The sequence below is a fragment of the Ziziphus jujuba genome, chromosome 6 (assembly GCF_031755915.1).
Source record: "Ziziphus jujuba cultivar Dongzao chromosome 6, ASM3175591v1".
Taxonomy (NCBI): Eukaryota; Viridiplantae; Streptophyta; class Magnoliopsida; order Rosales; family Rhamnaceae; genus Ziziphus; species Ziziphus jujuba.
The window spans coordinates 29,339,773-29,479,494 of NC_083384.1; the positions used below are offsets into that span (position 1 = coordinate 29,339,773).

Genomic DNA, 139,722 nt, shown 5'->3' on the forward strand with positions numbered 1-139,722 from the left:
AGTTTCTTAGAATGTGATTCATCCTCGTCTTCTTCCTCAAGAAAGCCAACAGTTTCACTTCCACTTGATTCACAACATTCATTGAAGCTTCTCTTATTCTTTCTTTCAGTTTCTGCATCACATCTCTCCATGTCTTGTTTGTATACAAACCGAACCCCAAACTTCTTAATCTCGCCATACTCACTTTCATTGTTGTTGACATTGTCTAAAAAAGGATAAATAGGATAGACACGGAAAGAGGCCTCAGTACTACAGGTAGAGGGCCAATCTAGTCCATCCATTTCTTCGCTAGATTCCAAAGACCGTCTTTCTACATACCATATGAACACGTGATCTGAACTAAACTTGTCGTACTTGTAGGACGAAGTATAATTATGATATTCGTAAAGACTACCATCATCGATGGTTTTGAAATTCAGTTTACAACTAGTATCTAACGATGCATTTCTGTCAATTTTATTCCAATGAAAAACAATACAGAAAGCCAAAGCCAAGAAGTCGTCATTATTCCAATATGGAGGAAGCATAATATTATTGATTGAACTCCCACAAGTTTGATGGTTGAACCACACCGGAATTTCATCTCCTGGATAGCAAAAACTATGATAAGGATTGACCTGTTTCATGAACATGGGAAATTAATCAACTTGCTCAAAAAATTATAAACAATCTCAACAAATGAAGACAAATAGATATACATACCCTTCCAAATTTTATACGAGCCAGAATTTGAATTACTGCACGATCAGCTATTATGGTGTTGTGTGTATTCTGATCCAATTTTGTACATCCGTAAAAGTCAATATAATCATTATGACTCCAATCTTCAATGATATCAGCCAGATGGTGTAATAGTGGAGCCCTCCAGTTTGAAATGTTCTCCAGTGACGTGCAGCCACTTGCAGACAAACGCAAACATAGCGATGGAAGCTCTGGTAAAGATTTCAATCTCTCACAATTATCCACCCACAATTGATGCAAAGACGGTGGAAGGGAAGGCAATTTTTGAACTTTTGAACAGAAGCGAAGCCATATCTTCTCAAGGTTCCTTAAATTACATAGACTGTTGGGGAGAAACTCAAGATCCTTGCAACTTTCTATAAATAAATCTTTGAGGGATACTAGATTTTCAACAGACTCTGGCAACTCTTTAATCCCCGCGAAAGCTAACGAAAGATTTCTCAAGTGTTCCATGGGCTCCAAGATTTCTGGAAAGGTTTTCAGTTTCTCACAACCACATAGATCTAATGATTCAAGAGATTTCAAATGACAAATGCTTGTTGGAAGACTTTTAAGTCTTTTACAATGCCACAAGTCTAATTCAACAAGACCCAACAGATACCCAATTGATGGGGGCACTGTTTCTATTGCTGTCTCACGCAAAAGTAAAGATGTTAAATTGGGTGCAAACTTTTGGGAAATGTGATCCCGGGATGAGTAGAGACATAAATTGCCTGTAAACCTTTGGATGCAACTTTTTAGATATGTGAAATTCTTCCAAAGTTTCTTAATGCCTCCTAACCTTGCAACATCCAAGTACCCCTCTGTTCTCCTCTTTGATATATCTTCAAGGTCCCTGAGTTTGGAGCAGCCATTCAAATTTAGATAAGTAAGCTTTTCAAGATTTTGAAGAGATGAAAGCACCTGAACCAAGCTTGCGCAGCCTTCAAGATTTATCCTTTCCAGATTTGGAGACTGTGACAGATCTGGTAGTCGTGTAAGGAACTTGGAATAACTAAGATCAATCCTCCTTAATATTGGAAAAGACTGTAACAGAAGAAGAAAAAACGATCAAGTTAATTAGTATGCAAGTTCATAATATCTACTTACAGTACAGCATACATATTAAGCATACCTTAACTTCCTGATTAGTCCAAAGTTTTTGAACATGGCTGCCACGTAATACCAGTTCAACAAGATTTTCAGGAGAAAAATTTGATGGCAAAGATTTTAAAGGATATAAATCCCATTGAAGATATGTTAACTTATCAGAAAGATAAGAACCAAGACCATGGGGGAGGTACAGTTTGAACTTGTTGTTACCAATGTTGTCACAACAAATTTTGAGAACTCGTAGATTATACATCTCTGAGAAGGTTGCATGGCACAATTTTATGTCTTTATGAATTTCAGACATGTTGAATGAGATGCCTTCAACAGCTGCAGTTCCCTGAAAATCAAATGTACACTAACATATTTAAGGATACAATATAATTAAGGATATCTATTAAGAGCTCTTATATACACTGGGTAATTTTGTTTCTTGGAAATAATTTTGGATTTAGTGTTTCCTTTATAAGAAGATGTCAGTCATTTCTAAAAGAAATCAATGGTGCATTAGCACTTACTGTATTTCTTTCCAAAACATGGCAAACATCTTTAACATCCCACAATCGACTACGTTTACCAGGTTCTTTGTGTTCATCACAAACAATTGTTTGACCAACCTGCCGCAACAAATCATGCATCCATAGCTCGTTGGCTTTGCGACTTTCAATCAAAGACTTTTCAATAAGAACAGTTAATCCTATTTTCACAAATGAATCACCCTCATCTAACATGTGTTCTACATCATCTCTAGTAAAAGATTGATTAATCAGACACGCAATGTCAAGAAATAGATTTTGGACCCCTTTATCATCTAGTCCCTCGTAACTGATTCTCAGCACATCTAAAATATCCTTATTCGGAATTTTTTTTAATTTGTTTAATGCACTTTTCCATTCATCTGTGCTTTTGGAGTGCAAGAAGGAACCCAAGACCTTCAGAGCTAATGGATTTCCATCAGCATAGCTTGTCACGTGGTTTAACAGCATTTCATAATCTTTTGAAGGAGAACTTTTTCCAAAAGCATGCAAATTGAACAGCTGTAGAGATTCAATCTCATTTAACCCTTCGAGCTTGTAAATATCATCAGCTTCTTTTTTAATTAGCACTTGCCTGTTTCTAGTTGTGACAATGATTCTACTCCCAGGTGCAAAGTGATCATATCCCTCTACTAAAGCTTCTAATTTGACTGAACTATCCACATCGTCTAGAACAATAAGGACCTTTTTGTGGCGGAGTTTGTTATCAATAAAAGATGATGCTATAAATGGAGTATCCATCCTTAGTATAGACTCGTCACTTAATAACTCAGATAGAAGTTTCTTTCTCAAATGATTTGGTCCATGTCTTAAATATTCTTCCCTAACATTCCAAAGAAAGCAGCAACTTTCAAATTGAAAATATGACAATCTTTGAAATATGGCACTAGCAAGGGTTGTCTTGCCAATACCTGCCATACCCCAAATACCAATAAAGCGAACATCTTCTGTGCCAATGGATAATAGTGATTCAATTTCTTTAATATGTTTTTCAATTCCAATGAGTCCCTTGAAATGCTCATCCATTAATAGATATTTAGGCAATTTTAATGAAATATCTTCAACAATTTTTTGAACCAACTTGTTTTCAGGCCTACAAATATGATCAAAATAATATAATTGTTAGAAAAAATAGAACTAACATACATTCACACACACACACACACACACACACACATATATATATATATATATATATATAAATATATAAAGCGTCTTATGTGAAAAAAGAAATGAAGCAACTTTCGTAATATATTCATTAATTTATTTGAATTAAGCAATTTAGATATTTTCACTGTGGTTCTGACCAATTTGAAATAAAAATAGAGTTTTTTTTATTGACTGCATTTCATCATTATTATATTATGCTAATATCTTTTATCATCTTAAAATGAATTTATAAATTTTCTCTCATTTTCTCCCATTCATTTAGAGACATGTAGTTAATAGATTGTAGAATAGAAAGTTACCTGAAATCCTTCGAATCCAACCCACATAGATTAGAGGCTTCTGTCAAAGCGGCTCTCCACTGGTGCACCCTCTCCATTTTATCTTTGAAACGATCTTCATGTTCAGCAAATGAAGCTCCATACTTCCCCTTCTGTTTTCGTACAACCGATGGATCTACGCCGTAGAAGATTGGCATAACAACCTGCCCTTTTGCTTTCTTGCATTCAAGTATATGCACAAGTTCATCCAAACACCACGTAGATGAGGCATAGTTTTCCGAGAAAATGATAACCGAAATCTTGGATTCTTCGATGGCTTTGCTAAGTGTTGGTGAAATTTCATCCCCTCTCTCAAGCTCGTGATCCATGAAAGTTAATATTTGCTTTGCGGATAAAGCTGCATAAAGATAGCTAGTGAAAGTATGGCGTGTGTCCTCACCTCTGAAACTAAGAAACACATCGTATTTTTCTTCAAGAGAAAGAGAAGAAGAAGCCATTTCTCTTGCCGTAACCAGCTGCAAATCCACAAGTAAAAGGAAGATGTCAATGGGAAAATTAAAGTTTTCTTAGGTAGCTTTTTTGTATATCAAGATACACTCAGAGATGGCAGATCGAAAACTCTCCTTCTCGGTGAAGATGCACAGAGATAATTAATTAAAGTTATCAGAAAATGGTTATAGTACTTTACTATAAACTAGATCGGAGAAAATATAATTGAGCTTAGCTTTAGCAAAGAAGACCGACTTTTGTATTGACTAGGTCATGCGGTTCTGATTGTAAGAAAAGGAAAAGTGGTGACCACGGCAGATCATAGAAAAAATATTATTTGTTTCCAGTAATTTTTTTTCTTTTTGTAAATATATATATATATATATATATATATTTATAGATTAAACGAATGTGTAATACCTATTAATAATTGTGATTTATTGATTTAAACATAAAGCATAGTACGAACAATATAATAAATTACAAACCTGGAGAGAGAGAAGAAAAAAGAAGATTTGATTTGAACTTTAAAGTTGGCGTTTTTTGGGTAAATAATTTAAAGTTGGCATTTTATGTGGTCATTGCGCGACCCGATGATCTTAAATATATTTAAGTATTTTTATTTTATTTTTTTAAAAAGTATATAGTTAATAATTTTGAAGTTGGCTTTTTTTTTTTTTTTTTTTTGGTTATATATATATATATATATATATATCTGAAGCCATGGAATTATCTAGTTCAATTAGGGGCGATAGAGTAATTTTATTTTTATTGCTCTATTTTCTATGTGACGCGTGAAACATACAAACAGAGAAATGTTATTTTACATAGATCGGGGCTTGGTGAATTGTGATCCTCAACAAGAGTACCGTGAAAATAAAATGATTTAAATTTTTGTACTACATATCACTTCTTGAAAGTTATCACTAATAACTTAATATATAATTACACTATTATTTAATAATTAAATTAATTAAGTCTATACTTTAAATAATGTCTTTTATCAACCAAAAAAAAAAAAGATAATGTCTTATATATAACTAAAAGAGTTTATAATATAAAAACAATATAATATATATAGAGAAGTTAATTCTTTATTTAGGGTGGCCAAATATATATTTAAGCCATTTTTTTCTCAAAAATTTAAAAAGCTTAAAATACATTCTCTATTTTATTTTATTTATAATTTTTCTAAATCCATTATTTATCAGCTGTGTGCATGACAGCTGGATCCAAAAATTAAGCTATGACCAACTTTTCCTGTTTTTTTCCACGCGTTTCGAATCTTTTGCAAAATATTCTCTTCCTTTTACCCTTACTTGCGGTCCCGTTTCTATCATCCCCACCGTCTTTAATTTATTTATTGAGTCCTGTTCCTGCTGAAAGAAAACTGCTATTATGGACCTGAAATACACGGCTTAAGCTAAGATTACCATTGAATATGGTCAATAAGATCTCTGTTTTTTGGGGAGCATGGGAGAGGCAGTTTAATAAACAGCTCAAAATGATGAGGTTATTGTAAGTTATAACCGCATCATTTTATATGTGCGACTTGAACTTTTGTTATAAGTTTAGTTATATTAGGATCCAAGCAAAAGACTAGTTAGACAACTAGTTTTTGATACCATATTAAGTTATCATTAGTTCAAAAACTTACACTCTTAAAATGACGCAAATTATGTAAGCTGGCTCTCTCACAAAGTGACAGGTGATAATTAATAATTTTATATTAGTATGATCGTGTTGATAAATGTGGTGTGTCAATGTCACATATGTTTCTTTCTATTTCATGAACTTTTTCCATTACTCAATTATATGTGGAAAATATTTAATTGAGAATCCAAACTTAGATCATTATAATGATCGTGCAGAATTTTGATAATTACAAGTTCAAGTTCAGGTTGGATGTGATTTCTGCTTAATTGGTATGAAAGGAAAGCAAGTGAAATAACGAACATGCTGAGACTCATGATCGTTGCTTTAGTTGTTCTCATCCTTATAACTTGTTTAACAAACAAATTATGAAGAAATTGAGGCCCTTCTGCAGATCTTGCATAAATGAAGTTGGTTTTTACTAAGGGTCTGTTTAATTTTGGGCATTCTTTGCATAGGAAACTGGATACTTCTTGGACACAGAATAAACAGGAGGGAACACATGTTCCCTAGATTTGAATCTTTCTATCAAGTAGTAGTAGAATATTTTGCAGCAGAATATTCCTCTAGACTCCTAGAATATTTCGCAGGAAGGAACACATGGAACAAACTGCTGCCAATATTTCACAGTTCATGTATTTTGCAGATAACTGTTAGGACCCGTCCAGAATTCCTCCCCGAAACCCTAGACAAGTCCTGATCCCAGGGAAATACCACCGAACCTTCCAACGGAAAATCCGACAGCACCTCCCCTAAGGGTAGGACTAACCAAAAATTTTCCTGCACTGAAAATACACTTCTATAAATGTCCCCTTATTCCTCCCACAATACTACAAATTAATTCTATAAATTTCAGCACTTCAAAATAAATAGCAGCAAGTCAGTGCATAAATAATAACTACACATCCAATACAGTATACAGAGCATTATACAGATAAATGTGGAATTTATAAAATGACAGATAAGGAAACAATACAAGATGAAGAGGAAAAAGGGAAAAAATACTTCTTGAACTTTCGGCAACGAACTGAGACGTTGGGCTCGTCCCGGACAATCAACGTCTCCCAACCTGAACCTAGGGGAACGGAATTTAAGAGCGTGAGATGCTAATCATCTCAGTGAGTGACCATCTCTACTGTACACCGTTAATATTAATAATATAAAAATAAAGGAATTTAATTAGTCCATACCGAAGAATTGCATAAATAAATAAATAAACATTTGAAGGTAATACTTTCTCTCAAAACCCTCACTATTCACTCCGTTGGAAATGTTCCCCTTTTAAAACATTTTCACAAAACCTGATATTCGTACTTCCCGAAGACCAAGGGACTAAATAATTTAATAAACAACAAATAAATAAATAAATACCCCAAATATAAATAAACTGCAATAAATTATAATAAATAATTTTGTACTCTTTGGGGTTTGAAATTTTATCTGAAAATTACACTTGACGCACCACACCATATACCAGTGATGCCCTCCGATACCCAGCGTCCTGAGCACCGACTGGCGGGGAGATTAAAGGGAGAAACTTGCAAATTGCACTTCAGCGTCCCGACCGTACCGCTGCTGAAACCATCATCCCGGCCAAGGAGGGGCGGCTGTGGCCAATATTAAACTTGCCTGCCCAGTCCATTGGCAACCATGGGAGAAATAATACTTGCGCGCTAAACCACATAATACTTGCGCGCTACCACGTGTCCATACACCAGAACACCAATACTGTATGAGTGCGTCTAAAATAGTTATTCAACCAACTGTACCGTTTTCCAAAATTTACCGTGGGAAATATACCAAATTTTCACAAAATACCATCCCACATATTTTTATTTAACAAACGGTACGAAACATCGATAACAATAAACCACAATTTTCTCGAAGTACGAGGTTCAACAATAAAAATACCGCGGGCATAATTTATAAAATTAAACCACCAACTTAAACAAATATTTTCATAAAATACTTAACCCAATTATGCCCGAAAATAATACTTAAAACCACGTACGATTATTACCGAAATATACTTTGCTCATGCATAATAAATAAATTAAACCACAATGAAACCATAACCAAATTGTACCACATGAGCATAATTTAAATACCAATTAAACATAATTAATTGCCCAAAAATGATATAAAATCCAGACACAATCAATTATTGAAAATACTTGCTCATGTGTAATAAATACCATTTAATCACAATAAAATAATAATCGGGAATTTCTTAATGATCCCAAAATTTCATTTAGCACCAATGGGTAAATATATATATAAAATAATATTTTTTCCGATTATATTTAAAATACGCCACATGAGCACCAATTACAGATATCAATTTAATACGACATAAATACAATTAATTACCCCAAAAACATTTTCAAAGGTGGGTCACTCACCTGGAGCACGCAATTAAACCATGATCCACCATGGGATCAATTCCACGACTCACCGGTGCTCCTAGAACAAAATTCACAGACAGTCAAATAAATTAATATTTTAATCGGGTAAATAATACCCGATACTCGGGGGGTCAAACACAAATGTTATCCAAAATAGACAAATTATATACCGAATCGAAGCTTGAGCGACGAGGATTACCAATCCGGTTTCCATCGATCCCAATTCCAACGGAGGTGGCCAGAAAGCTTCGGCCGGTTTTCAATTCCTCGTATCTCGCAAATCGACGGGAGTTGAGTTAATTGGAGCTTAGAATCGGAATCAGAGGGTCCAAATTAGTGGGAAAGGACCGGTTGCACGACCGGTGGCTGCCGAAAAATGGCCAAACCAGCGACACACCGGCCGCCGGCGTTCGAGGCCGATCCCGGCGAGTCTGCTGGCCATTCGGCAGGAAATTTGGCTACCGGTGTCGCCCAGCTGTGGGCTTTCACTTCGGCCGGCGCGTGAGTGGTTCCGGTGGCCGGAAAATGTGCAGCAAGGAGAGAGATAGAGACGGGCAGTGGGAAGGAAGAAAGAAAGAAAGAAAGAAAGAAGAAGAAGAAGAAGGAGAGGATCGGGCCCCCTGGCCTTTTTCCCACGTGGGGGAAAAGAAAAGAAAAAGAAAAAGAAAAAGAAAAAGAAAAAGAAAAGAAAACAAAAAGAATAAATTAAAAATAATTAAATAATATTAATAATAATATTATTATTTAAAATAATAATAAAATAATATGATTTTACACATGGTTGACATGTGGCTTCTCAACATGGTGACACATGGTCACCTTCATTAAGTCACACGTGGCACATCGTTACACGTTCAAAAATAATATTAAAATAATACAGTATTTGAAAAACTTTACAGGTCCATAACTTTCAAACCACATGTCCAAATCGGACGTGCCGCTAGTCTACGGACTCGTATCGATGAGCACTTCACAACCATGCATGAGTCAAATCAACTCCAACATTCTAGGTTGAATGAATAAAAAGTCAACTCGGGCACCCCTTGGACAGTTTGGACCTCAACTTGTTTTGCTCATAACTTTCAAACCGTAGCTCCATTTTCAACGTGCTACTAGTCTACGAACTCGTGCCAATGTGTACTTCATAACGGTACCTCAGTCAACCTAGAATTATAATCGGATCAAAAAGTCAACTTTTGACCCCTTTGGTCAACGATCAAAGTCTAAGTCAACGGTCAGCCTCGGTCAACGTGCAAAAATTCCGACATGGTTCGGGACGGGGTGTTACATAACCATATAAATCAACTCCAACATTAGCTTTGTTGGATCCCAGTGGTCAAAGAAATTCATACTGCTATCACAAAAACAGGGCATCCATGACATGATCAGAAAAAAGACAAGTGTATTTTACATCAAGAACACGTAAACAAAATTAATATGTCGAGATTGCCTACTTCATGTCAAAATTGACAGCTCTCCATTCATTCGAAAACAAGTGTATTGTTGCCTGCATAGCACACACACACACTAATAGAGATAATGATAGAGATAAAGAAGACTCCTATGCTTCCTAAATCCATCTATCTGTCACTTGTATTTTGAATATTGGTTACTTGTATTTTGAATGTCACATGTGTATAGGTTTAGTTATTAGATGTTTATCTTGTATTCCATCGTGTATACAAGCACTCCTGTTGATTAAATGAAATGGTTTCTTTTTAACTATTCATGCTCTCTATATGGTATCCGAGCCCTTACTCTAAAGAGTATTTTTTTTTTTTGGCTATTATGTCTGATTCTTCCTCTATTTCCATGACTGATACTCAAAATTTCGACTTTGCCAATTTAGTTTTCCTAAATGTTGCTACTCAAGCTCCTATTTGTCTTACCTTTGATAACTTTTTTACTTGGAAAGCTCAGTGAGATGCCCTTCTTTATGGCTATGCCCTTATTGGTTACATTGATGGCTTTCTTTTGTGTCCACCTTCCTCTTCCATCTAGCATATATGTATTGGACCCAATAGGATCAGCTTCTCTATGGGTCTTTATTAGCATCCTTGTCTCGTGATCTTGCTCCCATGGTTGCCTCGACTAAAACTTCCTGTGAATTATGGACTAAACTCTCACTCACATATGCCAAGCCATCCAAGGCTCGCATTATTCGGCTTCGGAAGCGGCTTGCCAAGCCTCAAGGATCTCGAAATATCACCACCTATATGTTTGATACCAAAGGAGTGGCAGATGTGCTAGTCTTGCTTAATGCACCTCTCAAAGATGAAGAAATAACCATTTATGTTATCAATGGCTTAAGGTCTGATTTAAAAGAAATTTCTGCAGCACTTCGATCCCGGGATATTGAAATTTCTTTTGAAGATTTACATCAAAGGCTCTTGGAATATGAGGCCTACCTTCACAAAACTGATTCTCAAATCAGTGATGAATCTGTTGCTGTTGCTCATGTTGCCCACCAAAACATCCCTTCTTCTGGTTTTCCTCGAACCTTCTCCAAGAAACCAGGTACTCAGCCTTTCCAATTCTCCTTTCCTTCCTCTTGCAGCAATTACTCTCATGCTTCTTCTAGACCATACCGTGGCAAATGTCAGTTCTGTGATCAGCTTGGTCATATTGCAAAATTTTGTCCTCAACTGAAACAACAGTGGTCTTCCATGCCTCAACAAGGTTTGCTTCCAACTCCAAGATCTGGTCAGAAGCCTCATGCCTTTTATTCAGCACCGCCAGCTTCCTCGGGTTCCTCTCAACCTCCATCCCCGATGTCCTGGTTGCTTGATTCTGGCACCTCCCATCATGTCACCAATGACCTTCAGAACCTGTCCTCTCATTCTGATTATGATGGTACTGATGAGATCATGGTTGGTAATGGTAATAGTTTACACATCTCTCATGTTGGTTCAACTTCTCTCAAGGAATAATCGTAAAAATGGAGAGAGCTATAGTAGTTAAGGTTCTTTGGATATATACAATATCAAGTACTTTTTTTTTTTCGTTTGTGATTTTGTTGTGCTTGTTTGTTTGTTTTTGTATATAGTTCATTAATATATGCTTGCATATCCTTATTTTTCTAATAAATGTATGACATGCTTTCTTTGGGTGCATTTAAATGATGCTTTTTCTCTTCAGTGTTAAGGAAAAAGTATAATGTCTTTGTGCTTCAAGATTAACCTTATTTAAAGGGAAATTTATCTCAAAATTTACAATGGTGGATGATTTAGCTGTTGAGAATCACTTTCTAAAAGTCATTTTGTGGTTAATATATTCTAATCTAGCAGTTGATTCTGAAGCTAAGGGAGAAAAACCAGAAAGAAAGTTGATGTATGAAAATAAACTCAGGGAAACTTTTTCTTTCACCAAATTCAATCCGTAACTCAACTGAATTTTCCTCTCCCAGGTAGTCCTCTTACCTTTTATACTTTGAAATTATTTGAACTTTTTATGAAGTTAAAGTTCAATTCAGGATATGAACAGAACATCAATTAGACAACTCGGCTAAAGAAACTTAAAAGAAATTCTATAAGCTGTTTTTTGGTCAAAGCTAAGTATTTAAGACAGGTCTAGTAATATACTTAAGGAATTGGATTATACTTAAACTTTAATCAAAGTTCATAATTCAATTCAAACTTACAAATCAATGCCATAATATTGAAATAATAAGTAATTAGTGACCAAAGTTTTGCGCATTGAATAAATAATATTAGTAAGTAAGATCTTGATGATGAATAAGACATATGATGTGGATTGTTCTACACTTCTCTTTCTATTTTCATGTGATCTTTCCATGACTAAGATTTGTTGGTTATTGTTGTGATTCTTTGATCACAAAAAACACACAAAACTAATACAGAAAAATAAAGAGAGACAAAAGGCACGAAAATTGAGAAGAAAAAGATGTATTATAATTATAAAATTTATACAACAAAAAACTTCTCTTAGCCTTTCTCAAAAACTTGTATTTTCTATACTGTGTGTTATGTGATACAAGACTGAAAATGAGCATCTATTTATAATGCTCTCTTTAGGGTTTCTAGGGTTGAAACCCTAATGGGCTTGGGCTTTAGGAGACAAAAGGCTGGACCCCCACAATTCTCCCCCTCCAACTAGCTATGTCTCTACACAACTTTAACTTCTCTGGTGTGACAACCTTTGTAAACATATCTGATGGATTCTCCTTTGTGTGAATCTTCACCAACCTGAACAATTTTTGCTCAGTCACATCGTCTATCCAATGATAGCAGATTTCAATATACTTTGTCTGTGAATGATACATTGAGTTATTGCTTAAATCCATAGCACTCTGGCTGTCACAATGTATCTTGTAGTCATTCTACTTGATGCCCAGTCCATAGCACTCTGGCTGTCACAATGTATCTTGTAGTCATTCTATTTGATGCCCAGTTCATGGAGTAAATGGTTTAACCACATCATCTCCTTATCAGCTTTCGCTGTGGCAATGTACTCTACTTCTGTCGTGGATAAAGCTACACACTTTTGTAATCTTGACTGCCATAACACAACTCATCCAGCAAAAGTGTAAATATAACCTGAAGTAGATTTCCTACTATCAAGATCTTCGGCCATATCTGCATCTGTATAGCCATGTAGAACTGGATCACTTCCCCCGTAATACAAGCATACTTTTGATGTACCTTAAGATATCTGAGAATCCACTTGACTAATTCCCAGTGTTCTTTTCTAGGATTTGAAAGAAATCTGCTCATGGTACCAATTGCATGAGTAATGTCCGGTCTAGTACACAACATTGCATACATTAGACTTTCCACCGCTGAAGAATAAGGCTTTAAAGCCATCTCCTCTATTTGTACTTTGGATAAGGGACTTAATCTCTTGCTCAACTTGAAATGGTTTGCTAAAGCAATGCTAATTGGTTTTGCCTTCTCCATGCCAAATCTCTTTATTACTCATTCGACATACTTCTCTTGATATAGCCATACCTTATGATTTTTCCTATCTCAAGCTATTTGCATTTCTAAAATCTGTTGAGCTGGTCCCAAGTCCTTCATATCAAATGACTTGGAAATTTTTTGTTTAGCTGACTAATTTCATTGCATCTTGTCCAACGATTAACATGTCGTCGACATACAGCAGAAGTGCAATGAAGTTTCTATATGGAAATCTCTGAATATAAACATACTGCTCTGCATCAGTCTTCTTGTATCCTTAACTCACCATAAAAGAGTCAAACTTCTTGTACCACTGCCTAGGTGCTTGCTTGAGGCCATACAAGCTTTTCTCTAACTTGCAAATGAGATTTTCGTTCCCTAAAATCTCAAAACCTTCTGGCTGCTCCATTTAAATCTCTTCATGTAGATCACCATGAAAGAACGCTGTTTTCACATCTATTTATTCAAGCTATAGGTCTAGATAGACTACTAGACCAAGAATAACTCATATCGAAGTCATCTTCACTACTGGTGAGAAAATCTCATCAAAGTCAATTCCTTTCTTTTGAAGGAAAACTTTGACGACCAATCGAGCTTTATGCTTCACCACCTGTCAGTTGTCATCTTTCTTGAGCTTGAATAGCCATTTGTTCTTCAGTGCCTTCTTTCCCTTTGGAAGCTCAACCAACTCATAAGTATGGTTCTTCTGCAAAGATTTCATCTCATCTTGCATTGCATGCATCCATTTTTCTCTGTCTTGATGGGAATTAGCTTCTTGAAAGCTCTCTAGCTCCCCCTCTTCAGTAAGCAGAATATATTGAGATTCTGGATATCTCTTTGATAGAATACGACCTCATTAAGATCTACGGAAAAGTGTGCCATCATTTAACTGTTCTGATGGTCCTGTAGCTTCTAGTGTTCGAGCATCTCCTTGCTCAATATCCTCTTCTCTCTCTTGTTCTACTTCTGGTAATTCCCTATACACCTCGTCATCATCTATGGCTGGTTGTGCTGGTGCTGGATCAGGAATAAAATCATGGACATTGGTACTAGAAGACGTCATTAGCTTTTTAAAATCTTCTATAGTCTGATTTTCTTGGAATACCACATCCCTGCTTCTGATAACCTTCTTTGCCTTTAGATCCCATAATCTGTATCCGAATTCTTCATCTTCATATCCAATAAAGATGCATGGCGTAGTCCTTACGTCGAGCTTCTATCTAAGCTCCTTGGATACATATGCAAAGGCTAAACATCCAAATACTCTTAAATGAGAGTATGAGGGATTCTTACCAGACCACACTTTTTCCAGAATTTCAAAATTTAGTGGTATTGATGGCGATTTATCAATCAAATAGCAAGCGGCACGAATAGTTTCTCCCTAAAATGACTTTGTCAGCTTAGCCATACTAATCAGAATTTTGACCGTCTCCACAATCGTCCGATTCATTCTCTTGCTACACCATTGTGTTGTGGGGTGCGAGGGACCGTCTTCTCATGTCGAATGCCAAGTCCTCTACAGTAGGCATCAAACTCTCGAGAGGTATACTCACCTCCATTATCTAAGTGAAGACACTTCAGCTTCTTTCCTATCTCACGCTCTACCATGGCACGGAATTTGTTGAAGTGATCTAAAACATGATCCTTCATCGTCAGGAAATAAACCCACACCTTTCGAGAAGCATCATCTGTAAAGTTTAGGAAATATTTGCTACCACCTAGAGATTCCTCTTCTAAAAGACCACAAACGTCAGAGTGTACCAAACTAAGCAACTCTGATCTTCTCGCTAAAGAGGACTTAAATGAGACTTTGTGTTGCTTACCATACAAATGATGATTACAAGGATCCAACACAGCATCCTTGGAATGGGGATAAGCATCTTATTCATCAAGGTAGACAATCCTTTCTCACTCATGTGATTGAGTCTCTGGTGCCACAGATTTTGAGATACCTCTCCTTCTGTAATATTGAGGCTATCTATACAAATCTTCATATGAGTCTTATAAAGTGTTCCACAAATATGTCATCGAGCAACAACCATAGCATCTTTTGTCATTTTCCATGTGCCATTGTAAAAGTGGTTGCCAAAACCTTCCTTGTCAAAGGCTATTCATGAAAGCAGATTGAGCCGAAGGTCTCAAACATATTGGACATCCTTCAAAGTAATTATATGTCCGGCGTTGGTCTTTATCTGAATATCACCAGTTCCAGTGATCTTAGCGAAGTTGTTATTTCTCATCTTCATTGTGCCAAAGTGTAACAGCCCAGACCACCTGTCAGGACCCGTCCAAAGTTCCCCACCGGAACCCTAGACAAGCCCTGATCCCAGGGAAACCCTACCGGACCCTTCTGTGGAAGATCCGGCAGAACCTCCCCTAAGGGATGGACTTACCACAAAATTTCCTGCACTGAAAACACACTTCTATAATTGTTCCCTTATTCCTCCCACAGTACGACGAACTGGTTCCACAAATTTCAGCACTCCAAAATAAAAATACAGTAATCCAGTGCAATACAAATACATAAGTGTCCCATACAGTATACAGAGCTTTATGAAGTACTACAAAATACAGAATACAACAAAAGTGAACGAAATATTACAACTGCAGTAAAAGAAGAACAAGGTACTGCGCGAACAAATACAGCGAGGAAGATCGAGTCCGCTCCGAGTGAACACCGACTACCTGGTACCTAGAGGAACGAAATTTAAGAGTGTGAGATGCTAATCATCTCAGTGAGCGACCCTACTACTCTACACTATCATACCACGGTAATAGGTATATAAATAATAATTATTTGGAAATAATAATGTCTCTCAAAACCCTTACAATTCTCTCAGTTGGAAAGGTTCCCCTTTTAAAACATTTTCACAAAACCCTTTATTCATATTTCCCGAAAACCAAGACATCAATTAAATACCAGAACAGTAATATTATATTTTTAATTCCAATACAGTTTCCAAACATTTTATTTTTAAAACACAGTTCTGAAAATCATTTGATGCACCCACTATATACCAGTGGCGCCAACAGTACCCAGCGTCCCAAGGTACCGCCAGACAGGAGGTTATAGAAAGAAACCGGCATACGGTCGCGTGGCGTCCCACTGCGCCGCTGCTAACCTGGTGTCCCGGCCAAAGGGGGGTGGCCGCCCTCTCCGATGGCATCCACAGGACACCCTCATAATATCAACCGCGCGCTACTCACACCCACCTGCGCGCTAATCACAACCGTGTGCACACTAACCATATCACATATACCATATCACATAATCAGAACACCAGTACGTGCACGGTGCATCTAAAAATTATAAAATCCATAAATTTAAATCATAAAACAAATTTCACATTTTTCATAAGCATAGCGGGCATAATCCATCCGCTTGAACCGGGAAATTCTCCACAATTTCCTTATAATCCATACCATAAATTCCATGATTTTCAAATCCACCAACTCCCAAATCCATCAATTCAAATATCCACATTTTTTCCAAGCATAAATAATTTCTCGAAATATCATAATCAAATCTCATAATATTTCATGGGCATATTTTATAAAAATTGAAATCACCAACATAACCAAATATTTTCCTTGAAATATTTGAAATTCAAATCGTGCCCAATTTACCATTAAAACCACACCAATTTCAAAATCCTCAAAACCATAAAATAATTTCACATGGCATACTTTTATAAAATGCACATTTCTTAAATCCAATAAATTCATAAATAATTCTACAATAAATCCAATAAATATTTGGCACATAGAAATTAAATTCCAAATATTTAATTCACACATAATATATTCATCAATTAAATTCCCCAAATTAATTTGAAGGTGGGTCACTCACCTTGTGCACGTATCTCAATCAAGATCCTCCGCAGGATCGACTCCGCTACTTGCACGTGCACCTAAAACATCCACAGTACCAAAACCACAAATATTAATATTTTATTCGGGTAATCCCCAAATGGGTACCCGGGGAGCGAACACCAAACGATAACTAAAATTTACGAATTATATACCGAATCGAAGCTCGAGTGATGCTAATCACAGATCCGGTCTTAATTTCCGATGATCGTACCCGACGGGGTCGGAATTTTATCGGGAAGCTTTTCGGGTTTCGGCTCCGCAATTCTCCCAAACCGTCGCGAATTGGTGGAAACGGAAGTCGGATTTGGGTTCAGGAGGTCGAACACTGCGGACTGGAGCTGGCCGGAATTTTCGGGGTACTCGCCGGAACAGTACTTTCCGGCGGCCGCCACGTCACCGGCAACCGTCGCCGGAACAGTAATTTCCGACGGTGGCCGTTTGCTGTGAAATTTTGCAGATTTGTAGATCGTGAGGAGAGCAATCCAACGGGACCGACGGTGAGCAAAACGGAGGTCGGACGGCGGAGAAATCACCGTTTGAAGATTTTCGACCCCTCGCCGGAAAACGCTCCGATCCCGGCGCGTCGGTGGTCCGATGGCCGTGATTTTTGGTGGGTAGGCCGGACTTGAGGAGAGGATCAAGGCTGTCAGGCGCGTGTACTGTTTATAGGCCGGAATAGTGCCGATTCGCGGTGGCCGGCGGTGGAGGGGAAAAATCGCCGCCAAACTTCGGACGTCCGATCCGGGCGCGTCCGGCGGCCGTTTGCCGTGAAATTTGGAGGTTTTGCCGGAAATGAGGTGGGCAACCTTTCTGTCCGGCGCGTGTACAGTAACTCGGCCGGAACAGTGGCAAAATCCGGTGGCCGGCGGTGGCTCTCTCTTTCTCTCTCCTCTCTCTCTTTCTCTCTCTTCTCTCTCTTTCTCTCTCTTCCCCGAGTGTTTTAACAAATAAAACCCCTGCATGACACTGTTCATGCCACGTGGACCAATCAGAAACTGACACGTGGCGTTTCACTGTTCACCGACCCAAAAAAAATATTAAAATAATACGGTATCCGGTAAACTTCAAACGTCCATAACTTTTTAACCGGATGTCCGTTTTGAGCGTGCCGCTAGTCTGTGAACTCGTATCGACGAGCACTTCACAACCATGCATGAGTCAAAGCTCAATTCCCCATAAACAAAAAGTCAACTCCGGCACCCCTTGGACAGTTTGGACCGCAACTTGTTTCGTCCATAACTTTCAAACCGTAGTTCCGTTTTCGACGTGCTACTAGTCTACGAACTCAGGGCGTCATGCACTTCGCCACGGTACCCTGGTCAACTCGAAATTCCCACCGAGTCAAAAAGTCAACTTTGACCCCTTCAGTCAACGGTCAACGGTCAACCTCGGTCAACGTGCACGGATTCCGGTGCGATTCGGGACGGGGTGTTACAGCCTTCCCCCCTTACAAAAATTTCGTCCTCGAAATTTCCGCACGTCACTGGAACAGATACGGGTACTGCTCACGCATCTGTGCTTCGGGTTCCCACGTTGCTTCCTCGACCAAGTGGTTCCGCCATAAGACCTTAACTAGAGGAATAGTCTTGTTGCGTAGCGTGCGTTCCTCGCGATCCAAAATCTGTACTGGCTGCTCCACATACGAAAGATCTTCCCTTATCTCTATATCCGGACTCTCGAGTACGTGCGAAGGGTCTGCAATATACTTCCGTAGCATCGACACATGAAACACGTTGTGTACTCGAGCTAGCTCTTCCGGTAACGCCAACCTATACGCCACCGGGCCAATCCTCTCCGTAACCTCGTAAGGCCCAATATAACGAGGACCCAACTTACCTCGTCGTCCAAAACGTACTACTCCTTTCCATGGAGATAGTTTTAGGAATACCCAATCTCCTACCTCGAATTCCAAATCCTTTCTACGCACATCGGCGTAACTCTTCTGTCTATCTTGGGCAACCTTCAATCGATCCCTAACGATCTTCACCTTGTCCAAGGTCATCCTTAAATACTCAGATCCGACCGCATTAGTTGTTGCAAGGAGCCTCTCTTCTCCTACCTCACTCCAACACAAAGGTGTCCGACACTGCCTCCCATATAAAGCTTCATACGGGGACATTCCAGTACTCGCTTGATAACTGTTGTTGTAGACAAACTCTATCAGTGGCAGTTGTTCATCCCAGCTACCGCTAAATTGCATAATGCAAGACCTTAGCATGTCTTCTAATGTCTGGATTGTGCGCTCTGCTTGTCCATCAGATTGTGGGTGAAAAGCGGTGCTGTAGTTAAGTCTTGCTCCTAGTGCATCAGCCAACTTCCGCCATAGTCGTGAAGTAAAGCGCGGATCTCGATCGGAGACGATGGCTAACGGTACTCCATGAAGACTTACAATGCGTTGCACGAACAACTGGGCTAACTTCTCGGGCGAAAAACGTTCTCGTACCGGTAGGAAGTGTGCCGACTTGGTGAGACGATCAATGATTACCCAAATGCCGTCGTACCTTCTAGGTGTGGAAGGAAGCTTGAATACGAAGTCCATGTTGAGTTCTTCCCACTTCCACACGGGAATCGGTAAAGGTTGGAGTAGTCCCGAAGGCTTCTGTCTTTCTGCTTTCACTTGTTGACAAATCAAACATTTTGATACAAAGTCTGCCACTTCTCTCTTCATACCAATCCACCAATAATACTTAACAAGCGTCCGATACATCTTGGTACTCCCAGGATGCATCGCATACATCGAGCTATGCGCCTCCTCCAAAATCTCCTTCTTGAGTCCTGGGATATCCGGAACGCAAAGTCGTCCTTTATACACGAGGGCTCCATCCCTCCTTATGGAAAATTCCGGATCAAGACCTTCTTGTACCTTGCCCTTAATTGTCCTCAACTTAGGATCTTCCATTTGGGTCTCTACTATACGATCCACCAACACCGGTCGTACCTGGAAGCTAGCCATGAGAACTCCTGAAGGATGCATATGCATTAACACCCCCATCTTCTTCAACTCCACCATGAGAGGTAGTTGGATGACTTGGATGTGAGCAAGGGATTCAGTAGCCTTCCTACTCAAAGCATCTGCCACTACATTCGCCTTACCCGGGTGATAGTCAATCACACAGTCATAATCCTTTAACAACTCCATCCATCGCCTTTGCCTCATATTTAACTCCTTCTGAGTGAAAATATACTTGAGGCTCTTGTGGTCGGTATAGATTTGGCACGCGGCCCCATACAAGTAGTGCCTCCACTTCTTTAGAGCAAAGACTACCGCCGCCAATTCTAAGTCGTGCGTAGGGTAATTCTGTTCGTGCTGCTTCAATTGCCGAGATGCATACGCTACCACCCTTTGATTCTGCATTAGCACGCAACCCAACCCTTGATGGGATGCATCACAATAAACTTCAAAACCTTCATTCCCATCAGGTAAAGTTAAAACAGGTGCGGATGTCAACTTTTGCTTCAACTCCTGAAAACTCTGTTCACACCTGTCCGTCCAACTAAATTCAACATTCTTTCGGGTCAATCTATGAAGCGGCCCGGCAATCCTTGAAAACCCTTCAATAAAACGACGGTAGTAACCCGCTAATCCAAGAAAACTTCGTACCTCCCTCACAGTGGTAGGGCGCTCCCAACTCAACACTGCCTTTACCTTATCAGGGTCCACATAGATACCTTCTGCCGACACGATATGTCCGAGAAAACCCACTTGATTCAACCAGAATTCACACTTGTCGAACTTAGCATATAGCTGATGCTGCCTTAAAGTTTGGAGCACTCTCTTCAAATGCCTCACGTGCTCTTCTTGGCTCCTTGAATAGATCAGAATGTCATCGATAAATACAATGACAAAATGATCCAAGTACGGACGAAACACCCTATTCATCAAGTCCATGAAAGCTGCTGGGGCATTGGTGAGTCCGAACGACATCACTAGGAATTCATAATGTCCGTACCTCGTCCTAAAGGCAGTCTTAGGAATGTCCGACTCTCGGATCCTTAACTGATGGTATCCCGACCTCAAGTCGATCTTGGAGAACACCTTGGCACCTTGGAGTTGGTCGAATAGATCATCTATCCTTGGCAACGGATAGCGATTAGGAATGGTGACCTTATTAAGTTGTCGGTAGTCTATACATAGCCTTAGACTACCATCCTTTTTCTTTACAAACAAAACTGGGGCTCCCCACGGCGATATACTTGGTCTAATAAACCCCTTATCTACCAAATCTTGCAACTGGACCTTTAGCTCCCTTAACTCCGCTGGAGCCATCCGATACGGTGGTAGAGAAATAGGCACGGTGCCTGGAATCAATTCAATGGGAAAGTCAACTTCCCTTTCCGGAGGCAATCCTGGTAACTCCTCAGGAAACACGTCCGGGAAATCCCTCACAACGGGCATGTCTTCCAACCTGACCCCACTTACTCGGGTATCTATCACATGAGCCAAATACCCATGGCAACCTTTATTCAGTAGCTTCTTGGCGGTAAGGGTAGATATCAACCTCGGTAAGGGCCTTCCAACTCCTCCACGGAATACTACTTCTGGCAACCCTGGCCTCCTGAATGTAACTTCCTTGCTGAAACAGTCTACAGATGCATGGTTCCTTGCCAACCAATCCATGCCCAAAATTACATCAAGTCCGGACAGATCCAACAGGATCAAGTCCGCCTCCATCACTTGATCTTCGATGCAGAAGAAACATTCCTTGATTAACTGGCTAGGCCACAAGGATTCTCCTGCAGGAGTGGCTATCTCTACTAGACATTCTAAAGGAGTAGGGGTCATACCGACCCGAGTGACGAATTCCTTGGAGATGAATGAATGTGTTGCTCCCGGGTCTATAAGTACTAATGCATCATTACCAGATATATTCAACGTACCTGCCACGACGTCCGGTGTAGCTAGGGCCTCCTGCTGCGTCATCGCAAACACTCGACCCTGCCCTGTCTGCTGGGGCCTCCGTCCTCTACCCCTGCTCGGTCCAACAGGCTGTGGGACTGATCCCGATGAACCTCCTACTGCATAACTCCCTCGGGAACTCTGACCCCGCGACCCACTGGCCTGATGTGATGGTGGGCTCGCCCCTAACACTCCCGCCTCTCCATAAGGGCAATTTCTCTTAATATGTCCCGCCTGTCCACACTGAAAGCACACACCCTCAAACTGGCAAATCCCATGGTGTGCTCTATTGCAACGTCTGCAGAATGGCTTGGGGCTAAACCCAGAGTGATATGAGCTCGTGCCGCCGCTGATGGAATGGCGCGCTGGTTGGGGCATACGATAGCCGCCTCTCCTCTGAAATCTGCCTCGAGGGCTGAACCCACCACTGTCTGAGCCTGAACTATGACTCTTCTTAGATGCCCCCTGTCGAGGTACCCCGCTATACGAACCTTCGAACGGTCTGCGCCTCGAGGGTCTGTGTATCTCCGCCTGTCTCTCTAGCTCGAGCGCTGCATCCCTGGCGGACTGATAGGTGGGGTGTACTGACCCAGAAAGGGTGTAGCCGATGCTCTCGTTCAACCCGTCTATGAACCTCACCTTCTTCGCGTGATCGTCGGGAATCAAGTGCATGCAGAACTCTGACAGCTCCCGGAACCTCCTCTCGTACTCTGTCACCGTCATGTTTCCCTGGCGCAGTCCCTCGAACTCTCTCCTTCTCGCCTCACGGTAGGCAGGAGGACAGAACTCAGTAGAGAAGGCAATCTTGAACTGGTCCCACGTATGCCTTCTGCGGGTCTTCTCCATTTGCCACCACTTCCGGGCGTCTCCCTCTAACATGAACCCAGAAATCCTCACCATATCCTCATCGGGGCACTGCATCCCCTCTTCCAAGATTTTCTCCATGCTGGATAGCCACTTCAAGGCTGCAGCTGGGCCTTGGCTTCCATCGAACTCCACGGCTCCTAAACGTCGAGCCTGATCCACGGATCGGTTACTAGAGCTTGAACCTCCTAAGGCTCTAGTTAGCTGAGAGACCAGATCTCTAAGGCTTGATCGACTCCCGGAACTCTCAGCCGAGCGTTCCCGAGTTCTACGTGTGTCCCGCCGACTCATCGTAGTCGATTAAAAACTGAAGAAACAAACAAGAGTTTAGAAACAGGGACACTTAAGCACGATTACAAAAGGAAGGACTTTACGGATGGGCTGTACAGCAATGCACAGTCCCTTAGGATTACAAGAACCTATGCTCTGATACCAACTGTCAGGACCCGTCCAAAGTTCCCCACCGGAACCCTAGACAAGCCCTGATCCCAGGGAAACCCTACCGGACCCTTCTGTGGAAGATCCGGCAGAACCTCCCCTAAGGGATGGACTTACCACAAAATTTCCTGCACTGAAAACACACTTCTATAATTGTTCCCTTATTCCTCCCACAGTACGACGAACTGGTTCCACAAATTTCAGCACTCCAAAATAAAAATACAGTAATCCAGTGCAATACAAATACATAAGTGTCCCATACAGTATACAGAGCTTTATGAAGTACTACAAAATACAGAATACAACAAAAGTGAACGAAATATTACAACTGCAGTAAAAGAAGAACAAGGTACTGCGCGAACAAATACAGCGAGGAAGATCGAGTCCGCTCCGAGTGAACACCGACTACCTGGTACCTAGAGGAACGAAATTTAAGAGTGTGAGATGCTAATCATCTCAGTGAGCGACCCTACTACTCTACACTATCATACCACGGTAATAGGTATATAAATAATAATTATTTGGAAATAATAATGTCTCTCAAAACCCTTACAATTCTCTCAGTTGGAAAGGTTCCCCTTTTAAAACATTTTCACAAAACCCTTTATTCATATTTCCCGAAAACCAAGACATCAATTAAATACCAGAACAGTAATATTATATTTTTAATTCCAATACAGTTTCCAAACATTTTATTTTTAAAACACAGTTCTGAAAATCATTTGATGCACCCACTATATACCAGTGGCGCCAACAGTACCCAGCGTCCCAAGGTACCGCCAGACAGGAGGTTATAGAAAGAAACCGGCATACGGTCGCGTGGCGTCCCACTGCGCCGCTGCTAACCTGGTGTCCCGGCCAAAGGGGGGTGGCCGCCCTCTCCGATGGCATCCACAGGACACCCTCATAATATCAACCGCGCGCTACTCACACCCACCTGCGCGCTAATCACAACCGTGTGCACACTAACCATATCACATATACCATATCACATAATCAGAACACCAGTACGTGCACGGTGCATCTAAAAATTATAAAATCCATAAATTTAAATCATAAAACAAATTTCACATTTTTCATAAGCATAGCGGGCATAATCCATCCGCTTGAACCGGGAAATTCTCCACAATTTCCTTATAATCCATACCATAAATTCCATGATTTTCAAATCCACCAACTCCCAAATCCATCAATTCAAATATCCACATTTTTTCCAAGCATAAATAATTTCTCGAAATATCATAATCAAATCTCATAATATTTCATGGGCATATTTTATAAAAATTGAAATCACCAACATAACCAAATATTTTCCTTGAAATATTTGAAATTCAAATCGTGCCCAATTTACCATTAAAACCACACCAATTTCAAAATCCTCAAAACCATAAAATAATTTCACATGGCATACTTTTATAAAATGCACATTTCTTAAATCCAATAAATTCATAAATAATTCTACAATAAATCCAATAAATATTTGGCACATAGAAATTAAATTCCAAATATTTAATTCACACATAATATATTCATCAATTAAATTCCCCAAATTAATTTGAAGGTGGGTCACTCACCTTGTGCACGTATCTCAATCAAGATCCTCCGCAGGATCGACTCCGCTACTTGCACGTGCACCTAAAACATCCACAGTACCAAAACCACAAATATTAATATTTTATTCGGGTAATCCCCAAATGGGTACCCGGGGAGCGAACACCAAACGATAACTAAAATTTACGAATTATATACCGAATCGAAGCTCGAGTGATGCTAATCACAGATCCGGTCTTAATTTCCGATGATCGTACCCGACGGGGTCGGAATTTTATCGGGAAGCTTTTCGGGTTTCGGCTCCGCAATTCTCCCAAACCGTCGCGAATTGGTGGAAACGGAAGTCGGATTTGGGTTCAGGAGGTCGAACACTGCGGACTGGAGCTGGCCGGAATTTTCGGGGTACTCGCCGGAACAGTACTTTCCGGCGGCCGCCACGTCACCGGCAACCGTCGCCGGAACAGTAATTTCCGACGGTGGCCGTTTGCTGTGAAATTTTGCAGATTTGTAGATCGTGAGGAGAGCAATCCAACGGGACCGACGGTGAGCAAAACGGAGGTCGGACGGCGGAGAAATCACCGTTTGAAGATTTTCGACCCCTCGCCGGAAAACGCTCCGATCCCGGCGCGTCGGTGGTCCGATGGCCGTGATTTTTGGTGGGTAGGCCGGACTTGAGGAGAGGATCAAGGCTGTCAGGCGCGTGTACTGTTTATAGGCCGGAATAGTGCCGATTCGCGGTGGCCGGCGGTGGAGGGGAAAAATCGCCGCCAAACTTCGGACGTCCGATCCGGGCGCGTCCGGCGGCCGTTTGCCGTGAAATTTGGAGGTTTTGCCGGAAATGAGGTGGGCAACCTTTCTGTCCGGCGCGTGTACAGTAACTCGGCCGGAACAGTGGCAAAATCCGGTGGCCGGCGGTGGCTCTCTCTTTCTCTCTCCTCTCTCTCTTTCTCTCTCTTCTCTCTCTTTCTCTCTCTTCCCCGAGTGTTTTAACAAATAAAACCCCTGCATGACACTGTTCATGCCACGTGGACCAATCAGAAACTGACACGTGGCGTTTCACTGTTCACCGACCCAAAAAAAATATTAAAATAATACGGTATCCGGTAAACTTCAAACGTCCATAACTTTTTAACCGGATGTCCGTTTTGAGCGTGCCGCTAGTCTGTGAACTCGTATCGACGAGCACTTCACAACCATGCATGAGTCAAAGCTCAATTCCCCATAAACAAAAAGTCAACTCCGGCACCCCTTGGACAGTTTGGACCGCAACTTGTTTCGTCCATAACTTTCAAACCGTAGTTCCGTTTTCGACGTGCTACTAGTCTACGAACTCAGGGCGTCATGCACTTCGCCACGGTACCCTGGTCAACTCGAAATTCCCACCGAGTCAAAAAGTCAACTTTGACCCCTTCAGTCAACGGTCAACGGTCAACCTCGGTCAACGTGCACGGATTCCGGTGCGATTCGGGACGGGGTGTTACAGCCTTCCCCCCTTACAAAAATTTCGTCCTCGAAATTTCCGCACGTCACTGGAACAGATACGGGTACTGCTCACGCATCTGTGCTTCGGGTTCCCACGTTGCTTCCTCGACCAAGTGGTTCCGCCATAAGACCTTAACTAGAGGAATAGTCTTGTTGCGTAGCGTGCGTTCCTCGCGATCCAAAATCTGTACTGGCTGCTCCACATACGAAAGATCTTCCCTTATCTCTATATCCGGACTCTCGAGTACGTGCGAAGGGTCTGCAATATACTTCCGTAGCATCGACACATGAAACACGTTGTGTACTCGAGCTAGCTCTTCCGGTAACGCCAACCTATACGCCACCGGGCCAATCCTCTCCGTAACCTCGTAAGGCCCAATATAACGAGGACCCAACTTACCTCGTCGTCCAAAACGTACTACTCCTTTCCATGGAGATAGTTTTAGGAATACCCAATCTCCTACCTCGAATTCCAAATCCTTTCTACGCACATCGGCGTAACTCTTCTGTCTATCTTGGGCAACCTTCAATCGATCCCTAACGATCTTCACCTTGTCCAAGGTCATCCTTAAATACTCAGATCCGACCGCATTAGTTGTTGCAAGGAGCCTCTCTTCTCCTACCTCACTCCAACACAAAGGTGTCCGACACTGCCTCCCATATAAAGCTTCATACGGGGACATTCCAGTACTCGCTTGATAACTGTTGTTGTAGACAAACTCTATCAGTGGCAGTTGTTCATCCCAGCTACCGCTAAATTGCATAATGCAAGACCTTAGCATGTCTTCTAATGTCTGGATTGTGCGCTCTGCTTGTCCATCAGATTGTGGGTGAAAAGCGGTGCTGTAGTTAAGTCTTGCTCCTAGTGCATCAGCCAACTTCCGCCATAGTCGTGAAGTAAAGCGCGGATCTCGATCGGAGACGATGGCTAACGGTACTCCATGAAGACTTACAATGCGTTGCACGAACAACTGGGCTAACTTCTCGGGCGAAAAACGTTCTCGTACCGGTAGGAAGTGTGCCGACTTGGTGAGACGATCAATGATTACCCAAATGCCGTCGTACCTTCTAGGTGTGGAAGGAAGCTTGAATACGAAGTCCATGTTGAGTTCTTCCCACTTCCACACGGGAATCGGTAAAGGTTGGAGTAGTCCCGAAGGCTTCTGTCTTTCTGCTTTCACTTGTTGACAAATCAAACATTTTGATACAAAGTCTGCCACTTCTCTCTTCATACCAATCCACCAATAATACTTAACAAGCGTCCGATACATCTTGGTACTCCCAGGATGCATCGCATACATCGAGCTATGCGCCTCCTCCAAAATCTCCTTCTTGAGTCCTGGGATATCCGGAACGCAAAGTCGTCCTTTATACACGAGGGCTCCATCCCTCCTTATGGAAAATTCCGGATCAAGACCTTCTTGTACCTTGCCCTTAATTGTCCTCAACTTAGGATCTTCCATTTGGGTCTCTACTATACGATCCACCAACACCGGTCGTACCTGGAAGCTAGCCATGAGAACTCCTGAAGGATGCATATGCATTAACACCCCCATCTTCTTCAACTCCACCATGAGAGGTAGTTGGATGACTTGGATGTGAGCAAGGGATTCAGTAGCCTTCCTACTCAAAGCATCTGCCACTACATTCGCCTTACCCGGGTGATAGTCAATCACACAGTCATAATCCTTTAACAACTCCATCCATCGCCTTTGCCTCATATTTAACTCCTTCTGAGTGAAAATATACTTGAGGCTCTTGTGGTCGGTATAGATTTGGCACGCGGCCCCATACAAGTAGTGCCTCCACTTCTTTAGAGCAAAGACTACCGCCGCCAATTCTAAGTCGTGCGTAGGGTAATTCTGTTCGTGCTGCTTCAATTGCCGAGATGCATACGCTACCACCCTTTGATTCTGCATTAGCACGCAACCCAACCCTTGATGGGATGCATCACAATAAACTTCAAAACCTTCATTCCCATCAGGTAAAGTTAAAACAGGTGCGGATGTCAACTTTTGCTTCAACTCCTGAAAACTCTGTTCACACCTGTCCGTCCAACTAAATTCAACATTCTTTCGGGTCAATCTATGAAGCGGCCCGGCAATCCTTGAAAACCCTTCAATAAAACGACGGTAGTAACCCGCTAATCCAAGAAAACTTCGTACCTCCCTCACAGTGGTAGGGCGCTCCCAACTCAACACTGCCTTTACCTTATCAGGGTCCACATAGATACCTTCTGCCGACACGATATGTCCGAGAAAACCCACTTGATTCAACCAGAATTCACACTTGTCGAACTTAGCATATAGCTGATGCTGCCTTAAAGTTTGGAGCACTCTCTTCAAATGCCTCACGTGCTCTTCTTGGCTCCTTGAATAGATCAGAATGTCATCGATAAATACAATGACAAAATGATCCAAGTACGGACGAAACACCCTATTCATCAAGTCCATGAAAGCTGCTGGGGCATTGGTGAGTCCGAACGACATCACTAGGAATTCATAATGTCCGTACCTCGTCCTAAAGGCAGTCTTAGGAATGTCCGACTCTCGGATCCTTAACTGATGGTATCCCGACCTCAAGTCGATCTTGGAGAACACCTTGGCACCTTGGAGTTGGTCGAATAGATCATCTATCCTTGGCAACGGATAGCGATTAGGAATGGTGACCTTATTAAGTTGTCGGTAGTCTATACATAGCCTTAGACTACCATCCTTTTTCTTTACAAACAAAACTGGGGCTCCCCACGGCGATATACTTGGTCTAATAAACCCCTTATCTACCAAATCTTGCAACTGGACCTTTAGCTCCCTTAACTCCGCTGGAGCCATCCGATACGGTGGTAGAGAAATAGGCACGGTGCCTGGAATCAATTCAATGGGAAAGTCAACTTCCCTTTCCGGAGGCAATCCTGGTAACTCCTCAGGAAACACGTCCGGGAAATCCCTCACAACGGGCATGTCTTCCAACCTGACCCCACTTACTCGGGTATCTATCACATGAGCCAAATACCCATGGCAACCTTTATTCAGTAGCTTCTTGGCGGTAAGGGTAGATATCAACCTCGGTAAGGGCCTTCCAACTCCTCCACGGAATACTACTTCTGGCAACCCTGGCCTCCTGAATGTAACTTCCTTGCTGAAACAGTCTACAGATGCATGGTTCCTTGCCAACCAATCCATGCCCAAAATTACATCAAGTCCGGACAGATCCAACAGGATCAAGTCCGCCTCCATCACTTGATCTTCGATGCAGAAGAAACATTCCTTGATTAACTGGCTAGGCCACAAGGATTCTCCTGCAGGAGTGGCTATCTCTACTAGACATTCTAAAGGAGTAGGGGTCATACCGACCCGAGTGACGAATTCCTTGGAGATGAATGAATGTGTTGCTCCCGGGTCTATAAGTACTAATGCATCATTACCAGATATATTCAACGTACCTGCCACGACGTCCGGTGTAGCTAGGGCCTCCTGCTGCGTCATCGCAAACACTCGACCCTGCCCTGTCTGCTGGGGCCTCCGTCCTCTACCCCTGCTCGGTCCAACAGGCTGTGGGACTGATCCCGATGAACCTCCTACTGCATAACTCCCTCGGGAACTCTGACCCCGCGACCCACTGGCCTGATGTGATGGTGGGCTCGCCCCTAACACTCCCGCCTCTCCATAAGGGCAATTTCTCTTAATATGTCCCGCCTGTCCACACTGAAAGCACACACCCTCAAACTGGCAAATCCCATGGTGTGCTCTATTGCAACGTCTGCAGAATGGCTTGGGGCTAAACCCAGAGTGATATGAGCTCGTGCCGCCGCTGATGGAATGGCGCGCTGGTTGGGGCATACGATAGCCGCCTCTCCTCTGAAATCTGCCTCGAGGGCTGAACCCACCACTGTCTGAGCCTGAACTATGACTCTTCTTAGATGCCCCCTGTCGAGGTACCCCGCTATACGAACCTTCGAACGGTCTGCGCCTCGAGGGTCTGTGTATCTCCGCCTGTCTCTCTAGCTCGAGCGCTGCATCCCTGGCGGACTGATAGGTGGGGTGTACTGACCCAGAAAGGGTGTAGCCGATGCTCTCGTTCAACCCGTCTATGAACCTCACCTTCTTCGCGTGATCGTCGGGAATCAAGTGCATGCAGAACTCTGACAGCTCCCGGAACCTCCTCTCGTACTCTGTCACCGTCATGTTTCCCTGGCGCAGTCCCTCGAACTCTCTCCTTCTCGCCTCACGGTAGGCAGGAGGACAGAACTCAGTAGAGAAGGCAATCTTGAACTGGTCCCACGTATGCCTTCTGCGGGTCTTCTCCATTTGCCACCACTTCCGGGCGTCTCCCTCTAACATGAACCCAGAAATCCTCACCATATCCTCATCGGGGCACTGCATCCCCTCTTCCAAGATTTTCTCCATGCTGGATAGCCACTTCAAGGCTGCAGCTGGGCCTTGGCTTCCATCGAACTCCACGGCTCCTAAACGTCGAGCCTGATCCACGGATCGGTTACTAGAGCTTGAACCTCCTAAGGCTCTAGTTAGCTGAGAGACCAGATCTCTAAGGCTTGATCGACTCCCGGAACTCTCAGCCGAGCGTTCCCGAGTTCTACGTGTGTCCCGCCGACTCATCGTAGTCGATTAAAAACTGAAGAAACAAACAAGAGTTTAGAAACAGGGACACTTAAGCACGATTACAAAAGGAAGGACTTTACGGATGGGCTGTACAGCAATGCACAGTCCCTTAGGATTACAAGAACCTATGCTCTGATACCAACTGTCAGGACCCGTCCAAAGTTCCCCACCGGAACCCTAGACAAGCCCTGATCCCAGGGAAACCCTACCGGACCCTTCTGTGGAAGATCCGGCAGAACCTCCCCTAAGGGATGGACTTACCACAAAATTTCCTGCACTGAAAACACACTTCTATAATTGTTCCCTTATTCCTCCCACAGTACGACGAACTGGTTCCACAAATTTCAGCACTCCAAAATAAAAATACAGTAATCCAGTGCAATACAAATACATAAGTGTCCCATACAGTATACAGAGCTTTATGAAGTACTACAAAATACAGAATACAACAAAAGTGAACGAAATATTACAACTGCAGTAAAAGAAGAACAAGGTACTGCGCGAACAAATACAGCGAGGAAGATCGAGTCCGCTCCGAGTGAACACCGACTACCTGGTACCTAGAGGAACGAAATTTAAGAGTGTGAGATGCTAATCATCTCAGTGAGCGACCCTACTACTCTACACTATCATACCACGGTAATAGGTATATAAATAATAATTATTTGGAAATAATAATGTCTCTCAAAACCCTTACAATTCTCTCAGTTGGAAAGGTTCCCCTTTTAAAACATTTTCACAAAACCCTTTATTCATATTTCCCGAAAACCAAGACATCAATTAAATACCAGAACAGTAATATTATATTTTTAATTCCAATACAGTTTCCAAACATTTTATTTTTAAAACACAGTTCTGAAAATCATTTGATGCACCCACTATATACCAGTGGCGCCAACAGTACCCAGCGTCCCAAGGTACCGCCAGACAGGAGGTTATAGAAAGAAACCGGCATACGGTCGCGTGGCGTCCCACTGCGCCGCTGCTAACCTGGTGTCCCGGCCAAAGGGGGGTGGCCGCCCTCTCCGATGGCATCCACAGGACACCCTCATAATATCAACCGCGCGCTACTCACACCCACCTGCGCGCTAATCACAACCGTGTGCACACTAACCATATCACATATACCATATCACATAATCAGACCACCAGTACGTGCACGGTGCATCTAAAAATTATAAAATCCATAAATTTAAATCATAAAACAAATTTCACATTTTTCATAAGCATAGCGGGCATAATCCATCCGCTTGAACCGGGAAATTCTCCACAATTTCCTTATAATCCATACCATAAATTCCATGATTTTCAAATCCACCAACTCCCAAATCCATCAATTCAAATATCCACATTTTTTCCAAGCATAAATAATTTCTCGAAATATCATAATCAAATCTCATAATATTTCATGGGCATATTTTATAAAAATTGAAATCACCAACATAACCAAATATTTTCCTTGAAATATTTGAAATTCAAATCGTGCCCAATTTACCATTAAAACCACACCAATTTCAAAATCCTCAAAACCATAAAATAATTTCACATGGCATACTTTTATAAAATGCACATTTCTTAAATCCAATAAATTCATAAATAATTCTACAATAAATCCAATAAATATTTGGCACATAGAAATTAAATTCCAAATATTTAATTCACACATAATATATTCATCAATTAAATTCCCCAAATTAATTTGAAGGTGGGTCACTCACCTTGTGCACGTATCTCAATCAAGATCCTCCGCAGGATCGACTCCGCTACTTGCACGTGCACCTAAAACATCCACAGTACCAAAACCACAAATATTAATATTTTATTCGGGTAATCCCCAAATGGGTACCCGGGGAGCGAACACCAAACGATAACTAAAATTTACGAATTATATACCGAATCGAAGCTCGAGTGATGCTAATCACAGATCCGGTCTTAATTTCCGATGATCGTACCCGACGGGGTCGGAATTTTATCGGGAAGCTTTTCGGGTTTCGGCTCCGCAATTCTCCCAAACCGTCGCGAATTGGTGGAAACGGAAGTCGGATTTGGGTTCAGGAGGTCGAACACTGCGGACTGGAGCTGGCCGGAATTTTCGGGGTACTCGCCGGAACAGTACTTTCCGGCGGCCGCCACGTCACCGGCAACCGTCGCCGGAACAGTAATTTCCGACGGTGGCCGTTTGCTGTGAAATTTTGCAGATTTGTAGATCGTGAGGAGAGCAATCCAACGGGACCGACGGTGAGCAAAACGGAGGTCGGACGGCGGAGAAATCACCGTTTGAAGATTTTCGACCCCTCGCCGGAAAACGCTCCGATCCCGGCGCGTCGGTGGTCCGATGGCCGTGATTTTTGGTGGGTAGGCCGGACTTGAGGAGAGGATCAAGGCTGTCAGGCGCGTGTACTGTTTATAGGCCGGAATAGTGCCGATTCGCGGTGGCCGGCGGTGGAGGGGAAAAATCGCCGCCAAACTTCGGACGTCCGATCCGGGCGCGTCCGGCGGCCGTTTGCCGTGAAATTTGGAGGTTTTGCCGGAAATGAGGTGGGCAACCTTTCTGTCCGGCGCGTGTACAGTAACTCGGCCGGAACAGTGGCAAAATCCGGTGGCCGGCGGTGGCTCTCTCTTTCTCTCTCCTCTCTCTCTTTCTCTCTCTTCTCTCTCTTTCTCTCTCTTCCCCGAGTGTTTTAACAAATAAAACCCCTGCATGACACTGTTCATGCCACGTGGACCAATCAGAAACTGACACGTGGCGTTTCACTGTTCACCGACCCAAAAAAAATATTAAAATAATACGGTATCCGGTAAACTTCAAACGTCCATAACTTTTTAACCGGATGTCCGTTTTGAGCGTGCCGCTAGTCTGTGAACTCGTATCGACGAGCACTTCACAACCATGCATGAGTCAAAGCTCAATTCCCCATAAACAAAAAGTCAACTCCGGCACCCCTTGGACAGTTTGGACCGCAACTTGTTTCGTCCATAACTTTCAAACCGTAGTTCCGTTTTCGACGTGCTACTAGTCTACGAACTCAGGGCGTCATGCACTTCGCCACGGTACCCTGGTCAACTCGAAATTCCCACCGAGTCAAAAAGTCAACTTTGACCCCTTCAGTCAACGGTCAACGGTCAACCTCGGTCAACGTGCACGGATTCCGGTGCGATTCGGGACGGGGTGTTACAGCCTTCCCCCCTTACAAAAATTTCGTCCTCGAAATTTCCGCACGTCACTGGAACAGATACGGGTACTGCTCACGCATCTGTGCTTCGGGTTCCCACGTTGCTTCCTCGACCAAGTGGTTCCGCCATAAGACCTTAACTAGAGGAATAGTCTTGTTGCGTAGCGTGCGTTCCTCGCGATCCAAAATCTGTACTGGCTGCTCCACATACGAAAGATCTTCCCTTATCTCTATATCCGGACTCTCGAGTACGTGCGAAGGGTCTGCAATATACTTCCGTAGCATCGACACATGAAACACGTTGTGTACTCGAGCTAGCTCTTCCGGTAACGCCAACCTATACGCCACCGGGCCAATCCTCTCCGTAACCTCGTAAGGCCCAATATAACGAGGACCCAACTTACCTCGTCGTCCAAAACGTACTACTCCTTTCCATGGAGATAGTTTTAGGAATACCCAATCTCCTACCTCGAATTCCAAATCCTTTCTACGCACATCGGCGTAACTCTTCTGTCTATCTTGGGCAACCTTCAATCGATCCCTAACGATCTTCACCTTGTCCAAGGTCATCCTTAAATACTCAGATCCGACCGCATTAGTTGTTGCAAGGAGCCTCTCTTCTCCTACCTCACTCCAACACAAAGGTGTCCGACACTGCCTCCCATATAAAGCTTCATACGGGGACATTCCAGTACTCGCTTGATAACTGTTGTTGTAGACAAACTCTATCAGTGGCAGTTGTTCATCCCAGCTACCGCTAAATTGCATAATGCAAGACCTTAGCATGTCTTCTAATGTCTGGATTGTGCGCTCTGCTTGTCCATCAGATTGTGGGTGAAAAGCGGTGCTGTAGTTAAGTCTTGCTCCTAGTGCATCAGCCAACTTCCGCCATAGTCGTGAAGTAAAGCGCGGATCTCGATCGGAGACGATGGCTAACGGTACTCCATGAAGACTTACAATGCGTTGCACGAACAACTGGGCTAACTTCTCGGGCGAAAAACGTTCTCGTACCGGTAGGAAGTGTGCCGACTTGGTGAGACGATCAATGATTACCCAAATGCCGTCGTACCTTCTAGGTGTGGAAGGAAGCTTGAATACGAAGTCCATGTTGAGTTCTTCCCACTTCCACACGGGAATCGGTAAAGGTTGGAGTAGTCCCGAAGGCTTCTGTCTTTCTGCTTTCACTTGTTGACAAATCAAACATTTTGATACAAAGTCTGCCACTTCTCTCTTCATACCAATCCACCAATAATACTTAACAAGCGTCCGATACATCTTGGTACTCCCAGGATGCATCGCATACATCGAGCTATGCGCCTCCTCCAAAATCTCCTTCTTGAGTCCTGGGATATCCGGAACGCAAAGTCGTCCTTTATACACGAGGGCTCCATCCCTCCTTATGGAAAATTCCGGATCAAGACCTTCTTGTACCTTGCCCTTAATTGTCCTCAACTTAGGATCTTCCATTTGGGTCTCTACTATACGATCCACCAACACCGGTCGTACCTGGAAGCTAGCCATGAGAACTCCTGAAGGATGCATATGCATTAACACCCCCATCTTCTTCAACTCCACCATGAGAGGTAGTTGGATGACTTGGATGTGAGCAAGGGATTCAGTAGCCTTCCTACTCAAAGCATCTGCCACTACATTCGCCTTACCCGGGTGATAGTCAATCACACAGTCATAATCCTTTAACAACTCCATCCATCGCCTTTGCCTCATATTTAACTCCTTCTGAGTGAAAATATACTTGAGGCTCTTGTGGTCGGTATAGATTTGGCACGCGGCCCCATACAAGTAGTGCCTCCACTTCTTTAGAGCAAAGACTACCGCCGCCAATTCTAAGTCGTGCGTAGGGTAATTCTGTTCGTGCTGCTTCAATTGCCGAGATGCATACGCTACCACCCTTTGATTCTGCATTAGCACGCAACCCAACCCTTGATGGGATGCATCACAATAAACTTCAAAACCTTCATTCCCATCAGGTAAAGTTAAAACAGGTGCGGATGTCAACTTTTGCTTCAACTCCTGAAAACTCTGTTCACACCTGTCCGTCCAACTAAATTCAACATTCTTTCGGGTCAATCTATGAAGCGGCCCGGCAATCCTTGAAAACCCTTCAATAAAACGACGGTAGTAACCCGCTAATCCAAGAAAACTTCGTACCTCCCTCACAGTGGTAGGGCGCTCCCAACTCAACACTGCCTTTACCTTATCAGGGTCCACATAGATACCTTCTGCCGACACGATATGTCCGAGAAAACCCACTTGATTCAACCAGAATTCACACTTGTCGAACTTAGCATATAGCTGATGCTGCCTTAAAGTTTGGAGCACTCTCTTCAAATGCCTCACGTGCTCTTCTTGGCTCCTTGAATAGATCAGAATGTCATCGATAAATACAATGACAAAATGATCCAAGTACGGACGAAACACCCTATTCATCAAGTCCATGAAAGCTGCTGGGGCATTGGTGAGTCCGAACGACATCACTAGGAATTCATAATGTCCGTACCTCGTCCTAAAGGCAGTCTTAGGAATGTCCGACTCTCGGATCCTTAACTGATGGTATCCCGACCTCAAGTCGATCTTGGAGAACACCTTGGCACCTTGGAGTTGGTCGAATAGATCATCTATCCTTGGCAACGGATAGCGATTAGGAATGGTGACCTTATTAAGTTGTCGGTAGTCTATACATAGCCTTAGACTACCATCCTTTTTCTTTACAAACAAAACTGGGGCTCCCCACGGCGATATACTTGGTCTAATAAACCCCTTATCTACCAAATCTTGCAACTGGACCTTTAGCTCCCTTAACTCCGCTGGAGCCATCCGATACGGTGGTAGAGAAATAGGCACGGTGCCTGGAATCAATTCAATGGGAAAGTCAACTTCCCTTTCCGGAGGCAATCCTGGTAACTCCTCAGGAAACACGTCCGGGAAATCCCTCACAACGGGCATGTCTTCCAACCTGACCCCACTTACTCGGGTATCTATCACATGAGCCAAATACCCATGGCAACCTTTATTCAGTAGCTTCTTGGCGGTAAGGGTAGATATCAACCTCGGTAAGGGCCTTCCAACTCCTCCACGGAATACTACTTCTGGCAACCCTGGCCTCCTGAATGTAACTTCCTTGCTGAAACAGTCTACAGATGCATGGTTCCTTGCCAACCAATCCATGCCCAAAATTACATCAAGTCCGGACAGATCCAACAGGATCAAGTCCGCCTCCATCACTTGATCTTCGATGCAGAAGAAACATTCCTTGATTAACTGGCTAGGCCACAAGGATTCTCCTGCAGGAGTGGCTATCTCTACTAGACATTCTAAAGGAGTAGGGGTCATACCGACCCGAGTGACGAATTCCTTGGAGATGAATGAATGTGTTGCTCCCGGGTCTATAAGTACTAATGCATCATTACCAAATATATTCAACGTACCTGCCACGACGTCCGGTGTAGCTAGGGCCTCCTGCTGCGTCATCGCAAACACTCGACCCTGCCCTGTCTGCTGGGGCCTCCGTCCTCTACCCCTGCTCGGTCCAACAGGCTGTGGGACTGATCCCGATGAACCTCCTACTGCATAACTCCCTCGGGAACTCTGACCCCGCGACCCACTGGCCTGATGTGATGGTGGGCTCGCCCCTAACACTCCCGCCTCTCCATAAGGGCAATTTCTCTTAATATGTCCCGCCTGTCCACACTGAAAGCACACACCCTCAAACTGGCAAATCCCATGGTGTGCTCTATTGCAACGTCTGCAGAATGGCTTGGGGCTAAACCCAGAGTGATATGAGCTCGTGCCGCCGCTGATGGAATGGCGCGCTGGTTGGGGCATACGATAGCCGCCTCTCCTCTGAAATCTGCCTCGAGGGCTGAACCCACCACTGTCTGAGCCTGAACTATGACTCTTCTTAGATGCCCCCTGTCGAGGTACCCCGCTATACGAACCTTCGAACGGTCTGCGCCTCGAGGGTCTGTGTATCTCCGCCTGTCTCTCTAGCTCGAGCGCTGCATCCCTGGCGGACTGATAGGTGGGGTGTACTGACCCAGAAAGGGTGTAGCCGATGCTCTCGTTCAACCCGTCTATGAACCTCACCTTCTTCGCGTGATCGTCGGGAATCAAGTGCATGCAGAACTCTGACAGCTCCCGGAACCTCCTCTCGTACTCTGTCACCGTCATGTTTCCCTGGCGCAGTCCCTCGAACTCTCTCCTTCTCGCCTCACGGTAGGCAGGAGGACAGAACTCAGTAGAGAAGGCAATCTTGAACTGGTCCCACGTATGCCTTCTGCGGGTCTTCTCCATTTGCCACCACTTCCGGGCGTCTCCCTCTAACATGAACCCAGAAATCCTCACCATATCCTCATCGGGGCACTGCATCCCCTCTTCCAAGATTTTCTCCATGCTGGATAGCCACTTCAAGGCTGCAGCTGGGCCTTGGCTTCCATCGAACTCCACGGCTCCTAAACGTCGAGCCTGATCCACGGATCGGTTACTAGAGCTTGAACCTCCTAAGGCTCTAGTTAGCTGAGAGACCAGATCTCTAAGGCTTGATCGACTCCCGGAACTCTCAGCCGAGCGTTCCCGAGTTCTACGTGTGTCCCGCCGACTCATCGTAGTCGATTAAAAACTGAAGAAACAAACAAGAGTTTAGAAACAGGGACACTTAAGCACGATTACAAAAGGAAGGACTTTACGGATGGGCTGTACAGCAATGCACAGTCCCTTAGGATTACAAGAACCTATGCTCTGATACCAACTGTCAGGACCCGTCCAAAGTTCCCCACCGGAACCCTAGACAAGCCCTGATCCCAGGGAAACCCTACCGGACCCTTCTGTGGAAGATCCGGCAGAACCTCCCCTAAGGGATGGACTTACCACAAAATTTCCTGCACTGAAAACACACTTCTATAATTGTTCCCTTATTCCTCCCACAGTACGACGAACTGGTTCCACAAATTTCAGCACTCCAAAATAAAAATACAGTAATCCAGTGCAATACAAATACATAAGTGTCCCATACAGTATACAGAGCTTTATGAAGTACTACAAAATACAGAATACAACAAAAGTGAACGAAATATTACAACTGCAGTAAAAGAAGAACAAGGTACTGCGCGAACAAATACAGCGAGGAAGATCGAGTCCGCTCCGAGTGAACACCGACTACCTGGTACCTAGAGGAACGAAATTTAAGAGTGTGAGATGCTAATCATCTCAGTGAGCGACCCTACTACTCTACACTATCATACCACGGTAATAGGTATATAAATAATAATTATTTGGAAATAATAATGTCTCTCAAAACCCTTACAATTCTCTCAGTTGGAAAGGTTCCCCTTTTAAAACATTTTCACAAAACCCTTTATTCATATTTCCCGAAAACCAAGACATCAATTAAATACCAGAACAGTAATATTATATTTTTAATTCCAATACAGTTTCCAAACATTTTATTTTTAAAACACAGTTCTGAAAATCATTTGATGCACCCACTATATACCAGTGGCGCCAACAGTACCCAGCGTCCCAAGGTACCGCCAGACAGGAGGTTATAGAAAGAAACCGGCATACGGTCGCGTGGCGTCCCACTGCGCCGCTGCTAACCTGGTGTCCCGGCCAAAGGGGGGTGGCCGCCCTCTCCGATGGCATCCACAGGACACCCTCATAATATCAACCGCGCGCTACTCACACCCACCTGCGCGCTAATCACAACCGTGTGCACACTAACCATATCACATATACCATATCACATAATCAGACCACCAGTACGTGCACGGTGCATCTAAAAATTATAAAATCCATAAATTTAAATCATAAAACAAATTTCACATTTTTCATAAGCATAGCGGGCATAATCCATCCGCTTGAACCGGGAAATTCTCCACAATTTCCTTATAATCCATACCATAAATTCCATGATTTTCAAATCCACCAACTCCCAAATCCATCAATTCAAATATCCACATTTTTTCCAAGCATAAATAATTTCTCGAAATATCATAATCAAATCTCATAATATTTCATGGGCATATTTTATAAAAATTGAAATCACCAACATAACCAAATATTTTCCTTGAAATATTTGAAATTCAAATCGTGCCCAATTTACCATTAAAACCACACCAATTTCAAAATCCTCAAAACCATAAAATAATTTCACATGGCATACTTTTATAAAATGCACATTTCTTAAATCCAATAAATTCATAAATAATTCTACAATAAATCCAATAAATATTTGGCACATAGAAATTAAATTCCAAATATTTAATTCACACATAATATATTCATCAATTAAATTCCCCAAATTAATTTGAAGGTGGGTCACTCACCTTGTGCACGTATCTCAATCAAGATCCTCCGCAGGATCGACTCCGCTACTTGCACGTGCACCTAAAACATCCACAGTACCAAAACCACAAATATTAATATTTTATTCGGGTAATCCCCAAATGGGTACCCGGGGAGCGAACACCAAACGATAACTAAAATTTACGAATTATATACCGAATCGAAGCTCGAGTGATGCTAATCACAGATCCGGTCTTAATTTCCGATGATCGTACCCGACGGGGTCGGAATTTTATCGGGAAGCTTTTCGGGTTTCGGCTCCGCAATTCTCCCAAACCGTCGCGAATTGGTGGAAACGGAAGTCGGATTTGGGTTCAGGAGGTCGAACACTGCGGACTGGAGCTGGCCGGAATTTTCGGGGTACTCGCCGGAACAGTACTTTCCGGCGGCCGCCACGTCACCGGCAACCGTCGCCGGAACAGTAATTTCCGACGGTGGCCGTTTGCTGTGAAATTTTGCAGATTTGTAGATCGTGAGGAGAGCAATCCAACGGGACCGACGGTGAGCAAAACGGAGGTCGGACGGCGGAGAAATCACCGTTTGAAGATTTTCGACCCCTCGCCGGAAAACGCTCCGATCCCGGCGCGTCGGTGGTCCGATGGCCGTGATTTTTGGTGGGTAGGCCGGACTTGAGGAGAGGATCAAGGCTGTCAGGCGCGTGTACTGTTTATAGGCCGGAATAGTGCCGATTCGCGGTGGCCGGCGGTGGAGGGGAAAAATCGCCGCCAAACTTCGGACGTCCGATCCGGGCGCGTCCGGCGGCCGTTTGCCGTGAAATTTGGAGGTTTTGCCGGAAATGAGGTGGGCAACCTTTCTGTCCGGCGCGTGTACAGTAACTCGGCCGGAACAGTGGCAAAATCCGGTGGCCGGCGGTGGCTCTCTCTTTCTCTCTCCTCTCTCTCTTTCTCTCTCTTCTCTCTCTTTCTCTCTCTTCCCCGAGTGTTTTAACAAATAAAACCCCTGCATGACACTGTTCATGCCACGTGGACCAATCAGAAACTGACACGTGGCGTTTCACTGTTCACCGACCCAAAAAAAATATTAAAATAATACGGTATCCGGTAAACTTCAAACGTCCATAACTTTTTAACCGGATGTCCGTTTTGAGCGTGCCGCTAGTCTGTGAACTCGTATCGACGAGCACTTCACAACCATGCATGAGTCAAAGCTCAATTCCCCATAAACAAAAAGTCAACTCCGGCACCCCTTGGACAGTTTGGACCGCAACTTGTTTCGTCCATAACTTTCAAACCGTAGTTCCGTTTTCGACGTGCTACTAGTCTACGAACTCAGGGCGTCATGCACTTCGCCACGGTACCCTGGTCAACTCGAAATTCCCACCGAGTCAAAAAGTCAACTTTGACCCCTTCAGTCAACGGTCAACGGTCAACCTCGGTCAACGTGCACGGATTCCGGTGCGATTCGGGACGGGGTGTTACACCACCCGCATGAGATATTGTCCGCTTTGGGCCCAGCCTGCACGGTTTTGTCAAAATGCGTCTCAAGGGAAAGGTATCCACACCCTCTTTTAAGGCATGCTTCGTTCTATTTTCCAACTGATGTGGGATCTCACAATCTGTAACAGCCCAGACCACCCGCATGAGATATTGTCTGCTTTGGGCCCAGCCCGCATGGTTTTGTCAAAACGCGTCTCAAAGGAAAGGTATGCACACCCTCTTTTAAGGCATGCTTTGTAATAGCCCAGACCACCCGCATGAGATATTGTCTGCTTTGGGCCCAGCCCGCATGGTTTTGTCAAAACGCATCTCAAGGGAAAGGTATCCACACCCTCTTTTAAGGCATGCTTCGTTCCCCTTTCCAACCGATGTGGGATCTCACAATCCTCCCCCCTTGGGGCCCAGCGTCCTCGCTGGCACACCGATTCGGGTACTGGCTCTGATACCATCTGTAACAGCCCAGACCACCCGCATGAGATATTGTCTGCTTTGGGCCCAGCCCGCATGGTTTTGTTAAAACGAGTCTCAAGGGAAAAGTATCCACACCCTCTCTTAAGGCATGCTTTGTTCCCCTTTCCAACCGATGTGGGATCTCACATGCTTCGTTCCCCTTTCCAACCGATGTGGGATCTCACACAAAGTCTCTTGCTTTATATGTTTTGAAAAACTCTATATGCGGAGTAATATGGTAGGATGCTGTAGTATCTACTATCCATTCGATTTTTTGGCTTGAAGTGTGAAGGCATGATTCTTCATGTGTGGAACAATATGCCACTTCTCCTTTGATAGTGACTAAAGTTTCACCATCCTTATTCGACTGATTGTTTTTCTGCCCCTGGTCTTGCAATATATTCCTGTAGTACTTCCTCAAGTATCCTTCACGGCCATAATAATGACACTTGTATGTTGGCCTCCTTCCATCTGTGAATCTACCTCTGCTTTGGCTTTTGCCTGTCCCCTTGTTATGAGTACCTTCTTACTGTCGCCCCCGTTTCTCTGTGACAAGGGCATGTGTTTGATCATTGCCAATGTCCTTCCTCTTGGCCTCCTCGTTAAATAGGGCATCAGTCACCATAGCCATGGTACGTTTGCTGTCAAGGGCCCAATTACTGAGAGAGACTACTAGTGTCTCCCAGTTGTCTCGAAGAAAGCTAAGAAGTAAAAGTGCCTGCTCTTCATCCCCTAGTTGTAACTCCATCGCAGACAATTAGTTTACCAAGTTCTAAAATATACTGGTGTGCTCGGCTACAGAAGTTGCATTCTTCAACTTCAAATTCACCAAATGCGTCATCAACAAGGCTTTATTTCGAGCAGTCTTGGCTTGGTACATGTCCTCCAGCTTCTTCCAGAGGGTGTATACATCTGTCCCTTGTGCAACATGATGGAAGATACTATTGTCGATCCAACATGATGGATTTAACCAATCGTTTTCCTGTTCATCTTCTTCCATTTTGTTTCTTTGGTGGAATCAGGATTCTTTCCTTTAGCATCTAAGGGGTTAAGCAAGTCCTTGCAATTTAGAAGATCTTCCATCTGAGGTTTCCAAAGTGCATAGTTGGTGGCAGTAAGCTTGATCATCCCTCCTGAATATGACTTGTAAATTGACATCTTGTCTTACGAAAAATTTAAGCCGAATCCAGAAAAATAGAGTCCACCAATGCATCTGGAACAGTAAAAAATGTTGGGTTTGACTATTCTTGGATTAAAATCTGAATCTTCAAAATTTGAAGCCAAAGTGCAATTTTCAAAAGTTCCAGGTCAAACTGCAAATACCAAAACTTCTGGGAAAACTTGCAAATACCAAAAATATAGGGGTATTATTGTAATTTTAAAAAAGTCTTGGACCGATGCTGACGTGGCTGATGACGTGGTTGATCGGATGACATGGCAGAGAGCTTGCTGATGATGTGGCATGGCTCTGCTCTAAACTCGGCTCAGCGGCTCGTATCTCTGCTAGGCTCGGCTGGCGGCTTGGCTCGCGGCTGGGCATGTCTTGGGGCTCAGCTCGGCTAGGGCATGTGTTGGTTAACTGGTGCATGAAAACGTGCACAGAAAATTTGACTGACGCGTGCAGTGGCGGATGGAGGCCCAGTTGGGCTCATTCTCTTCGTCTCGTCGAGATCTACCTCCTAGTATACTCAAATACGTCGTTTGAGAGCTTTGACGGCGAACCCTACATCTAAACCTGGCTCTGATACCATTTGTTGTAATTCTTTGATTACAAAAAACACATAAAACTAATACCAAAAAAATAAAGAGACAAAAGGCATGAAAATTGAGAAGAAAAAGATGTATTATAACTATAAAATTTATACAATAAAAAAGTTTAATTTATTAGTCAACCATACAAAAAAAATTAAAAAATAAATAAGTCCTTTCTTTTACAAGGTCGTATTGGATAAGAAAATTCAGTTTAAGATTATATAAATGTTTTTACAAAGTTTTGATGATTTGAATTCTGTCCATTAGGGAAGATTTCTATAATTCTTGCAAATGAAAGCAGCTTAAATGATGGATATCCAAGCTTGTCCTTAAAAACATCTATGACATGCATGATTTGACGAATCTAAGGGCTTTTTGTGGTCTTTGCTGTAATGGACTTGGTTTTATCAATGAAAATCCAGTACTTCTAGTTGAAGGAATTGAAAGTTTAAAACGGCTATAGGTCCATTTTTCAAGGCCCATTTATATACATACCAAATATCTAAGTTCATATCCAAACTGTCATTAGTTGGACTCGAATCTCATTGTCAAGCAGCAGTTAAAATTTGTTCAAAGTTAATATAAGGAAACACTTGGGAGAGTTCATATGCATATATATATATTGATGAAAACATCGTAAACTTTGTATATTAATCTCATGGTCCCAGCAAAGAAGTGTGTTAAAAAAAAAAAAAAATCCAATCAACCTTAAGGTCAAGACTGCTTAGTTCATTTTTAAATTTTTTTTTTTAAATTTTTAAATTTTTTACATGAAATGGTCAAAACGCATCATCTGTGAGATGTTCCAAAAAGGTTTGAAGCCTTTCTGCTTGTGTGTTATGTCTGTTTCTGTGACACCCCGTCCCAAATCGCATCGGAATTCATGCACGTGACGGAGGTTGACCGTTGACCATTGACCGAAAGGGTCAAAAGTTGACTTTTTGTTCCCGTTGACTGAGGTACCGTTACAAAGTACACGTTAGCACGAGTCCATAGACTAGTAGCACGTTGAAAACGGAGCTACGGTTTGAAAGTTATGAGCAAAACAAGTGGAGGTCAAACTGTCCAAGGGGTGCCGGAGTTGATTTTTTATTCATGCAAAGTTGAGCTTTGACTCATGCATGATTGTGAAGTGCTCGTCGATACGAGTCCGTAGACTAGCGGCACATTCGATTTGGACATGTGGTTTGAAAGTTATGGACCTGTAGAGTTTTTCAAATACTGTATTATTTTAACATTATTTTTAAACATGTAACAGTGTGCCACGTGTGACTTAATAAATGTGACCATGTGTCACCATGTTGAGATGCCACATGTCAACCATGCTTAATACCATATTATTTTATTGTTATTTTATATAATAATATTATATTTTTAATATTATTTAATTAATTTTTAATTGATTTCTTTTATTTCTTTTTCTTTTTTTTTCTTTTCCCCACGTGGGAAAACACCTTTCTCCTCTTTTCTTTTCCTTTCCTTCCCTTCTCCTTCTTCCCTGAGCTCGTCAAAAAACCAGCAAGGAATTCTCTCTCTCTCTCTCTCTCCTTTGACTCTCTCCCCCTCTCTCTTTGACTGACCGTTTTGGCCGGATTTTAGTGGCCGGACGACCACACACGCCGGCCACTGGAGAAGCCCAATCCCCCGCGACCCCAACCTTCAATTTGCCAGGCCAGTCGCCGCCGGACGCGCCCAGATCGGGCCGGTGAAGTCGACGGTGGCGGGTTAAGTTTTTCCAGCGATTCTTGTCGTTTCCGGCCAATCCAGCTCGACCCATACCTCTATTCCACCATTTTCAACCCCTCTGAGTCCATTTCCGAGGTTAGATTGCCCAAAATCCCCACCGTTTGAGAGATCCCTTAAGTTTAAATGCGGTCGAAACTTTTCGGCCAAATTCTAGCCACCACCGGCGGAATTGGGGTCGATGGAGACCGGTAATGCGATCCTCGTTCCACAAGCTTCGATTCGGTATATTATTCGACAATTTTGGTTAACGTTTATGTTTGAACCCCCGGGTACCGGGTATTAATTACCCGAATAAAATATTAATTTATTTGACTGTGTGTGAATTGTGTTCTAGGAGCACGAGTGAGTCGTGGAATTGATCCCATGGTGGATCTTAGGTTAATTACGTGCTCCAGGTGAGTGAACCACCTTGAAAACTATTTTGGGCAATTAATTATATTTATATTGTGTTAATTTGATATATGGAATTTATGCTCATGTGGCGTATTTTAAATATAATGGGAAAAAAAAATATATATTATTTTATATATATTTACCCATTAATACTAAACGAAATTTTGAGTTGTTAAGAAATTCCCGATTATTATTTTATTGTGACTTAATTGTATTTATTACACATGAGGAAGTATTTCAGTAATTAATTGTGTCTGGATTTTATATTATTTTTGGACATAATTGGTTTGAATATTTTAAGGAAATTATTTGTTTAATTTGGTGGTTTAATTTTATAATTATGCCCGTGGTATATTATTTGTTGAACCGCGTGTTGCGAGAAAAAATATTTTTATTGGTTATTGGTTATCGATGTTTTCATACCGGGTTTGTTAAATGAAAATATGTGGGATGGTAAATGTGAAAATTGGTATATTTCCCACGGTAATTTTGGAAAGAACGGTACGGTTGATTTAATAATTATTTTAGACGCACTCATACAGTATTGGTGTTCTGGTGTATGTATATGTGGTTTAGCGCGCCAATATTATGTCTCCCGTGAGTTGCCATTGGACCGAGGGCAGGCAAGTCTTATATATTGCACATCAGCCGCCCCCCTCCTTGGCCGGGATGACGGTTTCAGCAGCGGTACTGTCGGGACGCCAAAGTGCCGTTTGCAAGTTTCTCTCTTTAATCTCCCTGCCAGTCGGTGCTCGGGACGCTGGGTATCGGAGGGCATCACTGGTATATGGTGTGGTGTGTCAAGTACAAATTTTTCGGATAGAAATTTCAAACCCCAAAGAGTACAGAAATTATTTATTATAATTTATTTACATTTTATTTACATTTGGGGTATTTATTTATTTATTTATTTGTTGTTTATTAAATTATTTGATCCCTTGGTTTTCGGGAAGTACGAATATCGGATTTTGTGAAAATGTTTTAAAAGGGGAATATTTCCAAAGGAGTGAATAGTGAGGTTTTTGAGAGAAAGTATTACCTTCAAATGTTTATTTATTTATTTATTTAATTAATTGTTGGTATTAATTAAATTCCTTTATTGGTTATATTATTAATATTAAATGTGTTCAGTAGTTAGGGTCACTCACTGAGATGATTAGCATCTCATGTTTTTAAATTCCGTTCCCTTAGGTCCAGGTTGGGAGACGTTGATCGTCTAGGACGAGCCCGACGTCTCAGTTCGTTGCCGAAAGTCTAAGAAGTATTTCTTCCCTTTTTCCTCTCCATCTTGTATTACTTTTTTATCTGTCATCATATAAATTCTACATTTATTTGTATAATGCTCTGTATACTGTATTGGACATGTAGTTATTATTTATGCATTGATTGCTTATGTTCTTTGAAGTGCTGTAAATTTGTGAATACAAATTGTAGTAATGTGGGAAGAATAAGGGTACGATTATAGAAGTGTGTTTTCAGTGTAGGTAAGTTTTGGTAAGTCCTACCCTTAAGGGAGGTGCTGCAGGATTTTCCATTGGAAGGTTCGATGGTATTTCCCTGGGATCAGGGTTTGTCTAGGGTTCTGGGGAGGAATTTTGGACAGGTCCTGACAGTTTCAAATTCATGTCATCTCTCCCTGACTCAAATTTTTGGTTACCTGGGTCTTAATTTATACAATTGCAAGTCAAAACTAATATAATAGCCAACCTTCAAACAAATCGGTGCCTTCTTTTTCAAGTTATTGTTAGGTTAGTCATTCAAATTCAGAATATAGAAATGTTTTTGCAAAAATTTTGTGAAATGTTCCTCAGGATGATTTTTGTGCAAGCCACATTTTCAAGCATTGCATTATACATCCAATATGGGAAAGATTGGCCTTTATGTTGCTTTCTTATTTCAAGAGTTATCAGTGAGCTTTAGAAACCTTCTCTAGTAATTTTTATATACTAATTAAACATATTGTAATAAAGGAGTTTAAAATGTGATAAAGCATAAGCTTATGAGAAAGATGAGAGTTAATTAAATATGGACAAAAATATTTCAATACTTATTGATTGAGGCACGAATGCCAAGAGTTGCAAGGAAAAGATAATAATTTTTGAAATTTTTATTCATTAACAGCTACCATTACAATTGCAAAATTAAAACTTAATAGAAGAGGCTAAAAGAAACCTTAATGCCTCAATAATTATTGAAATTACAATAAATATAAAATCTGCTGAAAAAAAAGTTTAAAATATTATCAAAAATAGTAATTTGACTTTTTAAAGCCCTAAATGATGGACTTTTGCCATGGGACCCTATCGATCACTGCTAGAGGGGTTAGTATGATTTGTGGCATTATTTTTCATCAAATTAGGCTAAAGGACCACCAAAATCCCACACTTTCCTAAAGGCCCATAAAAGCACCTATATTTATCTGGATGTTCAATGCACTCCATGTAACTTAATGCTAAATGCACTGCATCAAAATGATTTAAGCAAATACTACATGTTGCAACTCACTCATCTCTTACTATAAATTATCATGGTCATGCATATTATTTTGTTGAGTACATGCATTTAAACCCTTTCTGCACTGCTAGAATGTTGGAACTCCACTTACCTTATGCAAGAAATTATGATGATCATGTAGATAATTTTGGTGGGTGCATGAATTTGAAGCCTTACTTCATTGCTAGAACTTTGGTTCCTACTTATTGTTTTTGCTAATAAAACTTTGATCCCACACCCAAATGATTTATGAGCAACCAAGTTTAAGTAAAAAGTTCTCCATTTTTACTTGGCTTCTGTGTATGTACAATTGGTCTGAATTAATAGTTCTGTAGGACATTAATTCCACCCAAACACTACTCATCAACATCCATTTTTCTTCAAATTTTGAAGCTGTTATGAAAGTATACATGCATCAAACAACATTGATTTGCTCTAATTCCTTTCAATGCAGCAGGCCTGAACTTGGTTTTCAAATTTATTAGTTGGTTAGCATGGTTGCATGCTTTGTTACGATATGATATTAAGTATTTCATCAAGTATTGCTTTGTCCCTACATGTATCCTAGAATACCATGTGCTAATTTCCCAAAACTAATGCTAGAATTGCAGCTTCATGATCCAAAAATAAATATATAATCTGAAATTTGCTTGGAAATTCTTTTACCTTTTTCATCTTCTTTTATGGTAGATTTGTTCGCCTTCTAGTAATAATAAATTTTATTAGCTAAGTGCCATAGAAGAAGGCTTTCAACATTTTGAAACTCACTCACACTCCCTTTAAGCTTGATGTAGCTTTAAGTTCCCAGGAAAGCCCAATCTTTTTTGTGAACATGCTTTTATTGCATCACTCATGCTATTGGTTCTCAATGATTTGGTACTCAGCTCATCAAAGCTATCTTAATTTTGCAATCCAAAGACAAAAAACCATTTGATTTTGATCTTGTTTGCCATGCCTTTAACATAGTTAGGCAATTTGTAGTTCCATATCCATTGTTCATCTAGGCAATATTACATCATATTATACTGGGAAACCAAATGAGACCACCTTCTTCTTCCCAAAACATAATGTGGGATATAATTTTCCATCTCTTAAGGGCATTGGAAATGAGGATCTAATCAGAAAAAGAGCTTAAATTTAGATGTGATATCAAGCCTTAATTGTGAGATCCCACATCGGTTGGAAAGGGGAACGAAGCACGCCTTATAAGGTGTTATGGATACCTTTCCCGTGTGATGCATTTTGACAAAATCGTGCGGGCTGGACCCAAAGCGGACAATATCACATGTGGATGGTCTGGGCTGTTACAGTTGGTATCAGAGCTAGTACCCGGATCGGTGTGCCAGCAAGGACGCTGGGCCCCAAAGAGGGTGGATTGTGAGATACCACATCGATTGGAAAGGGAAATGAAGCATGCCTTATAAGGTGGTGTGGATACCTATTCAGTGTGACGCATTTTGACAAAACCGTGCTGGTTGGGCCCAAAGCGGACAATATCGCATGCGGGTGGTCTAGGCTGTTACACTAATACTCCAATTAGGAAAGCATAAGTAAGGTGTTAGGACCCTCCCAGGATTCTCTACTGGAATCCTGGACTACCCTAACTAAAGAAACCCCACAAGAAGATTTACAAAAAAATCCAAATATTCTCTATTGGAATCCTAGGCTAGCCTTGACTAGGGAAAACCCCACTGGAAGATTTACAAAAAATCTAACAGCATCTTTTTAATACCTTACCTTTATTGGTGGAGCTGTCACTCTCTGCCTATATTATCCCTAATTCAGCCACCGCATTTGATATGAGGTTTTTTATTCAGAGCTTCCTAGAAGGTCACCCATTCTAGGATTGCTCTTGCTTAAACATGTTTAACTTCAGAGTTTTTTCAAACCCTAAAGCCAACTATTCTGAAAAGGCCTTGGCATTATGAGAGTGACTCTTATTACATTTGAATCGTCTCTTGATCTATACCCAGGAGATTGGACACCAAATAGCTTGCCAGTGATCGCAGCCACCGACATTGGTCATCACAACCCACTCCTTTTGGGGTCTAGCATCCTCGTTGGCACATTTTTGGTCAGTTATAGAGACTTTGATACCATTTTTAACACCTTATTTCCACTTTCAAACATAATACTCTTTACCAATATTATCTCCAATTTAGCCATCACACTTTATGGGATTTTTTGTTCAGAGATTCCAAGAGATCACCTATCTTAGAATTGCTCTTGCCTGAGCACATAACTTTGGAGTTCTTTTAAACCTTAAAGCAAATTATTCTAAAAAGACTTTGACATTATGAGAGTGACTATTATTATATTAGAATAATCCCTTATTCTATACATAAGCAACGTGAAGTTGGACACTAGGTAACTTGCTAGTGTCCCGCAACAGTCCACATAGATTGTCATAATCTTCCCTAGGATTGCACTTATCCCAAAATTTCCAACATTGAAAATGCACTTTAAAAAGTTATAGCTATCTTATTCCTACCCCTAATGACAAAATTACTGTAAGATTACAACACTTTGAAGATAAATATACAAAACACAAAAATATTAATTAATAAATATGCAGCATGTAATGCGTTACCAAATCTACAATTTAGTACTTGAGCATTCTAAGAATTATGTAAAGAAGCAAAAGTGTTATGGATTCAGGAGTAATGATAATACAAACAATACAAAGATAAATAAAGAAGTGTTCTACTTGGGTTGTGACAGTGAAAAAGGGTAGTCAAAAGGACTTGCAGTCGGATGATCGATCCGCTAGTTACCTGAAAATACTTTTATAAACTACTAGTTATTACAATATACCAAACCCATATAAATTATTTAATTAATCTAAATTGTATTTATAAAATTGATGGCTTTTCCCAAGAATACTTTACCAAAGAAATATATCTATAATTTTCCATCAAAACAATTTATCCTTCCAATCTCAATCAACCAATTTTTTTACAAAAATTCTCATAAAAACACTATTATCACACATAAACAAAATAATAATTTTCTTTAATTTAGTTTAACCATATTTAACAAAAATTATAATAACATAATATAAAATAAAATAAATTAATTCCCAAAAATATGCTTTGGATAATATGCCACTTGCCTGAAAATATGAGCCACTCCAGATCCTCCACCAGATCCATTCTTTAGTTTACACAGGTGCCTAAAGTACCAATAAAAATACAATATCCATTAAAATATGATTTGTAGTGGGTATTTTATACACAATTTACATGGGGATTTAAATACAAATCTCAACTCGTATTCTATATACCAAAATGAAGTTTAAAGTACAATGATCGCAAATCGAGTCTTACTTGTCGAAGATTTAACTGGTGATGGATAGGATCTCATTGGAAAGATCTTGCCAATTTAATGTCCCTATATCTTGCAAACTAGCTTGAATTAAGCCAAACAGACCTTGGATTTGGATTTAGAAGGGTAAAAAATGGTGAAAAAGGATGGTGCCTTAGCCAGAAACCGGCCAAAGTTGGGGAATCGGTGAACCACAATCATCTGTAGAAAAAGTAATCGGCGTTGGCACATTGGCGGTTCACTCGCCATGAAACTTTAGGGGAAGGATAGTTTTAATGGGAAAAAGGATAGTGATGGTGGTGAGGCAAGACGGTAGGCGAAGAAAGAGAGAGATAAATTGACCAACAAAGTAAACGGCCGCCACAGTTTGAAATTGCTCCAATCCCTACAAGTTACTAACTAGTGTGTTGTAAATTTGGTAGACTAGTAGCACCTAGTAGAGAAGGGTGATTTGGCTAGAAAAAAGAATTTGCCTTTTCTCTTCCTCTCTCTATTCTTTCTCTCTCCTCCCTTTCCCCCTCTTTCATATGGGCCAAGTGGCCTAAGTAAAGCCACCTGTGGTGCCATTGTGCACTCACGGGTGTGGCTAGGGTGTTCACATGTGGCATGTGCTAGTTGAGCCCAATTTTCCATGTTTTACACATGTTATCAAAAATATACCCAGTAAAGTTAGTCCAGAAAAATAATTAAAATTTTACATGTCCATTACTTTGCAACCGTAAGTCCAAATTAACTGTGTTACTAGTCCACAGACTCATATCGATAAGCACTATACAGTGGTATATGAGTCAAAACCATAATCTATATAAATAAAAAGTCAATCCAGGCTTTGATCAATCAATCAGGATCGGACCTTATTCTGATCATTACTTTCTAATCTCAGCTTAATGCATACTTAGCAATAGTGCCTTGGTCAAAGCAAAATTTCTCTTGTGGCAAAAATTCAACTGTGGGATCCACATGGTTAACACTGATTAGCTCAGGTCAAGCTTGGTCGGAGTGCAAAAATTTTCGATATACTCTGGTACGAGGTGTTAGCAACACCGATGGCAACAAACTAGAAGCTATGGTAAAAAGACAATTCATAAAAATTTGATGCCAAAAACTATCACGACTTGGTTGGTTTGTTGATGTACCTCACCAACACAAGGCCAAATATTGTTCATTTAGTTAATATGATCTCTAGATATATGAATAAACCTAATCAAATTCATCACTTTGCAGTAAAGCAAAAATTATGATATTTGTAAGGAACGCGGAATTTTGCCGTAAAATATATCAAAGAAAAGGATTGCAATTTTGTGGGTTACACCAACAGTGATTAGGTTGATTCCATTAATAACAGAAATAGTACATTTGCGTACGTATTTTGCATGGGCACCAATCTAATCTCATGGTCCTCAAAAAAGCAAAAAACTATTGCACTTTCCTCAGCAAAAGTAAAATATGTTGCGGTTACTGATGCTCATGTGAAGCTGTTTGGCTTATAAGAATATTATTAAATTTGGCACAAGTACAAAAGGAGCATATTGCAATCTACTGTGACAATATGTTTGCAATGCTATGGCAAGAAATATACTATTCTATGTTAGAACAAAGCATATCGAGCTTCGTCATCATTTTATCAAAAGTCTTGTCAATAGCCAAGAAATCTAGGTGAACTTTGTCAACACCAACAAGCAGTTTGTAGATTGTCTTACCAAAATAGTTACCTTTAGAAAGGTTAAACAATTTAAGAACTTCATGCACATTAAAAATTAAGGTGGGGTGTGAAAATATTAATTCGTCATGTAGCGGGACAATATCCTATATTTTAATGATAGGCATAAATTAAAAAAGGTATATTTGCCTTTTTCTTATTCAAGGTAGGGCTTAAGGAGTGGTGCATGGTAGATTTGATTAGAAATAAATATCATATTTTGTCTTCATGCTAATGACTAGAACTCTCCTTTGTAGCTATAAATACCCCTTTATATTGGTGCATCTAAACGTAAGTAAATTGAGCTGTAGAAAATCAGCTCATTTACTTTGCTTCTCTTCCATTTTATAATCCTTGCTAGTTCTAGTTCTCAATTCTAATTTCAAATATTCTCTACCTCTTGCAACTTAAACTACTTCCAATTACTTAAAATATTAAATAGCATCCAACAGTTTGTTTGGTACTATAGTGTGGCTCATATGCCATGTCGATTTCAACCAATTGATCAATTTTCAAACATTATCATAATTTGTATTGGGTAAGATGATGATCAATTAAGTGAACAAAAAGATCTAAAAAATATGGGAGGAGAGTTAAAGATTAGAAACTTAAGAAGTGGTCTAAAAGCTAAGTTGGGTATTTTATGTAGGCTTCCTATGAGGTAACCTATCCTCCCATTGGAGGATGCTTAACTGTAGAGTTCTTATGAGACTTAAAGCTCACTGTTTTAAAAGGCCTCAGTGTTATGAGAGTGACTATCATTGCATGTGAACTATCACCATTTCACACTCGAGTGATATGAAATTGAACACCAGGTAGCCTACCAATGCCTCTTGCACCCTCCCACATTGGTCATCACAATCCATCCTCTTTATGGCTCAACATCCTCACTGGCACACTTCTAGCTGAGTACAGCCTCTAATACCATATGTAATACCCTATCTACACTAGTGAACCTATCACTCTTTACCAATACTATCCCTGATTTAGTCACTGCACTTGGTATGAGATTATTTGTTTAGGCTTTCTAGGAGGTCACCTATCCTCTTATTGGAGCACGCTTAACTGTAAAGTTCTTACAAACTCTGAAACCAACCGCTCTGAAAAATCCTTAGTATTCAACAAGTGACTATTTTAATATTTGAACGATCCCTCATTCTACATTTGGGTGACGTTGGATTGAATACTAGGTGGCCAACCAGTGCCTTTTATAGCTACCTACATTGGTCATCATAGCATCCATCTTAACGCAATGTTAAAGATTTGTCTCTAGTTGGCTATAAGGGTGTCATATTTTCTAGTTGGTTTTCCTCACTTATAAACATGGTCAAATTTTCATTGAGGAGATGTAATTGCCAATATCTACCAGCTTTGAACCATCTCTCTTCTTTTAAGTTTTTGATATTGGGTAAGATGACTAATTTGTAGTTTATCTCTAACAATGTAAACAACGACTTTGCTCCACCATCCAACAACTACTTGCCATCCTTGGAAGCACTTAGACTTTCAAAATTGCCTAACCTTAGGGGATGGTGGAAAGTCGTTAATGGAGAAGAAAATAATTATTTCCCAAATAATTACAAGTTGCCATCATGTCCTTGTCTCTCTAAATTGATCAAAGGACTGCCTTGATTTGAATTTCATGCATCTTTATCCACATCTAGAAGGATGGCTAGTGTTGGACAATACAAGCTAGGAGCCACTCCAAGTTCCTACAGATATTAACATTGCGAGAGACAATTCATGAATCATATTCTTTAACTCTATTCCCTTAACTTTCCAAACTGAAGACTTTATGTATTGCTGGCATGGAGGAGCTTTAGAATTCAGTTGCTGATATAATTAATTGGCACACCCTTACAAGCCTCAAATTATTGGGAGTTGATAATCTTCTGAAACTTGTGGTTCTGCCTAGTAGGCTTCCAGATGTTTATAGCTTATGGGAACTCCATATTTAGTGCTGTAATATAGAGAGTATTTTAGAGTGGATTTGGAAAGTTTTCTTACGCAGAAGATTGAGTATTTTAGTATGTCCTTATTTGGCATCATTGCCTCAAGGAATATGTAGATTGACTTTAAACACACTGGAGATTATGGACTGTTCCATCTTATTACAAAGATGTCAGAGGGGGATGGGTGTTGATTGACATAAGATTACTCACATCCCAAATTTGAAATTTCCATAGTTTCAGTCTTTCACTGCATCTTTAGATAATCGGAAGGTAAGTTGTAACTAATTTGGTCTTTTTTACATTGAAAAGTAGTTTATCTTTCGCTTTTACAGGATATCTTAGTTTTTAATCCTTTATATATACATATGATATATATATATATATATATATATTTCTAAACAAAAAAGAAAATTAGGACATTCCGAATATGCTGGCATCCTTTAAAAATCTAGAACCTACTTAAAGACTTTATAGAATAAAAGAAAATAAAAAGTTACCAAAAAAAAAAACTGACCAAAAGCAGCTAACAACAACCAAAAAACAACCCAAAACTTGGCCTCCTTAAAACCTTTGTGGTAAAAGCTCCAAAGAGGAAAACTCACAAAGGAAAAAGAGTACCACAGTCCATTAATTACAAAATCCTAGTTTGTTATCCTTGTATAGAGTTTGGGAATAAAGGAAGAAGTTTCTTTAATGGAAACAAATAGTATCTCTTATTCATATTATATACTTTTGAGTTTATATTCCTATATAATCTAAATGAATTTTTTTTCATTCACATGAGCCAATTTGAGAGCCCAATATATATTTTTAGATGATGATTATTAATGTTTAGGTTCTCTTTCAAAGATTTTTTATTTATATATTTGAACAACTTTATGGCACTCATAAAGATAATAATGTTTAAATAAATTCGAACGGATATATGCAATAGAAACACGGTATCCCAAGTCCAACTCCATGACCAGAAAGGATAGAGAGGACTTTTCTAACTGTTGTGATGCCTGCATAGCTCACTGAGTTTCTTCGTAACCTGAAACTGAAGACAAGTAAAATTGAGGATAAGCAATATTCACTCCATATACATGAAACATTTGTAAACCTACTTTTTTTTTTTTTTTTTTTGGGTGACAAGTAAGCATTGTCTTTTTTAGAATCATTAAATGAAAGAAAATGATATATTCTTTTGAAATTACCTTGCAATTTGTAAGATTGGCTTACAAATTAATATAATGAAAATACCAGGAAATGCATTTGAAAATAAGAATACTAACTTATACAATTAATTTTGTGTTTTTTAAACTGATTTACCTTAGCAGTCAGAAAATAGACTTGATTTTCTTCAAAGTAAATCTTAGGAAATAATATCTCTGTCTTTAGCATCCAAATGCTCTGCATTTTATTCACCAACTAAAATCCACTCGTCTGTTTGAATTTCTTCAAATGAATTGTAAGATGTGATTCATCATCGTCTTCTTCCTCATGAGAGCAAGAGCTAAGAAATTGATCACTTCCACTTGCATTAGAACATTCATTATCAAAGTCTTGTCTCTTTCTCTTACTTTGAATAGTTTCTGCATTAAATTTCTCTACATCTTCCTTGTTTACGAACCAAACCCCCCACTTCTTTATCTCAAAATATTCACTGCCCAAGTTGACATGTTTCTTAACATTAGAGTCAAAGAACGAAGGCCAGACATGCAAAGAGGCTTCAATGCTGCAGCTAGAGGGCCAATTTGGTTTAGACAATTTCCATGTTGGGACATACCACATTAATACGTGATCTGAACATTCATTGTTTGCCCAAAACAATGGATTTTCATAAAATTCATAAGGACTGTCATCACCAATGGCTTTGAGTATACAATTAATTTCAACGTCCGCATAAGGTTTAATTTTTTTCAGACAGCCAACTACACAGAGAGCCAAACCCAAGAAGTTGTCATTATTCCAAAATGGAGGAAGCATGATTTTCTGTGAAGTCCCCGAAGTTTGATTGCTGAACCACTTGGGGATTTGGTTACCCGGATAACAAAATTCGACTTCGGGATTGGCCTGTACCATAGAGTAATTGGAAATTGAGTACCTGGATAACAAAACGACTTGTTAAATAGAATTAGCTAGGGAGAGAGAGAGAGAGAGAGAGAGAGATAAACATACAGGTCGAAGTATTTTAAAAATTGCATAATCAGCGATGATGGTGTTGCATGTATCCTGATTCAACTTGTGACAGCCAAAGAAGTTAGCAAATCTTTTAGACATTGTGTAAAATGTCTGATATTTTCTCCATTGAGCAATTTCTGATATTTTCTCTAGGGACTTGGAAAAATCAGAGTAGAGTTGGTGTTGGAGTGCAGGCCTCCAATCTGATACTTTCTCCAGTGACGTGCAATGTCTTGCATTCACGTCTGTACAAAATAATGGAAGATCCAGCGATTTCAAGCTCTCACAACGTTGGACCTCCAATGATATCAAAGCAGGAGGCAAGGGAGGCAATTTTTGAAGTTTTGAACAAAATCCGAGCCACAAATACCTAAGTTCCCTTAAATTACACAACTTGTCTGGGAGAAACTCTATTTCCCTACAACTGTACAGGTTCAATGATTCAATGGAAATTAGATTCTCAATCGACTCTGGTAACTCTTTAATCCCTGCTCCAGATATGACAAGACTTTTCAAGTGTTCCATAGGCTCTAAGATTTCAGGAAACTTTTCCAGTTTTACACAGCCAGATAGATCTAGTGATTGAAGAGATTTCAGCTTGCAAATGCTGGTTGGAAGACTTCTAAGTCTTTCACAATCACGCAAATCGAATTGAACAAGACCAAAGAGACTCCCAATTGATAAAGGCACCGCTTCTATTGGTGTCCCACTCAAACGTAAAACTGTTAAATTCATTGGAAACTTTTGACAAATGTGGACTCCAGGTGAGGAGAGAGACAAAATATTGTTTCCAAAACTTTTGAGAAATGTCAACTTCTGCTGACAAATGTTGCTCAGAAAATTCTTAATGCCTCCACACTTTACAAGGTCCAAATACCATCCGCTGCTTGAAATCTCTTTAAATTCTCTAAGTTTGGAGCAACCATTCAAATTTAGATAAGTAAGCTTGTGAAGATTTTCAATACATGGAAAAACTTGAACCAAACTTGTACAACTTTCTAGATTTATACTTTCCAGGTTCGGAGCCAGGTGAGACAGATGTGGTATTTGTCTAAGGAGCTTGGAATAACTAAGATCCATCCTTCTTAACACTGGAAGAGACTGTGACGGAATGGGGAATGAAAGGACTACAATTGTTTAGTGTATAATCATGTAATTAACAATTAATACAATAGAACTAAGTTGAGAGTTAAGCATACCTGAACTTCATGATTCCAAAGTTTTTGAACATGGCTGCCACGTAGTATCAGTTCAACAAGATTTTCAGGAGTAAAATTCGATGGTAATGATTCCAAAGGGTATAAATCCCAATGGAAGTAATTTAGTTTATCAGAAAGATAAGAATCAAGGCCTTTAAGAAGGTGCAGTTTGACCTTGCTATCACCAATATTATCGTCACAATAAATTTTGAGGATCCGTAGATTGCACATCTTCGAAAAGGCTGCACGACACACTTTTACATGTCTAGTCATTTCTGACATGTTGAATGATATAATTTCAACTGCTATAGTTCCCTACAAATCAAATGAAAATTAATATTTAAAAACTAATATATCAAAGTATACAATATAAACATGCTTATCGACGTACATAAACACCTAATAATTTGCTTCTTGTTAATTAAAACAATATTTGAATCATTTTTAGAAGGATCCAATAACACATTTGCACTTACAGTATTTCTTTCCAATACATGGCGAATTTCCTTAGCATCCCAAATCCTACTACGATGACCAGGTTCTGTATGTCCATCACAAATAATTTTCTGACCCATTTGTTGCAACAAATCATGCATTCGTAGCTCATTGTCTTCTGAATATCTATCGTAGTCAATTAATGACTTTTCAATGAGATCACTTATTCCTACTTTCACCCAGGAATTACCATCATCTAGCAAGCTTTCTACATGATCTCTAATAAAAGGCCCATTAAATAGACATGCAATGTCAAGAAATATATTTTGGGTCCCTTTATCTAGTCCTTCATAACTAGTTGCCAGCACATTTAAAATGTTCTTGTCTGGAAACTTTTTAAACTTATTTAATGCATTTTCCCACTTTTCTTTGCTTTTGGAATTAAGGAAAGAACCCAAGACTTTAAGAGCTAATGGATTTCCATCTGCATACATTGCCACCTTATTTAACAACATTTCATCATCTACAGGAGGAGAATTATTACCAAAAGCATGCAAACAAAAGAGCTCAAGAGATTCAATGTGACTTAATCTCTCGACCTTGTGAATGTTTCTATTAGCAACTTTCTTAAGAACTTGCACATTCCTAGATGTAACTATGATTCTACTTCCAGGAGCAAGCTGATCATATCCTTCAACTAGAGCTTCTAATTGGGTCCAATTATCCACATCATCCAAAACCATGAGTACTTTTTTATGCCGAAGTCTGTTAAAAATACATGGTGATGCTGCAAATGGGGTACCCATCTTTAGAATAGCTTTATCATTTAATAATTCAGAAAGAAGCTTCTTTCTCAAACGATTTGGTCCACATCTTGCATATTCTTCCCTAACATTAGAAAGAAAAGAGCAACCTTCAAACTGAGAATATGATAACCTTTGATATACAACACTAGCAAGGGTGGTCTTACCAATACCCCCCATGCCCCAGATACCTATAATACGAACATCTATTGAATCAATGGATAATAATGAATTAATTTCCTTGATATTTTTTTCAATTCCAACGAGCCACCCCTTGTAATGCTCATTTGAAGGTTGGAATTTTCGCAATTTCAATGATATATCTTCAACAATTTTTTGAACTAACTTAACCTCGGGACTACATAAATGAAAAAAAGAAAAGAAAAGAAATACAATTGTTAGAAACATAGGACCAACACCTTGATATAAATCGTATTTGAAGCAAAAAGTAAAAAGGAAAAAAAAAAAATAGAGCTACTTTATTTAATTATTAACATTATTCAATTTTTCACTCTCTATATATTTATTTAAACTTTTAATATTTATCACCATTGGAACCCTGCAAGTAAACATTTAATAGTAATCATTTAAATTGTAATTTAATATGTAGATTCTACTGATAATCATTAACATTTTTTATTTACTTTGGTTTTTAGTGTGCCTCAACTAAAATAAGAATATGATTATATTGTCTGATTTTCATTATTGTTCTATTATTTCAATGTTATTTATTATTGTAAAATTAATGGAATTTATCACTAATCTTCTCTCATTCATTCAATTTTTTTGACCGTTCACTCTAATTGAGAAAATGTAATTAAACCTCTTAGTGATAATGTTTTATTATATTGTTTGTAAACAGCGACATACAATAAAAAATTGCTTGACTATTTTATACTACTACTGGTAATAATCAAGACAGAAAATTAAAATACCTGAAATTCTTTGCATCCAACCCACATATATTGGATGTTTCTGTTAAAGCAGCCCTCCATTCATGCACCTTCTCCATTCTATCCTTGAAACGTTTGCCATGTGCATCAAATGCAACTTTGTAACTTCCCTCCTGTTTTCGTACAACTGATGGATCTATGCCGTAAAAGATTGGCATAATGCTACTCTGCTTATTTCTTTTCTTGCATTCAAGTATATGCACGAGTTCATCCAAACACCATGTGGATGAAGCAAAATTTTTAGAGAAAATGATTACCCAAATCTTCGATTCCTCAATTGCTTTGCAAAGTGTGGGTGAAATTTCATCGCCTATCTCAACTTTATGATCCATGAAAGTTAAGATTTGATTTGCAGATAAAGCCCCATAAAGATAGGTAGCAAATGTATCACGGGTGTCTTCACCTCTGAAACTGAGAAACACATCATACTTTTTTGGAAATTTATACTTTTGTTGAGGATAGATTGCTGAAGAATCAGGAGAAGAAGAAGCCATATATATAAATTTTTCTCTCTCTCTCTCTCTCTCTGTGTTGGGATTACATAATTTCTACATTAGGGAAGGGGAGATGACTCAAAACTATAACATGAAAGGTGTAGGTCTGAAGGGCTTTACCAACTAGACCAACCTTATTTGCTAAGAAGAAGCCATGTTTACTATTGCAAATTAAAAAGCTTCCTTAGTGAAGAAGGTCAGAAACATAGATCTATATAGATAAATGTTATAAACTAGATCCAAAAAAATGTTTAAACTCTTTCCAATCCTTATGAACCACAAGGAGTTACAAAGTCAGCTGTCAATGCCGTCTGCCTGTGAGTTGAGGAAGTCAAATTGCCTTTTATTATTGTTATTATTTTTGCGCAAACGATGTCAAATTGTCTAGGCTTTTTTTAGGGAAAAATAGATAACACCACCTTTAACTTTCACTAAAGTTTGAATTTTCTATCCGAACTATTTTTTGTTGCAATGTCCTCCCTAAACTTAACATAATATCAATTTGCTCCCTTTTTAATTTTTTTTTTTTTTGGTTAGCATTTGGAAAAATTGATTGGATAATATTGAAATTGCATGCTTATATTAATAAAATATGTCTAGAAAAAATTTTATTTTGATCAAATTTGATACAAAGTATAGATAATACTGATAAGTATATTGTTTTAGGTTTATTTTTTCGGCAATTTTGTTCAAAAAAATTTTTTTGTTTTTTTTTTTTTGTTTATGACATATTTTATTAATACAAGCATGCAATTTGGATATGAGCCATTCAATTTTGCCACATTCAAACTTGAGGGAGGAATTTGCTAAAAAGTTGAGGGAGGACATTGCTTAGAAAACAAAAAAGAAAAGTTTGGGACGCAAATTGAAACCGAGGCGAAAGTTCGAGGGGGTATGATGTAAATATCCCTTTTATTTACAGGATTATTAAATTGGGGTCGTTGAAACGTAATTTGCAAGTAATCTCTTTTTTCTACCCTGAAAACTGACTTCTTTTTTAAATAAATAAATCAAAAAGTAGACCACATCCAAATACTTTTATTTTATTATTATTATTATTATTATTATTATTATTATTATCTTCCAAATACTTTTATTTTATTATTATTATTATTATTATTATCTTGAGAAAGCCACACGCAGATACTTGACACAGCAAAACCCAGAAATTTCTCGGCTGTTTCATAGACATGTAATTTCTTTGAATTGGGTTTGTTTACACTTTTTAAAATATGACGATTGAGAACTACACCTTTTGTTTTTTTTTTTTTTTTTTTTTTTGGGAAAGAAAATCCAACAATACATTAATTATTTAAGAAGCAAATACAATTATAGTTCAAAACTATTGATTAATTAACAATTATAAGACTCTGCACAAACTTATTTTAGCATTGCATTATCATGCAAAAAGTAAGAACTTAAATATATACCTTGTTTTACAAAAAGAAAAAAAAAAAAAAAAACAGAAAAAAGAAAAAGAGTCCTTATATACCTTGTCTTATTAAAGAATCGTATCCATTAGGTAGTATATAGGTACTCTTTAATTTTGTCTGCAAATTATGTAAATTAATGGTTCAAAGTAGTTAAAGAAATATTTCATATTGATAATAGAAGGGAAAAAAAAAATAAAAGAAAAGAAAAAGAAGAAGAAGCGTATTCCAATGCCAATATCACAAAGATAACAAAAGAGATAACTTTTAGGCTTTGTTTGTCCCCCTGGAAGAGTGGAAGGAAGGAAAAAGATAGATGAAAAAGTGAAAGGAGAGAAAGCAGGTTGGTTGTTTGGTTAAGAAGGAGAAGAGGGTTGATGGAAAATTAAGGGATGGGATTTTCATCAAAAATAATCCTTCCATATACTGAGAGATTATTGGAAGGAAAACTATCCAGGGAAAATAGGTTGGTTGTTTGGTTGGAAAGTTAAGACAAAATAGCTAAACTTATATTATCATGGTTTATTGACTCAACTTTAGTTAATCTAATCATTATGTTTGTCTAAATATTGACAATTGTATGTCATAGATTATAATTATAGAAAGATCTGAAAATTATTTTTTTATTTCACATTGTAAACTGATCGTGAGGGTATATTAAAAAGGTGAAAAACAATCAGTTGTAATATAGAAAATATATCTAGAATGAAATAGAAGAGCCAAGGTAGAGCTCCCCTGTTTTCGGTTCTCGACTAGTCTCCGAGAAGTATCGACAAAAACTCCTTCTTTCTCTATATACTTCGAAGTCTATCGAAATGAACTCTTCCTCCCCTGTTTCCTCTTCTTGCCGTGAGTGAGTTATAGACAATACATTTCCTGTTATCTTCTTCCATTGCAGGTCATACCTTGCAGTCAAGACAGCCAACAATACAAAATATGATCATGCTCTTCATTGTTCTCTGTTAGAAGCCTCTGCTATCTCTCTGTTTTTTGAAATCATATTGAAATCTTAGGCTCTTTTTTTTTTTTTTTTTTTTTTTTTTTTTTTTTTGTGTAGATGTTGAAGCAATGAGCTTATTTTAATTTATGAATGCTCTGTTTTATCCCCAGATTCTCTTTCCACAGGAAACTGAGTAATTCTAGGACATGAAAGAAATAAAACGGGACACAGAATAAAGAAAATTTACATTCTCACCACTTGAATGTCCTTCAAGTTGAAGAAATGGAAGTTTGAAAACTTGTAGACCCATTTAACAAGGCTCATTTATATGAACAAGTTTCTAACGGCATATCCAAATTACCAATTGCTGGGTTAGAATCTTTCTGTCAAGCACTAGTTGAACTCTGTAAAAAGTTTCTATTAGAGATTGATACATACTGGTTACAATAATGTAAAAGTTTGTTATTATAAGAGATCCCCCGTTTGCCTATTTTACATACAATGTCAGGAACACATTATGATCTGTGAAATGTTCTAAAAGATTTGCAGCCTCTCAATGCTTATGAAGAGCCTGGAATATGTATTAAAAACAACATAATGTTCCTTAGAGACATGTTCTGCTAAAAGCATTAAGAGATCAACTGCTGCAGAATCAGTTTATTTATCTTTACAAATCATCAACAAAGTTGTAGTTTGAAAATTTTTATTGAGTAGTATTTAGTAAAAAAAATTTTATGGAACAAATTAAAACCAAGCTTCTTCAGGGTTGACTTTAAGCATTTCACAACTGCCAGTTCTCAGAGGCACAATACTTACACGATTTGTTGGGATTTGATCGAGTTCGCAGACAAAATTCTTACACTTGAGAACATCTCCATCTTTACACTTCGATAGCACTCGAGCTGCTTCTTCTTTTGTCATTACAAACTTTATCCGAATGCCTTTTTTCTCTTCTGCAGGGCCACGACTTCTTCCCCCACTGAGTTTCTGTACTTCTTTCTTGACCAATGCTTCTAAAACTCCAAGGAATTTGTCTTTCATTAGCTTCTTTGGTGATGGTTTCTTCCTTGGCTCATATCTGTACATAATGTTTGTGGCATTCGATTTCTTAAATTCCAGTATTTCATCTAAGGAAATCTTGTTGAAGAAATAAAGAACAGAGTTCAACATTTCTAGAGGTATCAAAAAAAAAAAAAAAAAAAAAAAAAAAAAAAAAAGAGAGAGAGAGAGAGAGAGAGAGAAGGTGATGATTAGTGGGATTTGAAGCATGAGTCGTGGAGCGTGTATATTATATGTACATATATTATGAGTATACATATGCATTAGGAACAGGAACAAACATTTTGGCATTGCCCGGAAATAGTGTTTTGCTAGTGATGACCAGCAAATAATCTCTGTTAATAATTAATAACTCAAGCATCCTAGAAATTTACAGTCCCAGTGGACCTCAATAAGAATAAGAATATCAGGTTTTGTTACAATGTCCAGAATACCTTTGGAAAGCAAAAAGACTATCTGTCTAGGAAGCTTAAATAATGCCAAACCACATAATAAGAGCTGTCCAACTTATCTGAGAAATTCACAGTTTTGGTGGATAATAATACTTGTTTTGAACTGTACTTTTAGAGAAAACGCCATCTCGTCTAGATGGCAATCGTAATAGAGCCGAAAAACATATTTAGCATGATTTGCTGAGTTTGCATGAGTCACATTTCCTAATTTGTATTCTACTTTATGCCAAGAGAGAGATAATTACTGGTTCCATGGGTCTTCACTTTTTTTTTTTTTTTTTTTTTTTTTTTTTTGTTGTTGGGGGGGGGGGGGGGGGAGGATATGATGATCTGCATTAATTTTGAACAATATTCTGTTTAATTCATACAAAAGCTTAAGTTGGATTTTGGATATAGCAAGCTTCATTATAACATGTTAATATTCTGCATTAATCTGAAGAATATATCCAAGGCATTTTTGTAAATCTTATATTAAGTGAGCTTAGTTCATTTATGAATCATCTGTTTTTATTTTGAGCTTTTCTTATCACAGGAAATTGAGTATAATTCTAGGACATGACAGGAACAAATTGGGACACATGGACTGAAAAAGAAATACCTAACCATTGGCAATTCTTTCAAGTCGAAGGAATGGAAGTTCCTGTCATTTGGTGGAGCTCTCTGTCAAGCACTAATTGAAATCTGTAAGAACCTTTTATATAGGAGATAGTTGATACATATTGGCTACAATACTGTAAAACTAGTTTTTTACAAGACTCTTCCCAGTTTATGTATTTTACATTAATTGCTGAAACACTACACTATCTATGAAATGTTCTGAAAGATTTGTAGCATCTCTCTGCTCTTTTTTGAAGAGCCTGACATATAAATTAACATCAACAAAATCTTTCTCGGAATCATGTTCTACTTCAAGAGAAATCTTTAACAGCAACAAAACCTTTTTTTCTCATCACAACTTTTATCCAAATGCATTCTTTCTCTTCCTCAGGGCCACGGTTTCTTTTCCCACAGAGTTTCTCTCCTTGTTATATATTCAGCCATGTTTCTGAAGCTGTTCAAGGAATTTCACTTTCATTAACTTAATATGGTTTCTTCCATGGCTCATCTCTGTACATAATGTTGTTTATAGATTGGAATCTTAAATTGTAGTGTTTTATCTAAGGAAATCTTGTTAAGAAAGGAAGAAAAAGCTGACCAACATTTCTTGGGACATAAGAAAAGAGGATAAAATGGTGATTAATGGGATAAAGAACATGAATATATATACATCATAGTCCTGATTTCTAAAATTGGGTGGAAACAGAAACAAACAGTTTGGCATTGCCTAGAAATCTTAATTAGCATTTGCCAGTGATGACTAGAGCGTTTGATTGATACCGTATGGAATGGAATAGTCTCTGCCCATATATATGTATTTATAATTTAAGCATCCAAGAAGTTGATGGTCCAAGTGGACCTCAGTAGCATAAGAAAGTCAGCTTCTGTTGTAAAAGTCTAGAATACCTAAGTTTTAAAGAAAAGTTGTCCAGGAAAGGTGAATAATGTCAAACAACATAATGAACGACGTAATAAGAGCTGTCCTACCTAACTGTGAATTTCATGGTTCCCGCACATATAATACTTGTTTTGAAATGGAATTAGTCAGTCACATTTCTCCATAACAATAAATATTGAAACCCTAAACTTTAATTTTGTTTTGAACAAGCCGAGCTAATATTGCAAAAAGGTATTTCATTATGCAATAAATAAAAGTACAGTTTTTTTTTTTTTTTTTTTTTTTTTTTTTTTTTTTTTATAAGTGTTTTAGGAGCACTTTGAATTTTTTTATTCCAAAAAAAAAAAAAAAGAGCATGGTATAATACACAATTTGATTGACGTGGGGTTTCTGTTTTAGAGAGAAAGAGACCAGCGGAAAAATTACATTAAAGTTGGTAGCTCCGACGGTAACTGGTTATATGTACACATATAAAATATTTCTAATATATTATTTATTATGATATTTTATTTTAATTACCAATAATATATATATATATATATCTTTATAAAGTGATCAGGTTGAAAATTTAAAACAACTTTGCATGTGGAAATGGTCTTTACTTTTTTTGACGCATGAGGAAGAGAGTTTTTACTTTTTTGACTTAAGATTTCCCTTCATATAACAGATAGAACAAATAAAAGTTGATATATGCTGTACTCTATTCAATTCTTGCCAATTATTTCATCCAAAAAAAAAAAGAAAAGAAAAGCACTGCTAATTACGTAATTGATTACTATCATTTTTCTTTAAAAAATAAAAATGAAAATTACGTAATGAGTCTAAAAAAGTTACAAAATTATGGAATTTGTAGTTAATTTCTTTTGTGGAAAATAATTAAAGTATGTATGGCATTTATTTATATTAATAATAATATCCACCATCACTTTTTAATTGGTGACCTATGCATATCAATATTTTTTCAAAGTGAAAGCACTTCCAAAATTCTTCCTCTCAAGCAAACACAGCCACCGCCGGGTACTCATTATACGTTCTAACATCAGCGTTACACCGGAGGAAAGGTGGAAAGGAAAGCCAAAAAGCCGTAACCATTACGAATCCAACGGTCAACGGCCCATATATAAATCCTGGTAATCGGAACTTTCACGTCAAAGCCCTTTTTTAAAACAAATCTCACCACCAAACAAACCCCATGGATGATGCAGAACCAAGTCACCTCCTACATCAGCTTCACAGAGCCACGTAGTATATTAGAGAAAATATCAATGGTTATATTCTGCATCAGTGTAGTGCTATAAGCTTCTGTTAAGCCGTGTCTATTTGTGTCTACTGGTGGTCCACGTCAGGAGCTGTTTACTTTTCTGTTAGAGGAGTTTGTTTTTTGTTTACTTAGCACGTGTTGTTTAGCCACTGGTTTAGTTAGTTAGTTAAGTCTCTATTTATATAAGTCTGATTACTATATGTACCATGATTACTCTGTTATTTCATTATTACAAAATAATAATACGAAACTTCTTTTTCTCTCTCGTTTTCTTCTATCTTCTTCTATCTCCTTCAACCTCTATAAACCTTAGGTTTTCTTCTGTTTCTTGTCTTGGTATCAGAGCCACTTTCATGGCAGAAACTCAAAACATGATCTTAACTGTCTCTCCCTTTGCTAATAACGTCATCAAGCAAGATGATTCCAATTTCTTTGCTTGGAAATCACAGATTCTGCCGGCCATCAAGGGTCATAGATTTATAAAATTCTTGCAATATTCTACATATGATTAGTACATCAAAGGTCAGAATCAAAGTCTTGCTTCTTCGTCATCCGATTCTCTCTCTTCTGGCTCAACAATAATCTTCTCTGCTCGAGAACCAGAAGATTGGGAAATTCAAGATCAGTTTCTTGTTGGTTGGCTCAAAAGTACCATTGATAGGAAGGTAATTGGGCATTTTCTTGGTGCTGATTCTACTCACAAGTTATGGACAGCAATAGCTAATCGTTATGCAGCCAAGTCTCCTAGTCGGGTTCTGCACCATCAGAAATTACTTCAAAACACCAGAAAGAATGATCTCTTAGTTGATAGCTACATTCTCAAGATGAAGGATTTGGCTGGAAATTTGTCTGCCGTCGGTGATGAAGTCACGGAGCGTGATCTGGTTTTATACATTCTTGGAGGATTAGGCTCCGATTATCAACCCATTACTACCATTCTTGAGGTATGGCCTGATCAATATATACTTGATGAAGTTCAACACTATCTGCTTTCTTATGAATCGAAGCTTGAAGAGGCTAATTCCATGGTTAATTTTGAGTTGAATCACAAAGCGGCTCATTTGGCTACTGAGTCTAGAGGACATTCTGTTCCCTCATTTTCTACTTCTGGAGTAATTGGCCATTCTAATTTGGTTTCCTTACTACCTGGTTCTACTGCACCTTCTAATTTACCTGTTTCTTTTGATAATGGTCAAATGGGTATGACACCTACTGGTTATGGTATACGTCCTTCTCTTGGTTGTACTGGTTCTGGCTATCATTCTTTATCTTGTCCTGGATATGGTGGTGATTTTACAAACCAAGTGTTTCATGCGGTTCAACAAGTCTAGCCCGTGGTACTGGAAACTTTTATAGAGGCAGAGGTAAAGGTGTTTATGGTCGAAATGGTGGCAGGTTTTCAAAACCTTCTTGTCATCTTTTGCTATCATCGGTTCAATACCAATTATATGGGAGGTGCCATATCTGCTCAGTCCTCACATTTTGTTTCTTCACCTCATTTTGGTTATAACGCAATGATTTCTCCATCTACTGGTTCTTCTGCCTCTACACAATTTCCTCCACCAGCTATTCATTTTCCTTCTTCAACTTCAACGTTTTCTAATATTGGACCACATACTTATCTTTAATCCTCACCTTTGCCATCTATGGGGTCTAATTCACATTAGTATTCAATGTCCTCTGTTCCCTCTCAGGGTCATTTGTTTGTTGTTCTTCAGATTTCAATCCTATGAGTTCTCAGGCTCCCTCAGCTTCCCCAACAGTGGTTGTTTCTGAAAAGCTTGCTGGAAATTGTCAAACTGCAACACCTTTGACTCTCACTGATCCATCGTGGTATCTAGATGGTGGTGCTACTGATCATGTGGTGGCTGATGGCAATTCTTTACTTCAACAAATTGCTTACAAGGGCAACAACAAACTAATGGTTGGAAATGGACAATATTTGGATATTACTCACATTGGTAACACTTCTATCCTCGTTGAAACTGTTGTAATTCAGATTTTGAATATTCTTGTGGTCCCTGGTATTGCTAAGAATTTATTGACTGTTTCTAAACTGACTCATGACAACAATTTAATTGTTGAATTTTATGCCTCTTATTGTTTACTAAAGGACCATCAAGGGAAACCATTGCTCCAAGGGATAGCTGACAAGGGTCTGTATAAATTGTTGTTACTGCCTTCAGCCAACTTCTCATTACCTTTTTCTTCTGCTTGTCAGTCAAATTTCACTACTCTTTCAACTTGAAATGTCATTTCTTCTGCTTCTACAACAAATTCAACTGATGCACTTTCGTTTGACAGCTTCAACAGTGAAAATTCTCCTGCTCAATCTGTTTCTGCTTCATCTCATGTTAATAATAATGATTTCTTTTCTTGTAAGGCTTACACTACATCTTCTAAACCTGTAGTGAACTTTCCATGTTGTCAAAATGATTTTGTTTCTTTGTGTAATAAACAGACATATGAAAAACACTCTTCTTGTGCTTCATCTGTATCATCAAACTCACCTAATAAAACTACATCGTTTGCTTCTTTTCCTAATTCTTCTTGTCAAGTTCTTTCTGCATATACTACTAATGATTCATTGATTTTTTCTTCTGTTGCAAAGTCTTGTGTAGATATTAATACATTACATAGAAGACTTGGACATCCGTCCAGTGCTACTTTGTCAAAAATAATGAGCATGTGCAATATTTCTTCTTCTGGAAATTCTTTAACAGATTTTTATGAAGCTTGTTAGTTTGGTAAACAACACTTAATTTCTTTTCCTTCTTCTCTTTCTCGTGCTACTGCCCCTTTAGAACTCATTCATATAGATATATGAGGTCCTTCTCCAGTTCCTTCACGAGAAGGTTTTTGTTATTATATTCAGTTTCTTGATGATTATACCAGATATGTTTGACTTTATCCAATGAAATTGAAATCTGAAGCTTTGTCTATCTTCATTAAGTTTCACAAAATGATAGAAAGACATTTTGACACCAAAATTAAAATTCTTCAATTTGATTGGGGTGGTGAGTATCGTTCTTTTCTTCCATATCTAAATAACATAGGTATTCAGTTTCATCATCCTTGTCCCTATCTTCATGCTCAAAATGGTCATGTTGAGAGAAAACATCGTCATATTGTTGAGGTTGGCCTTAGTCTCTTAGCTCAAGCCAAAATGCCTCTTTTTTATTAGTGGGATGCTTTTTGCTGTTCAGTTTATATCATAAATAGGTCTCCTACTCAAGCTTTGCAGCAGTCTATTCCTTATCAACTTTTGTTTCATAAAGCCCCTGATTATAGTTTCTTTCAGGTTTTTGGTAGTTCATGCTATCCTTTTTTGAGACATTACAACAATATTAAATTTCAATTTCACACTTAAAAATGTGTCTTTTTAGGCTATAGTCCTGATCATAAAGGCTATAAGTGTCTTAATTCTTTTGGTCATATTTTCGTTTCTTGCAGTGTTCATTTTAATGAATCAGATTTTCCTTTTCAATTAGATACTAATTTTAGCTTACTTCATTCCAAATCTTCTTATAGTTTACCCTCTTCCTCTCAAAATGAATCTATTTCAACAGCACCTTTATTTGTTGTGCATCGTACTAACACATCCTCTACTTCACAAATTACACCTGCTTCTAATCCTAATAATTCCATTTTGTCTTCATCTGTGTCATTACCATCAGCTATTCAACCTCATGTCGATTTACCTTTATCTGCTCCTATTACTTCTATATCTTCTCTTTTATCTGGTCCTATTACTTCTATATCTTCTCCTTCTCCACCAACGTTTGTTCCATATTCCACATCTATTCATTCTATGATCACACAATCTAAGTGTGAGATCCCACACCAGTTGGAAAGGAAAACGAAGCATGCCTTATAAGAGGTTGTGGATACCTTTCCCTTACGAGGCCTTTTAAAACCTTGAGGGCTGGGTTTGCAAGAGGATTCCTTAGGCCTAAAAAGGACAATATCGCATGTGGGTGGACTGGGCTATTACAGTTGGTATCAGAGCCAGACCCGGATCGGTGTGCCAGCAAGGAGGCTGGGCCCCAAGGAGGATAGATTGTTAGATCCCATACCGATTGGAAAAGGGAACGAAGTATGCCTTATAAGAGGGTGTGGATACCTTTCTCTTGCGATGCCTTTTAAAACCTTGAGGGCTGGGTTGTAAGAGGATTTTCCAGGTCCAAAGAGGACAATATCGCATGCGGGTGGACTGAGCTGTTACACTAGGAGACACATTCCCATGAGGGAAATTAAAACCGTGAAGGGTAGGATTGGGCTCACCACCTAGTTTCCAAAGCGAACAATATCTCGATTGGCCTGGGAGGCTTGGGCCACTGGCAGGTGAGGGATGGGACCCCTAACCAGTACGACGCGTTCCTATGAAGGAAAGTAAAACCGTGAGGGGTAGGATTGGGCTCACCACCTAGCTTCCAAAGCGGACAATATTGTGATTGGGCCTGCGAGGCCCGGGCCAGTGGGACTGGCAGGTAAAGGGACCCCTAACCATTGTGACGCATTTTGACAAAACTATGAGGGCTAGGCCCAAAGCGGACAATATCGCATGCAGGTGATCTGGACTGTTACACTAAGGCTGACATTACTAGACCTAAAAGTTTTTCAGTCACCAAACATCGCTTACCTCTAGCTCCTTTCTCTTTCATTTTTGAACTTGAAACTCTTTCACAAGCTCTTTCTGACCCATAATGGTTGGCTGCAATGAACAATGAATATACAGCTATCTTCAACAATAACACTTGGTCTTTGGTTCTTTTTTTTCTTGTGTGCATGTAGTAGGTAATAAATGGGTCTTTAGAACTAAATACAAAGCTAATGGTTTTGTAGAAAGGCTTAAAGCTTGTTTGGTAGCTAAGGGATTTCACCAAACTCAGGGAGTTGATTATCCTAAAACCTTTAGTCCAGTAGTTAAACCAGCAACTATCTGAATTATCTTGGTACTTGCTTTGTCAAATCATTGGCCTGTTAGACAGTTAGACTTCAATAATGCCTTTTTGAATGGCGATCTAATGGAAGATATTTATATGGTACAACCAGAAGCTGTTTTAGTAAAGAAGCTCCTAATCATGTTTGTAAATTGACAAAGGCATTATATGGCCTAAAATAAGCTCCGCAGGCTTGGTTTGATAAGCTGAAAAGTGTTTTATTTGGTTTTGGTTTCAAAAATTCTCAAGCTGATGCTTTTCTTTTCATTTTAAAATATGAAGCTGCTTATATTCTCATATTGGTGTATGTTGATGATATTATTGTCACTAGAAATAATTCCAACTACATCCAGCAACTCATACATAAATTAAATGCTGCATTCTCATTGAAAGACTTAGGTGATTTGCATTTCTTTCTTGGTATAGAGGTTACACGAACAGCTAGCACTATGACTTTGAGTCAATCTAAGTATATCTTTGCTTTGCTGAAGAAGACAAAAATGGATGGTGTAAAACCTATATATTCTCCTATGTGCTCCAGCATCAAACTTTCTCAGTATAATGGAGATTTGTTTCTTAAACCAGCTGTGTATAGAAGCACAGTAGGTGCCTTACAATATCTTTTTTTTACAAGACCAGACATTTCATATGCAGTAAGCACTCTTAGTCAGTTTCTTCAAGCTCCTACAGTGATACATTGGGAGGCTTACAAGCGAGTGCTTCGATATCTAAAGGGAACTTTATCTTATGGTCTCTGTTTTACTGCTAATTCTCACTTACAGATTCAAGGTTTTGCTGACTCTGATTAGGCAAGTGACATTGATGATCACAGGTCAGTAAGTGGTTACTGTGTTTATTTGGGCTCTTACCTGATTTCATGGAGCTCTAAAAAGCAACATGTAGTTGCTAGGTCTTCGACAGAGGCAGAATATAGAGCTTTAGCTCATATTACAGCTGAAATCTTCTGGTTACAAAATTTATTTCAAGAACTTCAGCATAAGATTGCTTGTCCAATTATATGGAGTGACAGTACAGGTGTTGTAGCTTTGGCAGCAAACCCAGTTCTGCATGCTAGAGTTAAACATATTGAGCTTGATCTGTATTTTGTACATGAAAAAGTGGCTTCTAAATCTTTAGAAGTCAGGTACATACCAACTGAAGAGCAGGCTGCTGATATTTTCACAAAACCCCTTGGAACAACCAGATTCTTATACCTAAGGCAGAAACTTCATCTTCAAGATACTAAACTAGCATCAATGGCTTAAAAGGAAGAAAATAGTAAAAGTTTAGGAGGTTTTCTTTGAGGGGGAATATTAGAGAAAATATCAATGGTTATATTCTGTATCAGTGTAGTGCTATAAGCTTCTGTTAAGCCGTGCCTATTTGTGTCTACTGGTGGTCCACGTCAGAAGCTCTTTACTTTTCTGTAAGAGGAGTTTGTTTTTTGTTTACTTAGCATGTGTTGTTTAGCCACTGGTTTAGTTAGTTAGTTAAGTCTCTTTTTATATAAGTCTGATTACTATATGTACCATGATTACTCTGTTTTTTCATTATTACAAAATAATAATACGAAACTTCTTTTTCTCTCTCGTTTTCTCCTATCTTCTTCTATCTCCTTCAACCTCTGTAAACCCTGGGTTTTCTTCTATTTCTTGTCTAAGTAAAACATGAGCTTGTGTATCATTGCCAACACTGTAAACGTTACCATGATTGATCGTCGGAAGTGAATGATAAGGTAACCTATTTAGAAAAGGAAAGCAAGGATAGAGGCATGCGTGATCCAATTGATGAGGATGGAAATCCATCAAATAATATCTCTACCCCACATGTCATGGGTCAACACAAATTCAAAAGGAAATAGTAATCAAGAGAAATAAAAACCAAAATTGGAGAGCTATTTTAAGAATAAAATTGTATATAGTCAACTTTCTTTATTATAGCTATATTGTGGTATTCAGCTATTTTGTAGGCTATATTGTAGGAGTGATATTATTTCTTTCTTTGTAAAGCAAACTCCTGCTGTCTATTTATACACAGGCCATATAGCTTGTACGTACAGCTTGATTTATTTTCATAACCACACAGTGAAATATATAGAATATTATTTTTCCTTTATTATTAGTTTTATTCTTTATGGTATCAAAGCCTCAACGATCTACAAGTTCTTTCACTCATCCAATGGCTTCTCAAATCGATGCTGTTACACCAACAAAATTTAATCAAGCCATCAAATCTGAGACCATGCTAACGATCCAATCATTTCATTAGTTGTCTAGTCTTGTTTCGATAAAATTAAGTCCTACTAATTTTCTTTTATGGAGATCACAGGTACTGCCACTTGTACGAAGCCTTGGAATTGCTCACCATCTTACTAATGCTGGTTCCGTCATTACAACAGTAGAAGATGATGAAGAACAGATTCAAGCAAGAAACGAGATTTGGATCAACAATGATGGATTGCTCACTTCATGGCTCCTTAGTTTAATGACAGATAATGTACTCAGCTTGAATGTTGGCATAGACAATACCCATCAACTTTGGAAATCAGTTGAAAATCAACTACTTCCCATGAATAAAGAGCAAGAACATATCCTTAAAGATAGATTGGCCACGCTAAAGAAAGGCACAATGACTGTAGATGAATATCTGCAGAAATTTAAGCTGATATGTGATAATCTTACTGCCATAAATGAGCCAGTTTCAGATCCGGACAAAGTGTTTCAATTTGCACGGGGTCTCCGACCAAAATACAAACATTTCAGACTAGCCATGCTTACTAAGCCTCCTTACCCGACTTTCAATCAATTTATTATGGCTTTACATAATGCTGATCAGCTTGATTTTGAACCTGAAAGAGATAGAATACAAACTGATCATAATTAAGTTTTTCTAAGTCAAAGAGGACGTGGTAGAGGAGGACGTAGTAGAGGAAGATTTAATTCAAGGGGACGTGGTTTTGTTCCTGCAAGGAGAACTAATCCTTCTAGTGAACAAAGGGAACAAGGTTCAAAAAATATTGCTGTCCAAAATCAAGGGACACCATCAAAATCTCCTAATATTGCAGGAGAAGGTTAAATTTGTTGTCAAATTTGTACAAAGCCTAATCACATTGCATTAGGGTGTTGGCATAGGTTTGATCATGCCTATACATCAGAAGAGGTCCCAAAGGCTTTGGCAGCTCTCACCTTGAATGAAGAAGTTGATCCAAGCTTTTATGCAGACTTTATTGCTACCACTCATATGACAACTAATCCGGGTAATATTAGAAATCCAATCCCTTACAAAGGATTTGATGGTGGTTTTATAGGTGATGGCAACTATTTAAAAATTCTCATGTTGGTGATGCTCATATTCCATTAAATAATGGAAATTTAATTTTAAAAAATACTCTTGTTGTCCCAAATTTAAAGAAAAATCTTTTATCAGTTGGAAAAATAACTAAAGATTATGCTTGCACTTTTGAATTCTCATCATCTGGCTTTGTGATAAAGGACCAGGCTTAGCAAGTGTTGGCAACAGGATGTAAACAAGGTCAATTTTATGCTTTTGATGCAGGAGAACATAAATTTTTCAATTCAATAAAGGCTCCATCCAACATTTGGCACTTAAGGATGGGACAACCAAATTCTAGAATTTTAAATTTATTACATTCAAAAAATGTTATTGATATTTCCCATTGGACTTATAGACATGCTATATGTTCTAGTTGTCAAATGGGAAAGAGTTGCAAACTTCCTTTTTCTACTTCAAATAAAATTTCAAAGGTACCTTGGGAAAAAATTCATGGTGATCTTTGGGGACCAGCTCCTATTATTTCTACTCAATCATTTCGTTATTATGTATTATTTTTTGATGATCATAGTCGCTTTACATGGATATTTCCTTTACAAAAGAAATCAGAATTTTTTGAATGTTTTCTAAACTTTCAAAAATTAGTAGAAAACCAATTTAATCACAAAATCAAAATTTTTCAAATTTATGGTGGTGGAGAATTTTCTTCAAGATTATTTATTGATCATTTAAATTTATGTGGAATTATTCATCAAAAATCTTGTCCAAGAACTCCTTAACAAAATGGAGTTGTTGAAAGAAAGCATAGGCATGTTGTTGAAATAGGACTAACTCTAATTTTTTATGTCAATCTTCCTCTTACTTTATGGGTAGAAGCTTTTTTAACCGCAGTATACCTAATAAACAGGTTGTCTTCTTCTTCTTTAAATTTTGAAATTCCATATGCTAAATTATTTAAACGACAACTTGATTATAATCACTTATGAATTTTTTATTGTCGTTGTCAGAACCCATCCAAGATCCCTCACCGGAATCCTAGACAAGCCCTGATCCCAGGGAAACACCACCGAATCTTCTAAAGAAAATCCGGCAGCATCTCTCCTAAGGGGAGGACTTAGCACAAAATTTTCTGCACAAAAAACACAGTTCTAACAATGTCTCCTTAATTCTCCCACCTTACTACAATTTATTTCCACAAGTTTGCAGGATTTCAAATAATTTAAAGGGAACCAGTGCATAATTAAATAAATAAATATCCAAAACAGCATACAGAGCTTTATAAAAATACAACTAAGTATGAAATTTAATACAAAAAAAGATGAAAGAAATAATACAAGATAGAGAGGAAAAGAAAGAAAGGTTTCTTGGACTTCTAGCAATGAATAAAGACGCTGAGCTAGCCTCCGAATGATCAACATCTACTAACCTGAGTCTAGGGTAATGAAGTTTAAAAATATAAGATGTTAATCATCTCAATGAGTGATCCAATCTACTAAACAATTCTGATAGTAATAATAATCATAATACGCTTGATTAGTTAATAATAAATAAAGAAATAGATAATAATTCGTTGAAAATAATACTTTCCCTCAAAACCCTCACCATTCACTTCATTGGGAAAGTTTTCCTTTTTAAAACATTTTCGCAAAACCCAATAATTAGATACCCCAAAAAAATCAAAAAATAATCAATTGAATAAATTGATAATAAAATACAATAAACTAAAGATCCAAATTTATAATGAGAAATAAAAATAATTTTTAATAACAATCATTAAATTGTAACACATTGTCATTAATAGAATAAAAACAAATCACAATGAAATTCACATCAGAAATAAGCAAGGGGACATTAAATAAATAAAATGCAACAATTAAAATGCACATAAAATACAAATGATAATTTAGATTCAAAGTTTAAATTGGATACACTTTAAAAACCATTCTAAATCATTAAATCAATTTAGATGGTAAAATCATGGTGAAATGCATTTTTAAAATATCAATTAAAATACTTGTTGAAAGACACCATTAAATACATTATAAATACGATTTTAGAATATCTTGTTTTGAAAATCATATCAAGAATATCCTGATGCATCATACTATATACCAGTCATGCCCTACGATACCCAATGTCTTGATCACCATCTGACGGGAGATTAAAGAGAGAAACTTGCATACGGTCGCTTCAGCATCCCGACAGCAACGCTGTTTAAACCGTCATCCTGGCCATGGAGGGGGGCGGCTATGACCAATATCAAACTTGTTTGCCCTTGGTCCAATGGCAACTCATGGGAGACATTACAACCTATGCGCTCATCCACATATACAGTAGTGTATGAGTGCGTCTAAAATAAATAACCAAATTTATTATTAAAATATCCAGTTTTTCAAAATTCACCATGGGAATTATACCACTTTTTAAATTCACAATCCCACATTTTTCTTTAATATCACCAACATAAATCCATCAATAATATATATAATTTTTCCCATATCATAAAATCAATCAGATGATATTTCAAGTGCATAAATATATATATTTTGAAAGCATCATAACTTAACCCAAAATTTTTGTTAAAATCTTTAAAATCAAATCATGCCAAACAAATATTAAAATTCATCTAGAATTCAAGTACAATTAGTTTAATGAAACACTTTGATCATGCGTAATAAATTCAATTAAATAACAATAATAATAATCAAGAATTTCTTTAATCAACCAAACCTTAATTTAGCATCAATAGGTATATATATATATATATATAAAAGAAATCACCAAAATTAACTACAATTATATATAAATTCCAACACATGAACATATTTTCTAAATATTAAATTAATACAAAATAAATATAACTAATCACCCTAAAATAGTTTTAAAGGTGGATCACTCACCTCGAGCATGCAATTCAATCAAGATCCTCCATAGGATTGATTCCAAAATCCACACGTGCTCCTCCCAGAGATCGGACCCGTGGTGGCCGGAATCTTGCCGAAAAGTTTTCAAGTTTAATGTGCTCAAATCTCTCAATCCATCGAGAGTTGAGGGAAAAGGACATCAGAAATGGATTCAGGGGGCTCGAATTAATGGGGAAGGGTAGGAGGTGTCGTCGGAAACTCATCGAACATGGGCTTTCTGGTGGGCTACAGTGGTCACCAGGTTCTGCCACCGCCGGCGGCGCGTTCGGCAACCATTCGCCTTGAAAATTGGTAGGAAAATAGATCTAGTGATGGGTAATCTAAAGAAACCGGCGGTGAGGCAAATCGAGTCTGGTTTGGGAGGAATCTAAGGTGGAATGTTGCGGCATTGCCGCCGGAAATCGCCCCGATCTGGGCTCGTCGACAATCAGTTGACTATGAAATTTTGGGGATTGGCCGGTTTTCAGGTGAGGTTGAAGGTGGTCCGGTGCATGTATTGTTCTAGTGGTCGGATGGTGGTGGCCGATGGTGGCTTTTCTCACCTCACTCTCTCTCCTCGTTCACTCTCCTCCCTTCCATGCCCCACCACCCATTTTGGCCAATTAAAATGCCACCCGTGGGTGCCACTGTGCACTCACGGGATTGGCTAAAAACTTGACACGTGGTGACATTGTTCATATACACACAAATCAATGAATAGTAATTACTGTCTCGGAGAAACTTCTTGGGTCCATAACTTTCAAACCACATGTCCAAATTAGATGTGCCGCTAGTCTACGAACTCGTATCAATGAGTAATTCACAATCATACATGAGTCAAAGCTCAATTCTACAGGAATAAAAAGTCAACTTGACAATTTCAAATAGTTCGGATCTTAACTTGTTTTGCTCATAACTCTTAAACCATAACTCTCTTTTAGATGTGCTACTAGTCTACGGACTCACGTCGATGATTATTTCGCAACGATGCCTCGATCAATAGGAATTTTATCCGAATAAAAAGTCAAAATTGGACCCTCTTAGTCAACAACGGTCAAACCTAATCAACCTCGGTCAACGTGTAAAAATTCTGGTATACTTTAGGACGGGATATTATAGTCGTTGTTTTCCTTATTTAAAAAATTATGGAGACAATAAATTTGCTAAGAAAACATATCTTTGTATTTTTATTGGATATAGTCCTCAACATAAAGGCTATCGCTACCTTCATCCACCTACACGACATGTTTACATTTTTCGTCATGTTGTATTTGATGAATCTAATTTTCCTTTTGCTACTACTAATGTTTCTTCTTCATAGGTACCATTAGAACTTGTTAATTTTCCATCCATTCGCTCACCAATTCATACGGCTACATGCCATCAAACAAGATCAAAGTCATCACCTACTCACGTTGACTCATTATTTAATTCACCAAGAGATAAAACAATAGCTACACCACCTATGCACATGCTTCCATTAATTAGCTCACCAACCTATATGGACCCACTACCTACTTCACCACCCACCCATATGGTTCCAATTATGCACTCACATTTAGATATATCTGACACTACTTCATCATCATTACCATCTCCATCTCCACATCCTAGCCAAACAAATACATCCACAATTCCACCCATCAATAAGCCACGCATCTTACACCTCTCCACTCCAATTCAAGACACCTCTTCACGGTCCACATCTGGCTTAAATGACCAAATTTTAAATATGGATTCATCATCTGATGGCTCAGTAACGCCAGCAACGAGTTCTCATACTTTTTCTTCCACTAATGATATCACAAATAATTTATTTATTGACCTTCCACTCTCTGATTCTTCCACAGAAAATGCAGCGACAATCAACACACACCCAATGGTGACCAGACGAAAATTGCAAAATGATCCTTCCTTAGCTTCTCAAATGGCATTGGTATTGACTATTACAGAACCAAAAACTCTACGAACAGCACTTAAAAGTCCATAGTGGCTTCATGCAATGCAAGGGGAATTTGATGCTCTTCAACAAAACAAAACATGGGTCCTTGTTCCTCGTCCATCTAATAACAATGTAGTTGGTTCCAAGTGGGTATTTCGCACTAAATATAAGGAAGATGGGACTGTGGATCGTTTTAAGGCTCGGTTGGTTGCTCAAGGATTTACACAGGTTCCAGGATATGATTTTGACGAAACATTTAGTCCAGTAGTTCGCCACACCACAATCCGCCTCATTCTTGCTCTTGCCATTACTCGCCGCTGGTCCATTCATCAGCTTGATATAAAAAATGCTTTTCTTCATGGTCATCTAAAGGAAACTATTTACATGGAACAACCACCCAAGTTTCTTGATCAAACCTCTCCCAATCATGTGTGTCTACTTACAAAATCCATCTACGGATTAAAACGGGCACCACGGGCATGGTTTGATCGTCTTTCTGACTTTCTTCTTTCTTTTGGTTTTTACTGTAGCAAAGCTGATTCTTCCTTATTTGTTTTTACTAATCAATCCATTATCATTTTATTACTCATTTACGTTGATGATCTTATTCTAACAGGCAATGATAATGACACCATTCAAAAATTAATCCATCACATGGGTACAGAGTTTGCTACTAAAGATCTTGGCTCCTTGCATTACTTCCTCGGTGTGGAAGTACGATATTTTTCAGGGGGCATCTTTCTCTCACAAGGAAAATACATTCGTGATCTCCTTGCTCAAGCCAAAATGTTGGAAGCCACACATATGGCTACACCAATGGCAGTCAAAACTACTCCTCGTGTTGATGATACACAACCAATAGATGCTACTGAATATCGATGTCTCGTGGGCAGTCTCCAGTACTTAATCTTCACCCGTCCAGATATCACTCATGCCTTCAATCGTGTGTCTCAGCATTTCAATTCTCCTAGCATTTCATCTTCGTGAAGTCAAGAGAATTCTTGGATATTTATGTGGCACTATCAACTTTGGTCTCCGCTATCTTTCTCACAGCTCACTCAACCTTACATGCTTCTGTGATGCTGACTGGGCCGGATGTCACCACTCGCCGTAGCACCACTGGTTTTTATGTCTTCTTAGGTGCAAATTGCATCTCTTGGTCCTCCAAAAAGCAACCAACAGTGGCCCATTCAAGCACAGAAGCTGAGTATTGCGCCATGGCTTCCACTGCTGCTGAACTCACATGGCTCTCTTCTCTACTTCGTGACATTGGTGTCTTTCTTCCTTCTCCTCCTCATATTCTTTGTGATAATATGAGTGCTCTTCATATGACCATCAATCCCGTTTTCCATAAGCGCACCAAGCACATTGCAGTAGATTACCATTTTGTTCGTGAAAAAGTGGCCCTTGGTATTCTTACTACTCTGTTCATTCCATCTTCTCTTCAGATTGCTGATGTGTTCACCAAGCCTTTATCTAAAGATTTGTTCATCCCATTTAGAACCAAGATCGGGGTTCATTCCATTCCACCCTCCATCTTGAGGGGACATGATAAGGTAACCTGTTTAGAAAAGGAAAGCAAGGATAGAGGCATGCGTGATCCAATTGATGAGGATGGAAATCCATCAAATAATATCTATACCCCACATGTCACGGGTCAACACAAATTCAAAAGGAAATAGTAATCAAGAGAAATAAAAACCACAATTGGAGGAACTATTTTAAGAATAAAATTGTATATAGTCAACTCTCTTTATTATAGCTATACTGTAGTATTCAGCTATTTTGTAGGCTATATCGCAGGAGTGATATTATTTCTTTCTTTGTAAAGCAAACTCCTGTTGTCTATTTATACACAGGCCATATAGCTTGTACGTACAGCTTGATTCATTTTAATAACCGCACAGTGAAATATATAGAATATTATTTTTCCTTTATTATTATTTTTATTCTTTAGTGAAGCCCACTTGCGGCCTATGACACTCGCCGAGAGCTCTTTAATGATGGTTCGTAGACAGTGAGTAGTGAGCCTGAGGATGTTGCTGACCATGAGGTTCCTTCTCCTTGACCAGAAGTCCTGTAATGACATGGTGAGATGTGGTCCATCGAACTGCACCACCAGCTCAAGCCCCAGAAGGACTTGACACAGGGTAGCAATGATGGCTAAGCTGAGCTCCAATTTCAGGTATATGTGAATAGAATGCATAGCCAATATCAACTTCGGGTGCATGTATTCAGTGGAGTCATGCGCACACGTTATGAAACCCAAAATAAGACATTTTATCATGTATTTCACAAAGGGATTGATGGTGTTGAGGTTTTATGGATGGTTTTGGAGGTGTGTTGTGTTCGGTAAACGAGCAACGGCTATGAAACTCGGGAGAGATATTGAATTAGAAAGGTAAGTATTAGAAGATAAATGGTCTTCATGGAAAGCTAAAAGTACGAGCTTGAAGTTGGCAAGCCAAGCTACGAAGAAAGCTGTGTTGCCTCCAAGACTGGGTGCATTATATGTATCAAATGGGTGCATGGCTGTCACCTGGCCAATATATTTAGTTAACCTATAATAAAAGAGCCTTGTGTTAAAGTTGTTAAAAGTCCTTCTATTTTATTTATCTATTTATTTAATATTTTATGTGTGTGTGTGTGTGTGTATGTGTGTGTGTGGCAGAGTTATCTATTGTATTTCTACTTTCTGTATCTCTTTATATTTGATTTTTTTTTTTCCCGTAATAACATTTGATATGATTGAATCATAATGATTCATGGTTCATGGTTTCATTAGATATATTATAGACTTGTAATGATGAAGACTTAATTTTTTATTTTATTTTTTATTGTCTTCTCTTTACTTGTCCTTAGCATGTCTGACATTCTTATATATTTTAAAAAAATTTCCACCGATGTTAAAATTTACCAACATGAATCACAGATAAGATAGGTGTTAAAATTTCCAGTGCTGCTTGTTGAGTATTACCTGGTAACAAAAAAATTTGGAAAAATTACAGGTTAAGTTTTTCAGGATAGTCTTTATTTAAGCCAGTGACGGACCTAGAAATTTTTTTCAGAGGACACCATTATATATTAGTACTTTTTTTCTTTTTTGAATATATATATATATATATATATATATATAACCATCGGTTTTATGTTTCAAAAAATTTGATAAATTATGTTGTGCATTGAACGAATTAGATGAAATATTTATTGAATGAATTAGATGAATCAATACAAAAATTATAAAATTATGGACATAACTACTTACAATATTTCAACATTTATTCACCCTTGATATACCCAATTAAGGACCAAAATGATTTGTTAATACATATATTTAGCAAAATTTTCTGTATATTGCATTTAGTCCCACTAGTTATGTTATTTACTAAACTAAATAGATTTTGCCTTTTTATTTTTTCATATTATTTTTTTAAGAAGAATATGGTTTCAATATTTTGGAATGATTCATTCATAATAAATACATTACAAAGTTATATATATCTATATATATATATATATATATAAAATTAACAGTCCATAAAGCGAAAAAGCAAAATAATTTACAACAAAAATTATAAATAAGTATAGTTTTTTTTTTTAATTATAAAATTCTTGAGATACTAGTTACTAACTAATTTTATTAAATACCTGTATTTGCAAATAATTATTACTTTTAAAATTATGATTAATGAATTTTATATTGATAAAAATGTGTAGATAATTGTTATAATTATAATGAGTAATTATGATTTTAATAAGTAAGAGATGTTTTTCAATAAAAAAAATATACCAAATAAGTAAGGGATGAGTAAAAATAAGAAAAGTGAGGAAAAAAAAGTATTTAAACCAAAAAATATGTATATAAAAAGAAATTAAAAAAACTGCAATATTGGCGTGTGGGAGTGAAATGAGGAGAGACACATTCGTTTTGGCAGTAAATGATGAAAATTAAAACATAAATTTTAAAAAGAAAAAAAAATTTGAGGAGGCAAGTTCCCCCGGGCCTTATGTAGATCCGTCAGTGTTTAAGCATAAAGCCACTGCAAGTGCTATGGTGCAGAACACTTGCACTTCTATTAATTTGACAAATAACTAAAACTACTGGATAATGATAATGAACCCATGAAAAACTTGCTTACTAAATATTACAATCCATTAATTCCCACAAAAAGGAAAGGGAAAAGAAAATACAATCTATGTTGAGCAATTTGTTAATCATTAACAAAACAAGTCAATATATATAGACAGAGACTTCGGTAGCATATCTTAGCCAGAAAAATATAAGGCTGTGCCAAGTGTTTAGCGGCATGTTGCAATGCTGTCCATGTATCAACTCAATGGTACTGCTCTGCAGAAAGATATTTTATGAGATCCAGTAGAGAAAATGATTAGTTAAATTACAAGAGAGAAAACAGCTCCAAGCTCCATACAAAGGTTTCAAATACAAGCAAGTTGATGCCTTGATCAGGAAAAAATAAACGGTTTACTTTTGGCAAATTGACATTATTCAATTCAAAAACCAAATCCATATGTTGCCTCAGAATCTACTATTTAACAAGTGATGAAAACAATACTCATTGTGGCAAACAATTCAAAACACAAAAATAACCTATGTGCAAAAACATTTTATCAAACACTTGGCAGAGACAAAACACCAAATCAGAAAAACCAAAAAAAAAAAAAAAGAAAAAAAGAAAAAAACGAGGATTCTCTTTCATTTCCTTTACAATTTACACAATATTTTTTCCTGAAATCGAATTAAGAAAAGCATTTCAAATACACATATATAATATCATACTCAGAAAGTTAAAGTTAAGTATGTTCAACTAGATATAAAGATGTATCTACACATAAAATGCACCACACATGTGTATTTGAAATAGGTAATATATGCTTTATTTTAATAAATTTTCTCTGCAAAATTATGTTAAAATGGCTCATAGTATTTAAAGAAATGCATACACTTATCACAAAAACAGGGTATAAATAGCAAGAAGAGAGAACTTTTCCAAGGTACCACGCAATTTCTTTGAAGCAAAGTGTTACCGCATCTGCATACTTGACACAGTTTCTTCATAACCTGAAACCAAGAGAGAAGCGAAATTCACCAGCACATACATGGAAAAACCCATCAAAATAATTTTTGAATCAAAAAAAGTTGCTTTTTTTTTTTTTAACATTTCAACCAAAAAAAAAAAAAAAAAAAAAAAAAACCTTTACCATTTGATTTGCAAACAGCCACAGGCTCAGATGGCTTGTTTTTAAATTAATCCTAGCAAATAATATGACTGTCCTTTTTTTCTTTCTCATACATCAAATCCAACAGAAATCTCACTTGCACTGGTTATATAATTATCAGCAAAACATGTCTCTTAGTTTTAGCAACAAATTGCTCTGTTTTCTAAGTCATCTATATCCAATTGCTTTGCACCATACATGCACCAACAAAATTTCACACGTTTGTTTGTAAGCAGTCATATAATCTTGAATTTCTTTGAACTAATTTTAGGATGCGACTCCACAGCAACATCTTCCTCATGAGAGCAAACAACTTCACTTCCGCTTGCTTCACAATATTCATCAAAGTGTCTCTTCCTCTTACTTTTCGTTTCTGCATCAAATTGCTATATATCTTCCCTGTTTACCAACCAAATCCCCCACTTCTTTATTTCAAAATACTCACTTCCAAAGTTGACAATTCCATTTCCCGAAGCACTATAATCAATGAATAATGGCCTGACGTGCAAAGAGACCTCAGTGCTACAACTAGAGAGCCCGAGTTCAAACTTTCCTTCTGATTCTTGCAAAGACAATTTTTCGTCACACCACATGATTACGTGATCTGAACTAAGATTGTTTCCCCCAAGCCTCCCACTTCGATGAAATTCATAACGACAATCATCACCATCATTGATGGTTTTGAAACTGAGTTTACATTCAATGATAACGTGTATATCAGGCTCAATTTTGTTCTAATGAAAAACAACACACAAAGCCAAACCCAAGAAGTTGTCATTATTCCAATTGGAAGAAGCATAATATTCATTGATTCACCTAAAGTTTGATAGCTAAACCACTTGGGAATTTCATCACCTGGATAAAATATTTTCGCAGGTAGATTGGCCTGCATCATGAAAAGGAAATTAATCAACTTCCTGAATCTCACAACTTCTTAAGTAAAATCAAAGGAAGAGAAATTGACATACATTTCTTTGAAATTTTTCACAAGATAGAATTTTAGTTACTGCACGATTAGCGAGTATGTTATTGCATGTATTCTGATCTAGTTTTTGACAACCATAAAAGCTACTCTGTTCATAAATAAAAGAGTGATCCAAATCCATCTCTTGGAGGAGCGGAGGTTTCCAACTTGATATTTTCTCCAGTGATGTGCAGTGAAGTGCATTCACATTGAAGCAAGAAGATGGAAGCTCTGGCAATGATTTCAGGCCCTGGCAATCATGTACCTCCAAAATATTCAAAGCTGGTGGAAAAGGAGGCAAGGTTTCAAGCTTTGAACAAAATGGGAGGCGCATCTCTAGAAGTTTACTTAAGTTACTCAGATTGTTTGGAAGAAACTCGATGTACTTACACATATACAAATGTAATTTCTCGAGAGAAACTAAATTTTCAATTGACTCTGGTAACTCTTTGATGGCTGTTCCACTAACGATAAGATATTTCAAGTACTCCATAGGCTCCAGGATTTCTGGAAACTTTTCCAGTTGACTACAACCACCCAAATCAAGCGATTCAAGAGATTTCAAATTACAAATGCTGCTTGGTAGACTTTTAAGTCTTTTGCAAGCAGCCAAATCCAATCGAGCAAGACTTGAGAGAACCAATTGATGAGGGCAATTCTTCAATTGTTGCGCCATGCAAAAGTAAAACTGTTAAATTCTTTGGAAACTTTTGAGAAATGTGGGATTGAGATGAGTAGAGAGACAAATTGGTTGTAAAGCTTTGGATAAAACTTTTGAGAAATGTGAACTTTAGCCTACAAATGCTACTGAGAAAATTCTTAATGCCTCCAAACCTTACAAGATCAAATACCCTCTGTTCTTTGATAACTCTTTCAAATCTCTAAGTTTGGAGCAGCCATTCAAATTCAGATAACTAAGTTTATGAAGATTCTGAAGAGCTGAAAGAACTTGAACCAAACTAGTACATCCTTCGAGATTTATACTTTCCAAATTTGGAGCTTGAGATAGATCTGGTATTTGAGTAAGGAGCTTGGAATAACTAAGATCGATACTTCTTAATACTGGAAGAGACTGTAACAGAAGTAGAAAAAAGGGTTACAATTACTTACATGCATGTCCATAATATCTGATTACAATGGAATGGATTAAATTAAGCAAACCTGAACTTCATTATGATTCCAAAGTCTTTGAACATGGCTCCCACATAGTATCAGTTCAACAAGCTTTTCAGGAGAAAAATTTGATGGCAAAGATTTTAAAGGATATAAATCCCATTGAAGATATGTTAACTTATTAGAAAGATAAGAACCAAGACCTTGGGGAAAGTACAGTTTGAACTCGTTGTTACCAATATTGTCACAATAAATTTTGAGAATTCGTAGATTATACATCTCTGAGAAGGTTGCCTGGCACAATTTTATGTCTTTATGAATTTCAGACATGTTGAATGAAATGCCTTCAACTGCTGCAGTTCCCTGAAAATCAAACGAACACTAACGTATTTAAGGATACAATATAATTAAGGTTATCTATTAAGAACTCTTATGTATATTTGGTAATTTTATTTCTTGGAAATAATTTTGGATTTAATGTTTCTTTTATAAGAAGATGTCAGTCATTTTTAAAAGAAATTAATGGTGCATTAGCACTTACCGTATTTCTTTCCAAGACATGGCAAATATCTTTAACATCCCACAATCGACTACGTTTACCAGGTTCACTGTGTTCATCACAAGCAATTGTCTGACCCACCTGCCGCAACAAATCATGCATCCATAGCTCGTTGTCTTTACGATTTTCAATCAGATACTTTTCAATAAGAATAAGAATAGTTAATCCTATTTTCACAAACGAATCACCAGCATCTAACATGTTTTCTACATCATCTCTAGTAAAAGGTTGATTAATTAGACATGCAATGTCAAGAAATAGATTTTGGACCCCTTTATCATCTAGTCCCTCGTAACTGATTCTTAGCACATCTAAAATGTCCTTATTAGGAACTTTTTTCAGTTTATTTAATGCACTTTCCCATTCATCTGTGCTTTTGGAGTGCAAGAAAGAACCCAAGACTTTCAGAGCTAATGGATTTCCATTAGCATAGCTTGTCATATGGTTTAACAACATTTTATAATCTTTTGAAGGAGAACTTTTTCCAAAAGCATGCAAATTGAACAGCTGGAAAGATTCAATCTCATTTAACCCTTCAGGCTTGTAAATATCATCAACTTCTTTTTTAATTAGCACTTGCCTGTTTCTAGTTGTGACAATGATTCTACTTCCAGGTGCAAACTGATCATATCCCTCTACTAGCACTTCTAATTTGATCGAACTATCCACGTCGTCAAGAACAATGATGACTTTTTTATGGCAAAGTTTGTTACAAATAAAAGATGATGCTACAAATGGGGTATCCATCTTTAGAATAGACTCATCACTTAATAACTCAGACAGAAATTTCTTTCTCAAATGATTTGGTCCATGTCTTAAATATTCTTCCCTAACATTCCAAAGAAAGCAGTAACTTTCAAATTGAAAATATGACAATCTTTGAAATATGGAACTAGCAAAGGTTGTCTTGCCAACACCTGCCATGCCCCAAATACCTATAATCCGAACATCTTTTGTGCCAATGGATAATAGCGATTCAATTTCTTTGATATGTTTTTCAATTCCAACGAGGCGTCCCTTGAAATGCTCATCCATCCATAGATATTTAGGCAATTTTAGTGAAATGTCTTCAACAATTTTTTGAACTAATTTGTTTTCAGGCCTACAAATATGATAAAAAAAAAATTTATTTGTTAGAAAAATGGAACTAACATACATGCATGTATGTAAAGAGTCTAATGTGAAAAGAGAAATGGAGCAACTTTAGTAATATATTTGTTAATTTATTTGAATTAAGCAATTTAGATATTTTCACTGTGGTTCTGACCAACTTGAAATGAAAACGAGTGTTTTTATGGACTGCATTTCATTATTGTTATATTATTTAATATCTTTTATCATATTAAAATGGAATTTATCAATTTTCTCTCATTCATTTATAAAGACGCATTTAATGATTATAGAATAGAAAGTTACCTGAAATCCTTCGAATCTAACCCGCATAGATTAGAGGCTTCTATCAAAGCGGCCCTCCACTGGTGCACCTTCTCCATTCTATCTTTGAAACGATCTTCAAGTTCAACAAATGAAGCTGTGAAGATTTAATCCACAAATTCATCTTGTAAAGTTCTGGTGTATGTATGGTCAACACTTGGAGAAGACTTAAGCTGACTCGATGGATAAGTCTCAGAAGAGCAAAACGCAAGCTACGTGTCTTAATTTGAGTGATTCTTCATAATAAGTTGGACGACGTCGTTTTGAAGTTGTTATGTAATATATATATGCACAGAACTCTTCCTCTTTGAGCTAAGTAACAGAAATACCAATTTTCTTCAAGATTGTGAAAGAGAGAGAGGAGCTCCAAGATTCGTGTTCTACATGTTCTTCTATTGTATTATTTTCTTAGTGAGAAAACATCTCTAAGTGAGATAGAGTGAATATACAAAGTTGAGAGGGTGTAGAAAGGGGCTTCGGGTTGTGATTGTGTTTTCTGTGTGAAAACCAGTCTATGTACAAGTGTTGATTTTCTGTGTAATTGCTGCAAGATTAATAAGAGATCAGAAGCTCTCACCGGAGCAACGAGGACGTAGGTCATCTTGGCCGAACCTCGATAAGTTTGTGTTGTTTGTTTGTTCTGATTTTCTAACAGAAGCTCCATAGCTCCCCTTCTGTTTTTGTACAACTGATGGATCTACGCCATAGAAGATTGGCATACTTGCCCTTTTATTTTCTTGCATTCAAGTATATGCATAGGTTCATCCAAACACCATGTGGACGAAGCACAGTTTTCCGAGAATATGACCACCGAAATCTTGGATTCTTCGATGGCTTTGCTAAATGTTGGTGAAATTTCATCCCCTCTTTCAAGCTCGTGATCCATGAAAGTTAATATTTGCTTTGCGGAGATAAAGCTGCATAAAGATAGCTAGTGAAAGTATGGCGTGTGTCCTCACCTCTGAAACTGAGAAATACATCGTACTTTTCTTCAAGAGAAAGAGAAGAAGAAGCCATTTCTCTTGCTATAACCAGCTGCAAATCCACAAGTAAAAGGAAAATGTCAATGGGAAAAGGTCAAGTTTTCTTAGCTTGCTTTTTTGTTTATTAAGATACGTTCAGAGATGAGAGATCGAAAACTCTCTCCTCATTGAATATGAACAAAGATAATTAATTAAAGTTATCAGAAGATAGTTATAGTACTTTACGGTAAACTATATTGGAGAAAAATATAATTCAGCTTAGCTATAGCATAGAAGACCAACTTGGTACTACGTATTTGAACCGGTCACACGGTTCTGATTATAATAAAATGAAAAGTGGAGACCACCGACCACGGCAGATCATAGAAAAATATTATTGTTTCCAGTAATTTTTTTTTGTAAAAAAATATATAATATATATATATATATATAAATTTTTTTTTATAGATCATATGAATGTCTAATACCTATTAACGATTGTGATTTATTGATTTAAAATTAAAGCATAGAACAATCAATATAATATATTACAAACCTGGAGAGAGAGAGAGAGAGAGAGAGAGAGAGAGAGAAGAAAAAGGTCGTCTGATTTGAACTTTAAAGTTGACATTTTATGTGGTCATTGCCCAACCCGATGATATTAAATATTTTTAAGTTTTTTTTTTTTTAAAGTATATAGTTAATAATTTTCAAGTTGGCTTCCTTCTTTTTTTTTTTTTTTTCCTTCTCCCTGAAGCCATGGAATTATCTAATGGAATTAGGGGTGATAGAGTCATTTGATTATTATTGCTCTATTTTCTATGTGACGCGTGAAACATACTGACAGAGAAATGTCATTTTACATAGATCGGGGTTGTTGAATTGTGATCCTTAAGAAGAGTATAGTGAAAATAAAATGATTTAAATTTTTTATTTTAAAAAATTGATTGATATTTTGTCCATACCACATGAGTAGTGTTGATTATCTGGATTCAAAAGAACTCTTGGATCGAGGAATCTTGAGAGAAATGAAAAAATTGTCGTTGCAAGATTAATTGTCTCCTCCCACTGGACATGTGACTTTATATATCAGAAATATATTTTGTAATCCTATGTTATGGATTTAAGTTTGAATATAGTCAAATTACTAATTCCCCCAAAAAAAAAAAAAAAAAAAACAAATCCCTTAAATGTTATTTTCTTTAGTTACTCTTCTTCTCTCGTATTTGTATTTATATAGAAAAGCACTTGTAGTTTGACAGTTCATACATCTTGGAGACTGCAGACACAAAGTGGACATGCCAACATTGTACTTAACCTCAAAGACTTGGTTCGGGTATTTTACAGAAAAGAAGGGTAGGAATAGAAATCAATATAGATAACAACTTGACTATAAACAGAGAAAAAGTAGTGAGGAAAAAAAGGAAACAAAAAAGTGTAAGGATTTTAAAATCCCAAATAAATATTTGGTTCTAAAATAATTTGGAAAAAGAAAAAAGTAGGAAGGAGAAGTATAAATGGAGATCAAAGTCAGGGGTCAATGCCATCCGCCTTTGAATTGAGGAAGCGAATTTGTCTTATTAGGTGTATGTGCCTTCAAGTGAAGTTATTGATCTTGTATAACTCTGCTTTAAAGATAAATAAATAAATATATATATATATATAGTTTGTTTATGATGCAGCGACAGTAAATACTATAAAAAACCATCACTAATATTACGGTTCTCATACGGACCATTCTCATCATAAAATTTCTGTATATATATATATATATATATTTTAATCGTTTCTAGTAATAACTTTTAAGCAGGATTTTATTATATGAATCCATAATAACTACCGATGTTCATTAATATGCAATTAATAATTTTCAAATAACTTCTTGTATACTTAAAAAAAAATGGAGAGAGCGTGAAGAAAAAGCCACACGCGCGTAGGAAAAAACAAATAATGGGGTTGTTTGACGGTAACTTCCATCTAGCGCGTGCAAAAAAAAAAAAAGCCACACGCGAAGACTTGAAGACTTGACTTTGACAACAATATCCGGAAATTTCTCTGAATTGGATTTGTCTGCCTTTTAAAAAGGAAAATGTAATATTCTAATTTAAAAATATGATTGGAAAAAATTAATAATTTTCTAGCAGGTGATTTTATTCACTTTACAATAACTATTAAACATATTTTATTTTTAATATTTTATAACTATCTATTAATAAATGGCTAAAGCATATTTAAACGTCTATCATTAAGATTAAATATCTCGTATGAATCGATATATAAAAGTATCTTTAAAAATATGTTTTAAAATAAAAAATATATTTTCTATCATAAATAGTATTTTTTAATATAAAAACTGAATTTTTAAAGCATCTTACAACAAAACTCTTTATTTTTGTTCTCTAGTTTTTTTTTTTTCTAAAAACATTTATTGTTTTAACTGTGACCTATCTATCTTTTTATGTGAATTATTTATTTAATATTATAATAATGGTATTGAAAGATGTGATGCATTAAATTAAATTAATGTAATTTTAAAATAATGATTAAATTTGATTCTCTAATGATTAAATTAATGTAATTTGTTTACGCTTTTTAAAAAAGAAAATGTAATTGTCTAATTCAGAAAGTCTGATTGGAATTTAGCCATGTTTTGAAAAACTAATAATTTTCTAGGGGAGATTTTATTCTCTTATAAAAATTATTAGGCATATTACTTTTTTAATGATTTTTTTATATTTCAAAAATATTCATTGATAAATAATTGGAAATATTCTTAAGCATGTCTCATTTAAATTTAATACATCAGATGTATTAATATCATCTAACTTATATATACCATGCTTTTAATGACAGAAAAAACATTGTCCAAATTGTATAAATTAGCCCAAAAAAAAATAAAAATGTATGCACTTCGGCATACAAATACGGACTAATATCGCCCATATTAAGTATATTATCCTCTTATGTTACAAATGAAAATGTAATTCAGATTGTACAAATTGGATACTTGATTCTAGGGCACGGAAGGAACAGGAACACATGGAGTAAAGTGTCATATTACTAGAATTGAATCTTCCTGTCAAGTAGTAGCTTAAATCTGTACAGACTTTATATTAAAAAAAAAATTCAGAGTTCATACGTATCTAAAGACAAATGCACTGCTTAAAATAGGAATGCCAATATTTTGTAGTTCATGAATTTTGCAAATAATGATAGAACCATATAAATTAACTAAATTAATTTGTAAAGAAAAGAAAGCGGTTAAATTGATTTACCTAAGCAATCAAAAATATGCTTGATTGTCTTTGAATTAGTCTTAGGATTTTTTTGTTCCTCCTAGGTCAGAGCCAACAACTTAACATTAAAAGTTAACTTGGTTTCATAATCTTCGCATTAACTGAGTAATTTGAGTATATGAAGAAAAAAAGAAAATTGACGGAAGTTTAAAAGCCTGGAGGACAATTCTCGAGCCCACCTATATATAAACCCAATTTCACACTACATATATAAAAAGTGTCATTGTTTAGATTTAATTCACTGTCAAAAGCCTATTAGTATAAATCGGTACAAAATTTATAGAGAAAATACTCGGGAATGTTCATACATATCAGTGAGTACGGACAGAAACACTGCCTACAGTGGGCATGCCAACATTGTAATTAACATCCAGAACATGTCGACTTACCAGTTCATGTATTTTACAGACTAATGCCAGAACCATTCATTTGAAGCTACCTGCCGTGGTGTCTGCACAGCTCCACATATATTCTTTAAAGCCTGAAACTTAAAAAACATGCCAAATGGTGATAAACAAAACTCACCAATATATTTACATGAAAAATCCATCAAAATACTTTTCATAACGAATATTTTTAATTTCCCTGTGTGTATCATTTTTAACAAAAGACAAAATTTTCCTTTGCAGGTTAGCTTTCAATTTGTAGACTTATTAGTTTATATATTAATACAACCAAAATACTACAAAATGCATATTCTAAAACAGCGTACATCAACTCCTACAAATTAATTTTCCATTAAAAAAAAAAAAAAAAGTGTAATTGCGGTTTACCTTACTGCTTCGGCGAGTTTTGTTTGTTATTAGATAGGAGGAGCATCATCTGAATCATCAACTAAAGCATCATTTGCGGAAACAGAGTACGAAGAAAACAAACAGAAGAAGAACCGGAAGAGTGCAGAAACAACAGACAAAGATGATGCCTTAGCATCAACTGATTTGATATGCATAAATGCTTTCAAAGGTGGTTGTTGGTGTGGCATCATCTCACTGTTTATAACCTCGAGTTTCTTAGAATGTGATTCATCATCGTCTTCTTCCTCAAGAGAGTCAACAGCTTCACTTCCACTTTATTCACAACATTCATTGAAGCGTCTCTTATTCTTTCTTACAGTTTCTGCATCTAATCTATCTATGTCCTGTTTGTATACAAGCCGAACCCCAAACTTCTTAATCTCGTCAGACTTACGTCCATAGACTCTTGAATCATAATACTCATGCCAGACGTGGAAAAATGCCTCAGTGCTACAAGTAGATGGCCAATTTAGTCCATTCATTTCTTCTTGCAAAGTCGGTTTTGTTACATACCACATGAGAACGTGATCTGAACTGACCTCCTTTTCCTCAACATACGTGAAGAAATGATATTCATACAGATGATCGTGATCGATGGTTTTGGAATCTAATTTGCAATCAATATCAAGAAATATATGAGGGTTAATTTTATTCTGATGAAGAACAATGCAGAAAGCGAAACCCAAGAAGTCATCATTATTCCAATATGGAGGAAGCATAACATTATTGATTGAAGTCCCACAAGTTTGATAGTTGAACCACCTTGGAATTTCATCTCCCGGATAGCGAAAATCATGACACCTTTCACTCTGCATCATAAACATGAGAAATTAATCAAACTTAGCCAAAACAAAATTATAAACATCTCAGCAAAGGAAAAGAAATAGATGCACATACAGTTCTTCCAAATTTCAACCGAGACACAATATGAATTACTGCTTGATCAGTGAGCATGTTGCGTGTATTCTGATCCAATTTTTCGCAACCATAAAAGTCAATATAATCATAAATTCCGTTCAATTTTTTAGTGATGTCAAGATCAAGTAATATTGGAGCCCTCCAATACGAAATGTTCTCCAGTGACGTGCAGCCAATTGCAGACAAACTCAAACATAGTGATGGAACCTCTGGTAACGATTTCAATCTCTCACAATATTCCACCGCCAAGTCGAGCAAAGACGGTGGAAGGGAAGGCAACATTTGAAATTTTGAACAGGAGTCGAGGCATATGATCTCAAGGTTCCTTAAATTACGTAGACTGTTGGGGAGAAACTCAAAGTCCTTGCATACTTGCATATATAAAGCTCTGAGCGATACTAGATTTTCAATCGACTCCGGCAACTCTTTAATCCCCGTGCCATTTAACATGAGTAATGTCAAGTGTTCCATAGGCTCCAAGATTTCTGGAAACGCCTTCAGTTTCTCACACCAACGCAGATCCAAAGATTCAAGAGATTTCAAATGACAAATGCTTGTTGGAAGACTTTTAAGTCTTTTACAAGACCACAAATCTAATTCCACAAGACCTCATAGATACCCAATTGATGGGGGCAATATTTCTATTGTTGTCCCACTCAAACCTAAATAACTTAAATTCGGTGCAAACTTTTGAGAAATGTGAGCCTGAGTTGAGTAGAGACATAAATTGCTTGTAAAATTTTGGATGCAACTTTTTGATAATCCCTTTGTTCTCTTTGATATCTCGTGAAAATCTCTGAGTTTAGAGCAGCCATTCAAATTTAGATAAGTAAGCTTGTCAAGATTTTGAAGAGCTGAAAGAACTTGAACCAAGCTTGTACAGCCTGCAAGATTTATACTTTCCAGATTTGGAGACTGCGAGAGATCTGGCAGTTGAGTAAGGAATTTAGAATAACTAAGATCCATCCTTCTTAACACCGGAAGAGACTGTAACAATATCATGGAAAAGGGGTTAATCATTAGTACATATATGCATGTACATTAACATCTATTATACTATAAGTAAATTAAGCATACCACAACTCTATGATTATTCCAGAGCTTTTCAACACGGCTGCCACGAAGTACAAGCTCAACAAGATTCTCAGGAATAAAGTTTGATGGCAACCATTTCAAAGGGTATAAGTCCCATTGAAAATACCTTAGCTTATTAGAAAGATAAGAATCAAGATCTTGAGGAACGGACAGTTTGAACTTATTGCCACCAATATTGTTGTCACAAACTGGGAGAAACTCATTTCGACGAATGTCATCAAAATAATAAATTTTGAGGATTCGTAGGTTGTGCATATTTGAGAAGGCTCCATGACACACTTTCACATTTTTTTTAATTTCAAACATGTTCAAAGATATGACTTCAACTGCTTTGGTTCCCTGGCATTTAAGATGAACATTAATATTATATATGAGGATAATAAAGGGATTTATTTAGAACTTGTTGGTATACATGGACCTAATTTTGCTTGTTTGAAATGGTCAGAAGAATTAATCAAACGATTTTAGAAGAAATCAATAATGCATTTCTACTTACCGCACTATTTTCCAATACCTCGCAGACTTCCATAGCATCGCTCAACCTACTACGATTACCGGGTTCTTTATCTTCATCACGTATGATTGCCCTACCCAGTTGGCGCAACAAATCATGCATCCATAGCACATTTTCCCATCGACCTTTAATATTTTCAAGTAAAGAATTTTCAATGAGAACACTTATTTCTATTTTCACAGAGGAATTTCCATCATCTAATATGCTTTCTCCATGGTCTCTTGTAAAAGATGACTTAAATAAGCAAGCAATGTCAAGAAATATATCCTTGTTCCCTTTATCTAGTCCTTCGTAACTGATTTTCAACACATTTTGAATTTCTAGATTTGGAACCCTTTTCAGCTTCTTCAGTGCACTTTCCCAATCTATTTTACTTCTACAGCAAAGGAAAGAGCCCAAGACCTTAAGAGCTAGTGGGTTTCCATTAGCATATCTTGTTACCTTTAACACCATTTCATCATCAATTGTTGGAGAGTTTTCTCGAAAGCATGCAAACGGAAGAGCTCAAGAGATTCATTGTCATTTAAGCTCTCAACCTTGTAAATACCATGGGCTGCTTTCCTGAGCACTTGTTTATCTCTAGTTGTAACAATGATTCTACTTCCAAGAGCAAGTTGATGACATCCTTCGATTAGATCATCTAATAGGATTGACTTATCCACATCATCTAAAACAATAAATACCTTTCTATGTCGAAGTCTGTCAAAGATATTAAAAGGTAAAGCTTCAACTGGGGTATCCATCTTTAGAATAGTTTCATCATTCAACAAGTTAGATATAAGTTTCCTTCTCAGATGATCTAATCCATGTCTTTCATGTTCTTCTCTAACATTCAGAAGTAAACAGCAACTTTCAAATTGAGAATGTGATAATCTTTGAAATACAACTCTAGCATGGGTAGTCTTACCAATGCCCCCCATGCCCCAAATACCTATAAGTCGAATATCTTTTGAGCCAATGGATAATAGTGATTCAATTTCCTTTATGTTTTCTTTAATTCCAATGAGTCCCTTGAAATATTGTTCATCTGATGATAGATATTGAGGCAATTTTTTCAAAACATCTCCAACAGTTCTTTGAACTAACTCACTCTCAGGCCTACAAAAACGCCAAAAAAAAAAAAAAAAAAAAAAGAAACAGTTCTAAGAAAAATGGTACCCAAGTCCTGATATAAAAGCACAATAGTGAAATTTTAATACCCTATTGAAACTATTTGGAATTATTCACTTTTAAAATCCTATATTTATTGTCGTTGTTTGTTGTTACCGGTTAAAGTGAAAATAATATTATTTATTGGATGTCCTTTTATTATTAATATATTATTTTAGTGTCTTATTGTTTTAAACTGGAATTTATGAATTAATCTTTTGAATCAATCATGTAGCGGTTGGTAAACGGTGAAGAACCTTTTTTTTTTTATTTTTGGTTTTTTTTGGGTAAATAAATGGTGAAGAACCCTTCTTTTTTTTTTTTTTTTTTTTGGGTAAATAAAAGATCTTAAACGCAATAATACTACGAATTCAGCTTTATTTCAGCATTTCAAAAATCTACTTGATGATAACACTTTACATTCTTTTGCACAAAGTGAGGAATTTAAAACATAAGAATTAGGAGCTCTTTATACATTTTAAAAAGGGGCAAATTTCAATATGATTCTTTGGTTTTGCCTTTGTTACCTTAAGAACTCATTCGTGCAAAAAATATCGTTAACCTCCATCTAGTTTTCTAATTTTAACAGTTAAAAGTCAAAATAGTATTTTCACTAGTTTATTCAATCACAAACATTTATTTATTTATTTATTTATTAAAAAGAACCACACAAAGCACAAATACACAAAAGAACACGTCATTAAATAACAATGTCTGTTTTGATAAATATATAAATTAAAAGAAGGTTAATTATAATTTTTTAAAAATATGAGGTCTAAATGTAATTAGGAAAAAGAACCTTAAGTATCTAAATGAAATTTATTTAAAAAGTGCTATTTGTTAAATAATTACTGATCGCAAAAGCTGAAGCCGTTAGGATGTAGGTTTATTGCATATATCAAGCAGATCTTAAAAGTTTAGACTTTTAGAATATGGGTTTATTATGTATATCAAGCTAATATCTAAATTGTTAGGATGTGTGTAGGTTTATTTTGTATATCAAGTTAATGTCTAACATTGCTATTTTGACCCTAACAAATATTAGTTGTTTAAATGGGTTGTTATGATCCTTACAAATATTAATTTTTTAAATAGGTTGTTAGGATGTGAATTTATTATATATATCAAGTTAATATCTAACATTGCCATTGAACCTAGGTTTTTAACATTTTAAAATCTGATAGCATGTTAAATCACCAATTGATTCTAAAAGCTTATATATATTATCACGAATTACAATATATTGCAAACTAAATAGGAGAATTTATAAGTATATTGTTTGTGATTTTACTATATTGCACCAAGCCTGCCAATAAAAAATAATAAAAATGCTAGGTTTTGGATGTGGTAATTAAAAGTGTGAAATAAATTATTGGGCCTTACTTTTAGGCAGATCCTATTTTGCACTACTTACTGGTATTAATAAATTAATTACCTGAAACTCTTTGAATCCAATCCACATAGATTAGACGCTTCTGTCAATGCAGCCCTCCACTGATGCATCTTCTCCATTCCGTCTTTAAAACGTTCTTCAAGTTCAGCAAATGCAACTTTACAACTTCCCTCCTGTTTTCGTACATCCGATGGATCTATACCATAAAAGATTGGAATGACAACACTCTGCTCATTTCTTTTCTTGCATTCAAGAATTTCCACCAGTTCATTCAAACACCACGTAGATGAAGCATAATTTTCTGAGAAAATGATAATCCAGATTTTGGAATCATGGATTGCTTTGCTAAGTGTGGGTGAAATTTCATCACCGATCTGAAGTTCATGATCATCCATGAAAGTTGAAATATGCTTTGCAGATAAAGCAGCATAAAGATGGCTTACAAATTGATTGCGGGTGTCTTCACCTCTAAAACTAAGAAACACATCATATTTTTCTTGAATCTCATGCCTTTGTTGAGGAAAGATTGCGGAAGAAAGAGAAGAAGAAGAAGAAGCCATGTTTAGGAATTAAAGCTTTCTTAGTGAAGAATGGTGTAGATACAGAGCTCAATATGGAGAACTTTATAATGTAGAATCTCTCTCTCTCTCTCTCCTCAGTAAGCTACAAATTGTTGACCAAAAAATCTAGATTAACACTTATAAGTGTGAGTCAGCGGTCAATGCCGATATGAGTGTATCTGTGAATATAAAGTCCTAGTCTAAAGTTATCGGTCAATGCCCAAATGAGTGTATCTGTGAATATACAGTTCTAGTCTAAATATAAAGTCCCAGTCTAGCTATTAGGGGATCCTCAAGCTGGTAGACAGGAGGAAAAAATAGTAACCCAGACTTAAACAGAGATCAATAAAGATAACACTTTCGATTATAATCAGAGAAAATATAGTGAGGAATAAAAGGAAACAAAAAGTCCAAGGATTTTAAAATCCCATATTTCGTTCTAAAATATATATAAAAAAAGGAAGGAAAAGTATAAAAGGAGAAGATTCAAGAATTGTTTAAATTCTAGCTCTCTTCGTGAACTACAAGTTGTTGGGGGAAAAAAAATTAAAAAAATTAAAAAAAGGTAAAAAAACAAACAAGAAGTTACAAAGTCAGCAGTCAAAGTTACAAAATCAGCAATCAATGCCGGTCTTATTGGGTATATGTGGTTGTAAACATTGATCATTAACTCTGTTTTTAATCAAAACTGAGTCAGATGGTTAATTAGCTAAGTTTGAGTTAACTCTGGTTTAAGCTCTGTATAGTTTATCAATTTCTTCTGTTAAAAAAATAATATGTAATTTCGGTAACAGCGGGCAACTTCATTACTAAATGGGGAAAGGAGTTGCCTTAATAACGTGGATGTGAACGGTACTATAGCAAAATTACTTAACCATATAACTTGTCTTATTTCAGAATCATATCCATGTGTAATATATTTCTATATTGTGTTTACTTCTCTGTAAAATGACTCACAGTATTATAAGTCAAAGAAATTGATGCTACACCATTCCTCTGAAGCTAAGTGTTGTGACGGATTCTTCATAGCCCAAATCTATAAAAAAACAACCCAATAAACGAAAAATCCATCAAAATGCTTTTCATAACAAATTTATTTTTTATTTTTTATTTTCCCTCTCTTTATATCATTTCAAACAAGAGAAAACAAGCTTTTCCTTTTGAAATTACCTTGTTATCCAATGCAAAACCAAATCTATATGCCGAATCAGAATCCACTGTTTAGCTAATAATGGAAAGAGTACTCATTTAGGCAAACAATTCAAAACACAAAAATGACCAACTATGCGTAAACACATTTTATCAAACACTTTGGCAGAGAATAATACCAAGAGTCGAAACTCAATCAAATAGACAAATACTAAGAAAGATAAGAACGTTCAACTTAATGTATTTTACACATAAAATTCATCACAAACAACTCAGAATCTTATGCAAAAGTAATACATTCTGTATTTTGTTTAATTTTCTCTCCAAATATATGTAAAATGGTATATAGGACTGAAAGAAATTCATATTGATATCACACAAAATTCTATGCCAAGATCAGAAAAATAAAAAGAGGAAGAGAACTTTGTCAAGGTACCTTTCAATTGACGATAAGGGTTGTCATGCACTCATGCTGCATAGATACACAGTTTCTTCATAGCCTGAAACTTAAAAACATGCCAAAATTTGGAAAAACAAAATTCACCAATATATACATGAAAAGACTTTTCGTAACAAATAGCTTTTTTTTTCTTTTGTTTTTTTTGCTCGCACTGTATCATTTCAAACCAAGAAACGAACTTTTCCTTACAAATTACCTTATAGTTTGTAAACTTGGTTATAAATTAATATAATTAAAATGCTACTGAATGCATGTTGTGAACAGTATATATTAACTTTTTACAAATTAAATTACCGCGAAAAAAAAAAAGGACTTTAAATTGATTTACCTAAATGGTCACAGGTCACAGAGAAACTGGCTTCTTAATATCAATTCATCATCAAAGCCTGTATCTTAGTTTAGTTGTAGCACAGAATTGTCTCTTTTTTTTTTCCTTTGGCTCCTTAACATATGTAATCTCTTAACAGTCACATACGTGACACAACCTTGAGTTTCTTAGAATGCAATACATCATCGTTTTCTTTATCATGAGAGCCTTCCCTTCCACTTGTTTCACAACGTTCATCAAAGTGTCTCTTATTGTTGCTTTTAGTATCTGCATCGAATCTCTCTATATCTTCCTTGTATACAAACCAAACCCCAAACTTCTTAATCTCCCCATATTCATTTACATCGTTGTAGGTATCATCATTGTAATATTCGTTGACATCCTCATCGACATCATAAATGTATGTCCATCGAAGCCACACATGTAAATAGGCCATGGTGCAACAATTAGAGCGCCAACTTAGTCCTGAATTTCGCAAAGTCAGTTCTTCGACATACCACATGACCACATGATCTGAACTATACTCGCATACTGAAGATCCATAAAAAATCATGTTCACACAGAAGATTATCAGGTATGGTTTTGAAATTGAGTTTACAACCAATTTGGAGCGACACATGATGGTCTGCATTACTTTTATGCTGGTAAACAACAACGCAGAAAGCCAAACCGAAAAAGTTGTCATTATTCCAATATGGAGGAAGCCTAATATTCATTGAGGTACCGCTATTTTGGTAGCCGAACCACTTTGGAATTTCATCACCGGGATAACGGAATTCAAAATTGTCACATTGTATCATGAATGGGAAATTAATCAATATTGCTGAAAAGTTATAAATATCTTAATAACTGATTAAAAGAGCAAAGGAAGAGAGAGGGACATACCATGCTTCCAAATTTTAAACCAGACAGAATTTGAAATATTCCACGGCCAGCAAGTACGATGTTGCGTGTATTCTGATCCAAATTTTCACAACCATGCAAGTCGGTTTGCCCTCCAATATGATTGCTATTCAGATGGTGTAATAGTGGAGCCTTCCAATTTGATATGTTCTCCAGTGACGGGCAGTACATTGCAGACAGACAAAAACATAAAGATGGAAGCTCAGACAATGATTTCAGCCTCTCATTATGGACTAACAACAAACTGAATGAAGCATTTGGAAGGGGAGGCAATTTTTTAAGGTTTGAGCACCTTTGGATGTCTATATACTCAAGTTTTCGTAAATTACACAGGCTGTTGGGGAGAAACTCAATGTTTTTACAACTATAGATACATAATCTTATGAGAGAAACTAGATTTTCAATCGACTCTGGTAACTCTTGAATCAGTGAGTGACCTAATTCAATGTATTTAAGATGTTCCATAGGCTCTAAGGTCTCTGGAAACTTATACAGTTTTACACAACCACGCAATGTTAGATATTCAAGAGATATCAACTTACAGATGCTGCTAGAAAGACTTTCAAGTCTAAAGCAATATTTCAAATCCAATCGAACAAGACTAGAGAGATGCCAAATCGATGGGGGCACTTCATCTATTGCTGTCCAATCCAAATGTAATTCTGTTAAGTTCATCAGAAACGTTTGATAAATGTGGGCCTGAGATGAGTAGAGAGGTAAGTTGTTTATAAAGCTTAAAATATCCAAATACCATGTATTCCTTGATATCTCTTTCAGATCTCTTAGTTTGGAGCAACTATTCAAATTTAGATAAGTATGCCTATGGAGATTTTCAACAGATGAAAGAACCTTAACCAAACTTGTACAGCCTTCAAAATTTATACTTTCGAGATTTGGAGCAAGAGACATATTTGGTATTTCATTAAGCAACAGATAGAGAGGGGGAACAAAAAAAAAAAAAAAAAAAAAAAAAAAAGGTTAAATAGTTTTTTTTGGCTTCTAAAACAATAGATCAAATTAAATATACCTGAACTTCATGATTCCAAAGTTTTTTAAGACGGCTGCCACGTAGAATCAGTTCAACAAGATTGTCAAAGCTGACATGTGATGGCAACGATTTCAAAGGGTATAAATCCCATTGAAAATAATTTAGCTTACCAGAAAGATAAGAATCAAGGCCTTGAGGAAGGTATAGTTTGAACTTATTCTTGTCTTTACAGTCACAGATGTACCACTTATTCTCATCCATATTACGGCAAACAAAGATTTTGAAAATTCGTAGATTGTACATCTTAGAAATGGCGGCAAGATGAACTTTCACATCTCTGTTCATTCTACACATGTTGAGCGATATACCTTCAACCATTGCAGTTCCCTGACAAACAAATCAACATTAACATAGTTAATAATACAATTTGTTGGCTGTTGAACAGCTAGCTAACTGTGACCTGAAACGGAAGAAATATATAGAACAGGGATGTATATATTGCAGCAACGGTATATTCTGCAGAGTAAAAACAGAGAAGGTAAAAAGCATTTTTCAAGCATTTTTTTCTTTATTTTATTTTTCTATTTTTTTCTAGTTAGCTTTTACAAATCCAAGGTGACTTTTGGACTTTTATGGCATATTAACTATCAACACAATATAACAAGATTTATTAAGAACTTTACATACATATAGACACCTAGTTTTGCTAGTCAGAAGTTTGTTTGCCGTTCTTTTCTTATCAAAAGATTTATTCATGTTTATAAGAAATCAACAATGCTTTTTCACTTACTGTATGTCTTTCCAATACGTGGCAGATGTCTTTAGGATCCCACAACCTACTGCGATTTTCAGGCTCTTTATGTTCATCATAAACAATTGTTCGACGCATTTGTTGTATCAAATCATGCGTCCATAACTTGTTTCCTATAGGACTTACCCTGTTTTCAATTAAAGACCTATCGATAAGAACACTTATTGCTATATTCACAAACGGATCACTGGCCTTTAATATGCTTTCTACATGATCTCTTGTAAAAGATTGATCAAATAGACATGCAATGCCAAGAAATATACTTTGAATCTCTTTATCATCCAGTCATTCATAACTTATTCACAACACATCTTGGATTTCCGGGTTTGGAATTATTTTCAATTTATTCAATGCAATTTTCCATTCTTCTTTGCTTTTGGAGTGAAGGAAAGAACCCAAGACCTTAAGAGCTAATGGATTTCCATTTGCATATCTTGTCACTTCTAACACCATTTCATCATCAATTACTGGAGATTTTTTACCAGAAGCATGTAAACGGAACAGTTCAAGAGATTCAGTGTGATTTACTAGCTCAACCTTGTAAAATCTATCGGTTACTTTCTTAAGCACTTGCATATTTCTAGTTGTAACAATGGTTCTACTTCCAGGGGCAAGCCGATAACACCCTTCAACTAAAGCTTCTAATTGGGTTGAACTATCCACATCATCCAGAACAATGAGTACCTTTGCATGTCTAAGTCTATCAAGAATACATGGCGATGCTACAAATGGGGAATCCATCTTTAGAATAGCTTCATCATTTAACAACTGAGATAAAAGTTTTTTTTCATAAATGATTGGCCCCATGTCTTGAATATTCTTCCCTAACATTCCAAATAAAGCAGCAACCTTTGAATTGAGTATATGATAATCTTTGATATACAACACTAGCAAGAGTGGTCTTACCAATACTTCCCATCCCCCAAATTCCTACACTATGAACATCTGTTGAGCCAATGGATAATAACAACTCAATTTCTTCGACTTTTTTTCCAATCCCAATGAGGTGCCCATAGAAATGCTCATTTGAAAGATATTTAGGCAATTTCAATAAAACTAACTTGCACTCAGGCCTGCATAGTGAAGATGATACAGGAAGTTAGGTATTTGGAGAAAAAGAAAGAGCACTAATTCTCTAGTATTTTATTTGCATTCTTCAATTCTCTGTATTTTTTGTGCTTGTTCTTGGCAATGAAAACTAAAAGCAGTACTATTTTTGACTGACTTTCATTAAGGCAAAGATAGAGAAACTGGCAACCAAATACAGTTAATTAAAGCAAAGAAAAGATGATTTTCATGAAAGCAAAGATAGAGAAACGGGCAAGCAAAGTTAATTAAAGCAAAGAAACGATGGATGATTTACTCAAATTAGTAATGATTTAGAAATTTTTTTCAAGACTTCCACCAAATAGTACTGTTTTCTATTGTAACTATAATTTTGCAGAAGATTCATCATAAATAGCTAGCATTAATTAGTAATTAGGACATATATATATATATATATATATAGAAAACCATCACCTGAAATCCTTTGAATCCAACCCACATAGATTGGATGCTTCTGTTAAAGCAGCCCTCCATAGTTTCACCTTCTCCATTCTATCCTCAAAACGTTTCTCAAATTCTTTAAACGCAACTCCATAGCCACCCTCCTGTTTCCGTACAGCCGATGGATCTGTACCATAGAAGATGGGCATAACAGTACCCTGCTCACTTCTTTTCTTGCATTCAAGTATCTCCGCAAGCTCATCCAAACACCATGTGGATGAAGCAAAGTTTTCCGAGAAAATGATTACCCAAATCTTGGATTCATGGATTGCTTTCCTAAGCGTTGGTGAAATTTGATCCCCTCTCTCAAGTTGATGATCATCCATGAAAGTTGAGATATGCTTTGCAGATAAAGCAGCATACAGATAGCTAGCAAATTGATTGCGGGTGTCTTCACCTCTGAAACTCAAGAACACATTGTACATTTCTTGAATTGAGATTGCTGAAGAAAGAGAAGAAGAAGCCATGTTTAGGTAGATACAGATATCAATGTGGAGCAGACTTCATAAACTAGATCCAAGAAAATGTTTAAACTCCCTCTCCTTGGCGAACTATGAGTTGTTGACGAAAAAGACTAGGAGTCAAGTTACAACAATAAGTCAGCGGTCAATGACCTCTTTGTTTTAGTTATTTTTTACAACACAACTATGCTTACAGGGGATCATAGCGCAGCCTATGTTTTGAATAGGTAAGCATCAATAGCAGGCCCATTGGTGGGGGAGATTTGGGCCAATGGGGGTGAGAAAGTGAGATGTGAATTTAATTTTCACCCAAATTTTGTAATTAGATTTCTGTTATTTTTTTAATTAATTAATTTTGACAGGTAACCACTTCATTCACTTCTTTTCTTTTCTTTTTTCTGTGATTTGTTAGGAATTTTGGTTTGAATCACTTTCAACTGTTGTTTGGAATTATGGTTTCATACAAGATTAAAAAAAAAAATAAAAAAAAAAATTGTATGTACTGTAAAAGGTCAGTAAGATTGAGAGAAGCAAGGGGAAAGTAAATACTTTTGGAGTGTAAATGGGTAAAATTACAATGAATATGTTTAGATTGTTGCTTTAGTTGTGCTCAGTCTTATGACATTTTTGACGTGCAAATTTTGAAGAATCACAGATAATCGCCGACATTGAAATTTTGGATATGGTTTGTAAAATGGAATTATTATCGTCAATGGTACTTGTTTTGTCTATCATGTTTGGTATGTATATTTGGAAGAACCTTAGACTTTTTTTGAATGAAACTTAGCTTTTTTCATTTTTCATTTTTTTTATTTTTTATTTATTAATTAAAGCACCAGTTTTATATTAGTCTTTCTTTCTTTCCATAGGAAACAGAGTATTTCTAGGATACGAAAGAAACAAGAACGAACATATGAGAATAAATAATCCCACAATCTGAAGGATTAATGGAAGTTCAAAGGCCTATATTTTTTATGGACCATTTCCCAAAGGCCATATATAAGGCACAAACTTCAGGGATAGTCTTATAGTTTGACACATAAGCAAACTGAAGAATGACCATAAAACTTGCTAAATATTACAACACATTGCCCCTCAAAAAGTGGAAATAATAATAATAATAATAATAATACAATGCATATTGAGCAATTTCAAAATCAATAACAAAATCAATCAAAATGAAATGAGTCAATACTTATATATAGAGGCAAACACCATCTTTTGCCAAGAAAAATAAACGGCTCCCAAGTGTCAAGTTGCATGTTGCAAAGTTGTCCATGTATTAACTCAATGGTACTGCTCAAGTTGAAAGATAGAGATTGATTATGATCAGTTGAATCAACAAGTACAAGAGAGAAACAGCTGCAGATAGGCGTTATCCAATTTTAAAGCAAATCCATATATACTGAGTCAGAATCTACTATTTAACTAGTGATGGAAAGAGTATTCCTTCTGGCAAACAATTCTAAACACAAAAATTACCAATCATGCATAAACGCATTTTATCAACCGCTTGGCAGGGAATACAGCCATACTAGGAAAAAAGATTAAATCAAATAGACAAATATTATACTCAGCAAGTTTTTTTATAGAGAAAGCATCATAAACAAACTAATATCCATGGTTATATATTCTATCTATATATATATATATATATATATTTTTTTTTTTAATTTTCTCTACAAATATATGTAAAATGGCTTATAGTAGTTAAAGAAATTCATATCGATATTACAAAAACAGGGATTCCAATGCCAATTGTCAGAAAAAAGACAAGAGGAAGAGAGATCTTCTACTTTTCCTTTAGAAAATTACCTTATAATATGTAAATATAGTTTATAAATTAATACAACTAAAATACTACGAAATGATTGCCCTAAACAGAGTATATTAACTTCTACCGATTAATTTAAAACTAAAGAAATCAAAATTTTCATTTAAAAATTACCATATAATTTGTAGACTTAGTTTACAAAATTAATAAAATTAAAATATTTTGAAAATGCATGTTGTAAACAGGGTATATTATAACTTATATTGCAAATAAATAACTATTTTAAATTAATTTACCTAAGCAGTGAATATGTTTGATTTTCTTCTTCCACATACATCAGAGCCAAGAACTTTGTACTTTCACTGATTTCATAATTATCAGAGAAACTTTTCTCTAAGGTATTTTACGGTATGGTTCTGTTTTATGGTCCCTCAAAATCCAAATGCTCTGCATCTTGCCACCTTTTAAGCAGTTTCTTACACGTAACTTTTAGACATCTAAGATTGGAGCAACCACACAAATTGAGATAAGTAAGCTTGTCAAGTTTGATATCCAACAACAAAAACACATTTTGTCACACACTTGGCAAAGCTAAGGGTTGTCATGCTTCATAACTCATATAGTTTCTTCATAGCATGAAACTAAAAATAGAAGACACGCCAAATTGTGAATAAACTAAATTCACCAATATAAACACAAAAAGGTCAATCAAAATACTTTTGTGCAAAAAATAAGTTTTTCTTTTTCTTTTTCTTTGTGTCACATGCATTATTTCGAACTAAAGAAAACCAAAATTTCCTTCAAGAATTACCTTTTAATTTGTAAACTTAGTTCATAAATTAATATAGTTAAGATAACTTAATTCATAAATTAATCTAGTTAAGATACTACTAAATGCATGTTGTAAATAATAATTTGCAAAAGAAAACAAAACAAGTTTAAATTAATTTACCTACTTCTTTGAATTATCAAGGGATTTCCATCTTTGTCGTATGTCAGAGCCAACAATTTCACATTGACTGGTTTCATAATCAACACCAAATTGTCTCCTAATTACAGCACATAATTGTTCTGTTTTTCTTTGGCTCCTCAACGTCCAGTTGCTCTGCATGATCTTCTAACAGTCACATAACCTTGACTTTCTTAGAATGTGATTCATCATGGTCTTCTTCATCATGAGAGCCAAAAGCTTCATTTCCACTACTTGCTTCACAACATTCATCAAAGCGTCTCTTATTCTTACTTTTATTTTCTCGATCAAATCTCTCTATATCTTCATTGTATACAAACCGAACCCCAAACTTTCTAATCTCGCCGTACTGACCTCCAACGGCACCGCCATTGTAATTGACACTCACAATGTATTCAGGCCAGACATGCAAAGAGGCCTCTGTGCTACAGGTAGAGGGCCAACTTAGTCTTGAATTTCGCAAATTCAGTTCTTTGACATACCACATGATCACGTGATCTGAACTATGCTCGTAGTCCATAAGATTCGTATAACAATATTGTTGGCACAGATGATCATCATCAATGGTTTTGAAACTGATTTTACTACCAATGAAAAGAGTTATACCAGGGTCAATTTTATTCCGATCAAGAACAATACAGAATGCCAAACCCAAAAAATTTTCGTTATTCCAATATGGAGGAAGCCTGATATTGATCGAAGTCTCACAACTTTGGTAGCAGAACCACTTTGGAATTTCATCTCCTGGATATCGAAATTCACATGTTGTGCTATCTATCTCCAAAGGGAAATTAATGTCCTGTATGAAGAATATGGAATATGGGAAATTACACTAACTTGCTGAAAAATTATAAATATTTCATAACTGATTAAAGAGCAAAGGAAGAGAAGTGTACATACCATTCCTTCAAATTTCAAACGAAATAGAATTTGATTTATTGCATGATCGCGTATGCTGTCGCTTGTATTCTGATCCAATTTTTCAGAATCATGAAAGTTTATTTGTTCTCCAATATTATAGATATTCACATTGTGTAACAGTGGAGACCACCAATTAGATATGTTCTCTGGAGAGGTACAGAACCTTGCATACAAGCTATAACATAGTGATGGAAGCTCTGGTAACGATTTCAGGCTCTCACAATTGTTTAAGCGCACTACAATCAAAGCAGGTGGAAGAGGAGGCAGTTTTTGAAGTTTAGGACACCACTCGAGGCTTATCAACAAAAGCTTTCTTAAGTTACAACGGCTGTTGGGGAGAAACCCAGAATTTTTGCATAGTATCATATTTAATTGTTGGAGGGAAACTAGATTTTCAATCGACTTTGGTAAGTCTTTAATCCCTGTTTCACGTAAGTTAAGATATGTCAAGTGTTCCATAGGCTCAAAGACTTCTGGAAATTTATCCAGCTCCAGAAAACCTGACAAATCTACTTCTTCAAGAGATTTTAAATTACAAAAGTTGGTTGGAAGACTTTTAAGTCTTGTGCAATCACTCAAATCCAATAGGACAAGACCAGGAATATACTCAATTGATGGCGGCAATGCTTCTATCACTGTCCCACTCAAACGCAAAACTGATAAACTCATTGGAAACTTTATTTCAGAAATGTGGGACTGAGATGAGTAGAGAGATAAATTGCCTGTAAATCTTTGGACAAAACTTTTGAGAAATACGAAATTCTGCTGACCAATGTTGTTCAAGAGATTCCGAATGCCTCCAAACCTTTCAAGATCCAAGAACCTGCCTGTGCTCCTTGATATCTCTTTAATATCTTTGAGTTTGGAACAGCCATTCAAATTTAGATGAGTAAGCCTCTGTAGATTTTGAAGAGATGAAAGAACCCGAACCAAACTTGTGCAGCTTTCAAGATTTATACTTTCCAGATTTGGAGCAACAGAGAGATCTGGTAATTCAGAAAGAAGCTTGGAATAACTAAGATCGATTCTTCTTAATACCGGAAGTGACTGTGACAGATGGAGAAAAAAACGTTAGAGTTATTTAGTATTCGTGTATTTTTAACATCTAAAATTATAGATTAAATTAAGTATACCTGAACTTCACGATTCCAAAGTTTCTTTAGATGGCTGCCACGTAGTATCAGTTCAACAAGATTCTCAAGAGTAAAATGTGATGGCAGTGACTTCAAAGGATATAGATCCCATTGAAAATAATTTAGCTTATCAGAAAGATAAGAATCAAGACCTTGAGGAAGGTATAGTTTGAACTTAATATCATCCCAAAGGCCACAGATGTAAATTTTGAGAATTCGTAGATTATGCATCTTAGAAAAAGCTGCATGACAAACTTTTATATCTCTGTCAATTGTAGACATGTTGAGTGATATGCATTCAACTGTTGCAGTTCCCTGACAATCATATCAGCATATAATTTAGTTAAGGATACAATATGAGAAAAATTTATTAAGAACTCTATGTACAGACACCTAATTTTGTTTGTCAGAAGTTTGTTTATTGTTTCTTTTTCTTTTTTCTTTTGGTCAGAAGATTTATTTCAAATTTAGAAGAAATCAGAAATGCATTTTCACTTACTGTTTCTCTTTCCAACACGTGGCAGATATCTTTAGCATCACACAGCCTGCTACGATTACCAGGTTCTCTATGCTCATCACGAACAATTGTCCGACCCATTTGTTGTATCAAATCATGCATCCATAACTCATTTTTTATTAGACCATTTTCAATTAAAGACCTATCCATGAGAACACTTATTCCTAGTTTCACAAATGAATCACTGGCCTCTAACATGTTTTCTGCTTGATCTCTAGTAAAAGATTGACCAAATAGACACGCAATGTCAAGAAATGTACTTTTGATCCCTTCATCATCCAGTCCCTCATAACTTATTCTCAACACATCTTGGATTTCCTGGTTTGGCATTATTTTCAATTTATTTAATGCAATTTCCCATTCTTCTTTGCTTTTGGAATGTAGGAAAGAACCCAAGACCTTAAGAGCCAATGGATTTCCATTTGCATACCTTGCCACCCTTTCTAACAGCAATTGATCATAACCCATTATAGAAGAATTTTTTCCAAAAGCATGCAGATGGAAGAGCTCCAGAGATTCATTGTGACTTAATCCCTCAACCTTGTAAAATCTATCAGCTACTTTCTTGATAACTTGCACATTTCTAGTTGTAACAATGATTCTACTACTACGAGCAAGCCAATCGTATCCTTGAACTAAAGCTTCTAACTGGATTGAACTATCCACATCATCTAGAATAATGAGTACCTTTTTACGTCTAAGTCTATCAAGAATGAAAGGTGATGCCACAAATGGAGAATCCATCTTTAGAATAGCTTCATCATTTAACAACTCGGATAGAAGTTTTTCTCTCAAATGATTTGGTCCATGTTTTGTGTATTCTTCCCTCACATTCCAAAGAAAGCAACAACCTTCAAAATGAGAATATGATAATCTTTGATATACAACACTAGCCAGGGTGGTCTTACCAATACCTCCCATGCCATAAATACCTACAATACGAACATCTTTTGAGCCAGTTGATAACAATAATTCAATTTCTTTGATCTTTATTTCAATTCCAATGAGGTGCCCATATAAATGTTCATTTGATAGATATTTAGGCAATTTCAATGAAATATCATCAACAATCCTTTGAGCTAACTTGCACTCAGGCCTACAAAAATGAAGACAATACAGACGTTAGGGGGGAAAAAAACAGAGTCCTAACGAAAAGTTAGCTACATAGAGAAACAGATAGAGAAATTTTAATTCTCTATTATTTATATTTGCGTGGTTCAAATTTTTCCTGCATATATGTTGTGGCTCTTCTTAATAATAAAAAAAATATTTATTAGGAGTATTTTTGTTTGATTTGAGTTCTACAATAAAATTGATTTTTCATTTTTTCCACAATCATAAAAATAAGAATAATATGAGTTCGTCAAAGATTTTAAAAAGTGCTAGCTAGTAGATTTAAATTATATATACATGTACATGTGTTTTGTAGAAGATTCATCTTAAATAGCTAGATTTGATATTTAGGGATATCTAAAAAGTGATCACCTGAAATTCTTCGAATCCAACCCACACAGATTTGATGCTTCTGTTAAAGCAGCCCTCCATTGATGTACCTTCTTCATTCTATCCTTGAAACGTTTTTCATGTGCAGCAAATGCAACTCCTTAGCTACCCTCCTATTTTCGTACAACCGATGGATCTATGCCGTAAAAGATTGGCATAACACTACCCTGCTCATTTATTTTCTTGCATTGAAGTATATGCACAAGTTCATCCAAACACCATGTGGATGAAGCGAAGTTTTCTGAGAAAATAACTACCCAAATCTTGGATTCCTCGATTGCTTTGCGAAGAGTGGGTGAAATTTCATCACCTCTCTCAAGTTTATGATCCATGAAGGTTAAGATTTGCTTTGCAGATAAAGCCCCATAAAGATAACTAGCAAAAGTATCACGGGTATCCTCACCTCTGAAACTGAGAAACACATCATACTTTTCTTCAAACTCATGATGCTTTACTTGACAAGAGAATTCTGAAGAAGAAGAAGAAGAAGAAGAAGAAGGAAAAGAAGAAGAAGAAGAAGCAGCCATGGCTAGAAATGGCTATAATATTCAAATGGAAATGAAAGTTTGCTTAGCTTTTTTGTATGTATAAGATAACCCTCGGTGACGAAGGATAGAGAGAGAAATTTAGAGATCAAGAAAAACAGGTAGGACTTTGAAAATCAGACATCCAAACCGTGTGGGCTTAATGGCACTCATTTCATTTTTCCTGTTTGTTCAACTTTTTGCAAAGATTCTCTACCTTTTGCCCCCTTTAGCCCTGCGCATCAGTCAAGTTTCTGCTATCTCCAGTGTCCTATTTCCACTGAAAGCTACCCTTCATTAGATGTTGAATAAGCATAGTTGCATTGCCTTAAGGTCAAACTTTACCCACTCATCTAAGCTGGTTGTTTGGGAATTGATGATGACCCACCCATTAAAGCTGGTTGTTTGCGTTCATTTCAAGCTGGTTGCTCCTATTGCCTTTAAATTAAGTTTTTTTTTTTAAAGAAAAGAAAGATATTCTTGTTGCAAGTAAATTTGTGTTGGAATAAGGCCTAAAAATAATCAAGTTTTGCAAAGAAAAACAGTGTGCAAACCTGAACGTACGAAATAGGCAGTATAGAGTCCTGTTTAATTGTTGCAAAATTGACCTGAAATATTACTACATGGCTTAAGCTAAGATTATCTAAATTTGCGTATATTGAAATGTGTCGAGGGAAATAAATCACTTATATTATGTTAATGACTTATGCAAAACAAATACATAAATACAATACAAAATATTCATACATCCAGTGGGACTCACATACATAATAGCATTAGAGACTCACGCAAAGACCTGACAGTCTATGCTGACTCTAACATAAGAGCTCTCTCTCTCTCTCTCTCTCTCTCTCTTGGAGCCTACTCTATTTTGTAGAGGCCAAGCTTCTACTTGTACTTTGACAATGTTGGTTGCTTTAGCTTACTCAAAGCTTTGGACTTTTCTCAAAGTCGGTGCTCCATATTGCAATCTCAGATATTTTCTTCACCAATTCCGAAGCTGTACTTGCTGTCCAAATAAATCAAATATAATATATAATTCTAGAAACCCAAGTCAACGTTGAATATCTTTCAAATGGTCAAACAAGATCTCTGTTCTTTGAAGCAGGCTTAGAGAGGCAGAGCATTGTGGAAGTAATAGTAGAAAGGAAGTTGATCATACTAATTGTAGAAGCTCTAGTCGAATCTCACCTGTTTTCTACCAAATTGAATCACTCGGACTCGGGATTTCTCAACACAGAGGAAAAAGTTTTTGATTCGGTATTATCATTAGCTCGAAAAAATTTTAACTCTTAAAAAATGGACCCAGCATGTAAGTTAGCTTTCACAAGAAACAATTAACATTAGCTTCATTAAAATTAAATTCTTAAGCTCTTATCCATGGTTAGGTACTTGAAAAACAGGTCTCGAAATGGACTTGATGAGGAATTGAATTATAAACTTGGATCAAGTCAGACAATAGAAATCAAATTAACATACTTACTGCGGGCTCTAATATTGAAGTAACTATCAGAAGCCGAGAATTGGGAGTAATAATTTTAAGTTAGTGTATGATCCTGAAATGAATGTGGTGTGTCATTTAAGTTAGTTTATGATCCTGATATGAATGTGGTGTGTCAGTGCCACGTATGTTTCTTTCTATTTCATGCACTCTCCATTACTCACATACACACACACACACACACACACACACATATATATATATGGAGAGAGTTTACCTGGCCCCTCATTGACACAGTTCGAGTCATTAGTCCATTTCTATTATAAGTTCAGGATTCAAAAAGATACTTTGCAGAATTTTGATGAATTCAATTTCAAGCTCAGGTTGGATGATATCTGTTTAATTGGTTCAAAGAGAAAGCAAGTGAAGTAATGAATATGCTGAGACTCGTGATTCTTGCTTTAGTTGTGCTCATCCTTATAACATGTTTAACAAACAAATGATGAAGAAATTGAGCTTCTGCAGATCTTAGGCATTGTTTTCATTGAGGGCATGTTTTATCACAGGCATCTTTGCATAGGAAGCTGGATACTCCTAGTACACGGAAGAAATAGGAACACATGAAATATAGTGACATTTTCTAGATTAGAAACTTGCTGTCTAAGTGGTAGTTAAAATCTGTACAGAGTTTTATAGAAAAAGAAAATGCGTGGGGAGTTCATACACATTTCCGACTACAGACAGACACAATGTTTAAAATAGGAATTTAAATATTTTGTAGACAATGATAAAACCATATAAATTAACTACAACAAAATAAAAAGTTCTGTTGGATCCCAGTACTACTAAAAGGCAACAAAGCAAAACTCGTACTAGATTAGGTTATAAACATGCATCACATATAAGATTGCAGTAAAAAAATTACATTGCTGCTTATTGAGTACTTTAGTAACAAATTTGAAAGACTCTCAAATACATATATACTATTATACTCAGAAAAAACATGAGAATATTCAACTGGATGCAAAGACGTTTTTACACTCATAATTCATCTTAAGCAACTCAGCATCATATTGTAATCTAATGTTTATTTTGTTTAATTTGTTTAGCAAATATATGTATGTGGCTCACAGTGGTTAAAAAAATTCATATTGATATTACAAAACAGGCCACCAAATGCCATGATCAGAGATCAGACAAAAGGAAGGCAGAACTTTTCAAAGGTAGCACACCATCCACTAGAAGCTAGTGTCTGCATAGCTCCCAAAAAGATTCTTCATAACCTAAAAGTAAAAAGACATGCCAAATTGTGGATCAACAAGATTCACTGATATATACATGAAAAATCTATCAAAATACTTCTCCTAAAGAATAAGTTCAAATAAAAGAAAATAAACTTTTCCTTTAGAAATTACCCTATAATTTGTAAAAGTAGTAGATAAATTAATACAATGAAAATACTATGTGTTGTTTTTGTGACTCTAAATTAATGGTGAACATGAGGAGTTGATGGGATGATGTTTGGTAATGAAGTGAAGAGGAAGAAAGCAAGAGAAAAGGAAAAAAAAAAATTCAAAATTACAATTTTGCCCCTTTTTAATGATATGTTAGCCTAGGAATTTGAGCCAGAACTGATGAGGGGGCTTTTCTACTAGTTTTAGAGAGAGAAACAGTGGGTTTTTCAAAATTCCATCAATGGTGCCATGCTCTTGGTGATTAGGCTTGTAATCTCTTCAAGATAATGAAAATCATCATTTCCTTGCTTGCCCATGGATGTAGATCACCTTAATCAAACCACGTAAAAACATTTATATATTTTTCTCTCTCTCTCTCCTCTTATATTTATGTGATTGTCTCTTTCTCTCTCTAGATTTTTCATATGGGTTTGTTCTGAGATCTTCTATTTCATCTATATTTACTTGTTTGTGGACTTTTGTGGATTGTGTGCTGCGTGTGGATATATATATTCCTTGCCATGCACGAGTTGAATCTCTACAAATTGGTATTAGAGCCTAGGTTGGTGAAAATTTAGGGATTAAAGTTTGGAGATTTGGGGCTTTTGTGTAGCTTGTTGTTGTTGGCTTCTTGTGGTGGAATTGGAAGTTCCCTTGGTTGAAGCTAGGTTGATTATCATGTACCCAAGCAAACTTGACCATGTCTACGAAGTTTGAGGTGCAGAAATTCACAGGCTCAAATGATTTTGGCCTTTGGAAGATGAAAATGAAGGTAGTGCTAGTCAAGGAAGGGTTAGATGAGGCTTTAGAAGGTAAGGAGAATTTATTGGAAACAATGGATGTTAGAGAGAAAAAAGAATTATTGAAAAAGGCATATAGTTCAATAATTCTTGGTCTTGGAGACAAGGTGTTGAGAGAGGTGTCGAAGGAAAGAACGGTGGCAGATGTTTGGAGAGTTTTGGAAGAGAGGTACATGGCTAAATCGGTACCAAACCGCATCAATTTGAAGTAACAGCTATATGGCTTCAAAATGAAAGAGGGAAGGTCTTTGAGTGATAATCTTGATGACTTCACTAAGTTGATTCAAGACATGGAGAGTATGCAAATCTCAATTGAGGGTGAGGACCAAGCGGTGATTTTTTAATTCTTTGCCTCGAGGAAACGAGCACTTTGTGGATACTCTCAAGTATGGAAGACAAACCTTGGATGTGAAGGAAGTTATAGCGACAATAGTTGCTAACGATGCAGAGAAAAGCTTGAGTGGCAATAGTAGTGATGGGTTGGGGTTCACGGTGAGAGCTAGAACCTCAGATCAGCCTAGTGGTAGAAATCGGCGAGGTAAAAGTCGGGGTAGATCAAAATCAAGGGACAAATGAGATGTTTCCGTTGTAATCAATTGGGGCATTTTAAAAAGGATTGTCTGGAGAGAGTTGGAAAGGGGAAGGAGAAGCAATCCGATGGAGATGCAAGTGTTGCCTCGAAAGGTTATGAAAGCTCTGACGTATTACTTGTAACCGACCGAGACAATGGTGTTAAGTGGATTCTTGACTTGGGTTGTACTTTCCATATGAGTCCGATAAGGAGCTATTTTGATACATTTGAGGAACTAGATGGAGGACATGTTCTCATGGGGAACAATGCGGTTTGCAATGTTGAGGGGATTGGTACGATAAAGTTGAAGCTTTATGATGGAGTTGTGAGAACTTTGTTAGATGTGTGGTATATTCCCTGGTTAAAGAGGAATTTGATTTCTCTCAGTACATTGGATGAGCATGGATATAGTTATAAGGTCGAGAGAGGCACTTTGAAAGTCTTGAAGGGTTCAATGGTAGCGATGAAGGCTTCTAAGAAGAATGGCTTGTATGTGCTAGATGGAAGTGTGGTTCAAGGTGAAGCTTCGGTCTCGGTGAATGAGAAAGTGAGCGACACCACACTTTGGCATAGAAGGCTAGGCCATATTAGCGAGAAAGGGCTAATTGAACTTAGTAAACAAGGGCTTTTGTGTGGGCACAAGGCGGAGAAACTTGACTTTTATGAGCATTGTATCTATGGCAAGCAAGCTAGGGTGAAGTTCAACATCACGGTGCATTGAACTAAGGGGATCTTGGATTATGTTCATTCCGATGTATGGGGCCTCACGAGAACGAATTCAATGAGTGGTTGTAGGTACTTCATGACCCTCATTGATGATTACTCAAGGAGAGTATGGGTTTACATGTTGAAAACCAAGGATGAGGCTTTTATTAAGTTCAAGGAATGGAAGGTTATGGTTGAGAACCAAACCAGACAGAAGATGAAGATGCTCCAAACGAATAACGGGCTCGAGTATTGCAATCAGGAGTTCAATTCTTATTGCAATGAGCATGGAATTGTGAGACACAAGACTGTGCAGATGACCCCTCAACAAAATGGTCTTCCCAAATGTATGAATAGTACCATTTTGGAAAGAGTGAGAAGTATGCTTTCCAATGCTAAGCTACCTACAAGTTTTTGGGCAGAGGCGGTGAATATCGCGGTGTACTTGATCAATCGGTGTCTATCGAGTGCTATTGAGTTCAAGACTTCAATGGAGCATTGGTCCAAGCATGCACTGGATTTAAGTAATCTCAAGGTTTTTGCTTGCACTTCGTATGTTCATGTAAACGAAGGCAAGTTACATCCAAAATCTATGAAATGCATTTTCTTGGGGTACTCGGAGGGTGTCAAAGGCTATAGACTTTGGAATCCATATACAAAGAAGTGTGTACTTAGTAGGGATGTGGTGTTCAAGGAGAGTGAGATGCTTGGGTTGGCGAAGGATGGAGAATCTTCGAATGGAGATGAAGTTGATAAGGAGACATTCAACTTGGAATTGAGGATAATCTAAGGAAGAAAGTAACATATGAGGATCACCGTGATACACAAGTGGCTTAAGAACAAGTTGATGAGGTAGTTGATCATACCGATGAGGAGGTAGTTGATGTTGATAACCTCCATGATTACAATTTGGCTCGCAATAGAGAACGAAGACAATCCAAGGCACCGGTGAGATGTGGTTTTGCAGATTGCATATGCTCTCGAAGTAGCGAAAGAAATGGAGTCAGAGCCTAACATTTTTTAGGAAGCTTTAGCTTCAAAAGATTCGGTAAAGTGGAAGGCGGCCATGGATGAGGAGATGGATTCTTTGCATAAGAATCAAACTTGGAAGTTAGTAGATAAGCCTAAAGGTGGAAGGGTTGTAGGTTGCAAGTGGGTGTTCAAGAAGAAGGAAGGTGTACCCGGAGTTGAGGCATCAAGGTTCAAAACTTGATTGGTTGCAAAAGGTTATACTCAAAAATAGGGAGTGGATTTCAATGAAATATTCTCTCTGGTGGTGAGACACACTTCTATTCGAATCTTGTTATCACTTGTGGTTCACAAGGGTCTTGAGTTGCATCAATTAGACATCAAGATGGCATTCTTGCATGGAGACCTTGAGGAAGAGATTTACATGGCTCATCCCGAAGGATATGCAAAGGGTGCCAAGGTATGCTTGCTTCAAAAATCCCTTTTATGGCTTAAGACAATCTCCTAGGCAATGGTATAAGAAATTGGACATGTTTATGCTTGGTATTGGCTTCAAGAGGAGCACGTTTGATCTTTGTGTGTATTACAAAGAGTTGTTGAATGGGGAGTTCATTTATCTCTTGTTGTATGTTGGTGATATGTTGAATGCATGCAAACATATGGATGAGATTGATAATTTGAAGAAGTTGATGAGTTCTAAGTTTGAGATGAAAGACCTTGGAGAAGCTAAGAAAATTTTGTGGATCGATATATTTCGAGATAAGGAGAAGCGAGAGATATTTGTCTCTCAAAAGAAGTATATTGAGAAGGTCTTGGAGAGGTTCAACATGGACGATGCAAATCCCATGATCATGCCTTTAGCACCCCACTTCAAATTGTCATCCAAGCAATGCCCGAAAAGTGAACAAGAGAGGGAGAGCATGGCTAAGACACCATATGCAAGTACTTTAGGTTGCATCATGTATTTAATAGTGTGTACTAGACTGGACATCGCTCATGCGGTTAGTGTGGTGAGTAGATTTATGAGTAATCCGAGCAAATCACATTGGGAGGCTTTACGATGGATTCTACGGTATTTGAAGGGATCCATGGATGTTGGCTTATTGTATCGGAAAGAGAACAATGGTAATGGTGATTGTGTTATCGGATATTGTGATGCGGACCTTGGAAGTGATCGTGACAAGAGAAAGTCCTTGACGGGTTAGATATTTTTGGCTTGGGGTAATACAATTAGTTGGAGAGCATCGTAGCAACCGGTGGTTGCACTCTCAAGTACCGAAGCCGAATATATGGCGGCCACAGAAGCAACAAGGGAGGCATTATGGTTAAAATGGTTGGTAAATGAGCTTGGTGTTCCCCCAAACCAAGTCATTATGCATTGTGACAACCAAAGTGCAATCTTCTTGGCAAAGAATCAAACCTTCTTGGACCATACAAAGCATATCGAGAAGAAGTACCACTTTGTTCGAGAATTGATCGACAAGGGTGAAGTGGATTTGGTGAAGATTGCTGGTGAAAAGAATCCGGCAGATATATTAACCAAGGTAATGCTAACGGAGAAGCTTAGGCTCTGTTTGAGTCTAAGAAATGTGCAAAGCAAGTGATGTGCATGTGTGTGCAAGCAAGGAGTGATGGGAAGTGATTTGAAGAGTTTGTGAATTTAGAGTCAAAGTGAAGAAATGTTGTTTTTCTGACTCTAAATTAATGGTGAACATGAGGAGTTGATGGGATGATGTTTGGTAATGAAGTGAAGAGGAAGAAAGCAAGAGATGAGAAAAAAAAAAAAACCAAAATTACGATTTTTCCATTCTTTAAAGATATGTTAGCCTAGGAATTTAAGCCAGAACTGACAAGGGGGCTTTTCAACTGGTTTTAGAGAGAGAAACAGTGGGTTCTTCAAAATCCCATCAATGGTGCCATGCTCTTGGTGATTAGGCTTGTAATCTCTTCAAGATAATGAAAATCATCATCTCCTTGCTTGCCCGTGGATATAGATCACCTTGATCGAACCACGTAAAAACATTCATGTGTTTTTCTTTCTCTCTCTCTCCTTTTATATTTATGTGCTTGTCTCTTTCTCTCTCTAGATTTTTCATATGGGTTTGTTATGAGATTTTCTATTTCATCTATATTTGCTTGTTTGTGGACTTTTGTGGGTTGTGTGCTGCTTGTGGATATATATATTGCTTGCTATACACAGTTTGAATCTCTACACTATGAAATGAATGTTGCAAACTGAGAATATTAACTGCATATAATGTTGTAAACAGAGTATATTAACTTCTACAAATTAATTTTGCAATGAAAAGAAACCAGTTAATGGATTTACCTAAGCAATCAAAAAATGTGCTAGACTAACTTTTGATTAGTCTTAGGATTTTCTTCTTCCTCGTACATCAGAGCAACAGCTTCTCATTAACTGGTTTCATAATCTTCACATCAATTGAGTACTTCTGGCATATGAAAGAAAATTAAGAAAGAAGGAACACATGGGATAAATTAAGAAACCCACAATCTGAAAGATTAAAAGCCTATTGGCTATCTTCCAAGCCCACATATATAGACCCAATTTCTCACTTCATATATCTAATAAGTGTCATTTTTTAGATTTGAATCTCACTGTCAAGCATAGTAGTTGAAATCAGTATAAACTTTTTAGAGAAAACACTTGATAGTGTTCATACATTTTAGTGACTATGGAAGAAACACTGCTTAAAGTGAGAAAATACTTGACAGTGTTCATACATTTTAGTGACTACAGAGGAAACAACTGCTTAAAGTTAAAGTGGACATGCTAATATTGTAATTAACATCAAGAACATGTCAAAGACTTCACAGTTCATGTATTTTACAGACAAATGCCAGAACCATATAAATCAACTAAAACAATAGTTTTATTGGAGCCCGGCACTACTAAAAGAAAACAATGCAGGCTAGTAGTGAATCAAGTTATATATAAACATGAATAATAGAAGCGGCTAAACTTATTCAGCTATATACGAGCATTATCCACCACTAACAGTTCTATGGAGTAGAGTCCTTGCACTTTTAATTTGAAAATAACCAAAATTTCACGATGCCATAAAACTTGCTTACTAGATATATTAAAATCCACTTCCCTAAAAAAGAAAATAAAATAAATCCATATTAAGCAATTTCACAATCAATAGCAAAATCAGTGAAAGGTAAAATGAGTCAATGTATACAAAGTCCCTCACCATATTTCATAAAAAAAAAAAAAAATCTAAGACTCCCAAGTGTTTAGTTACATGTTGCAATGCTCTGCTAGCTGCCTGTACAAGCCATACTTAGGTGTTTCTTGATACTAATGATATTAGTGCATGATTTAATATAGGAGCACTAAGCAACAATTGGATTCATACCAAATTTCACAATAAAACTTTAGATATTTCACTACCCGAAAATTGATATCTAGCAAAACTCACTTGGCGACGCTACGAAACAAACACGTCTGAAAAAACAAAACTGCGACTCTAAGGTTAATGTGTCAGTAAAAATTCAATAAATATATGACGTACTATATAGATTGTGCGTCACCTGTTCTCTCCTTCCTTTTTTTTTAGTTCTTTTAATTAATCCAATTTTAATTCAACAACAAATAACCCATAAAAATATTAGAGCAACATAACTAAAGTCGTTTTTTTTTTTTTTTTTTTTTTTGTTATATGTGTAACAGGCGACGCACCAGTAAGATTGTGCGTCGCGTGTTCCCTTTTCACTTTTTTTTATTTTTTATTTTTTAGATCTTTTAATCAATCTAATTTTATTTTAATAATAACAATCAATAAAAATATTAGTGCACCAAAACTGAGTTTTTTTATTTTTTTTATTTTTATATATATAGTTAACAGGTGACTCTCTCTTCACTTTTTTTTTTTTTAAATAAAATCAAAATATGACCATAACAAGAATTGAACCCAGAACCTCCTACACTCTCAAGAAATTACCACACCACCAAGTCAAATGACTTGTATGCACTAATGCAACAAAAACTGGTTAATAGAGTGTTAGGCGACGAATTATTTAAAGAATACGTCGCCGAATAGATGAACAGGCAATGCATTCTTCAAAAAATAAAATAGAGTCATAATAAGAATTGAATCCAGGACCTCCTACACTCTCAAGAAATCACCACACCACCAGACCAAATGATATATATGTATTGATATAGCAAAAACTAGTTAATATAGTGTTAAGCGATGCATTATGTTAAGAATGCGTCGCCAAATAGATGAACAGGCGACGCATTCTTTAACAAATGCGTTGCCTATTCTTTTCTTTTTTTTCAATTTTTTTGTTCAAACATTTAAAAAAAAATAAAATCAAAATAGGGCCATAAAAAGAATTAATGAACAGGCGACGCATTCTTTAACAAATGCATTGCCTATTCTTTTTTTTTTTTTCAATTTTTTTGTTCAAACATTTTAAAAAAAATAAAATCAAAATAGGACCATAAAAAGAATTGAACCCAAGACCTTCTAAACTCCCAAGGAATCACCACACCACCATGCTAAATAACTTATATGTATCAATACAGCAAAAACTGGTTAATATACTGTTAGGCAATGCATTATGTTAAGAATGCGTCACCAATAGATGAACAGGCGATGCATTATTCAACAAATGCGTCGCCTGTTCTTTTTCTTTTTTCAATTTTTTTGTTTAAACATTTAAAAAAATAAATAAAATCAAAATAAGGCCACAACAAGAATTGAACCCAAGACCTCCTACACTCTCAAGAAATCACCACACCACCAGGCCAAATGACTTGTATGTACTAATACAATAAAAACTAGTTAATATAGTGTTAGGCAACGCATTATTTAAAAAATGCGTCGCCAAATAAATGGACGCATTCTTCAACAAATGCGTTGCCTGCTCTTTTTTTCTTCATTTTTTTGTTTAAACATTTAAAAATAAATAAAGTCAAAATAGAGCCATAACAAGAATTGAACCCAGGACCTCCTACACTATCAAAAAATCACCACACCACCAGGCCAAATGACATATATATACTGATACAGTAAAAACTAGTTAATATAGTGTTAGGCGACGCATTATGTTAAGAATGCGTCGCCAAATAGATGAACAGGCGACGCATTCTTCAACAAATGCGTCGCCTATTCTTTTTATTTTATTTTTTTCAATTTTTTTGTTTAAACATTTGAAAAAAAGAAAATAAAAATAAGACCATAACATGAATTGAACCCAGGACCTCCTATATTCTCAAGAAATCACCACACTACCAGGCCAAATGACATATATGTACTAATACAGCAAAAACTAGTTAATATAGTGTTAGGCGACGCATTATGTTAAGAATGCGTCACCAAATAGATGAACAGACGACGCATTCTTCAACAAATGCATCGCCTATTCTTTTTTTTTTTTTCTTTCCATTTTTTTATTTAAACATTTAAAAATAAATAAATCAAAATAGGGCCACAACAAAAATTGAACCCAAGACTACCTACACTCTTAAGAAATCACCACACCACCAGGCCAAATGACTTATATATACTAATACAGTAAAAACTGGTTAATATAGTGTTAGGCGACGCAATATGTTAAGAATGGTTGCCAAATAGATGAACAAGCGATGCATTCTTCAACAAATGCGTCGCCTGTTCTTTTTTTTTTTTTTCAATTTTTTTGTTTAAATATTAAAAAAAATAAAATCAAAATAGGACCATAACAAGAATTGAACCTAGGACCTCCTACACTATCAAGAAATCACCACACCACCATGCCAAATGACTTGTATGTACTAATACAACAAAACTAGCTAATATAGTGTTAGGCGACGTATTATTTTAACAATGCGTCGCCAAATAGATGAACAGGCGACGCATTCTGCGACAAATGCGTCGCCTTTTTTTTTTCAATTTTTTTGTTTAAACATTTAAAAAAGAAATCAAAATAGGGTCATAACATCAACTAAACCTAGGACCTCCTATACTCTTAAGAAATTACCACACCACCAGGCCAAATCACTTGGATGTAATAATACAACAAGAACTAGCTAGTATAGTTTTAGGTGATGTAGTCTTTTAAGAAAGAGTCGCTAAATAGACTAAAAGGCAACGCATTTGTAAACAACTGCGTCGCCGTTTCACCCAACCAATTTTTAACTTTTTCTTCAATTTGAAAGTTATTTTTAGTAATTTTTTAGTTTCGCAAATATGCTTTTTTTTTTTTTAATTTGTAGATGACCAATCAACAAAACTAATTAAAGATTTAAAAAAAAAATGGAATAGGCGACGTGTTTTAATGGAATTGCGTCACCTGTTCCTTCAATTATTATTATTTTTTTTTTAAAAAGCAATTTAATAGACTTTCAGTTTTTAAAAGCAAGTAAACTATCAATGACCATAAACACATGAAAGTTAAGCTCATTTAACATACTTATCTAGATAAATTGGTCAATAAATGCTTGTTGAATTAGAATTCTATATTCGGTACCCTATCTCAAATTAGGTCTTGAGATATTTTGTGCATCGTCTATACATATATATGTATAACTAAGAAGAGCATTGACAAAACTATTTTCTATTTTTAGATCAATGGAATTTATGTTCATTGGATTGCTACATGAATATATTTGTAGATGAACAATTAAAAAATTATTTAATGATTATAAAGAAAATATAAAAAAATGAAACAGGCGATGCTTTTCGACCATAATACGTCGCTTGATCCCAAAATTCAAGAACAGGCGACCCTTCTTGAAGAGAATACGTCGTCTGTTCTCTCAATTAAAAAAAGCAAAAATTTTGAAATACAGGCAAATTTTATAAAGAATAAAGGTGTACTTGAAAAACAGAAAATAAACAGCAATCTTCGATATTTTGCTTCGTATTTTTAAGAAATATTTTCAGTTTTTATTTTTAGTTGAAAAATATAAAATTAATCAAAGAAAAAAAATGCAATTGGGAGAAAAGGCGCGTTCTTGCCATTCTTTGAAAATTTTTGGCGCGCTTTAAAATTTTTACGCGCTCCTTTGAATCCATTTTTTCTTTTTTAAAACTACATCAGGTACACTACCTAATCGATATTAGATTTGGAAGCAATCTAAGAGAGACTTGAAGAGTGAGATATTTCAGGTTTCATTTTTCATTTGCCTACGTTGTCATCGGCCGAGAAGCTGGATTTCTTTGTATCGCCCTCGTGATTTTTTGGTTTTCTTCTTTCTTTGTCTCCATCGTTTAGGTGAGTTTCTTTTTTCTTGACATGAGATGGGTTTTTTTTTTTTTTTTTTCCATTTTAACTGCAGCTTAGGTTCATTGGGTTTTATTAATCTTGCTTTTGTAGAAATTATGTTTGTGATATTGCTTGACATTATTTTACTAAGTTCAACAAGTATTTTATGTTGAAGATCAACTTGATTCAAGATGGTCTATTGTTTTAACTTCACCACAACATCGTACTTTTGCTGAAGAAGATGTTCTTGGAGACAAAGATGGCTTACAATCCATTTGTCATATAATTGCCAAGTATCAATGAAAATGATAATAAGGATGAATGTGAGAGTGACTATGTTTGTAATGACTGTGAAGGGAGAAATGTGCCTCGTCAAATCTTAAGAACAATGGTAATATTCTTTAAATTTTCATTTACTAAATTACAAATTTAATAATGATTAATATTTTATTTATTTTGCATAAGTTCTAATAACTTTTTTAATGTTTCCATATGCAGTATGAGGATGTAATATCGTCAACAAGAGGATGTCAACTTCCATCTCAATGAATATGCATTCATGAAAGTTTAATTATTATTAAATTTGTGAAAAATACAATAGCTTACAAATTATGTAAAAATATGTCAATGAGATGATATTTAATTTATTTGATAATTAATTTGTTATGACAAAATATTTATTTAAAATTTTTGTATTTTATTTATTTTGGATGAAGCTAGTTTTCGTTTTTTTGTATTTTAATTATTTTTATATTTTGACTATTTTAATCACTTTTCACAAAATTTAAAAAAATTAAAAAAAATAAGGGGCGATGCATTAACAAATAATGCGTCGCTAAAAGTGTCGATGCGTCGTTAAATAGGTGACTCTATTAATGCGTCGCTAAAAAGGCAATTCTACTAATGCATCGCTAAATAATCAACTCTATTAATGCGTCGCTAAATAAGCGACTCTATTACTACATCGCTAAATAGTCACTTTATTAATGCGTCGCTAAATAGGTGACTCTACTAATGCATCACTAAATAGTCAACTCTATTAATACGTCGCTAAATAGGCGATTCTATTAATGTGTCGCTAAAAGTCAATATGTGTTGCTAAAAACTCAAAGATAGGTGACTCTCATACTGCATCGCTTGTTGTCTTATAGATTTAGCAATAGGATGTTAGACGATACCGTGAGATACGTCGTTATTTATTTTGTACGACGTATTTATTGCGTTATTTATCAACGCGATTCTAGTAGTGTTTTTAGAATAATAAAAGACCAAATGAGACTTACTACATTTCCCAAGCAATCAAAATTCTTTCAAACAATTTACTTAGAAATGAGAAGCTTATTCTACAAGTTACCTAGTAATGGAAACCTTTTTCGTTTTGGTAAACAATTCAAAACACAAAAATGACCCACCATGGCTGAACACACTATGTATTGAACAAGAATAATTTTTGTTTTACTTGACAATTCCAGAAACCAAAATAAAAATTCTTATCAAATACATATTATACTCAGAAAGATAAGTTAATGATGTTCAACTAGCCATAAAGCAATAAAGATGTATGAAGCAATTAAACGCACCATAAACAATGCCTACTCATATTCAAAGGTAATCTGTAATTTTTAATTTTTTAAACTTTTGCAGCAATTAAATTTAAAATGGCTCTTAGTAATTAAAGATATTCATACTAACATCAGGCAAGTAAAACAAATAGGGTATCAATCCAATGCCAAACTAATAAAAGAAAAAAAAAAAATTGAGAACGCCTTTCGTATATTTTTTTTACACTATTTTTGCAGAAACCGTGTTAGAAAAGCCTTTCAAATGCAATAATATAGTATTAGACTCAGAAAGTAGTTAAGAATATCCAACTAGATATAATGATGTACTAGGCCAACAAAATGCATCATAAAAAACTCAGAATCATATTCTTTATTTTATTTAATTTTCTCTGCAAACAAAGACAGGACCATTTAAGCTAACTACATCAAAAGCAGATCTGTTGAAGCGCAGTACTAGTAAAATGCATGCTTGTTGAGTATTGTTAGTAAAAAAAAGATATTGGAATAAATACAGCTACTGCCAGTGCTATGGAGCGTATTACACTTCTAATTTGACACATAACAAAAACTTGACTATTAACCCATAAAGCTTGCTCACTAAATACAAAAATCCATTTAACTCAAAAAGGAAAGGGAAAAAAAAAAAATCCGTATTGAGGAACTTCACAATCATTGACAAAAGCAGTCAAAGTGAAATGCTGTGCATATTTAAGGAAGAAAAATCTAAGGCTCCCAATGTTTAGCTTCATGTTACAGTGCTGTTAATGTATTAACTCAATAATAGTACTGCTCATGTAGAATGATATTTGATGAAACCCAGTTGAAGGAACAAAAGTAGAAGAGAAAACAGCTCCAAGCTGTCCCACATGTCATTCTTGGGTGCTTGTTGATGCTAATGATATTAATAAGCACAACAAATATCTGATATCACCTAAACAGGGTATTCCAATGCCAAGATCAGGAAAAAGACAAGAGAAAGAGAGCATACCACGCCATTCATTCAAAGCTAAGGGTTGTCATGCATGCTGCATAGCTCACATAGTTTCCTCACAGCCTGAGCCTAAGACACACCGAATTGTGGATAAACAAAATTCATTAATGTGTTCATTGAAATATCCATGAAATTACTTTTTATAACAAATAATAATTTTTTTTCAAAAAAAAAAAAAAAAAAAAACACGTGCTTATATAAGTATTTCACGGTCCCAGAATGGACCTCCATATGGATAATAAGAAAATCAAGTTCTAATGTAAACTTCTACAATTCTGTAGTTCTGAAAGAAAATCGATTTGTCCAAACCTGAGGCACTAAATTGACGAAGACTCAGGTTTTAGTTGTTGTTAGAATGGACTTTAAGCTATGGTCAACAAAATTTGTATATGTTGAAAATGATTAAAAAGATATATATTCTTTAGGGGAGATTTAGAGAGGCAGAGTATCATGGAGTGCCCTCAAGTACTAGAAAGGAGGTTGATAATGCTAATTATATAAGCCACTAAACTCTCTCCTATTTTCCCACCAAATCGAATCACTCAGGACTCTTCAAGAAATAGAGGAACAAATTGAATCACTCAAGGCTCTTCAAGAAACAGAGTACTCCAAGGTGTACAAAAGATTGAAATTTAAAAACCAAAAGTACCGAAAAGAAAAATCAACCATATGCAAAAATATTCTTATAAAAAAAAAAGGCAAAAACTTTATAATCGAAAAGGATAGGTGCTTATTAGAAAAAGGGACTAGAAATACATAAAGTAAAATAAAAATAAAAATATTTCTGACTGTTGACAGACGCACTGCTTAAAATAGGAATGCCAATATCTTGCAGTTCATGAATTTTTGCAGATAATGATAGATACATATAAATTAACCAAATTAATTTGCAAAGAAAAGAAACTGTTTAAATTGATTTACCTAAGCGATAAAAAATATGCTTGATTGTCTTCAAATTAGTCCAAGGATTTTCTTCTTCCTCATAGGTCAGAGCAAACAGCTTCTCAATAAAAGTTAACTGGTTTCATAATCTTCAGATTAACTGAGTAATTCAAGCATATGTAAACAAAAAAAGAAAATTAATGGAAGTTTAAAAGCCTGTAGGATAACCTATCCATTTTTCACACTATATATATATGAGCGTCATTTCTTAGATTTAATTCACTGTCAAAGCATATTAGCTTAAATCAGTACAAACTTTATAGAGAAAATACTTGGGAGTGTACGGACAGATACAAGTTACAATGAGAATGCAAATATTGTAATTAAAATCAAGAACATGTCAAGAGTTCCACTTCATGTATTTTATAGACTAATGCCGGAACCATCCATTTGAAGATATGTGCCGTGGTGTGCACAGCTCACACACATATTCTTCAAAACCTGAAACCAATAAAACATGCCAAATGGTGACAAATAAAATTCACCAATATATACTGTGACAGCAAATACCATAATCTGCCTTGTTTCTTACGTATAGATACTGCAAAACTAAATGAGAAACTAATATACCAGCAGATCTAACTCAACAAACAAAATACCAGAACATAAACTAAAATAGAGACACAGATTTTTATACAGGTTCAGCTTTCAAGATGAGAACTCACATCCAGTTCCGATAATGTATCAACAATCCACTATGAAAACAAGCAATTACAAGATAATTCCAGATTACAAACACAAACAGGGCCATCTCAACAATTTTTGAGGCCCTAGGCCAAAAAACAATATTTGGGGCCTTAATTAAACATCATTTTTGATAAAATAGATATTTTGATATAAAATACTTTTTTTGGCATTTTTAAATGCAAAATTACTAATTAAATTTTTATATTCAAAATTTGATAATCAATCTTTCTCAGTTAATAAAATTGCTAAATTATTTAATCTTCTTGAAATATATTTGAATATAAATAAGATTTTATTAATTTCAATTTTGAAAAACATTTTTCCAGTTAACCTATACTAACAAAAAATAATAAATGCATGTATAGGGAAAAGAATTGAATTTTTTTTAAAGTTTAATATCTCAAATGCTATTTTTATTTTTGAATTAATTTTTTTTTTTAGATTTTTAATTCTTAAAATAAATCTTATCAATTTATTTGAATTAAAAAAAAAATAAAAGCAGAAACTAAAGAAACACAAATTCTAATTTTTTATGAACAATAAAAAATAATTAATAAATAAATAAAATCATAAATTCATATAAAACAAAAAAAAAATTAAAATTATTATAAGAATGAATATGATAAGGTAACCTGTTTAGAAAAGGAAAGCAAGAATAGAGGCATGCGTGATCCAATTTGAAGAGGTTTGCAAATCCATCAAATAATAACTCTACCCCACATGTCATGGTTCAACACAAATTCAAAAAGGAAATAGTAATCAAGAGAACTAAACGACCAAAATTAGAGGAACTATTTTAAGAATAAAATTGTATGTAGTCAACTCTCTTTATTACAGCTATATTGTAGCATTCAGGCTATTTTGTAGGCTATATTGCAGGAGTGATTTTAGTTCTTTCTATGTAAAGCAAACTCCTGCTATCTATTTATACACAGGACATATAGCCTGTGAAAAGCAGCTGATCCATCTTAAAAACCACACAGTAAAATATATAGAATATTAATTTTTTTTAAAATTCTTTAGAACAATATAAATTTATAAAAATAAATAATAATTTACAAATTTACTTTTTATTTTAAAGTTAGTTGGATCAGAATTATAAATTATATAAGTTAAATAGCAAGATTAAATATATATAAAAGATGAGGAAAAAAAGCATAAACAAAAAGAATATTTAACATATATTTTTTTTTATTATTAAAATCTAATTAATTATAAAATAAAAAACATTTAACTGGCTTGAATAGTTGTTATATTTCAAAGATAAAATAATTAAATATAATTATGGCAATAAATGATCAATTAAAATTTACAAAAAAAAAAAACAACAAATCAATTAGATAATTTAGGACAAAGCAGCTAGTTTTAATGGTAAAACATCTCTATTTATGTCTGTGAAAAAAAAATTTTAGATAGTTTATAATTAGATAAATTATTAAAAAAATAATTTAGAATTTTTTTAAAATTAAAATCCTTATATTTCTAAAATAAACTAATAATTATATTCTATTTATTATATATATGGAATTTTTCTTTCTGGGCCCCCATGAAAGGGAGGCCTGGGCATGGGCCATTCCTATGCCTGAAGCCGGCCCTGAACACAAGCCTCTCTGTCTTCCTCTTCCCATATCAAACCCGCACAAACAGACCATTAATTTTCATGGAAATCACCCCTAAAAATACAGGAAATCTCTCTCTCTCTCTCTCTCTGTCTCTCGTGGTTTCAATCCGTTCCTCTCTCACTAAGATAGGTGAGCCGTATATCATACAAGAAATCCCTTTTCACACTTGGCTCAATAACCAAGCCTTTGCCACATGTCTTTCTTATTATTGGGATAAAATTCCTCAAAATACTATTCATGACAAATAATTTAATTTCCCTATGCGTGTAACATTTTGAACAAAAGACAACATTTTCTTTTAGAGATTACCTTTCAATTTTTAAACTTATTAGTTTACATATTAATGCCACCAAAATCCTACAAAATGCTAAAACAGCGTACATTAACTCCTACAAATTAATTTGTCCCCAAAAAAAAAAAAAAGTGTAAATGCGATTTACCTTATAAGCCCTCCCGTATTTTTGTATATCCGAAAATGTCGTTTATAATCGTCTTCTTCCCCAAGAGAATCAACAGCTTCACTTCCACTTGATTCACAACATTCATTGAAGCGTGTCTTATTCTTTCTTTCAGCTTTTTCATATAACCTCTCTAAGTCTTGTCTGTATATAAACCGAACCCCAAACTTCTTAATCCCGCTAGAATCTTTTAGATACAAAGAGGCATGGAAAGAGACGTCTGGCAAATTTAGTTCATACTCATGTTGAAAAACCCATTTTGTTACATGCGCCATGATCATGTGATCTGAACTGACCTCCCTATCCTTAAATTTGTCGGCACAAAGACATGGAAACTCATACCCAAAACGGAATCTTTGGGAATTGAATATCCATTTGATAACAAAATATGAACGCAAATCAAGTTTATTCTGATGAAGAACAATGCAGAAAGCGAAAGACAAGAATTCGGGATCATTCCAATTTGGAGGAGACACAATATTACTGATTGAATTCCCACAAGTTTGATGGTCGAACCACTCTGGAATTTCATCCCCTGGATAGCAAAAATAATCTGAACGACAACCACCGGCCTGTTTCATGAACGGGAAATTAATCAACTTGCTCAAAAATTAAAAACCATCTCAGCAAACGAAGAGAAATAGACATACATACAGAGAATCCATTCAGACGAGACAGAATATGAAATAGTGCCTGATCAGCAAGCATTTTGCGTGTGTTCTGATCCAATTTTCCACAACCGTAAAATGTAAAGTAATCAGACCATGATTTGCAGCCACGTTTACACACACTTAACCGTCGAGATGAAATCGTTGGCAAAAATCTTAAAAATTGAATGGAATCTCTGGCAAAGATTTCAATCTATGACAATAATTCACACAAAAGTTGGTCAAAGATGTTGAAATGGGAGGCAATTCTTGAATTTTTGAACAGTAGTTGGGCGACATCAGGCTAAGGTTCCTTAATTTACCAAGACTGCTGGGGAGAAACTCAAGGTCCTGGCATTCATCCATACGTAAAATTTTAAGGGATACTAGATTTTCAATCGACTCTGGCAACTCTCTAATCCCACTCTCACTTAAATAAAGTCGTTTGAACCGTCCCATAGGGTCCAAGATTTCTGGCAACGTTTTCAGTTTCTCACAACCTCCTAGATCTAGTTCTTCAAGAGAATTCAAATGACAAATTCTTGTTGGAAGACTTTTAAGTCTTTTGCAAAACCCCAAATCTAATTCAACAAGACCCGACAGATACACAATTGATGGGGGAACTGTTTCTATAGCTGTCTCACGTAAAAGTAAACATCTTAAATTGGGTGCAAACTTTTGAGAAATGTGAGCCTGAGATGGGTAGGGCCATACATTGCTTTTAAACTTTTGGATCCAACTTTCAGATAATTCCTCTGGTCTCTTGAACATCCCTTCAACATATCTGAGTTTGGAGCAGCCATTCAAATTTACATAAGTAAGCTCGTCAAGATTTTTGAAGGGATGAACGAAACTGAACCAAGCTTGTACAGCCTTTAAGATTTATCTTTTCCAGGTTAGGAGCCCGTGTCAAATCTGGTAGTTGAGTGAGGAACTAGGAAAAACTAAGATCCATCCTTCTTAACACCGGAAGTGACTGGAAAACAAAGAAGAAAAGGGGTTAATTATTACTTCATACATGCATGCACTTTTAACATCTAATTCAATATAACTAAATTGAGCATACCACAACTTTATGACTATTCCAAAGCTTTTCAACATGGCTGCCACGAAGTAGAAGTCCAACAAGATTTTCAGGAATAAATTTTGGTGGCAACGATTTCGAAGGGTATGAGTCCCATTGTAAAAACCTTAACTTAGTGGGAAGATAAAAGTGAAGAGCTTGAGGAATGGACAGTTTGAACTTTTGGATCAGCATATATCTGCCAGTATAATCATGACCATTATAAACACTGAGAAGTCGCAGGTTGCGCATGTTTGAGAAGGCTCCAGGATGCACTATCACATTTTTTTCAACTTCAAACATGTTCAATGATATGACTTCAACTGCTGTGGTTCCCTGGCATTTAAGATGAACATCATTATTATAAATAGGATACAATGAAGGGAAATTTATTCAGAACTTGTTGGTATATATGGACCTAATTATTTTGTTCGTTTGAAACGGTTTTGTAAGAAGAATTCTACACTTTTAGAAGAAATCAATAATGCATTTATACTTACTGTACAATTTTCCAATACATTACAAACTTCCATAGCATCGCATAACCTACTGCGATTACCAGGTTCTTTATCTTCATCACGTACAATTTCCTGACCCATTTGGGGCAGCAAATCATGCATCCGTAGTTCGTTACCTTCATCATGTTCAATTAAACATTTCTCAATGAGGAGAGTAATTTCCATTTCCACAGCGTCACCTAATATGCTTTTTGCATGGTCTCTTGTAAAAGACGAATTATATAAGAAAGCAATGTCAAGAAACATATCCTTGCTCCCATTATCTAGCCTGTCGTAACTGATTTTCAACACTTGTTGAATTTCCAAATTTTGATCCCTTTTCAGTTTCTTCAGTGCACTTTGCCATACTGTTTTATCTCTTCGGCAAAGGAAACAACCCAAGACCTTAAGAACTGGTGGGTTCCCATGAGCATATCTTATTACCTCTAACACCATTCCATCATCAGTTGTTACAGGGTTTTCAGGAAAAGCATGCAAACGGAAGAGGTCAAGAGATTCAATGCCATTTAACCTCTTAACCTTGTGAATTCTATTGGTTTGCTTTCCTAAGCACATGCTCATCTCTAGTTGTAACAATGATTCTGCTGCCAGGAGCAAGTTCAAGATATCCTTTAACTAAATCATCTATTTGGATTGAACTATCCAGATCATCCAAAACAATGAGTACCTTTTTACGTTGAAGTCTCTGAAAAATAATAGAAGATAAAGCTTCAACGGGGTTAACCATATTTTCAAAAGTTTTATCATTCAATAAACAAGATGTAATAATCTTTCTCAGATGATCTAACCCCCCGGGTCCTTTATGTTTCTTATTAATATCCTCAAGGAAACAGCAACCTTCGAATGATTGAGAATTTGATAATTTTTGAAATACAACTTTAGCAAGGGTAGTCTTACCAATACCCCCCATGCCCCAAATACCAATAAGGTGAATATCTTTTAAGCCAATGGATAATATCGATTCAATTTCCTTTATGTCTTTTTATATTCCAATGAGTCCCTTGAAATATTGTTCATCTAATAATAGATATTGAGGCAATTTTTTCAAAATATCTCCAACAGTTCTTTGAACTAACTCACTCTCAGGCATACAAAAATGAAAGAAATACAGTTCTAAGAAAAATAGTACTGACCAAGTCTCAATATAAAAGCAAAATAGCTAAATTTTAATATGCTGTTTGATTTATTCAATTTTTAAATCATATAATTATTGCGGTTGTTACCGGTTAAAAATGAAAATAATATTATTTATTGACTTTTTTCATTATTATTATGTCAGTTTACTGTTTTATTGTTTTAATACGGAATTTATGAATTAATCCCTTGAATCAATCATGTGGTAAAATATAACTAATGATAATGCTTTTCATACTTTTGTTGGTAAATGAAACTTAAACATAAGAATGATATGAATTTAGCTTTATGTTTAGTATAACTTTTTATTACTCAAAAAGCTGTCCTTGAGAGCCCAAAGAAATTTTTGCAAAAAATATAGGTGTTTGACAACATTTATCAATTACTTGTTGACAAAAAAGCAGATTTTTCAAACAATTTTAGAAAAGCCAAATTTTAAGCTTCTCAAAAAAGCTTTACTCTTTATCTTTTCCAAAAACTTTCTCACTTACCATAATAACCAAAAAAACATTTTATTACTTACCTTTTTCTCATTGCTATTTTAATAAAAATAAGCAATACATAAATAATTAAGCCCTGCATAAAATTCAATTGCTAAAAATGTTTTGGCTCCTCACCTTATTTTCTTTTAGTTCCTAAACATTATTTTTTTTTGTATATATTTAAAGAATTAATACATTAGCTAAAATCTAAATAATATAATTTATAAACAATAATATTTACCACATTAATTTTTGTATATGTTATATGGTTATTAATTAACATTACTTATATAAAAAGATATTTGATGTATAAAAAAATAATATTCTACACATTTAAGTATAAAACACTTTTATAATGTTGATAAACAGTCAATCTAATGTTCATAACACTTTTTTAACTAATGACCAAATAATTGTTTATTTTTTAGTAAATTTTTTTTTTTAAAAAAAGATTTGTTATGACAAAAATTATATTTTCATAAACTATACCAAATGAATGTTTATGTCAAAAATCTACTTGATGATGACACATTCCATTTTTTTGCAAGAAATGGGGAATTTAAAACATAAGTATTTTAGGAGCTCTTTAAACATTTAAAAAAAATAAAAAATTTCATTTAGACCTTTTTGGTTTGGTCTTAGTTAAAATTAGATTTCATATCTTCTAAAAAATTATCGCTAACCTCCAATACTTAGTTTTTATATTTATCAAAACTAGCTTATCCGTCATATTAGTTAAAAGGTAAAATATTGTTTTTACGAAGTTATTCATAAAATATTGATTTTCATTAAAAAAAAAAAAATCACATGCACATCACGCACACACACTCACACACGCATGCACAAGCACACATGCACCCACACACACCCACGCGTGCACACACACAGAGGAGTTAGGTTTGTTATGATAAAA

At 36.6% G+C, this 139,722-nt stretch overlaps 9 protein-coding genes across 24 annotated transcripts in view; all 9 read right to left on the bottom strand.

The window, feature by feature from the left end:
- Positions 1-4,626, bottom strand: part of LOC125418254 (TMV resistance protein N-like) — a 4,652-nt gene extending 26 nt beyond the window's left edge. The window contains exons 1-5 of the mRNA XM_060818217.1: positions 3,836-4,626; positions 2,349-3,459; positions 1,856-2,170; positions 703-1,767; positions 1-617 (exon numbers count right to left, since the gene is read on the bottom strand). The exon at positions 1-617 is cut by the window's left edge and continues 26 nt beyond it. Coding sequence (XP_060674200.1) covers positions 1-617; positions 703-1,767; positions 1,856-2,170; positions 2,349-3,459; positions 3,836-4,311 — 3,584 coding nt within the window. The 5' untranslated portion in view covers positions 4,312-4,626. The remainder of the gene's footprint in view (positions 618-702; positions 1,768-1,855; positions 2,171-2,348; positions 3,460-3,835) is intronic.
- Positions 4,627-16,971: 12,345 nt separating this feature from the next.
- Positions 16,972-23,797, bottom strand: LOC132804151 (uncharacterized). Of its 2 annotated transcripts, XM_060818135.1 has the most exons (3): positions 23,676-23,778; positions 22,029-23,218; positions 16,972-17,188 (listed from the first exon to the last, which is right to left on the bottom strand). In XM_060818135.1, the coding sequence occupies exons 2-3, from the start codon at positions 23,200-23,202 to the stop codon at positions 17,142-17,144; spliced, it is 1,221 nt and encodes a 406-aa protein (XP_060674118.1). In that variant the 5' UTR covers positions 23,203-23,218; positions 23,676-23,778; the 3' UTR covers positions 16,972-17,141. The 2 variants fall into 2 exon arrangements, with proteins under 2 accessions (XP_060674118.1, XP_060674117.1); XM_060818134.1 differs by having other exon boundaries at positions 22,029-23,797.
- A 970-nt stretch (positions 23,798-24,767) lies between these two features.
- Positions 24,768-31,593, bottom strand: LOC132804152 (uncharacterized). 2 transcript variants are annotated; one of them, XM_060818137.1, is made up of 3 exons: positions 31,472-31,574; positions 29,825-31,014; positions 24,768-24,984 (listed from the first exon to the last, which is right to left on the bottom strand). In XM_060818137.1, the coding sequence occupies exons 2-3, from the start codon at positions 30,996-30,998 to the stop codon at positions 24,938-24,940; spliced, it is 1,221 nt and encodes a 406-aa protein (XP_060674120.1). In that variant the 5' UTR covers positions 30,999-31,014; positions 31,472-31,574; the 3' UTR covers positions 24,768-24,937. The 2 variants fall into 2 exon arrangements, with proteins under 2 accessions (XP_060674120.1, XP_060674119.1); XM_060818136.1 differs by having other exon boundaries at positions 29,825-31,593.
- Positions 31,594-57,117: 25,524 nt separating this feature from the next.
- LOC107430131 (disease resistance-like protein DSC1) lies at positions 57,118-62,057 on the bottom strand. The gene is made up of 5 exons (XM_060817958.1): positions 61,321-62,057; positions 59,558-60,758; positions 59,163-59,477; positions 57,961-59,064; positions 57,118-57,855 (listed from the first exon to the last, which is right to left on the bottom strand). Exons 1-5 carry the CDS (start codon positions 61,845-61,847, stop codon positions 57,211-57,213), a joined length of 3,792 nt encoding a protein of 1,263 aa, XP_060673941.1. The 5' UTR covers positions 61,848-62,057; the 3' UTR covers positions 57,118-57,210.
- A 23,548-nt stretch (positions 62,058-85,605) lies between these two features.
- Positions 85,606-90,995, bottom strand: LOC125419112 (disease resistance protein RUN1-like). 4 transcript variants are annotated; one of them, XM_060818069.1, is made up of 7 exons: positions 90,854-90,995; positions 89,420-90,539; positions 88,927-89,241; positions 88,156-88,837; positions 86,784-88,047; positions 86,581-86,643; positions 85,606-85,911 (listed from the first exon to the last, which is right to left on the bottom strand). In XM_060818069.1, exons 1-4 carry the CDS (start codon positions 90,928-90,930, stop codon positions 88,601-88,603), a joined length of 1,749 nt encoding a protein of 582 aa, XP_060674052.1. In that variant the 5' UTR covers positions 90,931-90,995; the 3' UTR covers positions 85,606-85,911; positions 86,581-86,643; positions 86,784-88,047; positions 88,156-88,600. The 4 variants fall into 4 exon arrangements, with proteins under 4 accessions (XP_060674052.1, XP_060674051.1, XP_060674049.1 ...); XM_060818067.1 differs by having other exon boundaries at positions 85,607-85,911; positions 86,784-87,687; positions 87,770-88,837; XM_060818068.1 differs by having other exon boundaries at positions 85,606-85,906; positions 86,784-88,837.
- Positions 90,996-94,977: 3,982 nt separating this feature from the next.
- On the bottom strand, positions 94,978-108,391 carry LOC112490436 (disease resistance protein RPP2B). Of its 10 annotated transcripts, none has more exons than XR_009639443.1 (12): positions 107,713-108,373; positions 105,551-105,767; positions 105,420-105,453; positions 104,375-105,054; positions 103,490-104,235; positions 103,138-103,207; positions 101,035-101,502; positions 98,433-99,548; positions 97,919-98,275; positions 96,821-97,828; positions 95,903-96,732; positions 94,978-95,610 (listed from the first exon to the last, which is right to left on the bottom strand). XR_009639443.1 is itself a non-coding variant. In XM_060818523.1 (5 exons), exons 2-5 carry the CDS (start codon positions 106,267-106,269, stop codon positions 103,949-103,951), a joined length of 1,170 nt encoding a protein of 389 aa, XP_060674506.1. In that variant the 5' UTR covers positions 106,270-107,264; positions 107,713-108,382; the 3' UTR covers positions 103,577-103,948. The 10 variants fall into 10 exon arrangements, 3 of the variants coding, with proteins under 3 accessions (XP_060674506.1, XP_060674504.1, XP_060674505.1); XR_009639442.1 differs by having other exon boundaries at positions 104,375-105,091; XR_009639439.1 differs by having other exon boundaries at positions 104,375-105,453.
- LOC132799350 (TMV resistance protein N-like) lies at positions 99,250-101,552 on the bottom strand. Its single transcript, XM_060817959.1, has 3 exons — positions 101,035-101,552; positions 99,382-99,548; positions 99,250-99,275 (listed from the first exon to the last, which is right to left on the bottom strand). The coding sequence occupies exons 1-3, from the start codon at positions 101,550-101,552 to the stop codon at positions 99,250-99,252; spliced, it is 711 nt and encodes a 236-aa protein (XP_060673942.1).
- Positions 108,392-109,098: 707 nt separating the features above from the next.
- Positions 109,099-115,140, bottom strand: LOC125419193 (disease resistance-like protein DSC1). Of its 2 annotated transcripts, none has more exons than XM_060818388.1 (6): positions 115,001-115,140; positions 113,498-114,611; positions 112,999-113,313; positions 111,845-112,912; positions 110,931-111,743; positions 109,099-109,496 (listed from the first exon to the last, which is right to left on the bottom strand). In XM_060818388.1, the coding sequence occupies exons 1-5, from the start codon at positions 115,075-115,077 to the stop codon at positions 111,099-111,101; spliced, it is 3,219 nt and encodes a 1,072-aa protein (XP_060674371.1). In that variant the 5' UTR covers positions 115,078-115,140; the 3' UTR covers positions 109,099-109,496; positions 110,931-111,098. The 2 variants fall into 2 exon arrangements, with proteins under 2 accessions (XP_060674371.1, XP_060674370.1); XM_060818387.1 differs by having other exon boundaries at positions 110,927-111,743.
- A 19,803-nt stretch (positions 115,141-134,943) lies between these two features.
- Positions 134,944-137,754, bottom strand: LOC132804064 (disease resistance protein RPS4B-like). Its single transcript, XM_060817960.1, has 5 exons — positions 137,176-137,754; positions 136,679-137,011; positions 136,000-136,485; positions 135,620-135,826; positions 134,944-135,537 (listed from the first exon to the last, which is right to left on the bottom strand). Exons 1-5 carry the CDS (start codon positions 137,752-137,754, stop codon positions 134,944-134,946), a joined length of 2,199 nt encoding a protein of 732 aa, XP_060673943.1.
- Between the last annotated feature and the right edge of the window lie 1,968 nt (positions 137,755-139,722).

Excerpts from the sequence above, each read along its gene's own strand:
- LOC132804151 (XM_060818134.1), bottom strand. The coding sequence starts at position 23,202 with ATGAGTCGGCGGGACACACGTAGAACTCGGGAACGCTCGGCTGAGAGT. Across the intron at positions 17,189-22,028 it reads TACACCGGACGTCGTGGCAG|GTGCACGTGCAAGTAGCGGA; the intron begins GTACGTTGAATA and ends TGGATGTTTTAG.
- LOC132804152 (XM_060818136.1), bottom strand. The coding sequence starts at position 30,998 with ATGAGTCGGCGGGACACACGTAGAACTCGGGAACGCTCGGCTGAGAGT. Across the intron at positions 24,985-29,824 it reads TACACCGGACGTCGTGGCAG|GTGCACGTGCAAGTAGCGGA; the intron begins GTACGTTGAATA and ends TGGATGTTTTAG.
- LOC107430131 (XM_060817958.1), bottom strand. The coding sequence starts at position 61,847 with ATGGCTTCTTCTTCTCCTGATTCTTCAGCAATCTATCCTCAACAAAAG. Across the intron at positions 60,759-61,320 it reads TTCAGGTATTTTAATTTTCT|TCCCGAGGTTAAGTTAGTTC; the intron begins GTCTTGATTATT and ends TCATTTATGTAG. Across the intron at positions 59,065-59,162 it reads TTTGGAATCATGAAGTTCAG|TCTCTTCCAGTGTTAAGAAG; the intron begins GTATGCTTAACT and ends ATTCCGTCACAG.
- LOC125419112 (XM_060818069.1), bottom strand. The coding sequence starts at position 90,930 with ATGGAGAAGGTGCACCAGTGGAGGGCCGCTTTGATAGAAGCCTCTAAT. Across the intron at positions 90,540-90,853 it reads TTAGATTCGAAGGATTTCAG|GCCTGAAAACAAATTAGTTC; the intron begins GTAACTTTCTAT and ends TCATATTTGTAG. Across the intron at positions 88,838-88,926 it reads GGAATCATAATGAAGTTCAG|TCTCTTCCAGTATTAAGAAG; the intron begins GTTTGCTTAATT and ends CTTCTGTTACAG.
- LOC132799350 (XM_060817959.1), bottom strand. The coding sequence starts at position 101,552 with ATGGCTTCTTCTTCTTCTTCTCTTTCTTCCGCAATCTTTCCTCAACAA. Across the intron at positions 99,549-101,034 it reads TTGGATTCAAAGAGTTTCAG|GCCTGAGAGTGAGTTAGTTC; the intron begins GTAATTAATTTA and ends GCGTTTTTGTAG. Across the intron at positions 99,276-99,381 it reads AAAAGATATTCGACTTATAG|AGAAGAACATGAAAGACATG; the intron begins GTATTTGGGGCA and ends TCTGAATGTTAG.
- LOC112490436 (XM_060818521.1), bottom strand. The coding sequence starts at position 106,269 with ATGCGTCGAACAATTGTTTATGATGAACATAAAGAGCCTGAAAATCGC. Across the intron at positions 105,092-105,419 it reads TTTGGAATCATGAAGTTCAG|GCCCACATTTATCAAACGTT; the intron begins GTATATTTAATT and ends TACTCATCTCAG. Across the intron at positions 104,236-104,374 it reads GTTTAAAATTTGGAAGCATG|TGGTTCGGCTACCAAAATAG; the intron begins GTATGTCCCTCT and ends GAAATTCCAAAG.
- LOC125419193 (XM_060818388.1), bottom strand. The coding sequence starts at position 115,077 with ATGAAGAAGGTACATCAATGGAGGGCTGCTTTAACAGAAGCATCAAAT. Across the intron at positions 114,612-115,000 it reads TTGGATTCGAAGAATTTCAG|GCCTGAGTGCAAGTTAGCTC; the intron begins GTGATCACTTTT and ends TCATTTTTGTAG. Across the intron at positions 113,314-113,497 it reads ACGTGTTGGAAAGAGAAACA|GGAACTGCAACAGTTGAATG; the intron begins GTAAGTGAAAAT and ends TATGATTGTCAG.
- LOC132804064 (XM_060817960.1), bottom strand. The coding sequence starts at position 137,754 with ATGAGCATGTGCTTAGGAAAGCAAACCAATAGAATTCACAAGGTTAAG. Across the intron at positions 136,486-136,678 it reads GGAATAGTCATAAAGTTGTG|GCTGTACAAGCTTGGTTCAG; the intron begins GTATGCTCAATT and ends TAAATCTTAAAG. Across the intron at positions 135,827-135,999 it reads CAGAGTCGATTGAAAATCTA|ATTGAAATCTTTGCCAGAGA; the intron begins GTATCCCTTAAA and ends TTATTGTCATAG.